This window comes from Phoenix dactylifera, chromosome 2 (genome assembly GCF_009389715.1).
Source record: "Phoenix dactylifera cultivar Barhee BC4 chromosome 2, palm_55x_up_171113_PBpolish2nd_filt_p, whole genome shotgun sequence".
NCBI classification, from domain to species: Eukaryota; Viridiplantae; Streptophyta; class Magnoliopsida; order Arecales; family Arecaceae; genus Phoenix; species Phoenix dactylifera.
The window spans coordinates 9,632,850-9,740,499 of NC_052393.1; the positions used below are offsets into that span (position 1 = coordinate 9,632,850).

At 40.6% G+C, this 107,650-nt stretch overlaps 6 protein-coding genes across 19 annotated transcripts; 4 read left to right on the forward strand and 2 right to left on the reverse strand.

Annotated features, from left to right (window-relative positions):
- Positions 1–3,422: 3,422 nt before the first annotated feature.
- Positions 3,423–5,119, forward strand: LOC103716553 (GATA transcription factor 2). The gene is made up of 2 exons (XM_008804590.4): positions 3,423–4,105; positions 4,204–5,119. Exons 1-2 carry the CDS (start codon positions 3,758–3,760, stop codon positions 4,876–4,878), a joined length of 1,023 nt encoding a protein of 340 aa, XP_008802812.1. The 5' UTR covers positions 3,423–3,757; the 3' UTR covers positions 4,879–5,119.
- A 10,952-nt stretch (positions 5,120–16,071) lies between these two features.
- On the forward strand, positions 16,072–47,754 carry LOC103716554 (CCR4-NOT transcription complex subunit 1-like). Of its 4 annotated transcripts, none has more exons than XM_008804593.4 (51): positions 16,288–16,386; positions 18,099–18,399; positions 18,538–18,754; positions 18,870–19,209; positions 19,327–19,440; positions 19,528–19,656; positions 19,744–19,926; positions 20,051–20,242; positions 20,563–20,700; positions 20,839–20,964; positions 21,084–21,325; positions 24,103–24,206; positions 25,020–25,114; positions 25,191–25,430; positions 25,907–26,119; positions 26,283–26,394; positions 26,516–26,613; positions 26,717–26,862; positions 26,972–27,080; positions 27,185–27,331; positions 27,762–27,809; positions 27,893–28,021; positions 28,130–28,369; positions 28,449–28,589; positions 28,698–28,783; positions 28,876–28,981; positions 29,083–29,178; positions 29,355–29,507; positions 30,312–30,494; positions 30,583–30,824; positions 30,937–31,069; positions 31,152–31,277; positions 32,377–32,430; positions 32,632–32,709; positions 32,802–32,918; positions 35,032–35,158; positions 35,384–35,487; positions 35,569–35,694; positions 35,814–35,900; positions 36,592–36,738; positions 36,826–36,975; positions 38,144–38,191; positions 38,290–38,436; positions 38,511–38,572; positions 39,276–39,429; positions 39,525–39,716; positions 39,827–39,931; positions 40,164–40,298; positions 41,619–41,867; positions 47,016–47,117; positions 47,226–47,754. In XM_008804593.4, exons 1-51 carry the CDS (start codon positions 16,288–16,290, stop codon positions 47,373–47,375), a joined length of 7,362 nt encoding a protein of 2,453 aa, XP_008802815.2. In that variant the 3' UTR covers positions 47,376–47,754. The 4 variants fall into 4 exon arrangements, with proteins under 4 accessions (XP_008802813.2, XP_008802815.2, XP_008802816.2 ...); XM_008804594.4 differs by having other exon boundaries at positions 28,130–28,357; XM_008804591.3 differs by having other exon boundaries at positions 16,072–16,386; positions 28,449–28,783.
- On the reverse strand, positions 47,659–68,201 carry LOC103716556. Of its 5 annotated transcripts, none has more exons than XM_008804595.4 (16): positions 67,889–68,201; positions 67,576–67,659; positions 65,059–65,132; positions 63,559–63,592; positions 62,694–62,752; positions 61,819–61,933; positions 61,674–61,711; positions 58,846–58,943; positions 58,615–58,670; positions 56,427–56,694; positions 56,090–56,205; positions 55,144–55,200; positions 54,227–54,292; positions 53,517–53,591; positions 51,448–51,571; positions 50,551–50,982 (listed from the first exon to the last, which is right to left on the reverse strand). In XM_008804595.4, the coding sequence occupies exons 1-15, from the start codon at positions 68,090–68,092 to the stop codon at positions 51,479–51,481; spliced, it is 1,437 nt and encodes a 478-aa protein (XP_008802817.1). In that variant the 5' UTR covers positions 68,093–68,201; the 3' UTR covers positions 50,551–50,982; positions 51,448–51,478. The 5 variants fall into 5 exon arrangements, with proteins under 5 accessions (XP_038976494.1, XP_008802817.1, XP_008802820.1 ...); XM_008804598.4 differs by having other exon boundaries at positions 61,674–61,707; positions 61,819–61,877; positions 67,889–68,158; XM_008804596.4 differs by having other exon boundaries at positions 51,448–51,544; positions 67,889–68,158.
- A 7,227-nt stretch (positions 68,202–75,428) lies between these two features.
- On the reverse strand, positions 75,429–86,446 carry LOC103711681 (F-box protein At5g51370-like). Of its 5 annotated transcripts, none has more exons than XM_039120585.1 (4): positions 84,838–86,445; positions 81,628–81,693; positions 77,395–77,656; positions 75,429–77,306 (listed from the first exon to the last, which is right to left on the reverse strand). In XM_039120585.1, exons 1-4 carry the CDS (start codon positions 86,007–86,009, stop codon positions 77,253–77,255), a joined length of 1,554 nt encoding a protein of 517 aa, XP_038976513.1. In that variant the 5' UTR covers positions 86,010–86,445; the 3' UTR covers positions 75,429–77,252. The 5 variants fall into 5 exon arrangements, with proteins under 5 accessions (XP_038976513.1, XP_038976518.1, XP_038976523.1 ...); XM_039120590.1 differs by having other exon boundaries at positions 75,429–77,303; positions 84,838–86,439; XM_039120595.1 differs by lacking the exon at positions 81,628–81,693 and having other exon boundaries at positions 84,838–86,434.
- Positions 86,447–91,372: 4,926 nt separating this feature from the next.
- Positions 91,373–96,041, forward strand: LOC103716568 (transcription factor UNE10-like). 3 transcript variants are annotated; one of them, XM_039120607.1, is made up of 6 exons: positions 91,377–91,912; positions 92,010–92,643; positions 92,799–92,918; positions 94,535–94,600; positions 94,720–95,040; positions 95,494–96,041. In XM_039120607.1, exons 1-6 carry the CDS (start codon positions 91,812–91,814, stop codon positions 95,635–95,637), a joined length of 1,386 nt encoding a protein of 461 aa, XP_038976535.1. In that variant the 5' UTR covers positions 91,377–91,811; the 3' UTR covers positions 95,638–96,041. The 3 variants fall into 3 exon arrangements, with proteins under 3 accessions (XP_038976543.1, XP_038976537.1, XP_038976535.1); XM_039120615.1 differs by lacking the exon at positions 94,535–94,600 and having other exon boundaries at positions 91,373–91,912; positions 94,768–95,040; XM_039120609.1 differs by lacking the exon at positions 94,535–94,600 and having other exon boundaries at positions 91,374–91,912.
- Positions 96,042–100,794: 4,753 nt separating this feature from the next.
- LOC113463356 (cyclin-U2-2-like) lies at positions 100,795–101,966 on the forward strand. Its single transcript, XM_026808249.2, has 2 exons — positions 100,795–101,339; positions 101,487–101,966. The coding sequence occupies exons 1-2, from the start codon at positions 100,927–100,929 to the stop codon at positions 101,752–101,754; spliced, it is 681 nt and encodes a 226-aa protein (XP_026664050.1). The 5' UTR covers positions 100,795–100,926; the 3' UTR covers positions 101,755–101,966.
- Positions 101,967–107,650: the final 5,684 nt, after the last annotated feature.

Here is a 107,650-nt window from a genome sequence, read left to right on the forward strand (position 1 = left end):
AGGGGGTCGGTGATTCCGCTGTAGGGCTCCACCTGAGGCATTTTGAACCTCGCGGGAACTGGCTCGTCCTCGATCTGGCGGGAGAAGGGGGACTTGGTAGTGAACTCAAAGTCCCCTTCCTGTCTTGCCTTCTTGCTGTGGAGTGCCGCAATCTGGCGCTCCAGATGCTCGACTTTTCGGTCGAGCTCCCCCACCCGTGGGATTGTCGCTGTGGTTTGCGCCAGCTCACGGTGATCCGGGGCTGACTCCGCCTCAGAAAGTTGGGGTCTCCGGTCGAAACCTTCTCCCGGTAACTCTCTCCGGGGAGAAGCTCGTTCTCCATTGTTGGCTCTGGAGGAGCCATGCAAATTTTGGCTGGGGAGAACCGGGCCGTCGGGGAGACACTCCGGCGGGGCCTGGGCCTGCGGGGGAAGTGCCGGTAAAGCCTCCACGCGCCGCAGGCCCTGAACGGCGGCGGCCAGGGCCTGGACTTGCTGTGCCAGGGCATTGAACTGTTCCGGCTGGACCTGAGGAGCTGGGTCAGCCGGAGTTGGAGAATTCTGGACGGAGTGTCCAGGACTTTGCGGGGGACGCCGGGAGACGTTAGAGGTTCCCTTACTTCTCAACTTCATGACTGCTACTCGGGCCCTTCCTCTAGCGCCAACTGTGGGGGGGGTGCACCCGAATTTAGTCCCACATCGGCTAGTAGCGGAAAGGTTCTGTGCCTTAAATGGGGGGTGGAAATCCTTTCCTCACGAGGGCCCTTTTGTGGGACAAAACCGTGAGGGCAATCCCCCCGTCAGCGCTGGACGCGCGGGCCGGAAACGTCTCCCTCCGTCAGCGCTGGACGCGCGGACCGGAGCGCCCAAAGCGGACAATACCTCGTGGGGGACGCGGTCTCTTTCTGCTCGGCTCGGTTGGGACTAAGGCTGTTGCCGGGGTGAAAATCCCGCAACAGATTGGCGCTAGAGAAAGGGCCGCGCCCCTTGCCGCAGACTACCCCCTAGGACTGGGAGGCGCCACAGGAACCTTCCCGCTAGGGGGGCTATGTTGTGGGGGGGGTGCACCCGAATTTAGTCCCACATCGGCTAGTAGCGGAAAGGTTCTGTGCCTTAAATGGGGGGTGGAAATCCTTTCCTCACGAGGGCCCTTTTGTGGGACAAAACCGTGAGGGCAATTCCCCCGTCAGCGCTGGACGCGCGGGCCGGAAACGTCTCCCTCCGTCAGCGCTGGACGCGCGGGCCGGAAACGTCTCCCTCCGTCAGCGCTGGACGCGCGGACCGGAGCGCCCAAAGCGGACAATACCTCGTGGGGGACGCGGTCTCTTTCTGCTCGGCTCGGTTGGGACTAAGGCTGTTGCCGGGATGAAAATCCCGCAACAAATCTTGACACACTAATGCCAGGGAAGATGGGAGAGGCCGATGCACCCAAGATGGTCTCCCCTATTGGCTATTGTCCCTCACCCCTTTCCAAAATAGAGGAATGCGGCACGAACAACACAAATTGGAGCAAAAGAAAGTAATATTTTTCACGAGCTGAGAGCGAGAGTCCGAGGCAAGAAAAGCCGAGGCACCCGTACGCCCCACAGTAGCTGAGGTGCGGGACGAGTGGTCCATCCACACCCACTTCTTTTTTGACACGTGTAGGCTACCATCTGCGACACGTGGATCCCCACATTCACCGGCCTGCTCAGCTGCAGCTGGTCCTCTGTCTTCGGCGGCATGCGTCGCGTGACGCAAGCCACGTGACCTCGGCCCCGTGTCGCGTGGCGGAGTCGCCAGGCGGGGCCGCCCTTGCGTCGGCAGCTCCCCCACCCCATTCCGACCGACACGTGCATTCAAAGAGCGCGATGGCAGTACACCACCCTAGCTCAGCGAGTGACGGGCAATTTTTTCTTTTCTAGAAAGCAAAACCGCCACGTTATCCCCCTAAAGACGCCCTCCAAGTTTCTGACCGGCGCCTACCCCTCGTTCCGGCGTAACCTGACTCGCGGAATTCTTAACCCGTTACTTCATGGTGCATGTCCGTGGCCTAATATAGAATTTCGAGTCCCTGGAGTGGGGGGTTAATTATGAGCACGAGGAGCCACGTGCCCCCCGGGGCGGGGGGGGGGAGGGGGGCGGGGGCGCGATGTGGTTGGGTTGGGATTCCGCCTCGGGATCCCAATTGCCGTCACGTGAATCGATGCTCCTTCTTTTCCTTTCCGGGGTGCGCCCCCCGGCAGGCCCTGCCCTCTTGCCATACGGCAACGCCCCACCACCCGCCTCCTCGCACACAGGCGCGCCACCTGTGGGTCCCACCCTTAAGCATCCCTCCCCCTTCATCACGTGATCGATCGCCATTGGATTCCCTTTCCCAACGGCCGAGGATTTTTCCGCTTCCGGTTCTTTTAAAATTTTCATACATTATGTGCGTTCCCGGGCAGTACAGGGTGGCGTGGCGAGTACAGCTGGCGGCCGCTGCTTCGTCAACGACTGGGGATCGCCTAGAGGGCACGTCGGACCGGAATATTCCGTACGGTCACTCGCGTGCGTGGCACTTGGTGGAGGTGACGGAGAGCGGCGTCCCCGTAGCGCTACCATCGCCGTCGTAGAACCGGGCCGAGGGGGCAATTTATGCCGTACGATCGGTGGAGCCTATCTTATGTGAGAGACGTCTCAACGGTATCCAGTTGGCTCGGGATGACGGGGAGGCCGGGAACGGTGAACGGGAAAAGTAAACGGGACGACGGGGGGAGCGCGCTGGCGGTCCCCACGCAGCCCGACTGTCATTCCGTCAGTAGCCCTTACCCGCCGTAACAACCACGCTGCACGACATGGCAGCGTGGTCCCCGTACAGAAGTGGACCAATCTCCTTTTGCCTTTGGGACAGCACCACGAGGCGGGGCCCGGTGGCCTTCAGAGAGGACCCATATCCTGGCCAACAGCATTTTGACACATCAGCATACAAAACCGATAGATGTTTCGGAACAAACTGTTCATCGTTGCTCGCATGGTGTAAGGAGCAGCATCGCTGGTATACCGGCAGCTGACTCGCGAAGGAGTTTGGATAGCATTACAAAAGCACTCGCTTCCATTCATTTAATTATATAGTACTAGAAACGAGAGGGCACTTGTTGCTTATTGGAAGAGAGAGGGAACATCCTACATCCAGCAAAGGAGCTAGACGAGCGTGAAATGACGCTGAGGTTACTTTTGGCTACCATTTATCACGTACAGAAGCCACATGAAATATGTAGACTTCTCCTCGGAACTGCTATACTGTCAGATTCCGTTACCCAGTTCCGGCCTTACATATTATTTTTAAAAGATACAGGCCGTAAAGAAACAGCGAACTCACATGCAAGAGCGTAAAATTTATGCAAGACAAGAGGAGAGAGAGAGAGGGTGAAAGCAACGGGACTTTTAAAGCGGAAGGAGAGAAGAAGAGTGAAAGCAACGGGACTTTTAAAGCGGAAGGAGAGAGGAAGGTTGGGGGATGGTGGAACAGGAGTAGGATGGGGTTGAGGATGGACGCAGCGCATGAGGCAGGTTGGTGTTGGCTAGTGCTGCTGCTTCATTGCTCCCGTTATCATTGATTATTATTCATGTTACCCCATCGTTATTATTATTGCCTCTATTATCACAAGCAAGCAAACTGGAAATGAGTCATTGATTGACCCCTACCACCTTCCCATATCCCACTATTTCTCTCCCACTCACTCCCACCTCCACTCCACTAGAAAAAGAAAGGAAGGAACCTGAAACACAGAGACGCCACCTTCATTCCTTCCTTTGCAATGGCACCCGAGTGGGAGATTGGAATGGGAATGGATTTTGGAATGGGGATGGGAATGGGGGCCACGTTTTCTGCTGCTTCAGCTGCTGCTGCACCGCTTACCGCTAGTGCTTCTCCGGCGTACCTCTACGGACTTCCCTCCACCGACACCCTCCACATTGACGACCTCCTCGACTTCTCCAACCACGACCTCTTCCCTTCCGCCGAGGCCCATCTCCTCCCCACGCACGAGCAGTCATCAGCCATCACCGCCGCCACCCACCCTTTCTTCGGCGACACCTCCTCCTCCTCCATTTTCCAGACCCACCACGACACCTCCTCCTCCTTCCCCAACGACATCTACATTCCCGTAAGCATCCCCCCTCCCACCTTAAAAAACAAAACCTAATTAATTAATTTAAGCAGTTGGATTGTTTTTTCCATTCTAATTTTGGGATTAAATTGTAGAGCGAGGAGGCGGCGGAGCTCGAATGGCTGTCCAAGTTCGTGGAGGATTCATTCTCCGACATCCCCTACCCAACCGCCGTCAGCGGCATCGCCGCCCCCGCTGGGGATGCGCACCTCCGGGCGGAGCCCTCCGTTCCCGGGCGGGGCGCCAGAAGCAAGCGTTCCCGGGCCCCCACAGGCTTCGCCGCCGCCGCCACATGGTCCTCCCTACCCCCGCCGTCCCAGTCCTCGCCGTCGTCGTCGTCGTCGTCGTCCGATTTCCCGCCGTCGAAGCCGAAGTCTAGCGCCGGCAGTAATAACAATGATAGTAACGGGAGGGGAAAGAAGGGGGTCGGGGAGGGCAGGGTGGAGGGCGGGGTGCGACGGTGCACGCACTGCGCGTCGGAGAAGACGCCGCAGTGGCGGACGGGGCCGCTGGGACCGAAGACACTGTGCAACGCGTGCGGGGTGCGGTACAAGTCCGGCCGGCTCGTGCCGGAGTACCGGCCGGCGGCCAGCCCCACCTTCGTCCTCACCCAGCACTCCAACTCCCATCGCAAGGTCATGGAGCTCCGCCGCCAGAAGGAGCTCCTCCTTCTCCACCACGACAATTCCTCCTCCATCGCTGCCGCCTCCACCACCGCCGCCCAAGGCCAGCGACCGGAGCTCCTTTTCCCCGACTACGGCGTCTGCTAACCCTCGCCGCTGCCGCCGATGCCTCTACTCCTTCCTATCTGAAATTAATTTTTCTCCTAATTTCCTGTTTCTATAAATTGTCCGATTTCTGCTCCATATATTAGACGGTTGGGATTTCTCAATATTTTTCTGTTTTTTCCCAAAATATTTCTCTCTTAGTTTTTTTTAAAAAAATATTTGGGTTGTTATCTCGTCCTGCGTTACAAATGCAATCCGGACGGGAAGACGGTGGGGATCGTGCTGTTAATGGGAAAGGGATGGGGAGACACGTGACATGCTGATGCCGCAGCCTGCAACGCTGGGACGGAAAAGGCGAAAAGGTATTATGGTCACGTGACAGGACCCGGCGATGATGATGGGCGGATGAAAAGAAGGGAATCAACCGGAGATCACGTAACTTGCACTCACTAACTTTGCTTTGATGACGGTGATGATGATTGTCTGCACAAAAGTAATGGTTATTCCGTTGACCCTTTGGGTTTTGCTACGATGCTTCACCAAAATCCGTATTTTTTTTACCGTATATCGCGACCCCATAGAAGTACGCAACGTAAAAAAAAAATTACGAGGAAATAGAGAGGAAGGTTCGTTTCTCCAACGATCTCGTCACCGTCCCTACAGCCTCGCCCCTCAACCCAACTGGCTGGCGCTGCCTCCCGCTCGCCCCCAACACCCCCTTCCTCCGCAGTCTTCCGGTTGCCATCCTTGCCGTCTTCTCCGTATCTGCTGTCCCCTTCGCCTTCAATCTCTCTGCACGCTAAGCAGCTTTTCTCCTCTGACGTCAACCTCGCTGGCTTCGTCCACAATTTTAATCAAAAGATGGGTGATCTATCTCCGACCATAATAGATGTGACAGACGGACCAAATAAAACTCTTCACAAAGCTCCCAATCAGTCTATCAAAGCCCGCCACATGGATAACGTAAAAATGCATTGAGAGTCCTTTGAATTTCAATTTTTTCTCTTTTTTTTTGGTGATACCTTCGCCATAATCACAAGCAATTTCTATTATCACATGGACAAGATATGTGGAGCATGATATTTTTCGCCCGTACTTAATCTTCAGGACCTATGATTATACGCTTGAATCCCTTAGCAATAGGCACCAACCATCATCTATTCAAGCCATTCCTAGACATTCCTCCAAGTAAATGCTCTTGAACTGTTTTACATTCTTGTGCTTTCAATCTACCACTTTTACAACATATATGTTGTTTTCCGAAAATCCGTCCAACTTAGACATCAAAGGTTCTCCACTAGACACTCTTTGACAAGACAATTTTTTGTCTTTACTATTTCAAGTTAAATCCAGCATTGGAGTGAAAGTCCGAGCACAATCTCCTCTTTTTAGCACCATCTCGTGAACGATCAGTCTTGGGACCATCGCCATTCGAGCACTGCAACCCCATCTTACCCCATCTTGCCACCTTAAAGGCATGCTTGTTCTTCAACCGACCTCTATGATATGAACAGTAAATTACCTGAATTCTCTAGGAACTCAGCTAAGTCGGTGTCATGATCAGACCAATTCTTAGTGGCAATAGTGGGTTCAATACCATCTTGGGAGCGAACAGTATTGGGACCATTACCATTCGAGCACGGTGACCGCCGGCCGACTTTTATAATCTGAATAGCAGTTCATCCAAATCCTTTAACAACCCTGCTAGCTTGGCGTCACGATCGAACCAACCCTTAGTGGCAATAAGGGGCATCTAAAGGAATCACGTCTTGGCCACCATCCTCTACGGGTCCGACACCATCGCCCTTCTACCAGGACAAGGGGAGCACGGGATTATGACAGAGGACGACATCATCAAGGGGATCACCGCCGATCTCGACTACGACAACGGCACCATTAAATTCCACGCTAGGGGTTGGGCCAAGGTTACTTTTGGGGCAACCTTAATCGGCTGACAACCAGATAGATTATTAATTTACCTCAATACACTTTCGAAAAGAACGAGCAAGATCCATCCTACCATCTTAATAAAATACTACATAAAAAGTGCACTGTAGCAAGATTTTTCTTTTCGTTTTTTGTTTTCCGTGTGCAGAAGAGTTTTACAAGCGTTTGTCCTAGACTGTTTTTGTGAAAATAGACACGGCTCTGCTCTATATTTGGAGATGGATGCATCAATGCAAGCTTAATTGCACGAGAAACTTTCCCATTTCATTCCATGATCTCAGACTCAGCTCATTCCTATGTGTGCATCAAGCTGAAATTTCGATCCTTCAGTTCTTTGTTTAGCTAAGTCACCCTCTATCTCTTGAGGCAGGTCCTCCTGATAACTCAGCTTTGATGAATGGTCCGCCATGGTTCTGGAAATTTAGAGAGGGAAAGTTCATGGTTCTCGTACTCCTGTGACTAAATATGGCCATATAGAAAGACATTTTGAAGGCCATCGAGACCAACTTTGCTTCTCCATTACCCTGATTAGTAACAACATCAAACTTTATTTTTTATGCTGGTGCCATCGTTGTTGAGATTAGGAGGGGCTATGCCTCATCCACCATCCTATACTCACCCCATCTAGGCCAGAACCTAGGCTCTTGACTAATCAAACCCGCTTCTTGAATAAATGTAATTTAGTATGACTGAGGTCAAAGCAATGGTCAAAACTCTTCGAAATTGGAAGGGGCAAGGAATTGTACCAACCGAACCGAGATTCATGGTCGTCCAATTTCAATTTCATTTTTGTCCCTCTCTCTCTCTCTCTCTCTCTCTCTCTCTCTCTCTCTCTCTCTCTCTCTCTCTCTCTCTCTCTCTCCAACTTTGCATTCACAAGCACTAGAAATTCTTATTAATTTTTTTACTTTGGCTCGCATCGTTAACATTGGTATTTTAAAAGCCAACCGGACCAACCTGCATATTTCCATCGGGGTGCTTGCTATTCAAGCTACAGGGATCCTGCAGCTTACTTGTCCCAGCTTGATCTATGGCCAAATCGGTTATAGGGCAACCTACAAACTCTTGAAATCCTTGCTCCTCCCATCCTTCGATACTGCTCCCCTCCATGCACCTCGACGCTTCTCTCACCTTACCACCCTCCCAGTTCCCTCCTATCTCGCCATTCCTTCTGTCAAAATTAAAGGCCGAGCAGCAAAGTCTAAGGGCTCGTTTGGTTCGCGGGAAGCATTTTTCCTCGTAGGAATATGATTCCTGAAAAACAAATTCCTAGGAAGAGAATGCTTAGGAAAGTATTTTTGGCATGTTTGGTTGACAATGAGAAAGTGACAAATTTCCAAAGTGCTTATGTTTGTTGGCCATCCACTTTCCTAGGAAAGTTATGCATAATTCCTATTATATCCTTAATAAAAATTAGGTTTTTAATGCCTCTTTAATGCTTCTTTAATACTGAAGGGATTTTTTAGGAAAAAGTAAAAATGAAGTGATTCCCGCCTCATGGGAAAGTAACTTTTCCATGTTTCTCATGGGAAAGACTTTCCGATGAAATGTGTAAATCATATTCTCATTGGAATACAACTTTTTTTTCTCTCTCCTTTGAAAACTCCAACCAAACAAGAGACATATCATTACTTTCCTGTTGACCACACTTTTTCCTCTTCTTTTTCCGCAAACCAAACAAGCCCTAAGGGGCAGTTTAAGAATTAAGGTAGCCCCTACCCTTGGCAGCATCATGCTCTCCTCGTGATCTTCTCCTGTCGTCGTTGGTGGCTGTCACCAAGCACCAACTAGTCCAAGGTCCCAACCCTTGGCCTCGATTCCTCCTTGGCCCCCCTTTCCTATATACTAGCTCTATCAAGTGGCAGAACCTTCTATTTTGCATCCTCCTGATCCCGTCCTCCCTCACCGCTGGTGATATGTGCATGCAGGGTACGAACCAATGTCGACGTTGCAAAATATGCAACTCGTATCCTGTGTTCACGGACTCCTGCAACCATATATAATCCTGCCTTCCACGACAAAAAAAATCCCATTCGCTTTGCATCTATTAGACCCCATGTATCCAAAATATGAACAAATCATGGATAACGTGCCTCAAACATACTTCACCAAGAAGCAAGGTGTGAAACGTGTGACAAAACCATGATCGGAAAGTCCGGATAGAGATCACCCAAAAAGAAAAAAAGAGAGAGAGAGACTGAATAGACTAATTGAAAACTTTGGCAAAAGGGTGAGGTGAAACAAGCTTACCACCACTAGGAATTTGCCATGATGGCACAAAGTTGAATTATCTTGAGCTTTAACATGGACAAGACACCAACATCTCAAAAAGAGATATTACCCGCTCCATCATGAAGAATACATACGCGGTCCGGCGATCTCATATCCACGGGACTAATCAAAATTTTCAGATGACAAATCTTTAAAATTGCCAATCTTGATCAAAAGAAATCAAGATGTTGTCTATGGTCCATCATTGCACCAATTTTTTAAGTGCTAAGCTTGCACCATTCCAACCGTCTCATTTGCGAGTAGGGGTGCAACTGGGTCGGGTTGAGTCGGGTCATGAGTGATCCTGACCCAATTCAGTTCTTTGTTTGGGTCTTAATTTTGGACCCAGACCCAATCCAATAGAAGATCGGGTCAGGTTGGGTCGAGGTCAATTGCTATAATTTTTAACCCAAGTGGTCATTCGAGTCAGGTCGGGTCTATGTATAACCCGGATCCAATCCAAAAAAATCGGGTATGATTTGGGTCAACCCATCCATGGCTTCAGAATTTGTTTGCCCCCTTACAGGCCCAAAGTTTTACAGATTCGGTTTGGATCGGGTCAGATCAGGTCGTAGGATAGAAAATCCAAAATTATCCAAATTTTAAATGGGTCGGATCAGGTTGGGTCTGAATTCACTAAACCCAGACCTTATCCGGAAAATAGAACAGGTCCAATTTTAAGACCCGAGCCGGCCCACAGGTCCTCCAAACATGGGTTGGGTCGGGTTTGGTTTAAGCAGGTCGAGCAGGTTATGGGGCAACCCAATCCATTTGCAGCCTTACTTGTGAGGAATAAACAATTAGTTGCAAACGACCAAGACTTCCATTGTTTCCTCTAAATGGTTTTCATTCTTTCCATGTAGAAAGGTCAATTACCACATAAACCAAACAGAGTTGCTGTCATCTGGTAAAAGGGAAAAAAACAGGATCATCCTCGGTCACCGATCTGAGCTCGTTGTAGACTTGAAGATCATAAACAGGGCCATTGTGGAAAATTTTTTTGTTTCACGATCCTTGCTATGGTTGCACTGGTAGAGAAATATTGAATAAATCAAGAGAATAATTTTTCTAAGAGGGGGCAGAAGCGTGGAAATTGTTGCTGCTTTGATATATAATCTTATCAGTAGCTTTCCAAAAAGCTTTCTTTTTCTTTGGCTTGATAATTCAGGAAGATCATCGGACTCGATGTGGACCATTTTGACCACTACGAATATTTAAGAGGATTACCAAATTTGATATGGATCACTTTGGCCACTACGAGTATCCAAGAGAATATGTGGAATATTTTAGTCACTACAAACATCCAAAAGGATCACTAGACTCGATGTGAAATATTTTGGCCACTACAAGCAGGACTGGACAAGGTTCAAAAGCGAGATCCGTCATACCAAAAAGTCGAGACGCATGCCAAACTTCATGCTCGATTGAGTTGATTTTTTTTAAAAAAAATTGGGTGTCTTTTCTATAATCTACTATTTTGGGCCAATTTTAAGAGGTTGAATCAGGCAAAAATTCCATCATTTAGGTCTTGAAACGGTTTGGTCAAACTGAAAGTTTTCTTTTTGGATAAGACTTTGATTGGGCGTAACTCTCTATCCGAGAAAAAGCAGGTAGAGCGACAGAAAGCATAGTTGATATATATGTCGAAATCTACCTCCTCAAGATATTTAGCTTTTTTCTGCTAGAGATGTCTATTTTAGAAAAAAAAAGGTTCAAAAATCCGACCCAAATTGTGTTAGGTCGGACCTCACATTATAAATAGAGGTTATATATCTCGTTTTTTTAAAAAATCAATAAAAAAAAAGATGACTTAAAGCTCTACTTTCAAGATTCCTTCATCTTCTTTTAGTTTTCTTTTGAGAAATTCGAACTAAGCGGGTTGAAGAAAATCTTCTCTCTCCATTTGAATCATTTGACCTCAAATGCAATAGTAAGCATCTATAACAAAGATAAGCATTTCAGCACCTTAGTCACTATCAAAAACGAGATGATGAGTAGTTTGCTTGCGCATGTAGCTAATTCCTTGGTGGCCTGCTGAGGTTCATGGTTGACAGCTTTTCGATTGCATGGTTGTAGGTTATGTTGTAAGCTGAATGCGTTGAATCATAGTTGGGAATCCACACCATGCCTGGAGGAAAGTGTCGCAAATACATTATTACAGCAAGTACGTAATTGAAGAAAACCTTAATTTTATGGCCGCAGCGGAGTTAAATTTGATAAGCAATCACCTGATCATTCAGCCATGCTAGAATATTAAAGGAGGATGTTATTCCTGAATTTTTTTTTTGTTTGCCAAATATTATATTCGTGTAATTAAACATTTATAGTAAATGTGATTTAACCTTACCTATTATGGAAAACCCATAATAGCCTTGGCAAACTCATTAGATACTGTAGAGAAAATGTATTTGCCATTAATGGTTGAATTCATATCAATTTCCAAGCCATTTTAACAGCATGTCATGGAACTCAAATTAGAAAAATTTTGTCTTTGTATATTCCCGAATCACATTCTCACCCGCCTCAACTAAAACACAATGGAGCAATTATACAATCTTGGCACGTCTAGGAAGAATTCTTTTAGAAACATAGTCTTGTATCACATTGCAGGTATATTAAAATCTCCTTTTATTTTCTCCTCCATCCCTCCTCTTTCAAGTAGAGGTTAATTCTCATCCAATTTAACAGAATTGCTATAAAATAAAAACATGTCTACAGTCTTTCGAAGTCACACATGTTTATATAGAGATTAACATCGCTACAGATTGGATGGTGTCATTTATGGCTAATCGCATTAGTCTACTTTATAAGCAACTCTGACATATATTCTTGCTGAATTACTTTCTTACTTTTTTTTTATATTTCCATGGATGTATCTATTCTAAATTAGTTTAATAAATCCGGCTTATCAAAATTAAAAAAGAAAGAAAGAAGGGTACATGTTGTCCGCCTTCGTGACGTGATCATAGAAATAAGATCTCTGGTGTGTTTTTTATCCAAATTCAGCTTATCCAATTTTGTTGGAAGTTTGTCCCTTTTCTAGGCAGCCAATTGCTATAATATTCTGGTGAAGGCCAATGAATTTGACATGTATGCACGGATACCGAACCTGATAGTGAATTTGATCTGTAAGAAAATATAAAATATATAAATAAATCTACTTCATTCTTTTAGCTTAAACTTATGGAACAAGCGATGATTTCAATATGGTATCAGATTATACATGCATGTACTCATGCATGAAAACATTGTAACGAGGAACATGCATGCCACAAGGACCTCACGAACACATGCCCAAATGCACAAATGCACGAGAGCAAACATGCAACAAAGTATTGATCAAGGTGATAAATAAGAATGCAACGGAGCTTTTGGGTTCTGACGGGCGCATAGTATGGCATCCTTATACCCCTCTCTCTTAAGCTGATAAATAAACATGATGACTCGGGTTAGGCAGTCCTTAGCTTGGGTCTATGCCACATAATTGGCTACCGCTAAAAGGGAAGATTTAAGCAAAATCTTTACGACTTGTTTGGTTTGCAAAAAAAAAAATTTCTCTCGCCGAAATATTTTTCTAAAAAACTAATTATTGAAAATATGATGCCTGAAAAAATAATTTTGGCATGTTTGGTTGACTATAGAAAAGTTGAATATTACAAAATGGCTTATATTTGGTTGAGTATCTACTTCTAGAGAAAGTTATGCGAAATATTTATTATATTCTTAATAAAGAAAAAGATCTTATTCATGAGTTTTGATTGATTAAGAATAGTTTTGAAAAAAAAAAATCCAATTTCCAACCGAAGAAAAGTAACTACTTTTCTATGTCCCTCGTGAGTTTTTCTTTTCCAAAAATATAAGAATTATTCCTATAAGAATGCTACTTTTCCATCTATTTTTTAAAAACTTCAACCAAACAAGTAGTCTTTCTTCATTTTTTTCGTTGACTACATTTTTCTTTTAATTTTTCTGTGATCTCAATGAGTACTTACCGCTTTATTGACTAACCCCGTGACAGCCCATATCCTGCGGTGCTTGGTTAAAACACTGCCTAGCGTTGCTCTAGCCTTAAAACAACCTCTGAGCTATTGAGATGTCTTTATCAAAACGGATGCCCCAATTCTATTAAATGCACACATAAGAATGAAATATAAATATGCTTCAAGAGTTTTCGGATTCGATTTGCTGTCTTGAATTGATTTGAGGCCTAAAAGGTCGGGGAATTTGGCCTAGATCGCAGTATCTGGTTTCCAAGCACGGGCAGGGAGTCCCAGCCCTCCAAACTTTTGCATGCTTGGATTCATTAAGATGGCTTCACACTAGGACGCAAGCCAATCTCCTAGATCCATGAAGGCAAGGTTGATGGTTCACTTGCCTCTTGGGACTTGTTTGGTTTGCGAGAAGAGGACGGATAGTGGGGTCAATGAAAAAAAAAAAAAAGAGAAGAGGTGCCTCATGTTTGGTTGGCATTTTTAAAAAGAAGATGAGAAAGTAGATTAAGATTCTTACATTTCGAACTCGTTTGGTTCACGGAAAACATCTTTCCTCATAGGAATATAATTTCTGAAAAGCATATTTCTAAGAAGAGGATGTCTGAAAAAATACTTTTCGCACGTTTGGTTGATTATGTAAAAGTGACAGATTTTTATATTGCTTATGTTTGGTTGACCATCTACTTTCTTGGAAAAGTTATGTATAATTCTTATTATACCCTTAATAAAAATTAGGTCTTTAATGCTTTACTTTTCCGTTGACTACACTTTTTCTTCTTCTTTTTCCGCAAACCAAACGAGCCCTTCATGAAAAAGAAAAATTCATACCAATTGAAAATTGGGATAATCTTTTTTTCCCCCCAAAAGTGCCTTAAGCTTTTACTAAATAGGATAAGATTTTTAAGAGCATAACAAATATTTTATATAACTTTATTAGAAAAATAGATACTCAACCAAATATAAGCCACTTTGAAATGTGTCACTTATCCATGGTTAACCAAACATGCAAAAACCACTTTTCCATGTGTCATATACTTAGGCATGCATTAGCTTCTCAGAAAAGTATTCCAGTGGAAAAAAATTCTTTCCGCAAACCAAATGAGTCCCTAGTATTAAATAGCATCGATGATCTCCTTCGAAGACCACTCTTATTTTATTAGAGGCTAGTTATTAGGTTGATTGGTTTCTGGCCTATAATGCTTCCTGCAGGAGAGTCTTAGCTTAGGCATCTGAACATTTCCATCTGGGTGGAAAGGTTTGCTCCCTTTTTCATCCACCCACAAGAAAAATATGCATGCTACCTATCTGTTCTGTATTAAAACAAATATGCTTGAGTCAAAAGTTATGCCATACAAGGCCAGACTCCAAAGCAACGAACGTTCCTGAAAATTTCTGTTTTTTAATTTTTGGTAGAAATTCCTATATTTTATTTCAAATCTCATCCTTACATATCTTTGATAAGTCATGCCCTTGGAATGTATTTCTAGTGTGTTTTGTAAGTCCAGCTTATAGTATACTAATAAGAATTCTTTGGTCATAACTTGGGTAACTTAACATATGGGGCTAGGTAAAAAGGTTTATTAAGGAATATGCGAAACCCAAAAGAAAAATATGTTCAGTATTCATATCTGTGCTATAAGAAATAGGCTTAAGTCATAAGCCTGACCATGCGATGCCCGATTCTAAAGCAACGAAGCATTCTTAGTTTCTCGCATTCTCGAGTACTTCTATCTTTTATTGGAATCTTATCTTTTCATGTCTTCAATTAATCTAGTTTGTAAATCCTACTTATAGGGCACTCTTAGAATTTTTTTGCTTTTTCTTAAATAACCTCACCATTTTTTTAAAAGAAACAATGATGATATAAGAATATATTAGTGCAGAACCTAGTGTCCAATTTGATCGTATCCATCCTTGCTAAATCTCGCGTTGCATTGCACATATTAACATAGTATTAATTTTTTATGGTAAAAAATAATTAAGGTAAGATTATGAAGACAAATGGATCTAAAAATGAGCATTAAATGCAACATTTTGGAGATAGAAATTACATAGGCTTAAGCACACCTAGGATTTACACTCATGAGTTAAGAAATATTTAAATGTATATATAATGGAGTCAAAATAAGTGAATAAGGTACGAAAGTGAGTTAGAGTATGAAATGTGGAGATGATTTCACAGCATTCTTTGTGAGTCGTATGCCTTTTGCTAGATCCATTCTTTGTGAGTCGTATGCCTTTTGCTAGATCCATTCCTTCATAATTTCAAAATAACTATTCAAAATAAAATTATCTCGTCTATCAATTTAAACTTGTTCATGGCATAATTGTATCACAATTCCAATATATGCAATAGTAAGTAGATTTTTGTATTGCATATATAGGTATTATACTAAATTAGTGTAATATACAAGAGGCAGATAAGTGTTTTGTGGATATATGGCCGTTCACCACACACTATATTGAAGCCAATAAATTCAACCATGGTCATTACAGTAAATTCAAAAATCTATAAGATTTGTAGTAATCCACCGTAATTATTTTGCTCAAATAGATTGTGATCATAGCAAAAAAAGTATTGTTTTATAATGTACACTGTTTCCAAAAATTTGATGGCTATGTCTATATGTAAAAGTTACTTCTTATATATATTATAACTTTAAAATGGTCGGCTATTTTGGAATTTCGGTATCAATATATTTGAAAATAAAATAAAGAACACTTTTAATGGATCAGGCTGGGATTCACATCACTACACTGGCGGGTCGCCCTATTTCGAGGCATATTCTGGGCTTTTCAAGTGGGCCGGACCCAATGGGCTCTTCAGACCGGCTGCATCCCCGCCCTTACACTATCCGCTCCTTCACCGGCAGTCGGAGATCAGGCATTTCGCGGTTGTCTTATCCTTATTACGCTGACAAGTGGCAAAGTATAATCAGAACCGTTGGTTCGGTCCAGGGAATGTCGGTAACAGTTGACCTACGCTCACGGTAAGGTATTCATATCCCTTCACGGCTCGACAGTCCACACCAACGGAGCTTTGAAGAGAGGTCCTTTCCGGCCTCGAACCCTCATCTCTCTCCACGAACGCGAACTCGAGACTCTCTCCAGCTCCCTCGACCCTCTTCGGCTGTTCAAGAACCCTCGCTCCCCCGACGGTCGCCTGAAACCCTCGCCCTTTCTTCCTCTTTCTCTCCAGAGAAAGAAGCCCTAGAAGGGCGTTTCTTTCTTCGCTGCCGCTATGCTTCCCTTCTCCGCCACCGTCTCCAGCCAGATCCGTCTCCTGCTTCAGAGCTTGAACGATTCCAACTTCGATTCGATCTTGCGCGAGCTCTGTCAGGTTTGTTAATCTCGATCTTTTATCTATCAATCTATAAAAAAAGTTCATCTTTTTGTAGTTTTGTTTCTTTTTTTGTAGCGGGATTTAAGAACCCTAGAGAGTTTTCATATTCCTCGGTTTTGTCTTGATCTCGTCTTCTGTTTGCGTGGAATTTGGATATGGGTTGCCCGGGGTTTCTTTCCTAGAGAACAATTATAAATATGTGATCTTTTCCCCATTGAGTGAAATGTATTATGCAGCGTAGAAACCCTGAATTCTGAAATTTGCTGCTGTCTATCTGTAACTTTGCTCTCCAAGTTTTTTTTCTTTTTTTTTTTGGGGTGGGGGGGTGGGGGGGTAGGGGGAGGGTTGTGCTGGATGAAAAAGTGGAACGGAAGAAACCTGTTGGACTGGGGTTGTGGATCTCCGTCTTAGATGCTTCTTGGGGCGTTTCGTGGCTGGTATCGACCAAACATTAAGTCTTAAAAGCAAAAGAAGTACCCTAATTCTGGCTGGCTACGAGTGATCTGAGGTTCCCGTGGCAAGATTGTCTTTTTTTCTCTCTTTTTTGTGGTCATTGGCTGAAGATCCTTGCTGAACCGTTAGTATGACACTGTGAATAGACTACGATATCCATTCATCTTGTTTGCTATCGACTCTCTGAACCCGCCAAACCCCATGATAATTTTTCATCACCTTAACATGTCTTTAATTGGTCAGCCGATTGTTTCCTGATTTAGAATATCTCTAAGCTGTGAAATGCTCATAATACATCATTAGAATATGATTTTATTTGGAGAAATTGTCATTAGAAAATGACTGCTCCAAGTTTGGATGTTTCTCCCCTATTTAATGCAGGGGAAAAAGGTTACATGACAAGAGGGGTGGTTCTACATTTTATCAATCACACACGGGCTGGTTATGATTATTTTAAACACCTCTATGCTTTTACTTTTTATTTGTAATTGATCTGCCTGATAGCTTTAAAACCGATTCTGCTACCTCTTCCTCCTCCTCTTCGTCACATCACATAAAATTATAGTCTGAATATCACTTCACATACTGCTTCAATTGGAAATTCCAAGACTCTTGTTTCATCCTGTTGTTCTTGCAACCTCTATTGTCAATTATTGTATAGGTCCAATAAGTGTGCAATTTCACTGAAAGTTTGATTTTCTATTGGAGTCTCTTTCGGCAAGTGGGATCAAGTTACGCTGAAGCAAATATTGTGTTCGGAAATTGAGTTGACTAGCAACCATCATTTGTCTCTTGCAAGAACAATTTGTTGTGAAGGTCATTGCTAATATGTTCGTTATTGCAACTTAATTATTTTAACAGGTTATCTCTCTGAGTAACTTCTAAAAGTATCATGCATGATGATAGTATGGGGAAGTTGCATAATTAGAGTTTAGTGATCACATCATGGTCTGTAATAATAGAATTTATGTTTACCTTTTGACGAATATATATTTTCTTAATCCTTGATGGGTAAGTATGTTTCCTCCGTTAGGTTGAAAAATCTTAATGCGGTCAGCGATACATACCCACCCCTATCCTATGTGTATTTCTTTTGGATGAGGAACTTATTTTTTGTAGAAGTACAGATTGTACTAGCCTAATGTCTTCTTTGCTGCTTACCAAGGTCTAGTATACTGATGCAACTTTTCCAATCCAATGTAAATTGGCCTTGTGAGACGTTATTTGTTAATGCTAGTCTCTCTCTCTCTCTCCAGCTTGCAGAATATGGAAGCGAAGGTGGCATTTTGTTGGTTCAAACTTGTTTAGACCAGGTGAAATTCAATGGTGAAGAGATTCAGAACCTGCAGCTGAAACGGGATCTTGTATCTGCCATTTTTAAGTTTTTGCTTGATAGACCAAATTTCAGCACAGTTTTTAGTGAAGCATTAAAAGGTACATCAATGAGTGAAGGTTTTCTAAAAGATCTTTCAAGTGCATTAAATCTTTCAGTAGCGGAGAAAGTTGGCATTGGACTTGCTCTGGCTGATTCTGAAATTCCAGATTTGAAAATTAGAGGTAACTTGTTTGCTTAATGCTTAGTATCTCACTGTCTTAGAGTGATAAGATAAGCTATGCAAGTCGCTCTCTATCTTTGAATGGTCGGCATGTTTTGTCCTCTTGCTTTCAATTAACAGTTCCATTTGATTTTTCTAGGGCAAAATTTCTGCATTGCTCAGATTGAGGAACTATGTGCAAATCCTACCTCCATTATATCTAATGAGCGAATTCAGGATATTGTTATGTTTCTCTATCAGTCCGAGGGTCTTTCAAAGCATGTAGATTGTTTTACCAAAATCTTATCTTTATTACAGCTCAAAGACAGCTCTTTCTTTCTGCCAACCACAATGCTTACAAATGACAACTCTTGGAGGTATTTATTTATTTATTTTTGTAAAGAGTTGATTATAACTGCAGTCTGTGCTCACTGGTTCCATGTAGCAATATTAACAATTCAAGGGCTACTTTCCCCCAAATTCTCTTTGCAGGTATTTGGATCTATTCTCTGGATGCTCTGGCAATGATTTTGAGACTGTTTTAGCGGAGATAGAGAAGGAAATGAGCATGGCTGATGTTATGACAGAAGTGGGCTATGGTTGTACAATTGACACTTCACATTGCAAAGAGATGCTCTCTCTTTTTCAACCCCTCAATGATGTGACACTTTCTAAGCTACTTGGCGCAATTGCTTGTACTCATACTGGTCTTGAAGATGCCCAGAACACATACGCAACATTCTGCGCAGCTGTTGGTAGCACCTCAGCAAGTGATTCTTCATTGTTGAATTCATGGAATGTTGATGTCCTTGTAGATTCGATTAAGCAACTTGTGAGATAAATTCCCTCTTCTTTTCCCCTCTGATGTGATAGCTTTTGCTGTAATAAAATGGAGGAAGATTGTGATAACATTTATATGTTTTTCTGTTTCATGGCATATCAAATGCAGGCTCCAAAAACAAATTGGACAAGTGTCATGGAAAACCTAGATCACGAGGGCTTTAATGTTCCTGATGAGAAATCATTTTATCTTTTAATGTCTATATACACTAAAGCATGTGAGGTATTTATAAATTTCAAGCACTTCATTGTCGATCTAAAAGCCAATTGTCCTGACAATGTGTTCAACAAATGGAAATAAATCATGCAGGATCCATTTCCTCTCCAAGCTGTATGCGGGTCTGTCTGGAAGAATGCTGAAGGCCAATTATCTTTTTTAAAATATGCTGTGGCGGCACCACCTGATGTATTTTCATTTGCGCATTGTTCAAGACTATTGGTATTTTTTTTGGTTCTCTTCCATTTTTTTTAAATTTCGGAATGTATATAATCCTTGAGGCAATTAACATCCAAACTGTTCTTTCAGACATTTGCTGAGTCAGCATATCTGATGAAGAAACAAGGAAATCAGGCATGGTTTTGTCTAGATCTTTTGGAGGTTTTATGTCAACTTGCCGAAAGAGGCCATGCTAGTTCAGTTCGACTGATGCTTGAACACCCTCTAACTTACTGTCCAGAGGTTTTACTTGTTGGAATTGGTCACATAAATGTAGGTTTTCTGTTTTTGAGTAATAATTTGTTCTATATCGCTTTTGATTAGTCGTAATTTGCAATAATAATTTCTTTTTGTAGCAATGTTTCAAATGAATAATGATTCATTTGTTTCTTCACAGACTGCATATAATCTCCTCCAGTATGAAGTATCTTCCACTGTATTTCCTGTGATATTAAAAGATTCTACAAAGATTGCCATCATCCATCATCTCTGGCGTGTTAATCCGAATCTTGTCCTTCGAGGATTTGTAGACACACATACTGATCCCAATAATCTACTAAAAATTCTGGACATTTGTCAGGAATTGAAGGTAATGTTGATGAAATTCTGATGGTAGCTCTCTATTTCTGAACCTCGTAAACTTAATTTCTGAGCTGGCATATATACATGGTTCTAACTTCTAAGTGCATCTTTTATATGATATTTTCATCAATTGTTCGCTGAATCCTTGTTTTCTTGTATGATATTCCTCTGCAAAATATGTTACTGCTAAATGAATATACATGCATAAACAAATATGTATTTGTATATCTGCATTTGTGCTTGGTGCATGCTTGGTTTGCTTTGCTTGTTAACGCAGGTTGATGTGCTTGTGATCTGTTTTCCTGATAATTGCTCTTTTGATTACAGATTTTGTCGCCAGTATTGGATGCAACCCCATTTCCATTCAGCATTAAATTGGCTGCAATTGCTTCTCGGAAGGAGCACATAAATCTTGAGAAATGGTTAAATGAGAATTTGAGTACATATAAAGATGCTTTCTGTGAGGTAATACAAATGTCCTTTCCCTCTAGTCCTTTCATAAGGATTGTATCATTCACTCTTCTCTGTTAAGGTAATTTAAAATTCTTTTGTAAGTATGGATGTTCAAACGTGCCAATGACTGGCTGTATTTCATATTCTCAGGAGTGCCTTAAGTTCTTAAAAGAAGTACTTGATGATGGGGCAAATGATGCTACGGATAGTTCTGTTCAACAACAACGTGCTGCTATTATGAATGTTTACCAAGAAACATGCTCTACATTCTTCAAGGTTTTGCAAAATTCATCTGTTGTTAATCACACAGATTGTGATAAATGTCTATTTAATTATTTTCCTCTGCATGAGATTTTGCAGACAATCACTATGTGTCTCTTAATATCAATATGCAGGTTCTTCAAGCCCATCCTGGGCAGCTTGTTTCTCACCAACTTTTTGAAGAAATAAAGAGGCTGCATGTTTCATCTAACCCAAAGATTCAGAGTGCTGTAACAGATGCAGCAGCTTCTGATGGAAGCTCAGAAGCTATAGAGGCAGAGGCAAACACTTACTTCCATCAAATGTTCTCAGGACAGTTGTCCATTGATGCAATGGTTCAAATGCTTGCACGTTTTAAAGAATCATCTGATAAGAGGTGGGCTGACTTAATATTTAAAATGTTCGGTCATCTAGATCTTTTTATTTTTATTTCTGCGCTTATGTCAGATAATTTTCTGCCCTTTCAGGCATCCCTTACCTCCTCTGTCATTTAACTTTGTTTTCTCATGCCTTTATCTTTGAGCAAATACAAGCAGAAAGGAAAACGAATTATGGTCTTTTGTTACATTAACAAACCACATCATAGTTCATCCGTTCAAAGGCCACAAATTGATAACTTCATTTTCAAGTAGTTGCTCTATGTATTTATGATTGAGCAAATTCTAGAGCATATCACATAGCAAAAATCTCTTATAGGCTACATCTACTGCTCCATGTAATTGGATACTTCTCTATAGCAATTTTGAGATCATCACTGATGGGGATGGTCCTTAGGAACCTGGTCACCTAATGTAGCATGTCAATCGCACGCTGCATTGACATTTTGCATATTATTGTTATGCATCCCATGGAAACTTTTTGAATACTCTCCTTATTTGGGTCCACATTAAACTAGGCGGACATAAGTAGTTTGCAGTATCTAAGTATATCGCTTGAATACAATTGTTATCAACTAATTAAGTATTTCACCAAACAAATTGTCTAAGTGAACATATTCTTATCACACTTATGCATTGACCAGTCCAGACGTAAGCATGATATCAATGGCTTAAACCTCGGCCCAAGCCCGGGCTAGCTCGAACTGGGACTTAAAATTTTAAACCTGAACTTGGCCTGACCTCTAAGATCCGGGCCTGTGCTTGTTGTGGCTCGGCCGAACTGGGGCATGAGTCAATCCCCAGCTGTCTGAAATTAAGAGGAGTGCGATGATGCTCGAGTGTCAATGTAGGGGAGAGGGTAGGGAGAAAGTGTGTGGTTCTTGTGCTAGTAGGGGGTTGGAGTGAATGGTGAGAGAGAGAGAGAGAGAGAGAGGGGAGGAGATGGTGAGAGAGGAGAGACATGGTTGGTGGGAGTGGTCATTGCTCGATCGGTGGGGAGAGAGAGAGGAGAGGTGGGAGCGCCAGATGATGCCAGGGTAAATAAATGATGCCGGGGGGGGGGGGGGAGAGGAGGAAGAGGAGTACCTCAGGCATCCTCAAAATAGTGAATGGGTAGAGTTGGTGGATGGAATGCGTCTTCGAGTAGAGGAGGAGAGGAGAGGGAGAAAGAGAGAAGTTAGGGTTAGGGTTAGGGATTAGAATAGAATTCTGCACCTTCCCCAATTTCCTCCTTTTTCTTTTCTTTTTTAAGTTCAAAATATATATTTTGGGTCGGGTCAGGTTGGGTTAAAATTAGCTACGCCCAAGCTTGGCTTGAACTTTGTTGGGCCTGAAAAATTGAGGCCTGGCCCGACTCAATGGGCTGAAACTCCCAGCCCAAGCTTGGCAAAAATTGGGCTAGGCCTGCCTTGCTCATGTTTAATTCTCATACATGGTTGAATCTAGGGTTACTAAAATCAAGAGAACAATGACATGGAGAGAGTTGAAGTGTAGAATGAGCTAGGTCTTCCGAATCCTGTGCTTATCATTAAAGAGGTTCTTCTTGTTATCCCCATTGGATCCATGAAAAAGTTGAGAACAGATACTCAACTTATGGCTAATTGAGCATGTGCATATAATTATGACACTTATCTGGTTCAAGCTTTTTAGCAGTTTTATTAAATGTTATGGTGTCTGTTCAGGTACTGTAGGTTGAGAGGGCCATTAGAATATGCATTGGTCCTGATTAGTAGCCAGTAGATATTGCATTGCTGTCTACCATGTCTCCACATGATTATGATCTTGTGTTTGTGCACTATAACGGACTCACTTTGTTTAATATACTTGAGTAAAATGCTCCTATAGAACTTTTTGTGCCAGGACTCCATAACCATGCCATTTAGCATACACAAAATGTCTTCGACCAATTATTTTGGACCAATGATTTTTCCATCTTACTGTTCTTTTAGTGATCTCTATTTAGTGTATAACCTTTAACTTTATCAATGGATGGTTTACATCCTTGCAATCTTGAACAATTCTCTGCAAGCATATCCCTAATTGTGCTACTTTTACATCTATGACGTACTGAAATATTGCCTTGTCTTTTCATAGTTCGATCCTAGGCACCCTTAAACCTTGAAAACTTGCCACTGTGACATTTATGTGCTTGTACCTTCTTTCTTGCAACAGACTGATTAATGATTCGGCCTTTAACTCTCTGATGGATACATGCATCGTAGTGCATCATAATTCTATAGTATGATGAAATATGAAATATTAGGATATTCTGTTTTAGCTTCCTCCATTATTCTCTGAAGAATTGCTGGAGTTGCTGCAGTACTTTTTGCATGCATTCTGGAATTCTATATAATTTAAGTAGCATATTTTCCTTCTCCCCCTTCCCCAAAATAAGGATCCATGAAAATGGGGATGAATACATCCAAAAAGCAGGATTAATTGATGACTGTGCTCTAAGATGTCAACAGAATTTCAGCACCAGGCATGGATGTGTGCCACAATTGTAGGGTATTGACCTTTTCCAGGGTTTGACACAGTTTCATACCACTTGTTTTTTTTTTAAATAAAAAAACTTCTCATTATTTTGGCATGGCATAGCATGGTCATTTACTGCACCAGCCAATGGCCTGCATGGCCATCACCACCGATTCTTAGATCGTTGCTCTCTATGGTGTTTAAGTTGAGAGGAACCTGGCAATTAACTTTCTTTGTTGTGCAGTGCATGATGCATTTGACTCACATGGATTTGTGCTTGACTTGTTTAATGACTCTACAGGGAGCAGATGATATTTGATTGCATGATTGCAAATTTATTTGAAGAGTACAAGTTCTTCCCCAAGTATCCAGATAGGCAACTAAAAATAGCTGCTGTGCTTTTTGGTGAGCATTGATTATATTATTCTCAGCCATTGAATGTTTCGTTTTGCCATGTAACAATCTCCAAATTTTTCAGTGTTCATTTTAACTTTTGTTTTTATTTTGCTTATAATTAATTTCAACATCATTCTGTCTTAGGTAAATTTGAGTCCAAAATTTCACAAGGTTTAATTGGTAATTGGTAATTAGGGCCTGATGAGTATGGTCATATATCTTTTGAATAGACTATGATGGTCTTTTATTATTTTTCTGCATGGATTTATGTATCTACAGCCACATTATGTATAAGACAATTTGTACCTAGAAATCTACAATCGGCCATCAAATGAATATTCATGGTAAACTGCAACAGTTGTAGGTGCAAGAGTTTGGGTACTTTTTGTTTGCTATTGTAATCAGCAAGTTTCTCAAAAGAAATAAACTATTATAATCGATAAACCAGATCCCTTTTTTTCTTTTCCATTTTCTTAGAATGGTGCTTTGCAATTGCAGCATTCTTTTTCCATGCCAAATAAATTTTTCTTTTCATTCATTTATATAAAATGAACAATTTTTTGCAATGTATTGGAATTGTTTACTACCTTGTGACTGGTGAGAGCCAGGAGAGGGGTGTATATGTAATGAGTAAACTCCACTTGCTACACTTACAATTATAATAAGTAAAACAAGCAGCAAAATGAATTCATGGACCTTCTTTGATTTATATATACCTGTATTTATTGTCACATTCCTCCTAAAATTATGTGATTACTAACTTAAAAAAGTGCTAAGTCTTTGTTGCTCGTGACTCCTTGTGTGGATTTTATATTGTCTTAGGTTCTCTTATAAAGCATCAACTTGTCACTCATCTCGCACTTGGTATTGCTTTGCGTGGAGTTCTTGATGCATTGCGTAAATCTGTTGATTCAAAGGTATGTAAAAATCTGTAGAGTACTTCCTCTAGTTTAGCCTTAAAATATGTATATCTACAACTCTGCTTGCTTGCAGATGTTTATGTTTGGTACCAAGGCCTTGGAGCAGTTCATGGATCGTTTGGTAGAATGGCCACAATACTGCAACCATATATTACAGATATCTCATTTGCGTGGAACACATGCTGAATTGGTTTCTGTCATTGAACGGGCACTTGCAAGAGTTTCGTCCAGTCAGTCAGAGTCAAATGGTGGTAACTCTCTGCCTACTGATCAGCAACAAGGTTCTGGACCAGCTTCTGTAGAAAGCATGGAGGTATGACTTGGAATATATTAATAACTTGGAGAGGTCATAATAACTCTCTGATCTGATTTATATTGTTTTATTTTTTTGCCATATAGAGAGGAACTGTGAAATGCAGTTATTTGGACACTAAATTTAACATCAACCATATTTTTTAATTTTTCGGTTGTTTTTTGCAGTTCTAAGTTTTCAGCTTGTATCTGCAGATGTATGAACATATAGGTTGTATAGAAAAAGGAAAAAAAAACATAGGTTGGAATGCTTGTAGATATTTTTGTAGAAACGAAGTGTCACATGACCTGCCTTTTACTGTGATGACTGCAAAGTTTAGAAAGTTCAAGTATTTAATAGTCGCTATGGTTATGCATTTTATTTAAATTGCTTATTATGACCACTCAAATTCATGTATCATTTGATATCTGAAATTATTGGATTTTAATTTCTTTTTAAAATGTCCCTTAGTGACTATAGTAGTCTGTTTTCTGCAGGCGTCTGAGGCATCATGGCAATTGATGGGATCAGCCTCCACGCAGTTGGGGCAGCAATATTCTTCTTTGCAGCTGCAACAGAGACATCAGGGATTTCTCGGTGACAGGCTTAGAGGCTCTACAACATCTGCTAATTATTCAAAGCCCCTTTTATCACATACTTCACAATCTGCAGTTGTTTCTGCACCTGTTGATTCTGTTGCTAATCAGAAGGTATCAGAAGTTCTGTTGGTGATTTCTAGCAGAAGTCTAGTTGTATCTGCCAATTTCCGGAAATGGAAACTGAAAAGCGATGTTGATTATTTTGCTTTTTATTCTATTGTAACCTTTTCTCTTCAGTGTTTCTCCATGTATTATTATTAATATTTTTTTATAGGCAACTGTTCCCCAATCTTTGCAAACCACAATTTCCCATCATTCCACTGGAGTGACAACTGCTGTTTCATCGTCTCCTAGTTTTCTACGCGCTCGAAGTATTGCGCCTGCAGGTGAACTAAATGATGGATATCAACAACCATCTTTATTACCCCACCACCATCATCACCACCACCAGCACCATGCACATTTACCCAAAAAAATGGGAATTTTGATATGTTTCACTTGTTTTAGGCATGCTTCGGCAACCTTCTTACAGCACAGGATTTGGGGCTGCCTTGAACATTGAAACACTTGTTGCAGCAGCTGAAAGAAGAGACACTCCAATAGAGGTTATTTGAGTTTTTATTATAGCTATATCATTGCTAGTTTCATATCGACCGCTTGTTCTGCTTCAGAGTTTAATTTTTTACTTGTTTCATGTCTTTGATTCAGGCTCCTGCACCAGAAGTTCAAGACAAAATATTATTCATGATAAATAACATTTCAGCTACAAATACAGATGCTAAAGCAAAGGAATTCAGTGAGGTTCTCAAAGAGCAGTACTATCCCTGGTTTGCACAGTATATGGTCATGAAAAGGTGAAAGTTAAAACGATGTGAAAATATTTAGTTGGAATGTCATCTGTTCACTTTGATTATTAATTTTTTTTATTTTACATATGTGTGTTAATGGAAATTTTGTTCACAGAGCAAGCATTGAACCAAATTTTCATGACTTGTATTTGAAGTTCTTAGACAAAGTTAACTCAAAATTACTTAATAAGGAAATCGTTAAAGCTACTTATGAGAACTGCAAGGTTCGTTACTTCCTTGGCTCATTCTGCTTTGTTTTCTTCGTGTCATTGTTGTGGAAATGTCTTGAATTTTTGCTCGAATAACTTTGATCTCCTGATTAATTTAGGTGCTGTTGAGATCGGATCTTATAAAATCAAGTTCAGAAGAACGTTCCTTGCTTAAAAATCTTGGTAGCTGGCTCGGGAAGTTCACAATTGGTAGGAATCAAGCGTTACGAGCCAAAGAAATAGATCCAAAAGTTTTAATAATACAGGTAACATGATAATGCTTTATTATCTCTGCTTTTATTTCTTTTTTCCTTATCAGATTTTGTTTGTGATGTTTAATTCATCCAATTCAGTTTACTTTTTCTTCCCCCCCTTCAAAGTGTTGCACCAGACATAAGGCTTAGGACAAATGAAGCACATTAGCTTTGACTTAGTTGAGTATTTTGAGAACAGCAGAATTTTAGTTTGTCCTACTTATGACAATGCTGTTCCTGTCATTTCTATCTTTGCAATAGAAAATAGAACTATTTTGGGGTTTCCAGTTGTTGGAGTTTCAAACTAGCTATTGTAGGCAGTTCTTTCCTGATGATGGTAGTCCTTAGGAAATTATTTTGTTGTTGAAGATTATATTTTCTTCTCTTTGTAGGGCTTATTTTTATTCTTAATCTTAGTCTTTTTATGGCTTTATCTGGTTAGGCATATGAAAAGGGATTGATGATTGCTGTGATTCCATTTACCTCTAAGGTGAGGCCATCTTCAATGGTTGATTTGTTCTTCAGCATGTTCATATGTTCTTCGTCATGCTAATACTTCAGAATGTATTGTAGATTCTGGAACCATGCCAGTCCAGTTTAGCATATCAACCTCCAAATCCATGGACTATGGGCATTCTTAGTTTACTTGCTGAGATATATAACCTGCCAAACCTCAAAATGAACTTAAAATTTGACATTGAGGTAATTACTCCTTTTCCCATCAATTTCTTCAAAATGACTATTTATGCTTATTTAATGCAAGATTGGTACCTTTTCAACTAATTTCCCCCCTTTTTTTTGGTGTTGCAGGTTTTATTTAAGAACCTGGGTGTGGACATGAAAGAAGTTAAACCAACTTCACTTCTTAAAGATAGGGTTCGTGAAGTGGAGGGGAATCCAGATTTTTCAAACAAGGATGTGACTATATCCCAGCCACCAGTCATTGCTGAAGCTAACACAGGAATTATGCAAACATTGAATCATGTTGAGATGCAACCTGATGTCAACAGTGCATCTCATCCAGCAAGTCATCCAAATGTATTGGCTCAGGTTGTGTTTTATTTGGTTTTAGCAGACGATATTGGCAGTGTAATATGTTCTATTACATTTACTCATTTGTTGACTGCAGTATACGTCTCCTGTCCATCTTGCTTCAAATACCATGGGGGAGGATGACAAAGTTGGAGGTCTAATGGTACCTGAACGTGTTCCGTCTGGTCAGGGACTAAGTCAAGTTACACCATCACCATCACCATTTTCTCTAAGTCAGGTTTTTTGTTTATTCCACTTCACTTGTTTCATTCTTCATAGATTAATTCTTTTATCAGTATTTAATTTCCATGTTTATGATATATTTTTTTATCTATGTTTTTCACAGCTTCTGACAATAATTCCAAATTCTGATTCTTATATTAATATCAATCCCAAGCTTAGTTCCATGGGTTCACAGTTGCAATTCCACAGGTTTCACTTCTAAAAATAGCTTCCTAACTTTGAGAATTGAATTGCCTTTTTGTTTTTCTCGTATTAAAAACTGATATTTGCAATTTGTACAGAATTATTCAAGTCGCTATGGATAGGGCCATCAGAGAAATTGTCTCTCCTGTCATTCAGCGCAGTGTTACAATTGCTAGTCGGACAACTAAAGAACTTGTTTTAAAGGTTCTTTCCCTCATTAATTATTGTCAGTAACTATTGTTATATTGCAACTCTACATTTTAACCTGAACTAGACTTTTTATTTCCAATTTGCCGTAATCATAGGACTATGCTATGGAGTCAGATGATGGTATTATATCTCGGGCAGCACATTTAATGGTTGGCACTTTAGCTGGAAGTTTAGCTCATGTCACTTGCAAGGTCTATTAACTCTCTCCATTGCTAGTTATTTGGCTTATATTAAAAGATACAAATTACATATATATGTGATATAGAGCTTTTCATGATAGCTTGTGGGGATCCTTTGGACTCTTTAATCCCCTTACAAATTTATGTTGTGGATATGCTGAAAACTTTTTGGTATGGGCTTTTGCCAGGAACCTCTTCGTGTAGCTCTGTCAAGTCACCTTCGAAGTCTACTTCAGGCCATAAATATTACTAGTGAACGTACGGAGCAGATTGTTCAGATTCTTACAACCGATCATCTAGATCTTGGCTGTGCAGTGATCGAAAATGTTGCATCAGAGAAGGTTGCTCTGTTTTTGTCTTTTTCTTTTTTGATTCTCTTTTTCTGTGCCATTATATTGGTGTTCAATTGATGACCTTCTAAATTACATTATGCACATCTTAAGTGTGCCCCTTATGACTTTCTAAATTACCTTATCCTTCCCCATTTTCCTAGCCAGCTTTACTGGGGCAAAGTTTAATCAAAATGCTGAACCTCACAAGTTTTTCACCAGATTTGGTCTATTGATCATCGGATGAATACTGGGTTAAAATGCAAGCAGACAAAAAATAATATGGGTGTCTTTGGTATAATATAAGATTCAGAGATTGTAGGATGGCCAGAAATGCTATTAAAGAATAAAATAAAAAAGTTTCTCTAATGAAAAGTTCAATTTTCTACCATTTTTGTTCACAAAATTGATTTCTATTCAGGTTGTCTGGTTGACATGAAAAAGATAACAGGTCTCAGATTTTGAAAATGCGGAATAAAGGGTTGTGGGCTAATGAGTTTTAAGCCTTCTATGTAAAAAACAGGAATCTCTTATTTTACAGGATGCTGGGGAATACTTATTCATATTATTTCATTTTCATTTGCTGGGATATCAAATAACTAAATTGCCTCCTCAATATAGCCAATTTCTGATTTCATAGTTCAATATACTATACTTTAATGTGGACTATGTGATCTCTTCCTAGTTCAATCTTGTATATCAGATAGCCTTTGCATCCTCTATATCACATATTTAATATTGCTAAGTGATTTATGCGTACCATTCACCTTTAACCTTTTGAGGCATGTATGTTGATGTCTAGTGGATTTTTGGCAGGCAGTGGAGTTGATTGATGGTGAGATAGCTCCCTCATTTGCTGCATTAAGAAAACAGAGGGACGCAGCTGGCTCTGCCTACTATGATGCTGGTACCTACGCTCAAGGTCCATTTGCACGTCTGCCAGAGGCACTTCGCCCTAAGCCTGGTCGACTATCCCTTGCCCAACAGCGAGTCTACGATGTAAAATAAAAAGGCGCTATTTACTATCAGTTATAGTGTTGTTTTGATTAGATTTGGTTAGCATGTGCTTTCTCTTTGTTGTGTGCAGGACTTTATCAAGAATATATGGCAAAATCAATCTGGTCAGAATTCAAGTGCTGTGCCTTCTGGTCCACCTGCTATGGCTAGTAGCTCAAGTAACTCTACCCTGCCTCGTGTTTATGCTTCGAGTTCAGCCTCGTTGAATTCTGGTGCCTTATCAACTTCACAAGTAGCTCCGTTCAGCTCGGTAGCCCAGCCCTTGGATCTGATTGCAGAAGAATCAGATCGTGGTTCAGCACAACTACTTAGGTCTGCTTTCGTCATCTTTTTTCGTGATGTGTATATTATCTTATATATATATATATATTCAGATCCACATATTGATTAATTAAGAGTTGATTATCATCTTTTTGACTTTTAGTGCCTCTCCAACTCATGTCGGGGTGAATGATATTGTTATCCAAAGTGGTGAAGCCAATTCTGTTGCGGCATCATTTCCTGCTGCTGCTAGTTCCTCTGATCTGCATATGGTAGAAACATCAACTGTTACCAAAGTCAGTAATTTTAATTATTGGCTTTAACCGCAATCAAAAGAATTTGAATCTGCATGCTGATGTGTGTGCTTAATCTGTTAAGGAACTGGGATCTGCAGTACCACCATCACCCACAAGTTCTGCTGCAGATCGACTGGGAACTGTATTACCTGAATCAATGTTGACTGCTGGAGATGCATTGGATAAATATCAACAAGTTGCACAAAAGGTATAAAACCCTGGCCTATGTTTCTTTTTATCATTGATTGTAATACTTTATTCTTGTCTTTATTGTAGCATTTGCTTCATGGATCTGAGTACCGTGTGGAATATGGTTCTTCAGCCTTTTGAGCCATTGAACTGACCTTCGAATGTCAGTCATAATAATATAATACCTTTATCCAAAAGTTGTAAGAATGAGACTTTTTTTTTGTTTTTTTGCTTTTTTATCATAAAGACATGCTATGAAAACTCTTCATTTTGCAAATACCTCATAGTAGAGGAAAATAAAAGGTGGAGGTGATTAAGGTCCTCTATTTTTTATAATGGTAGTTGAGACAGAGTATCACATATCATCCTGTTGTTGCCCAATTTCAAAATGCTAGTGCACTACTATGCTGGGTTATGGTTGACACCAGCATGGAAAGGCCCATACTTTGCATCTCTTAGAAGAGCATAGTAGTTTCATGAAAGACTCTTTGGATGGATGTAATAAATGTATTGGCATCTCTTCAAAGGCATGCTGCTTCAAAGCTAGAATATGTTTATTAAAGGTGATAAGCTTTTGGAGACTAATTTTGTTAATTCTCAAACATATATTTTTCAGAATTTTCTATTGTAATAATGTTGGTTAGTATGCTGTTACCCTGTTCCTGGTAGTGTTGAAGTGAAGGGATTTGGAGGTTGTGAGCTGCAGCTTTCTTGGGATTTGTTGGGGCTAAAGTGCAATTTTCTTCTCTTTCTATTATTTTTAAGAGGTTGGGAGTCGTGCAAGGTGACGTCATTTCCCCTCTATGTTTAGGTTTGTTGTTTAGAGTAAATAAAGAAAAACTATCATAACTTATGAAATTATCATGACCACGAATATTAGCTTCAGTGCTCTGGCTTCAAAACACATCACCTCCATCATGCATCTTTTTTTTTTCTTAATGTTTTTTTGGGAAGGCTCTGTCTTGCATCTTTAATTGTGTAGTGTGTATTCTTCCTGGTTAGGTCATACCTTTCTGTAATCTGAAATACTTAATTCTAGATTGTTTTGAAAAAAGTCCAACTTTGCAGTTTTTTCTCCAGTTTCTTTACTTTAATTAGTTTTTTTTTTTTTTTTGCAGCTGGAAGCCTTGATTGCTAAAGATGCCAAAGATGCCAGAGATACTGATATTCAGGTCAGTTTATGCCTACCTCTTCCTGTCATTTCTGCTTCTCAAGCTGGATATCTTTCTACTATGCATGTGCATGTGCCTATCTATCTATTCAATCTATTCATCAATCTGCTACATATCTATCGTTTCACTCATTAGAAGTAATAAGAAGGTAAATACTAAGGGGATCATTTTGCTCAACCTTAAAATCATATTTATATGCAGGGAATTGTTGCTGAGGTTCCGGATATTATACTCAGATGTGTAAGCCGAGATGAGGCTGCATTGGCTGTTGCTCAGAAGGTGTGTCATCTTCTCCTATCCTGTTAAACATACTATGACTTTCTAGTATATATTGTTTTGGTAGTTTATGGTGGAAATATATTGTGATACAGGCTTTCAAAAGTTTATATGAGAATGCATCAAATGGTACCCATGTTGCCTCCTACCTAGCTATTCTTGCTGCCATACGAGATGTTTGCAAGCTTGTTGTCAAAGAACTGACGAGCTGGGTATGCGCTTTATGATTTATAAATGTTTTAAGGAAAACATTGCTCCCAGTATTTGTTGTAATTATCAAGAACAGTTTGATCAAAGGCCACATGTTAGTCTATTTATTTGTTCATTATTTATTTATTTATTTTTGTGGGATTAAATCCCTTTCTCACAGGTCTATTATCTGGTCAGTTTGTCTCCTTTATTTGACTATTACATATTTAGTTGGCCCAAGAATGTTTGCTTCTAGTTCCTCTTTTATCATAATTTCATTAGATGGTAAACATTTTGAATTTACTTGTTTCTGTAAACATGAAGCCAGAGATTGTTTTATCTCTTGTAAGTAACTAATTTATTTGAACATGCAATCAATTAGTTGCATTGAAGTTATTTTATAGTTGTAACAGCTCCGTTATAAAAATATGTTCATCTTCCACTCAGTTGTTTCCTTAGTTTAGGTTCTTCAGTGTTAGTTTTAGTACAATATTCTCAACACAAGCCCGGTATCCAATGACACGCTCATTTGATATTATAGCTTCTGAAATGGAGTAACATCGACATGAGATTTTAACATACGAGCACGTGTTAAACTCTTTCAATTACATCATGTAGGCTTAAATGTGTCTTATGAGGAAAAGGATAAGTTTTTAAAGTGCACGAGTTACTTTTTCCCTGTTTCCTTAGAATCAACATAATTATCATTTGTTTGGATTGTAACAATAGGTTAGTCTGTTTTGTATCATGATGCATCTCATTGTAAGGCACAAAACAAGCTTCATCGCCATATTAAATGAAACTGTTTCATGTAATATAACTGAGATACTTGCTTGAGCTTGGCTATTATCTTATTGTAATATGAATTACATTAATATGCAGGTTTGTGCATTGCACGTGGGATTTTAAAATATGTAGTTAGTATCTCATGTAGTTATGTTGACTATACCACATTAAAAGTGCGAATTTGAAGCTATTTCTTGAAAGATTAAAAAGTGTATTTCATTTCTAGAATTTACAAAAAACTTAATTTTCCAAAGAGAATAAACAAATTGCTACATTTTTATTAAAATAAAAAAAGCCCATTGGAGCATTATATGCACAAAACTATTAGCTGTAGAATTGCTTGAAGCTAGGGAGAAAATTCGTTGACATGAGATTGCACGGATGGGAACTGTGAGATGAGATGGGTGGGTATATGAGTGTTTATATGCGCATGCAACAGAATGAGGATTCTGAGCTGAGGTAAGTTGTAACACTCTCTCTGATAGTAAGAGGGAGGTAATCACCACGAGTGCCCTGTCTTACGAAACCATCTGCCGTAAAATTGGTTACGGTTTTATCAAGTGAGATTGTTTTTTTTCAGAGGGAAGGGGGGGAGGGGAGGGGAGCATGATGGAATATTCTGAACTCAGGATATGGCTGAGGGTGAAGTTGATACATGTTCCAAATGCACCTTTGGTATTGGTTACCATTTAATAAAGTCTTAGATGCCAGTTAAACTTGAAAACCAGAAGTCTCACTGATGCCCAGAGTTAAGTTGTAACAACCTCTTTGAGAGTGAGAGGGAGGTAATCACTGCCTGCTTTGTGAACTGTATGCCATAAAATTGGTTAAGGTTTTATCAGGTGATTTTTTTTTTTTTTTTTTTTTTTTGGGGGTGGGGGGGTAGTAATGTGATGGAAATTAGGATTCTGAACTAAGGAGATGACTGAGGGTTTGACCTGTTCCAAATGTACCCTTTCAATTGATTACTGCTCAATAGATTTTCAATAAAGTTTTAGATGCCATTAAAACTCTCACTGATGTCTTTTAATATAAATTGATTATGCATCTTTTATTTTATTGTGGCGTTATTGATGTTCCAGCTACTCGTTTCAGCATGTATAATGTTTGATGTTTAGTTATTGTATTGATGAACTCAAATTCCTCTCAAGTTAGTCATTCATAGTGCTTTAGTTTGGTCAATGCAAGTTCATGCTGTTTGTTTCTCTACATGCTAAAATAATTTTGAGGAACATTGTTTCCAAACTTTATTTTTGATTATTTCTTTATTTTTTTTAACTTCTGCTTGTTTATCTTGTGGCTCTGGTTCTCTATTATGGTTACTCACTGCTGTTGATTATCCTGTTGCAGGTCATATATTCGGATGAGGAGCGGAAATTCAATAAAGAAATAACAATTGGTCTTATTCGGTCTGAGTTGCTAAATCTTGCTGAGTACAACGTCCACCTGGCAAAACTTATTGATGCGGGGAGGAATAGTATGTTGTAATTTCTCAGTTTTAGATCTTAGATATTATTTAGCTAGAGCTATGCCTTGTCACCTAGTTGGCTGTTGCACTCTCACAGGGAGGGTGAATTATGCCACACACCAGAGGAACTTTTCTTTATTCCTTTGAAAATTAGATTTTCTAGGGCTTTTGTCGGGTGTCTGAAGCATTGCTCGTTTAACTAATGAAACACTAACAACTTGCATTAATTTACAGAAGCTGCTACAGAATTTGCCATATCCCTAGTCCAAACATTGGTCGTTCAGGAACCTGGAGTCAGTGCGTCAGAACTGTACAATGTCATTGAAGTCTTGTCAAAAGTATGCATATTTTGCAATTGCTAGATGTTGCTACCATTATTTTATCAAGTATTTGTAGTTAATTAATATTTCAACTATCAGTTAGCGACGAGGCCAGGGTCACCAGAGTCATTGCAACAGCTAGTTGAGATTGCCCGGAATAATATGAACGCTGCACCTAACTTTACTGCCAGCGAGAAGGCCAGGCAGTCGAGGGATAATAAGAAGGTAAATACAAACTTCAATGGCCAATTTATCAAATATCTCGATTCTGTTTTTAGTATGCTCTACATAGCCTCATTTTCAGGACATAGCAATAACCTAATCTACTGTTCTGATTGCAACAGGTACTTTCTGGTCGCTCCTTGACAAACAGAGAGGAATATAATGCTAATGATCCTATAGTAGCAGATCCTGCTGGCTTTCGAGATCAGGTTTTTCGCAATATCCTTTTTAATGCATTCAGTTGATTATGATGTTATGCTGTAATTATGCACATGCACACGTATGCATGCACATGCATGTACATGTATATTGGTTGTATATATTTATATGCACACACTCACACTCTTTTGCATATACATATATCGGTTGTATATATATTGGTTTTTGGTGCATGCTGGAAGTATATGAAGAACTCACAAAATGATGCCCTTTTTCAACTGAGTTATGCTCAGGAAGCAAGTGCAAATTTACACTGCACTTATTAAAGAAATATCTTTCACAAGAAGTACATGAAATTAAAATGGGAATGAATGGTTGCAAGGTACTGGAATTTTCATATTGAACAGGTGATATTGGGCCTCAGTACTAAATTTCTTTTTTTTTTTTTTAACTAAGCTTGCCTAGAAGAGCACTAGGAGGGGTTAGTTGGGATGTGTGACTGTAGTGTTCAAAACTTGACATTGACGCTTCAATCCAAATTTCTCTGCCAACACTATGTTTTTGTTAAATTTATTTTTAATTTAGAAACTACTGTAGATATTGGATGAAGACGAACTTTTTATAACACTTCATATCATGTTTATCACGGTATTGCCCTTTATCACTTAATTCTATGCGAATCACTGTTTTTTTTTGTTTTTTGTGTTGTGACTGCTGGGAATTTCTTGGTTTATTTTGTAGGTTGCTGTTCTCTTTAGTGATTGGTGTCGGATTTGTGAGCTTCCAGCTACAAATGATTCAGTGTATAGTCATTACATATCACAGTTGCAACAAAGTGGTTTGCTTAAGGGTGACGATATCACAGACCGGTTCTTCCGTATTCTGATGGTGATCTAGATTTTCTCATTTAGAGATCTATGCTAAATTTGTATTTCCTCTAGATGGTTAGGATGCTAATTTTATGGTATATTTCAGGAGCTTTCTGTTTCACATTGTGTACTTCCTGAGCAAGTCAGTGCTCCAGGCTCATTGTCACTTCAGTCAGCTCAGCAACTCCAACAAGTCCAGCAACTCTCCTACTTTTCCATTGATTCATATGCAAAGCTTGTGGTCCTAATAATGAAGGTAACTTGAACTTCTGTTACGTGCACGTCTATATATTTTTGAGGTTGCATTTGCAAAGACACATACTTAAATACATGTTTATGTGTTGTGTGTATGCATGTCTGTGCCTCTACTTTCTGTTTAGGAAATTTCAGTTGTATCTATAGGTAGAGCCAGGGATTGCTGTGCCTGAGATTTGTAAGAAATTTTATTTTGTATATTTATATCATATCTTGTTTCCTAAATCCATTATAATATTGAGATTTAGCTTCTATTTTTACGACAAGAGAGCTGCAATGAGATTTGAATTTTAAAACCTCAAATTGGAGTATGAAATGGGAAAGATTCAATCAAATCTTTTTAATTTGGTTAAATGTATTCATTAAGGTGCATGGCTTTGGAAGGAACCAAAAAATAGGGTGAAGAATGAGGGAGAGAGAACAAAGGGGAACTTCTTGTGCCACATGGCATGAGGAACTTCATGTGTGCATGGAATGGATATCCCCTGGGGTGACAGGGCTCAACACCTGATCCTTGTTCTTGATTGCCATGTTACATTTAGCCTGATGCAGTTAGCTTGTGCATTTAACACCTTACAAACGGTTAAGTCTGTTTTTCACACTCTTATGTGCAGACAAGGGTTAAACATAAAATGCCTATCAGCCAGGGATAATTTTTCCAGTCAACAAGGACCCAACATAAAATGGCAGTCGATCCAGTGGTTGGACCTAAAATTTCCCACTTATAAAAATTTCTCTGGTTACTTTTTTTTTTGAAGGGAAAAACAACTTCCATTTTTTTTAAGTTATTATAAAAACAAGTTCTCATCAAAAAATTGTATAAACACAACCCTTGAAAAATTATAGGAAGTATGAAGATAATTTATTAAAAAGCATCAAAATTTAAGCTGCTTCTTATTATAGAGTTGAGCTTATTTTTCTCTTGTGCAAAAGTTATATGATTAGTCCCCATTTGAGTCTGTTGAATAATCGAAAGAGACTCTAAAATCCGAAAATGCATAATTGAATCATACTTCATTGATTCAAATACCATGTATTGGCATAACCTGGCTCCTTCTGGAACCAAGCATGACTCCACTACTTGTTGATCTTATTCTGAAATAATTTTTATTTTATTTATTCCTTACATGATGATTCAGTTTATCTAATTCTTTTACTTTTGTTTTCAGTTCTGTTCAGTGGATCAAGGATCCAGTAAAGCTATTCTTCTCCCGAAGGTTGAATTTCACACTTAATTTGATTCCTTTTGTCTTTTTTTTTGATTTACTGAGCATCATTATCATTACACTTTCTTCTCATTCTGTTTCATCAATAGATCCTATCTGTTACTGTAAGAGTCATCCAAAAAGATGCAGAGGAAAAGAAGCTGTCTTTCAACCCCAGGCCATACTTCAGGTTGTTTGTTAACTGGCTTTTGGACCTTGCTTCTCTAGATCCTGTCGTTGACAGTGCCAACTTTCAGGTATGTGATTTTAGTATAATCCATGATCATCTTTGTGCATTCTTATTTCTCTGATGTTGATCTTCTACTTTCAGGTGTTGACATCTTTTGCAAATGCTTTCCATGCTTTGCAACCCTTGAAGGTTCCTGGTTGGAGGTTCGGACGTTTGTTTTTCTATATCTTCCATTTAATGATTCATTCATCATGTGCACTATCCATATGGGCTCCTATCAAACTCCAATTTACACGACTATATGATCTCAGCTGTTTGACATTTACAGAGCCTCATATGGGCATTATGTCCTATAAACGTTTTTTCCAAAGTAGTGTTGATGAATAACAATGCATGTTGATAAACAGAAGAATGCTGTTGAATATTTCCTGCACCAGAAGTGCTACCAGAACCTTATTTTTTGTTTAACTGGATTATACACATTACCAATCCATGTCTGTCTTCTTAGATTGAGTTTCAAGCATAGAGGAATACTTTGTCCACTTAACTGTTGCTACTGAAAAGCTTCAGTTGGTATGCTTTTTTAAAGTTTGAGTTCAATATTTTTAACATGGATGAATTTCTTCTTGCTATAACCAGCTCTTCAGGAGCTTATTGATAGAGTTGATATGTTTTGTAAAAGATCCTGTCCGAATCAGTATCCACATATTTTTAACAACCTTTGTCAAGCCATATTAACTGAAAGATTTTGTAAAGCGATTGCACTGTTTGAGAGATGAATGAAACCTACATCCCTTTTCTTTAGTGGCTTCAGCTAACTCCAGAATTTATCATTATTCCAGTTTTCTTTTTCTTTTTCTCCTTGCCATGCCAAGGCCTGTCTAATTGAAGTTTTTTTTTTAATAGCTTTGCATGGCTGGAGTTGGTGAGCCATAGAAGCTTCATGCCAAAATTGCTGATGTGCAACTCGCCTAAGGGTTGGCCATTTTTCCAGCGTTTGCTTGTTGACTTGTTCAAATTTATGGAGCCTTACTTGAGAAATGCTGAGCTAGGAGAACCGGTTTGCTTTTTCCCTTAATTTTATTTGAATTTTTGGCCTTTTGAAATTGAGATGCTTGGGTTAAAGGCTTTTGTTTTCTTTTTACCTTGTGACAGGTCCATTTTCTGTACAAAGGCACTCTAAGGGTGCTGCTTGTACTGCTTCATGATTTTCCCGAGTTCCTATGTGACTATCACTTCAGTTTCTGTGATGTGATCCCTCCCAGTTGCATTCAAATGCGGAATGTTATTCTCAGTGCATTCCCTCGCAATATGAGGCTTCCTGATCCTTCCACTCCCAACTTAAAGGTGGCTTCTGCATAACATAATTCTTGGAATTGCCAATGTACATTCTTTTGTTGCGTAGGAGAAAATTATCTATACGCAGATTAAATCGCTAACTTCTACTACAAATACAGATCGATCTGCTAGCTGAAATTAGCCAATCCCCACGTATTCTATCTGACGTTGATGGTGCTCTAAAAGCCAAGCAGATTAAGGCCGAGATTGATGAGTATCTCAAGGTATGTTTCCATCAGCTCAGGCTTGTGCATTTATAGGATGAATTTTCTTTGACATGTCTGTCTTATAAACCTTCCAGCAACATTAGTTCCCTTGACATGCTTTTTGTAGTTCTTTTTGTACCTGTTCTACTCTTAGATGCATTGTGGCTGAGTCCTGAGACATATTATTACCAGTCATGGTGTCATGTCCACACAGATCAGTTTTATCACCGATGCTTACGTAATCTTGCAGACAAGGCCAGAAGGATCTCCCTTTTTGACCGAATTGAAGCAAAGATTTCTGCTTCCCCAAAGTGAGGCGAACCTGGCGGGGACCCGTTACAATGTGCCTCTGATCAACTCACTTGTGCTTTATGTTGGCATGCAGGTACATTTTATTTTGCACTTAGACCATTCCCTTATTTTGTCTCTTTCACTAATAAATTGCAGATTCTTTAACATGGAAACTTCTAAAAGGTTTCTAATTGTTTACATATTATTCAGTGTTCTTAGATTATTTGAGAGAAAACCCTTTGGTGATATTGTTCCACAAAGGAACAAGCAGAGCATAGAATGATAACACATAAAAACTCATAACAACTTGTGCATTAGAGATGGCTGCGATTCCCCATATCAGACCTTGCCGCCTCCCTTGTTTTAAACTGTCCTGATTTGGGGAATCTTGAATGTTGCTCTCCGGTTGCAAGAAGTTCAAACAAGATAGGGTTTATGCTTACCAATTGCTCTTCTTGTTTTTATGGCAGGCCTCTTTCCTGCTCCGAGTTGGTTGGTTAGGAATCTGATGCCAATTTAGTGCATTATTATTGGATTGAGACTCGGTAGCCAACCATTGAATGTTCTCAAACTTGGTTCGCATGTGCATGTGCATGTGCGTGTGTGAAAATCTAGTTGCTTTCTCCTGTCTTCAGAGTTGTTTGGGACTGTTACCTTGATTGTGACAGTTTCCAAACACGGGGCCTGGAGCTGTGATGTGGCAGCACCCCAGATTATTAAAATCCATAACTATAACTAATACAACAAATGCGACGAATGAAAGATTTTGAGCTTCTATCACATTCAGAAAAACATATCTGATACTTGTATATATAAGATTCTAGTTGTAAGGTAATGTCCTATATTATCATTAGTGGAATACATGTTCTATCATTCAGTGCCGAGACCTCGAGTTGTAATATTTCTGAGTCTTATTATATGATAAGCGACTGTTTGGTAAAAGACCCTTCCTGTCTCCTTTCATTTGCAGGATTGGTCAATACTTGATAGTTTCATTATGGTACATCGTAAGAAAATTTTAGACTAGATGCATGCCTAATTACTGAGGTGATCCTTAGTTAACTGTAAGTTCTTTTTGAGTGAAGTAATTTGAATTGAAATTTAGAAAATTCCTTTACTTATTTTTTTTGTTGTATACATAATTATCATGTTTGATGGATTTTTTTATTGGAGTGGTTTCTAAGAGTTTTCTCATTATTACAGTTATTAGCATATGATGTGTTTGCAATAAATTATCGAACAGCTCTTGTTATTAACCATTGATAGTTTTTACTTTTTACAGTATTTGTGTTGATGAGCATGTATTGGTGCATAATAATGGAACTTGGAAGTAATTATCTGTTATAATTTTTACAGTTTCTTAGGTATTTACTCGAAGTGTTATTGCTTGACACCATTTTTTCCAAAATTGTAGGCTATACAACAACTGCAGAGCAAGTCCAGTTCGCAGCATGCACCTGCGCAACAGATAACTCATGGCCCTCCTATGGATATTTTTCTAGTTGGAGCGGCTATGGATATATTCCAGAGCCTAATAAAGAACTTGGATACAGAAGGTCGCTACCTCTTTCTTAATGCAGTTGCCAACCAATTGCGCTACCCAAACAACCATACACATTACTTCTCATTTGTCCTTCTGTACTTATTTGCAGAGGCAAGCCAGGTGAGTTCGATTGTATCATCTTTTGCAGCATTCATTTCCTTTTCCTAGCACGTAAATTCTATGATTGTTTTTTATATGGTTATAGTCTTGTAGAAGCTTGTGAGGCATCACCAAAGTTTTGCTTAATTGATAGTTTTATTTGCATGAAGATGAACACAATGATGCTTTGTAAACTTTAGTACAACAAAAAATTAAGAGATTACATACTATCAGGATCATAGCACCATTTGGCCTCAGCCTCTTTCAATTAGTATTGAGGTTAAGGTCAATTTAACGCAATACTGTTTCTTGACTTCATCTTTATTTTTCATCGTCTCACTACTACATTTCTCTATGGTAAGATCTGATCATTATGGAGGTTTGCCATTCAATCTTACATGAGTACTCTAATTTTTAGGAATTCTAAAGTGTTAACACTTCTAGGCACTTGAACTTGACATGGTGCAGCACTACACTCTGCCTGCATCAGCCTTATGTGTTAGCATGATGCCTGGTTTTCTGAAATACACTATCAAAGAGCACTCGAGTAGTGCAGGTGCTTAAGATCTTGCAGGGACTGTACTTTTCTCCATGCAGATGCTTGAGATCTTGCAATATGCAGCTTTACAGAATTCTTTTATTTGTTACTTGTATTATTAAAATTCAGGAAAAAATGGCTTGACACTTGAGGGTGCAAGGTAGGGGTGCAGGTGGATTAGGTACTGGCTGGACACAAATCTACTCTGTATGAGACATTAACCAAATTAAAATCTGAACCCTATTCAGATTACATTGCTTGTAGAATTGGGCATGATTTGATCAGACATGGCTGAACCCACTTAAATTTGAGGAGAAAGAGTGCAAAAACTTTTGCCTAGCATACGATTATTAAAAACGTCCAACGGTCAGCATATGCTTCTCTTTTTTTTCTTTTTCGGAGGCATAGAAGTTCTCTTATTCTCGGGATCAGGGCATCAACTGCTTAATTTAGAAGTGCATACCCGATAGCAGTAGCAAAGGTCGGAATGGGAGCTGCTCTTGTGAAAATATCCCCTCCCTCATATTTCATAAAGTTGATCAGGTCATGAAAACAGTGTGAATTTTGAAAAATTCTTGCATGCATCTCTGAGGAGAGTGGCACGGCCAAACATCATCCCAGAAGCGAATCCGCTTACCATTGCCCAACCAAAGTCTAGCCCAAGTTCTGCCTGATGAAAGTCTCTCTGTACCAAATAAGACCTTTCCAGTGGCATTAGAACCCACCCAATAGTAGGAGGAGGAGGATCCTTTGGTTCGTGCACTTTACTTAATAATCTGCCTTAACCGGACGGACGGGATTTCTCGGCGCCATGAAAAAATTATGATAGGGCTCGATGACTACGTCTTGATTCAGGACACGATCGAAAAAAAATCGCTACGTCAGCTGCTCCAATGCAATCTTGATGAAGGCAGGCATCAGTCCCAGGTCTTTGGTACAACCAACAAGTGGCTTAATTAGCAGGCTGGTTGGCACCTTTTGTGGTATGCTAATGATCTTTGAGCATTAAGCAGTTCTAATCCAAATTAAGCCACTTTGTATGACATATTGTTGAGAAATCATGAGCTTCTGGACACTGGCTTGTATAAGATAATGGTTAGTAGTTTTATATTATGCACCGTTGTCTTGTATTGATTAGACATCTTATCATTTTCTAGCTAAGGCTCTACCCAAAAAATCTACAGATTGGGTCTTCAAACAGTTGAATCCTCATTAAACAAGAAAAATGTTATTATATAAGAGTTTCGACTATTCACATGGGAAGGCACAGGTTTAAAATGTTAAGTAGAACTACAAATCAACCTGTATCAATATATATGGAAATGATGCACATTGGCACATGCTGTTGTGTTAATTTTGGCTGACAACTGTAGTACAAAAATTTGTGCTGATAACCTTCTATCATGGGTACTCTAATCCTTGGTGGAATCGATTTTGAATCCAACTAATCTACTTTCATCCAGGTTGAACTGGATATGGTTTTAGAATTATTTTATTGGTTGTTTAGGATTTCTTGGTTGACTTTGGTTAAAACATAACCCAGAACACAATCATAAGACACATTGGTAAGGTGGGTTTCTTAATCGTATCTAAAGCATCATGCCGGACCAACAATAATAAATTGCAGGCACAAGTAAAAACCCAGTATGCTGGAACAACAATAATAACTTGTAGGCAAAAATAAGAACCCAGTTGACATAACATCAGTGACCAATCACATATAAGTTGTCATTAAACAAATTGTCATTTACCTACATAAAGTTTTTATGAACAGTATGTCTGTTATCAAAAAAAATTGGCGATTACCTACATATTTTTTTATGAACGTATGTCTTTTAAATTCAAGTATGATTGTGGGGGCAAAATTATTTTATTAGTTCTGGGTTGGTTTTGGCACTCAAGAATCCTTGTCCAATCCATTCTGAAACAGGTCAATATTTTCAGACCATGCCTGAGAAATGATTTTGGTTCAAAATGGACCAGATCATTTGTGGGTCATCTTTGGATCAAGAATGGGTAGGCCTTACATGCTGCATACCTGGCAGTGGATCAACATTTGTAGCATTGGACATTAGGAAGTTGGAAGGATTTGGGATAGGTCAACCTGCAACCAATCTAACTTCTTATTTGGGTGAGGTTGGTCTAACTTGCATCTTAATTGTTTTGAGTTGGAATGGAAAATGTAAACCCGGTTTCAGTTCAGATCAGGTTTTGGGTTGAGGGCATAAAGAGCCTGCACTAACTATTTTTTTGACAAAAATAATAAGGCTTATCAACCAACCTGAGCTTATTCTGCATTTTGGGCTTCCAACTTGAAACTAACCCACATTTGAGCTATACACCTTCCAACCAAACTCGATTTAAACATTAGTAGAATCACCTCAACTTGATCCAACCCATATTACACCCATGTGTTTAACTTAAAAGTTAATGACTGGGAAGGATACAGGTGTGGGTCGTTTGAACTTTTTTGGTTGGTCAAATTATGTCTGGATTAGCTATTAACTAGACCCAGACCTCGACAGTTGTGGCCCTGGGTAGAGGTATGATTCCTTTAGCATGTTGACCATTCTAAAATTTAAGGTTATCTTGCTTGGGTCTATTTAAATTTAAATAGATTACCTTTGGGAGGAGTAATGGCATCTTCCTAGTTATGTATACGAGGTAAAGAAATACAAGTTTGTCAAACAACCAGAGATACTTTTGGTTATTAATTACAATTATGGATGTTGTGAACTGGTAGTGTATTTATAGATGATGCATGATGCATGATGCATGATTAGTTGTAGTTATTTTTCTTATCATCAGTGAAGTGTTGCTGAGGGCACATTCCGGTGGTAAGAAGAAAGTGAAGAACTTGTCTTTCAGAAACCTAATTTGAAGACAGAATCTAGAATTCTGTTGATAAAAGAACTTCGTTAACAAGACCCAACAGGAATTTTGCTACCTACTGGATTTAAGGATAAGGGCATTGTAACATACACCTTGACTCAGAATATGGAGGATTATCAATGTGGTGGTTATGAACAACATTACAAGAAGGCTGCTGTGGATGACATGAAACCTCTTCCAAATATGTCAGTGTGAAGAGGCACTAATGGGCTGACACAGGCATGGTGTTTCAGTGGTTGCACCAGCTGGAGTAAACAAACCAAAATTGTGTACTGTGGTGACACACAAACACACCTTGATACATAGGATCTATGAGTCTTTGGCTTTGAACGAATTGAAGTTGGAGCAGCGTGATTTAGAGCTGGCATTTTTACGCGGTGATCTTGAGGGCAGCATTTTCATTGGTATATTTTTATGATCCTTTCAGAAGTCTACTGACTTGTATGCAAGGAAAATATGTTTATAGGTTTATGTCACTTAATGGTTTGGTGCATTTAGGTAGGTAAAAATGGGAATATATTTCTGTATAAGTGGTCTCCTTATCTTAACAAACTTGAAGAGGATTTCATCTGTAACTCTAGTAACATGTTAACTGCATCAGGCAACCTGAGCTTAAAAAGGTGTTTGTCTGACTTAGCAAAGAATCGAAAGGTTGAGATTTTGGGGCAACAAAGAAATTCTTTGACATGAAAACATAGGAGTCTAGGGTAATTTGTGTTTATTTATACTTTTTACAAACAACGATGTTTATCATGATTTGAGATGTGTAAATCAAAGCCACCGAGTAATAACCCTTAGATTCACTTTCATCTTCCAGTAGTCAGATTACCTACTAATACCAAGGAGCTTGAGTACTTTAACTGCATTTGCATACATGCTTACTAGCTCAACCACGAATGATGAATGTGGTCATGCGATCCAGGTCAGACAGTGGATAGATGTTAGCCATTGGAAATTCTAAGTGTTGTCATTGGCAAGTGGTATGACGAGGTGTTGGAGAGGTGCATATGAGACTCTGCCAAAAGTTTGCTGAATGTTCTGATGCTGATATTTAGCATGATGTAGTAAGATATATTTACTGGATGGCTGAATAGTTGGAGGCTAGCAGTGTAATATACTAGAGCTTTATTGACCATGGAGGCCAATTATGGCTGCAAGAAAAGCCAGCGGTTTAGGGTTCTGGTCGGTTATTTAAGATGAGATATTGCCATCTTGTCATACAACAGGTGAGGTGCTATTCAGTTAGACAGGAATCATGTTCCATGGATCAAACTAACAGTCATTGAAATCCATTTCATTAGGAAGATCACTTACTGTAGCTCCAGTTTGCTTAAAGAAGATTGACACCAATAACAGCTCTTGTGCTGATGGCAAAGGTTATCCATATGACACTATGCATTCAATTTGTCTAAAATAGCCATCAAGTGTTTGTTTGGTGCTTGTGTGCTAGTGGCTTGTTGTTACTTCCATCCAATTTGACAATTATTCTGTTACATGAAGATCCTTGTACTAATAAGGATGTAATCCGATATGAGCAAGATTTAGGTGCAAAACGTTATGCTGGGCATGTATATTAAGTTCTGTGCTTTGCTTCTTCATGCCAGACAGCCTTAATGGCATATTGCAAGATGTTAGCTTCTTATTGTTACTTTTCCCATGGTTGCAAAGAATCCTCATTGCTTCGAGTCAATTTAAGTTCCAAGTCTAGGGAAACACATTCATTTCTTGTATGATTGCAGGACATCATCCAGGAGCAGATAACACGGGTGCTGTTAGAGCGCTTGATAGTTAACCGCCCTCATCCATGGGGTCTGCTTATCACTTTCATTGAGCTAATCAAGGTACCTTCTGAAATTTGTGGCCAGATGACATCGTCTGCTGCTTTGGCATATCTTTTTTTTAAAGTGCCATGTTCTGCCTCCTGATTTCTCCTTTGCATATATATGCAGAATCCTCGGTACAACTTCTGGAACCGGTCGTTCACGCGTTGCGCGCCAGAGATTGAAAAGCTTTTTGAATCAGTTTCAAGATCTTGTGGTGGGCCGAAAGCTGTGGACGATGGTATAGTCTCCAGTGGCATTCCCGATGGCAACCACTGAATGACCAGAGACAAGGTTAAACCACGTTTACACGATTTCATGAAATGAAAATGTCTATACGTTCTTCAGACAGCGTAGCTTTGGTGATGATTATTTGTACAGTAGATGAATTAAATGAATCCCTTCTGGTGCTGGTGCCATTTTAGAGTCATCAATTTGTGCAGCCTGTCTTGAGGTTGTGGGATTGTGGTGGTGTTTTTATAAATCAAATCTGAACTGGCACTGCATTGAAGTAATTGAACTTAGAGAGGTGCATAATGTGTAACGACTGGGTTGAAAAAAGAATCGTTTTTTTTTATTATATAAATTTTAAATGATTCATTGTAGACGAAAAATGAGTTAATATTATGTCAAAAGCTTTCCAGATGCTCTCGAACAAGTTCTGATTCGTTTGAGCAGCACGAGACCTTTTTCCCAATTTAGGCATACAATAATATCTGAATTTGTTGATGTACGGCTGATTAATGTTTCATTTTAGAGAAAATGGTGCAGGACGGTGAACTGTGGATCCATTTTGTGTGGTGCGCTGAAAGTCATGGTTAGACGAAAACCAGCATCCAGGGGAGTTTTCCGGTGCTGGAGATTTTGTCGAATGCTTTGTTGACGGTGGCTATTTTCTTGGCCGCAGCTGCCTGCTCCTTCAGCTTCTTCTTCTCCGCCTTCTTCTGCGTCGTCCTTATTTTCCTCTGCATCTTCTCCATTGCTCTTGATCGCCTCTTGTCCAGCTTAATCTGCTCATTGTCATAAACCAAGCGAGTTCCCGTGAACTCTATATTTATCATCTCTTAGAAGAAAAAAAAAAGGAAAATAGACCGTTAGCAGGTACAAGTTATTGCCTCAAATTCCTTCATGTCCATCTTGGCCCTAGTGATCTGCTTCTTCTCCCATTCGTCTATGGCCTCCGCCTCCTTCCTAAGCCTGTGGATTTGGACCTAATTAAAGCCCCGGAACCGGAAAACGTCACATAGAACTACGGAAAAAAATAAAACAAAGAAAGGAGAGCATATACTTGTTCATGAGCTTCATAGTTCTGGCTTCCTTCCATGCCATTAGCTTGTCCTCCATACCGTTTCTTCGGGTTTGGGCTGCGAGGCCGTGGTAAGGCCTCTCCCATGCCTGGGTCATCGACGCGAGACGCTCCTCGATCATGCTCTCCATGTCCGAGTTGTTGTCGCCGCTTCCGCTGCCGCTGCTACCGGTATAATACCCATCGTCTGCACCCGAATTCCATCACAGAGTCTCACATTCTGGGACCCAAATCAGATAAAAATCTTAAAGAGTAACAAACACAATATTTTGGAGGAATTGATCGTCTTACCACCAGACGACAAGCGAGAAGACATGGTAAGGTGGTTCCGGTTCTTGCTGTGCCCTCTGTCCTCCTGCTCTTCGCTGACGGTGGGCAATCTTCCGTCGTCGCTGCATTTGCTCGTCTCCAAAGAATCGTTGCGCTCGCGAGGGAAGCGGCGCCGCACCGTTCTTATAGACTTGAGCTTGTGATTGGGCTTTGGGGCGGGGGCTTGTATGGAAGAACCTTCACCCCCTACCGCCACGAAAGGGGAGAGAGAAGAAAAACATGATTCAGGTAATAAAATACATGAGAGAAGCAAAAGTAGGCAAAAGAAAGCAAGAAACGATGAACGCAAACCCACTCACCTCTTATCGCCATTTTCTTGGGAGAAGGGTGGTCGGGTGTCTTGGAAGAGGCCTTTCTGCGCTCCACCTTCGTTCCCTCTTCTCTTTCTTCTCCTCCTACCACTTCCTCGAGTGATGCCGACTTCTTGCCATCATTAGATATGATGCAAGAGCTCTAATAAACATCCAAAAAGTAAAAAAAAAAAAACGCGCGCGCGAGAGAGAGAGCGCACGTCAAGAAAACAAGAACAAAGAAAGGTTCTTGGAAAGGAAGAGGGAAAGAAAGAAATGAGACCTGGTTAGGGGTGGCAAAGGAGGAGGGGTCGTCGGCGGTGGCGGAGACCTGGGAGGAGAAGCAGCAGAGCTCGGAGGGAGGGGTGCAGGAGAGGGAGCTCACCGGGCTGCAGACCGGGGAGGGAGTCGGCGGGCAGTGGTCCATGAGAGAGCCCAGGCTGCTGAGACCCCCGCCGCAGCTCCCGAAGGACGACCCTCGCTCCCTCCCCATCATCATAGCCATCATCATCAGCATCTGGTCCGAGCTCTTGGCTGCAGAGGCCGAGGGCAGCGACTCCTCGTCGTCGGAGTGGGCGGTGGTGTTGGTGTTGGACCAGTGGAGAGGATGGTGAAGTAGGAGGTCCAGCCTCTTCTTGTTGCTGCTGCTGCATGGAGAGATGTAGTCCATGCATTGCCTCCGCCGCGACGACCGCATCTTCTTCGTCCTTTCTTTTTCTTGGATGACGGACGTACAGATGACTTCTTTCTTCTTCTTCTTGTTTCTCAGAGGGAGAGAAAGAGGGATGAGAGAGAGAGAGAGAGAGACTGGGGGCTGGTCTTGAGGGTTTATATATAGACTGAGGAAGATCTCAATCCAGACGGTAAACGGTTTACCGCGGCTACACTTTGGACCTAACATGTAAATATTGAGGGTGAACAGCTTACATCAGCCTTCCTGGAAAGGCCGAAAAACCCAAATTTATTTGTTTAATACAATTAACAATCTGTTATCTCTGAGAAACACGCACACATTACCAGTCTGGTGTAAAGAACTATAGTTGTTGCTTCGTAGATGTTCCAGGTGTGTGGTATTTATTCTAATGTTCGTGATTGGCATAGGGAATCTCGTACGTTTGTAAGCCTTGGACCTCCTCAAGCTCTCGTCCATCTATTTACGCAAATGACGACGATACAGAGCTCTCGCAGAACATGAATGACATTTTGTTGATCAGAGTTTGAGAATTTCAATAGAAATTTAATTGGTTCTTAAAGCCATTTACAGATATGGATTGGATTGATGTGTTGCAAAATGGCAAGACTACAAAATCTTCCATCTGCGTTCAAACAGGTCCTCCTTGAATTTAGCTAATATATCCAACGCAATATCATCTACACGGCTGAAGGAAAATGCAATCCCGATTTTCTGGGTCTGGGGAGGGAGTGTTTAGACATCAGCCATGTATTTTTACTGCTCATCTGCCAAATTCAAATAACCAGTTTGCCTCTATAGATCCAATCAGCAGCATAATTGGTGCTAATACCAATGTGAAAATCTCTGAATTTAGCTAATAATACATTAAGATAGAAACGTCTAATTTACCAGGATTGATGCTGTGCAGCTTGCAGACCTTATCTGGGTAATAAACACTGGAATTCCATCACTATAATAAAAAATTTCAGGAGAGATACATTTTTACTATCAAATCTGGTACACCACCAGAAATATACATCAAACAAAGAGGACACGACAAGTATCACATGTCATCTAGGCAGACTGAATATGAAACAACCAACTCTTGTGCTCCTTCCCCCTATAAAGCACTTGGAGAATGGACCAACATTGACTGACACAAAAGAAAACAGGTCAAATTTCTGCCAATATGTACACCTGTCGCACCTCATGATGGGATCCCAGATTCGTTGTAGCATAAGAATGTGGCAAACATGAAGTCTACAAAGCCCTGCAACCTTCGTTGATCTAGAAAAAGTGGAAATTCAGCAATTGTCATCGAGAGACTAAATATTTTCATATTATTGATTGCTTGCAAATAAAATTATGCAATGATGCTCTTTTAAAATACTTTCGCCAGTAAACTTGCAAACTTTAGAGGATATGCCAAAAGTCATCTTTGTGGAGCAGGTAGCCTTTGTGAAAAACTGAAACACCTATTTTTCTGATAGTTCATAGAAAATTGCTTTCAATGCCAGATAAATCAATTTCTCATTTGGACTAACAAAATTGCAATAATATGCAGTTGAAAGAAATGGAGAAAAAAGAATAAACAAATTAGCATCCGAGCAAATGTGCAGGCATAAGACATTACTCGTTTTATGGATGTTTAAAGATTAACTTGAGGTAATAATGGCAATCAATATCTCTGCCAACCAACTTTTTTTTTCTTAGATGTTAGGGAATATTTAGTGGCAATTACTATTCTTGTACCTGCTGTGACCCGATCAACAGCATTGTTAGCCTAGTTCTTCTCTGCCGGTGGCTTGCCACTTCTGCAGGATGCAGCTGAAACACCCTTTTCAATGCACTGAAGTTGGAAAATCCACGTAAGTTCCTGTAAAAATGTCATGCAGTGCTAGCAGCCACAATAAGAACAGTACAGAGATGGCCTAACTACTTCAAGTCAAAAGTGATTTTTTTTTACCCTTCTCTGTACGAAAATGTACATGGTACATTCAAGCATAAGCTAGGTGCAGTCATATATTAAGCATAAAGTAACAAATATCATGCTTGACTACCAGCAAAAATATCGATGTCAGAACACCATCAGGCAAATCAAAAATAGTTGGACATGAACACAAGCATCATGTCCCTACTAAATGAGTCCTCCAGATTAGCACAACTAGTACAACTACAATAAACCAGCACCTATAGCATGGAAATACATTTAAAACCAACATATTACTTGATTCAAAGAAAATAAATAATTAATGGGCTGTGATTTCTGACATAGACAATGAACGCACATAACAAATACATTGCAAGAATTATTAAGAAAATAAGTATGTGATCTCTGATAAATAGTCAACTACTGATTTGAGAGAAAAAAACATCAATAAAATATCATTAGCTTATTCTTCATTGGTTCCCATTGCATAAAACAACTTTGATGTGAAATTATCAAGGAGTTTCATTGATTATAAAAATCTGCACACTACTATTTCAAAAACAGTCAGTACATAATTGATGAAAGGAATTAACGTGAACCCCAGTTACCACAAAAAATATATCTAAATCCTTAACTCAGATCTAGGAAGCACGACTTCAAATCACATAAGGTGTTCATGTTGAATATTTATTGGATATTGATATCATATTTTTCAAAATTAAAAAAATACTCCAAAAACTTCTTGGATACACTTGAGGTATTTCCCTGCTACCTCAAAGAATGAGGGGCAAGACATGTTCTTTCTTTTTCTGATATTAACCTTTTAATAGTGAATGATTAATCTTGTAGTCGATGATGTTAGATTCTTAAATACGATTGTAAGGTTTACGATCAATATTTGAATGATTACTACATGATGAACTTGTAAAAGTTGTTATTATCTTGTAAAGTATCTTCTACATTATTTCGATAGCCCATTATGCTTTACGGATGCTTTTTTACAACATATACATGAGCATATCTACTTGTATATGTTCATACACATGTATAAATATATAAATATATATATAAATATATACATTCATTGTTGTAGCCCAGTCGTATCATATCCTACTTTTTCTGAGGTTTGCCATGTCAGCATATTGTATTGTGTTGTTTCTGTATCATGTGTTGGTGTCCCTTCTTCATCGACTCAAACTAATCTTTCCACTTGATACATATTTTCTTCTTTAGCTCTATTTTGGTCAAGTAAACCCAAACAAAAAGAATATATTGCGGTGACCAAAAATTTGACAATATTTATCTGTAATATTTTCAGTAAAACTGGGGTATCAAGCTACTGAATTGACTGCAGACAGGGAAATAACTCAACGAGCCACTTTAACTTTTAATATTATTACAATCGCCTAAAGTAGGTGGTTTCCCGAGATTATGGGAGGTTGGTTCCACATGGTAGAGGGTCTATTTCAGCAAATCAAACAAATAATATTAAGGTAATACACGTTGATTTTAATGACTCCTAAAGAAGGTATTATGTCCCTATTGGTTCCACATGGTAGAGGGTCTATTTCAGCAAATCAAACAAATAATATTAAGGTAATACACGTTGATTCTAATAGCTCCTAAAGAAGGTATTATGTCCCTATAGAATGTTAATAAAGGGTCACATGGCTTTTTCTGTCCTGCAACATGTCCAGATCTTGAGGCTCCGTGAAGTGATATATTTAGTACATCTTGGTCAAGCTTCTAGTCGATTTGAGGGACTTCATTATGTCAACTAGAACAAATTTATTGCTCTTTTTCATAAGAACATATAGCATACGCAAGCACTTATATATGCTTGAACAGTTGAACAATTTTTGACTGATAGTGTTTCAATATACTACAATACCTGAAGAAGAAAGTTGTGGAGCCAATCCAGTGTCTGAGGAAATGTCGTTGCAGAAATATGAGCCACTGTCAATCCCTGCTTCAAAAATCAAAGGCAAATTAAAAAAAAGAAAGAATCCTCTGCTTTCCAATGCATTTGATTTTTAAAATTTTCTCTTGGAATATGTTCAAGCACAAGATCAAAATAACATTTAGTACTGTATAGAATGTGCAATATCAAATAGAGCACCAAGTAATGAACAAAACATTTCCAACAGAACATAACGTTTCCCAATTGCTAAATTGGACCTATATCTGTTGCTGTAGAATATATTTTCAAGGGTCCATTTAGATTCAGAAAGCTACAGTGAGATGGTCGTTCTCAGGGAAAGATCCAGATATGGCCAAGGCAAATCTTGTACAACTCAGCAACACCAGAAACTTTGTGCAGATAATAGAATTATATTATAGAATGAACCATTAAAATGTACTTTTCAAAGCAGTTTGTCTACAAATTGTAAGACATCATAGAGCATTCTCTAAGAACCTTAACAACATTTTCTACCAGAACTTACAATAACATAAATCAGTAGATATGCGCTTCAAGATCCAAGCACTACATCTCAAACACCATACACAATATATAAAATTGGAATAATCAAAATATATGTGTAATTGCATATGACAGCACACTTCTGAGCATATAACATTGGATGGAAGAAATAAGTGTACCTGTGACTCAAAAGAGCAAAGATAATCCTGAATAGTTTTAAGATTGCTTATAAGCTTACTTTGATCCTGCAAAACAAGGAAAAAAAGTACCTCTGTTAAATTTTAAATATAGCTAATTTCCTTTTTTGCTTTTCGGTTCAAGTTACATATCATGAAGTACAATATAATAAATAATCAAATAAGAAAGTAAGCCTTGACATAGAAAAGTATAATCAACTATCCATTCTAGCTACTACAATATGTTCCCCTGAACCAGTTGAACCATATAATTCAGAGGACATACTCCACAGGTCAGGCTGCAACTCATGCAGAGCTTAAAGTGTGTAATTGCTAAGGTATGTGTTGAAATCACAGGTTAAAGTAGAGAAGAAAATAAACCAGGAATCCTTGTGGAATATCTACTCAGTTCACCGACCAAAAGAATATATATAGTTAACTGACTAATTCGACCCTAAGTTCATCAGCATCTTTAATATACATAGTAAAGGACCAAAATAACATCACCACATAATCTATTACTACGAAACAATAGAAACCTTCCTTCTTCCACATCATGGTTGCTTGATGTTACAATTGATGCCCGACCTCAACCATATGATGTTTAAGTACAAACGATAAAATCCCACAGCACCCATCACTTGTTCTTTAGACAGCTTATACCATAAGAACTAATTATAATGACGAAGGATAGTTTGACATGGCCAAATAAAATTATCTATCTTTCCATTTGTTCACAAACACCCATTGACGTGTTCTTGGAATAAATAATTCCTTATATGGATTTATTTTAAATTTGCCACATAAATGGTTCATCATGGAGCAAGAAACTGGAATGGATCAAAATTGGTGGACAAATGCATTGCTAAAGATGACTGCATATTAAATTTACCCATAACAGCAACACATAATGTACATACCTGCACGAGACTTTTACCCCCAAATGCTCTAGTGGCGATCCATTCCTCCAGTAATGCCTGCAGAAAAAAAAAGGATACATAGGAGCCAAAATATGTTTACCCAGATATAGAGAATAAAGAGAATATCTACAAATATTTATCAAATACTTACAAGTATGAAATCACACTACCGTTGGAACTAAAACATAAGTATTTAAAAGTTGAAAGCCCTATGCTATCCACAATCACATTGAGCCCAATATAGTTAATAGCTGCTCACTAAATATAAAATGTTAGCATGAACTTTTAACAGCTTGGGGCCTAAAAAACTGATTTTGCCATCATAATATGTCAAACCAAATACATCTAAACAGTCAACTACCTAATCCCAAATTCGCAAAAATGCCCATAAGTTTTTGTTGAATTACACAAACAAACATCATAGATTGATCTACAAACCAATGGCAACACACCTTGAAAGGCAAAAACAAAAACAAGGTGAAGCGGATGGGAAAAGATGTAGTAGGGAATCAAACATTCTACATGAGCACAGCAAGATAAGATTGCAGAGGTGAATTCAGAGTAACTAGTAAATGTAAGGACTAAATGAGCACCTTAAGCACAAGAACTGCAATAGCAGAGGATAAAGTGATGGAGAATTGATAAAGGCAGGTCAAATTTCAGTTGGCAAGAACAAAAGGAGAAGGAGACCAGGAAACAAAATGAAGAACTGGATGCTACTTGTGGGAGCAGACTTGAAGTTGTTACCTTGATAGAGGATTAAGTTTCATAAAGTGTAAATGGTTAAAAAGCACTTTATGATTAAAAAGACTCAAACATGATCCTAATAGATGGCATGATGATGGTCCATAGTGTAACTGACTATCCGACAAGCAATAGCTACAGCCATAAAAATATAAGCACTACCATAATATATGTTCAATCACAAACCAGAAAAAAGCCAAACCTTGTGATCAAACTCCACCATCTTCAAAACTATAGGTATGATTATTGGTTCAGCAGCAGATCTTTCTTTCTTCATGGAGTTACTGCTTTCTAAGTCTAATTCTTTATTAGGTTCACCTGGAAAGTCGCAAAGTAATACTTCAGAAGATAGCAAAAAAAAATTTAGATATCAGTCTTTCTGTTCTGCAAGATATAGGGAAAACGTTTAGCAAAAACAAAGTTCAAATTAACTTTTGTACAAAAGCATCTCATTAAAAAAAAAAAATCTTCTGCCTTGTTCCATATTTGAGATAGATAATGACTGAAATCCACCATCAACACAAATTTCATAAGACAACCTTGAGATTTAGAAGAAGATGTCCCCCCAGTTTCAGAAGCAGATGTCCCCTCCCCAGCTTCTTCCATCTCAGGACAACACTTCTTATTTCCAGAGTGGTCCACATTTGTGGAATGGCGTTTCTCAATGCCAGAAGCATTTCCTAAATTATGTTCTATATTTGTTGTGATATCATTCGAAGCCCCACACTCTGCGTTCTTTTTGTGTGTGTCTACTGACTCTCTGTTCTCCTCGTCCATTAAATACATACTTGGATCCAAATGTATACCCTGCCACAAGAATACAGGTGGAAAACACAGTCAATGTAATGACAATGAATTAGCCAAAGAAGATCTAAAATAATAATTCATGACTGATAAATACTGCACAAGAACTTAAAAACTTCGATTGAATTACCAACCAATGCCAACTTGATTAGATAAAGACTGTTGATTGGGTTGATAGAACTTAGTAAGTTCATTGTTTGTGACTGGCTCAGGAGGAAGAATATTTGTGGATACCTGTGAATCCACCCAGTGACGAAAAGATTGGGATTATAGGTTTTGGTCATCCCCCAATGACAGATGCACCCAACTTTGGTTAATGCACCTCTAACTACATAATTGGTGGAGTGAGAATGATATGGGATAATATATAGAAACGGTCATCTTAAGTGTTGAAAATGAAGGCTATATTGTAAATTTGAAGAGAATCTACACTGATCTGTTGAGATGGTCTCGAACTTGGAGATCGATTTTAGAAAGAAATTTGATAGCAAACCTGTAAATTTAGATAATCCTTATTGTTTGAGATATTGGGTTTTGTCCCTAATGAACTAACGAGGACACTTGTTCAATGGATGCAATCTCTTATTTTAGATTCTAAAAGATTATGAAGAAGTTTGGGTATATGGTGGGCTTTTAGCTATACAATAGCAACACCGTAGAGTCAGCTCAATATCCTCCAAAGAGTTCGCATTACATATGGTATTGATTCTTGCACTCTACTTTTCGAATTCCTAAACCACCATAATATCGCAGTTTTGGACATTATCAAACTGATTTTTGTATATTTAGGCAATAAATTTTCCTTATAATTATTCTTCATGGAATGAGGTGGATCTAAAAAAGGAAATTAAATTAATGTCGAAGTATACTTACAACTCACTATCATTTCCTTGGTTAGTAATCAGAAGCATAATGTTGTACCTCCAAACCATATAAAATCAACTACTCGTGAGATTTCCCATTTATGATTACGAAGTCTAACTAGTCAATAATTCCTAGTAGTGATGCATGACTAACATCCATTAACATAGAAGTTCTGACTATTAAAAGTACACCTCAAAGTTTGCAGCTGAAAATGGAGGATTTATTGGCTGACTGATAAGATATTATCTCTTGGTTTTGATGACACACGTCCATCATATAATTTTATTTGATGTTCAGTTGGTTAATCAAATACATTCCAAGATATTGATATGGCATTAAAAAATAAGGGAAAACTAGTTTATTTTAGTGATAAAGCTTCTTCAAAAGAAAAAGATTCATATATTAGCCTGTTCAGCAGCATGTAACAATAGTTAACTCCAACATTATTTGATGTAAAAAGGGAATCCTGGATTATCAAAAACATAACTTTGAAAATCAACTGCATGAGCATGTTGACAATGTCACAGCGAAAAAGAAATTCATATATGTTACTTACAGATGATTTTGTACTAAAAATTTGTACATGTAGTAACAAACACAAACATATGAAATGTTTGTAGTTGATATAAAATGGCAACTAGAAACCCTTATGGGACATGCTTCTTAATTTGCAAGTAGCTTAAGGTGAAGACTCTTTCATATGATTAAATAGATTTATCATATGCATATAGAAGTCTACATAAAATTGCAAGGAACATGAAAATAATCTGGTGACATAGAAGAGTACAGCCGATATCTAGCACATCCAAGACTGATGAATGTCATCCTGTGGCTGAAATGGCTACTCTTACATAGTGTTTTTTTTGCTCTTTTTCCCCTTTATTTTAAAATAGGACTGGAGGAAGCCCATTGGTGCCCTTTACTCTTAAATATTGTAGTTCATATGTGCAACCACAAATTTTACACATTGCACCTAACCTTTATATTCCTGCATAAGAAAACATGAGTGCAGGGAAGCAAAAAATTTAAAAATTAACAATAGAAGTTAGACTACCACACCTCAATTATGATAGGTTTGCCATCTTTCATTGCCTTCTTTAAATCACCAGCCAATCCTAAAGCATACAAAGAAAAAGCTTTTAATCATGGTTGAGGGAGCCAAAATTTATAAACTGAACAGCTATATGGGTTATTCAAACATGAACCACTTTCTACATATGTAGGCATTCACAAATTATAACATCAACCTAGTAAAATATCGATAGATATAGACAAAAATCACTGAACTACCTTTACGAACAATCCTGCATTCCCTGCAAAATTCTGTAATAAGTTCTTCAGAAGAATTAAAATCTCGAGACCAGACTGGTGTGGATGTTAATGGGGCACTGCACAAAAAGTTAGAAGGCACCATAACTTTATCTGGTCCTTATAATTTAAAAGCAAAATAGTATGTAATTCCATTGGAGCATTTCTATGATTCTAGAGTCGTCCAGTTTATAACCGCTTGGCTAAAGCTCACAGATGCACCAAAATAGAGAGTATTACAGACCTATAACTTCCAGTAAAGAGGTCCTGAGACAAGTAACAATATCATTAAGCTGTATTTTTTGGAGATAAAGCACCACATGCAAGTGTACAAGGTATAAGCTTTGCTTAATTTTTTTTAAAAATTCTTTAATTTCTTGTTGTTTTGCATGTATCTTAAGGTAATATCCTTAACAAATAAGCATAATTTTCGGTCTTTGTATGATCAACAGATGATCCAGGAGTCTAATCATGGAGAAGAAAACTAAAAAGAAGAAGAAAAATAATTATTATATGATGAATAGATGATCTGTAAATATGAGTATAAAGAAGAAAACTTGTTACCTAATTTCAAGCTTTTAGCATCATCCTTAAAGCAGTGCTCAAATACTAGCGAGTTTACCTGATATATACCAGCTTACAGAAGAATCATTTGTGATTTTCCTTAAGTGTCTTAAAGTTTGGTTTATACCAAAGTTTTTACCAATTAATAGCCAGTAAAGAATGGTCACTCAAGAATAACTCCATAAAATAATGATTCACTATAAGCTTCCAGAACTTTTTCAGGACACTGTCATTTTCAAAAGGAAACTCAGAAATATTTGGAACTTTCCGATGCTGAGATATGAAGAGTTTCTTGTTGACAAGGTTATTACTCTGAGATATGGAGAAGAAAGCAGTTCTTGTTCCGTTTAACATTTTCAAGATTGTGTGAATTGATCTTCCCAGCCACTGGATAACGATTAGAAGCTATTACATGGGATTTGATCCACAAATTGTCACATTTACTATGTTGTGGTTTTTCTTGGTGCACTATAGTTCACACTACATAATCTTGAAGATAACGACCCTTGGGTCCTATTCCATGTAATCACTCAAGTTTCTTGCTATGCACTCTTTACTTTTGCTAAAGTTTGTCTTTGTATATTCTAATCTGTGGACTGTGTGTGTGTGTGTGTGTGTGTGTGTGTGTGTATGTTTTTGTGGACTTTATAATATATGCACGATGTAAACAGAGGCCTTTGCAACCACTACAGGTTTCTATGACCTGAATTGCAAAATAAAAATTTAAACCATTATTGCAATCTACAGGATCTGGAATGCCTACGTATGAAAAATCATGTTTATAAAACCTCTTGCCTATGCATCAACTCCTCCCAAATATATACTTTGAATGGCACTAAATGGTGTGTTGATCTTGTGGCGTTTTGATGCATAGGGGTCTCCAAACATATAATTTTCTTGCATTGGCATTTTAAGTTGCCTAGACCCTATCCAATGGTTTAAATATCCCATTTTTCAACCACCAACATTGATTTTTGCTTTGGGTACAAAGTCCTTCATATACCCATTGTGCACTATACATGAACTCATTACTACATGTATGTATGTATATAGATAAAAAATAAGTATATGTGTGTGTATATATGTATAGCCTGGATGAGAGGGAAGCACGATTTCAATAATTCCATTATCTCCAATTTTCATGATGATCTGAAGGCTAAAACCCTTAAGGGCTAATGGACTGATAAGGCCAAAACTTAAGAAATTAAGTTTTAGTATTCAGTTATAAATGTCATAACATCAGTATAATGGCTTGTAAATTAAATCAGTATCAAAAAATTGTCCTTATTGTATCATTTTGTGAAAAGCAAACAATAGATAAATCTTGAAATGGCAACAGTCTCACATAATAGCTGTTATCAGCATTGTATAAGTCAAAATGCATAAAAGATAGTTGTTCATATAGGCATCATAGATGTCAATAAATAACATAGGTAGCAAAGGCCGTGTAGCAACGATCCAGGACCTCGCCCAGGAAGGGCTAGCTTAGAAGGTTATTGATTGGGGTCCTCGGCCCAAGTACCCCAGACCTTTCCAATGAACACCAAATGTGGGAATAAACTCATGCCTACACAGGTCCTCACACACTCATTAGCCTTGTCATCCTCGCAAAGGAAAGGGTTCAATCACAAATACCACGACTAGCTCGTGGTCAGTCTCCAAAACGAAAGAGTCCATACTGCTATAGCACCAAGCACATGGGTTGTGGGCTGGGCAAAAAGGACCTGTCAGCTGGAAGGTTATTAATCAGCTTCCTTGGCCTATCTTAAGTACTCAATACCTCCGCATTTTGGGACCAAACATTCGCCTGCATGGGTCCTCAATTCTCAGATGTTACCAGCCATTGTAACTGATATTATGTTGTCATTCAGCAATAGTGGGATTAAGTGGTTTGACCTCATATGTGCCTTGCAAGATATCTAAAAATTTTAAAGTTTGTACACTCAAATTACAGTGTATCTATACTATAATTTAAGGTATAGACTATTAAGCGCATAAATTGGGCTATTTTCCTTACTAGTGAATTACTGAATTTAATATAATCAATCCAATACCTACCATGCCGAGTTATTTCTGATATAGAGTTGCAAGAAGTTGATATTTGCAGTTGGAAAAGGGAAAACAAGAAGCATTCACACCCATTTGTCCATTAGTCAGAGATTAGATAACGGAAGGAGCATGAATAAATTTTATAAGAAAATCTCACATGGAATGAACCTGGCAAAAGAAATTGTGAGATCACTTACTCCGTCGATGTGCGCAATAATTCATACACCATATCTGTCTGTGTGATAAAGAAATAAGTTGCTTTACTAGCACTATTCTACTTGTTCTCAAAAATGTTATCAAGACTTCAAAATCCAGTTAAATTCATGAAAAAAAGTGACATACCTGCAAAACATTTGGTAAGTTTAGTCGTTGTGCTAGTTGTGTGGCAATTGTAGATTTTCCTACACAAGCAGTTCCGCAAACGAGAATAACCAATGGTACTCTTTGGTGATGAAATCTAAAAGACAATAACCAAAAGAAAAACAAAGGAAACACAGGTCACTGTAGGGGTTCTTTGTATCTAAATATATCGATCAAACTATAAATTTGCATCTCAACAAGGATAACATTTTAATGGGGAAAAAATTCTACAGATAGGTAATCATAATACAGTGAAGATTGATATATATTACATGCATTCTTAAAATGACACTTGTTCAAATAACTTATGATGCAGTCATGAAACATATAAGCTAGTTATTGTGTTTAAATATTCAAATGGATCTATTTAGTCATGCACAAAGCAATTAGACTAGACAAAATACACAGAACAATGCTAGCAGCTAAAGGATAATATATATACTTAAGTAATAAGAGATTCCATATTGCCCATATTGAATTCATCCTTGGCAGCCAATACCGGATGGCCTACACATCAGCCTGTTGTCAAAAGTATGCTCATCCAACACACATGGTGATCTTTAAAATTAAGTATATAGGGAAGCATCTTCAGGTACCAAGGATGAAATAGCAAATTAATTTTAAGTGAACTTTTGGTGCATATGAACATGTTTGTACAAAAACAAATTAAAAAAATACAGAAGTATTATATAAGTTACAAAGAGAACTAACTAATTTAGTTATAACCGATGTTCATGATATTAAGCATCTAGCCAGTACAGTTTCTACAAGAGTTTGCATGCTCCGGGATATTATATTTCCCTGATCTCCAGAAAATTTTGAATGCACTGCATCTACTGATCAAATATTTTACTTACCTAGTCATCATCTTATAGCGGTTTATGTACTCCTCTCCATAACCCCGTCGCTCCATAAGCTGCAAAGGGAACTCAATTGAAAGCTAAAATTATTTAAATAGTTCCATAACTTAGATATACATTTTAAAAAAGAAAAAAATCCACTTAAATGCAGCACAAAAGAAATGGTTAGCTGTGGTCAAGGATCATTCTCTTGATACAGCATCTTCTTTAGCTTGAAATTGATATTATCCGGTTGTGCCCACAATTTTTACTTCCACTGTAGTGTTTCTCACAGAGCAATGTGACAATATATCTGTAAGGATCTGAATTCATTTTCTAGCAAATTAAAAGAATTTCAACTGATTTCCATGCAACAATTTAAAATATTTGGATCAGATGTGTTCCAGATAGAAGTGAACCATATAATTCACCTTCAGACAGTATCATGATAAGACATGGATCTTTAACTACATCTTTCTGAAAGTAACATGACGCTTATGAATAGATAAAAGAAAAACCTTCTAAGACAACATAGCACCAATTTGTGCTAAACTCCCTCTAAAATAAGCTAAGGTATAAGGCTCATGAAAGTCATTATTGAAGAATAAACATATATCAGAAAACAAGAATATGAACTGCTCTGCACTGTTAAGAAATAAATGGGTCCGGGGAAAGATAATTTAGATAATACACAGATCAAATGCTATTTCTAAGAAACTGTTGGTTCATGGTACTGATTGTTATGGTCCGTGCCATGCAACAGTGACAATCTAAAATGTGAGAAATTTAGAAGTCAAAAATGTTTTATGATGCAATGAGCCAAGTTCCTTCGTTTGCTGAAACATCGAAAGCCAAACAGAGATTAGTTGTTGAGAGGAAATACCTTGAATAAATTAGCTTCCAAATCAGATTGTGAACTGCAAAAATAGTTTAAATAAGAAAGAAATATCAATAAATACCGAAACAAAAATTAATTAATACTTGCAAGAAGGATGCAGTCAATAAGCAAATTTACAGATTCAAGTGCCACTCCAAGAACATGATTAATAATCTTCACAAGGAATCCAGTAACAAAGTACATTGACTCTGTTCCTGGCAAGCTATCATCATCTATCTCTGTGCAGCAGTCTTCATGTCCGGTCATGTCCAACATATGCTATGACTATCTGTAATATACAAATGCTAACGTTGTTTTGAGTCTTTTAATTGACTTAAGAAACCATGTCAAGCATGAAATAAAAGTTGACCCTCTCATACATAACAAGATCACCACCAACAAAAATCCCTCTAGAATCCTAAATTTTGAAATTGAGTATCTATAACCATTAACAATGATAACATTAGTATCGCTCTGATTTACCATTATATAGAATGCTAATATCTAGTGAACCTCTCTGTGTGTGTGTATGCACATATGCATTAGTGTAGTGTGAGAACTATAAGAAACCTAATACATGAAGCTTAACATTACAAATTTGAGAGGCTTTGCTCTTATTTGGAAATTTGCTTCTGTACTTGTTTCATCTCGATATCCGATCCCAACTAGTTTGGGATTAAGGCTTAATTGAGTTATACCTGTTCTATATTAATATGGAGCATCAAAGTCAAGCCTTTTTTTTTTATTTTCACTCGCACGCCCCATGGTTTTGTATCATGCCTGTTAAGTTGCCTAATGGTTCAGATCCTATTATATTTATTAATGTATTCGATTCTTTTTTATCAGAATTCATAGAACCATGCTCTTCTATAATTTATTTACCTTAATAGTGCTATATATTGTTAGTATTTGTTTTGTCATACAAGGTATCTAGTTCCTGTTAAACTTAACCACCAACAAGCAAACTTAAGAGGATACACATGATATTGGATGGTTTTATGAATTCTTTGTCTGATATGACAATTAAAGATTAAACATGAGCTTTTAAAATTACAAAATTCTATAGCAAAAGTCTGGAATAGAAAATAAAAGTCAACTACAATATATGCATATTGACATATATAAAGAACAAAAATACTTCTTGCATGTATATTGTTCAAGATTTGGCATGGTAGGTTCACATATTTCTAGGATGAAGTACTCAACAGCAAGAGAACAAGATGTTCAAGCACATCCTCATGCTTAAACACCCAAATGCACATACATCTTACCAATGTAAATAAAGAATTATAACATACAACCTTTTTTGTCAAATTCTACATTCTGAGACCTGAAAATACATGAGATCTCTAAAAAGTATAGGCATGTGATGCTTCCTTTGCTAAATATCAATGAAGCAACTGAGAACATTTTCCCAAAATCTTCAAGGGAGAAAATTGATGCAGCGCAGTTCAGTTATCAAAGTTCATTGATTAGTGATAAAAGAGATGGTTGTGCATAACGTACACATCAAGAAGGCTATTGTCTACAAGCAGCTTTTTGAGTTCAAGCGCAATCTTGATAGCAACATGATTAGGAATCTGGAAAAAAGAAGTCCAGAAATAAATTACTAAATTCTGTTATCAGGTTATAATGATATAGCTAGCTCATTATCATGAGCTTCAGAAAGAGAGATTTCAAGAAAAGCAAGAAGGTAATGATTTTGTACCATGAGGTCTCAGTGAAGTGCATCCTCATGAAGAAGCCTTTTCAGATAACAAAAAGTCTTCATGTAGCAAGCAATGTACGGACATAATGGACATCTTTAAATTGCAGAATACATAACTATGCATATCAAATATTAACTATGCATATCAAATATTAATATAACATCAGAGAACAAGCGTCATGGCCATAGTGAATAGGTCAAAGTTCAAAGCACCAGGCATTCTCCCCATTTTTTCTTAACCCCCAAATAGGAATACTGCACTATTAACATGCATAATTCTTGTACATGCTAGGAAAAACAGTCCCATGCTCTACAAAAGGAGAATGAGAAAAACTGACTTCTTTTGCCTTCAAAAAGGACTGCAGTGACTTAAATTCCTTCATGCTCTATATTGAGGTGACCCTACACGCAAGCTATTCCAAAGCAGTTATACAACAAGTAGATTAGAATTGTGACATAACCAAAGCTATCATATCATGGGTTCAAAATGACTCCAATTAGCTAAAGGACACAAAAGTTCAAGCCTCAAAATCCACCTCAATCATCTATCAAAAATTTATTGTCCGTGGACCAAGAACATGTTAGTTTTACTTGGTAAGCTGACTTGCACTCCAAAAGGCAATGTTATTCGTGCTATCTTGTCAAATTATGGGTCTTTCCCTGGAACATGCCACTGATTTGTAATGCTACGAAGGGCAAAGATGAAGATGTTGGATCCCCATCACTACCACGACAGGATGTAATCACACTTTTATGATGGATATTAATAGAAGTGATACTTTCCCTTTGCCTCTGCTGGGTTCAAGTATGGCTTATTTTCCTTGTAGATGGTGGTATCACATGCATGCAAGCACACAAGGCCTGGTAACAATGTGATGAATCCAAGACTTGCATGTACACAAGCATACACAACACGGACACACATCGTCCACATGCACACACGAGCACGAACATGTATGATGTAGGTATTCTTTAATTTAACATTTCCTTTGGTATCTTATAAGCTCCATCTTCAACTACAACCAGAAATCATGTAGCCTAATCTACTACTCATCTATCCAACCCAAAAATTTGTTTGCACGACACTTGAGCTATTTTTGCATATTGCATAATAATTTTGAAAGGAAATAGTGAAAGCAAATACAAATAACACTATGTCATATTGTTGGTCAGAATGAACGATTAAGATACATATCGAAGTCATACACCATATGACATGAATAACATGTGATATACTGCAGGAATACATGTTTGCTATTGGGGGTGTATCGTGTATCCACCTACATCATACAGCATTGAATAGCTTGGCTTATCCAATAATGTACCATTTTTGCAAGGAATAATACAAGTCAGAGCCATCTAGGACATATGCAAACCACCCAAAGACAATAGAACCTCTCTCAAGACTGTTCACCATTAGAAAATGCTCAGTTCCTTTCAAACCCTCCAAATTCAAGTTTACACAAGACGAGTTTGGATATTTCATTTCAAAAGTGCAGTGTCCCTTGAATATAGGATCACTCAACAACTCAAATAAGTTAGAATAGGTTTTGGTATCTGTCTTTTCCTTTTTAATAATTCTAACATACATATTCTCTTCTTGTAAAAAGCATGGAAGCATTAAGTTAGAGAAAAGTAGATGAAGGGATTACTCCCTCAGAATATAGAACATAACTAAACTATGTCAAGGCCAGGTCATATAAACAATAAAAAGGTGGAAGATCACACCAATAAATATGTTGAAAACTTGAACTTAATGGACTTAGCAGAATGGAATCTGGTGAGAATATATTTCTCAACAATGTTAGCAACATTTGATGGATGATATAGTGCCTAATATCCAATAATTAAATAGAAACAAGAAGTTCACATGAAACATCAAAAACACATCAACCAAAAGATACATGCCGGCACCAGATCCAGTTTGCAACACAACAGACAAACATCTAGTTGATCCCAGTAGATACTTCCAAACTCAATCAGGTTGATACCGCATGTTAAAGGACATTCAAATACATGGACTTAAGCTTCCCGCAGTCTTAAAATACCTGCTAGTGAAGCAACCAATTTAGACCACACAAAATTCTCTTAAAAGTTTACGTACAAGGATAATCAACTCATAGAAGAATCAAAATACTATACGAAGAAAAATTAAAAGAAAATCTTTTTTTTTTCCTAAAGAATCTAAACAAAGAGCGAGGGTCAATCCAATAACTATAGAGTTAGGTTACCAACAAGATAAATATTTCCACAGAACAAGCAAGCATAAGTTTACATAAAAATAAGGAAGAATCAACTGATAAAAGAGCAATAACCTTCGTTACAGTTAACATCCTGCTGAGAAGGAATCTGGACAGAACATAGTAATGATCTGCATTGTCCCCAAGCCATACTTTCACCTAATCGCCAAAATTCCAAGCAAATTGCAAGAGTTGATGAGAAAACCAAATAAAACCCATATCAAGAACTCAACAGAACGATGTATACCCAAATCGCCGCGATTCCAAACAGAAAGAAAGGATTGACGAGCAAATAGCGACAAACCCCACATCAAGATCACGAATCCAAGAAAGAGCACCAAAAGATTGCTCTTTTGGGTGCGGTGGAGGATCGGAGCAAGGGTTTAACCTTGACGAAATCGTATTTGGAGGAGGCGTTTCGGGCGGGCAGCGAGGGGGCGGCTTCCTTCTTATCTTCGGACGAGGATTCTCGCGGGGGAGGAGCATGGGAGAAGGCGGACGGCACCTTCCCCGTCATCTCGCTGAGGCTGCGGCCCAGCATGCTGCTGCGGATCGCTTCGCAGCTCTCTCCCTCTGATGATGCCTCTTTCATCGCTCAACTTCTCTCCTCTTCCAGGACGCTTTCGGTTTCTCTCGGGGGTTCGACGGTGCCCAGCGCCAACTGCACGGCGAGTCGATGGTTTCTGGAATTTTACGGATTGTTTCTGTAACGTACGCCACAAAGATATTTTACATTTAACTCCCCGACTTAGTCGGATATTTGTACATTAGATAGTTAATAATTTGTGGAATTTATGCGTTGTTTTCTGGCTTACATGTAACGGTAGTTACGCATTGTTTACAAATGTACCACCGTGAAAGCCGGTAGGGAATGTTGTGAACTGGTTGAGAGGAGAGAGAAGAGGAGAGAGAGGAGAGAGAGGAGAGGAGAGAGAAGGAGTGACTCGGGATGTGTGCCTGGGTGTGTTAAAATTCGTGCGGTGGGTGGGGTATTTTCTCAAACATCTGGTGAGTGACTGTGAGGGGGAGGGGGGGGGTCATCCTCGCTGGTGGGGAGCACCAAGCTCCTTCCCTCTGGTGTGGCACCCGGCCTACAGGGGGGATGGCGACGCAGGGGACTCCGGGTCCCAAGGATGCAGAGGCGGCCATGGGGGACAAGCAACGTCCGGGCGAGAAGAGCCGGTCATGGGCGGATGTGGCGAAGGGCCTTCCGTATGTGGCGAAGAGTCTCCCGAAGGCGCCGTTATGGTCCAATCACCAAATCTCTGCCGCAGAGTTGGAGTCCCTGAAGCTCCGATTCAGTGGAGATCCCGCCGGAGAAGATGGAGCTGGCTAGGGCGGCCTGGCGCGACTCTGCTGTTATCATGCGAAGCCTAGGGCGCAGAGTGCCGGTGGAGTGGATCTGCCGGGAACTGCGAGTGGCCGGGAAGCTCGACTACGATGTCGAGGGCTTCACGATGGCAGAGGAGTCCTTCGTCTTCCGCTTCAGGTGCGAGAAAGACCGGGAGGCAGCAATGGAGGCAGGTCCCTGGCTAGTGGCAGGGCAGCTCCTAGCGATGGAGCGTTGGCGGCCTAACTTCGTTCCGGGGGCCGAGCAGTTGAGGCGGGCGGTTGTGTGGCTTCGACTCCCGAGCTTGCCGACGGAGTACTGGACTAAGGAGCTCATCTGGTACATTGCGGAGAAGGCGGGTCGGCCTCTGGCGCTGGATAAATTCACCGATCAAGGCCGGAAGCTGGGATTTGCCCGCGTCAAGATCGAGGTGGACGTGTGCGAGCCGCTCCGGCCGGGGACCTTCATCCAGGTAGGCTCTGATTCCCTCTGGCAGGCATTCCGGTACGAGAACCTGCCCGGGTTCTGTTTCAGGTGTGCCAGGATCGGGCACGGTGAGGGCGCTTGCCCGTTCCCGTCCACATCCCCGGTGGGGGCTGGTGTGCAGGGTGGCCCTCCTCCTCAGGAGCCGGGGGCGGAGTTGAAGGAGGGGGACCGCCTGGGAAGCCGGTTGCCCTTTGGCCCGTGGCTGTCCACCTCCAAGATGTGGCAGCCGAAGGGGAGCAAGCCGAAGGGGAAGCAGACCGCAGTCTCGGAAGGGGCTCTCTCGCCGGTCCGGGCGGCCTCCGGGTCGGGGCCGAGCTCCCCTTCAGCGGCGATACCCTCTGCTGCGTCGCCCACGGACACGGAGGGGTGGCAAAAACCCTCTAAAGTGGCGAGGAGGAGGTCGCCGGAGAAGGAAGCGGTGGGTGGGGAGCTGATCACTGAGTCAACTCCTCTTGACTCGGGGTCCGGGTTGAACTCGGCATCTACTGCAGGCCGAGTGGCAACTGGGCGAGTTGAGGCGAGCGGGCCGGGTCCTGGGCCATCCGTGATCCTACCCAAAGTGAGTACGGGCCAGGCTAGAATGGGCCAGAAGAACGACTCTGGGAGGGATTGTGGACAGGGCCCAAGCCCTATGAAGCGGGCCCGCAGCCCGGCAAGGGGTTTCAGGGGACTGCAGGCGAGACGGAATTTGCCGTCTCAGATCCCGCGGTCCTCTTCTTCATCTTCCTTCGATGATCCGCAGCACCGACGGAGGGTGGAGGGTAGGAGGCACTTCAGGAGTGCTTCGTTGCCTCCGGCTAGGGCCCCGAGCCGGCCGGCGACTGGTGTCGCCCCAACGGGTGAGGGACCCGTGGTGCCAGTTCCGGTGGCCTCTTCTCCGGCGTGCGATCCTGTGGCAGCGATTCCGACTCCTCTGCAGCGGGTGGCAGTGGCAGGAGGCGTCGAGGTGACATCAGCTGGTATGGCCTCGGACGGCAAGGTGGTGGAGGGACTTCCGGTTCTGCCGATGCAGTGTGGGGAGACACCACCGGACCTGCAAACTGGTGATTGGTCGGCGTCGGGAGTAGAGGAGGTGCTCTCGAGGTTGCCGGTGGAGCCAGCCCCTGGTGCTTCAACGAATGTGGTGCTGAGAGGCCTCCCGGGTCAGTCTGATCAGGGTTCCAGCTCCCCCATTCAAGCTCACGGGAGGGTGGTGGAACTGTTACGGGCGGTGATTCAGGATGCTGGGGTGGAGTCTGGGGACTCATCCAAACATGGTGGGGGTAGCCCAAGTCAGGGGCATGCCTCATCCTCATCCCATAGTTTTTAAATGAGAATACTAGCTTGGAACTGTAGAGGGGCGTCCAAGCCGTCTTTCTTGACGTCGTTCAAGAGATTAGTTCAACTTCATTGCCCCGAGGTTTGTTTTATTTGTGAGACGCGAGTCTCTGGAGAAGGCTTGTGCCGGGTGATGCGGAGGTTGGCCGTTGACTGGGAATCTTTTGTGATAGAGTCCCAGGGATTGTCTGGTGGTATTGTGATGCTGTGGAGACGTGGAGTGGCCTCTATAGAGGCATTTTGCAATTGCCCGCAGCAGGTTGTGATGGTCATCTCTGAACCGAATGAACCCCCATGGGTCCTGTGTGGGGTCTATGCCAGCACGGATTACCGCACTAGGAGACTTCTTTGGGGTGAGCTGTCTCGGTTGTTGTCCCAGGGGGTGCCGACGATGGTGGTGGGTGACTTCAACTGTATCCTTGCCCCCTCTGAGAAACGTGGAGGCAGAGCTTATTCGGATTCGGTGGACAGGAGGGAGTTTCGGGAGTTTATGAATGGGGCTGGCTTAGTGGATCTCGGGTTCACTGGGCCGCGCTTCACCTGGTGCAACAATCAGACTGGTCGCTCGAGGGTGTGGGAGCGGCTTGATAGGGCCATTGCCTCCCCGGATTGGATTCAGCGGTTCCCTTCCTATCAGGTTAGTCATCTTGCTCGGATTGCCTCAGATCACTGTCCTATTCTGATTTCTACAGTTTCGAGCTCCAGCTACCACAGCCCTTTTCGTTTTGAGAAGCTGTGGTTGTCTTACCCCCAATCTTGGGGAATAGTCAGAGAGGCTTGGGCCATGCCAGTTCAGGGTGATGCCATGCAGAGGGTGTCGCGGAGGCTGGAGCTCACCAAGCGTCGTCTTCGAAGATGGAACCGGGAGGTAGTGGGTAACATATTCCGGAAACTAGAGGAGGTGGAGGGCAGGATTGCAGATCTTCAGGGGAGGGAGGACTATGGTGGGGAGTTGGAGGAGGGTGAGATGTCGGATTTGCGACGCTATTTGGCATCCCATCATTCCTTGCTACATCAACAGGAGACAATTTGGAGGCAGAAGTCGAGGGTCCAGTGGGTCAAGGAGGGGGATCGGAACACTAGCTTTTTCCATCAATCGACGGTCATCAGGAGGCAAAGGAATATGATTCGATCGTTGAGGGTTGGGACGGGCCAGTGGGTGGTGGAGGACTCTGCAGTGAGACAGGTGTTGTTAGAGTTTTTCAGATCCAGGTGGACGGAGGTAGATGGGCCCTATGTATCGGATCAGCTTCCCAGGCCGGCAGTCCGTGTTGAGGAGTCAGAGAATGCAGCATTGATCCAGCCAGTTTCAGATAAAGAAGTGCAGGAGGCAGTGTGGTCCCTGGGGGAGGACAAGGCTCCAGGTCCGGATGGATTTCCGCCGTTCTTTTTTCGTAGATATTGGAGCATCATTCGGAGTTCAGTTGTGGAGGCTGTGCAGTTATACTTCGCTCGGGCGGTGATGGCGGATGCCTGGCAGGCTACTTATATAACCTTGGTCCCGAAGCGTCAGGATGCGGCGGAGCCGGGTCATTACAGGCCCATTAGTTTGTGCACCTCTTTGTACAAGGTAGTAGCGAAGATCATGGTTGGGAGAATGAGGGCCTTGTTGCCTAGCTTGATTAGTATGGAGCAGGGGGCGTTTGTGGGGGGGAGGAGCATTTCCGATAATATATTGCTAGCCCAGGAGATGATGGGAGATCTACAGCGCGCATCGAGGAGGCGTTGTTTGATGGCTGTGAAACTGGATATGGAGCGTGCTTACGACCGGATTCGTTGGGACTTCCTCAGGTGTGCTTTGGAGAGCTTTGGTTTCCATCAGATCTGGATTGACTGGGTCCTGGGCTGTGTGCAAGGGCCTAGTTTCTCCATCTTGGTCAATGGTACGCCATCTCCCTTCTTCAGAGCTACTATGGGGCTTCGCCAGGGATGTCCTCTTTCCCCATACTTATTCATTATTTGCTCTGATGTTCTCTCTCGTTGGCTACATGCTGCTTGTGAGGACCAGGGGCTGGCCGCCTATAGTCCAGCCCCTGGCGCCCGGCCCATTTCTCATTTGTTGTTTGCAGACGATTGCCTTCTGCTTGCTAGGGCGAGACCTAGTGAGGCCTGCACCTTCCAGAGAGTGCTGTCGGAGTACTGTGAGGCGTCGGGCCAGAGGATTAATCTCCAAAAGTCAGCCATATTCTTCAGTCCGAGCACGGAGCGGAGGGTGCGACGGGAGATCAGGGTGATTTTGGGGATGCAGGAGCAGGAGGGGGCACTAGATTACCTGGGAGTTCCCATTACTGGGAGGAGGTTGCGGGTGGCGGAGTGTTCCACACTGGTGCAGAGAGTACAGAGTAGGCTTGAGGGTTGGAGGGCCTCATCCCTCTCTATGATGGGCAGGCTGACGCTGGTCAGGTCAGTGCTATGCTCCATGCCGGTTTACATTATGGCCCACACAGTTGTGCCGAAGACAGTGCTGGTAGGGATTGAGCGGCTGATGCGGAGCTTCCTGTGGGGCTCTTTGGGGAGGGGCCATGGAGTTCATCTAGTGGCCTGGGAGAGAGTCTGCACGCCTTTGAGTGAGGGTGGCCTAGGGGTACAGTCTCTCCTGGCTAGGCGTGAGGCACTCTTGGCGAGGCGTGCTGTGCAGCTTGTTTTGGAGCCACATGGACTATGGAGTCAGGTCATGTCAGCGAGATATGGTCCAGCAGGCTTAGTGGGCCAGGTGAGGGGTAGCCGGAGGAGTTCCTTTATGTGGCGGGAGATTGGGAGGTATCTGCCTATGGCTCAGGCACACTCCAGGTGGTTGACTGGCGATGGCAGGTCCATTGATGTTATGGAGGACCCATGGGTGGATGCTCTCCCGCTGAGCTTGTGGCCGACGATGATTGGAGTTGAGTTAGCTGTGGGACTCCGGGTATGTGACCTCCTCGTGCCAGGCGAGAGGGAGTGGGATGAGGACAGACTGGGTCAGTTATTTGGGGAGCACCTAGTGGAGCGCGTTCGGGCTCTTCCCATCCCGGGGTCAGCTGGTCCGGATGTCAGGGTCTGGAGTACCACTTGTAGGACCAGAGTCAGTGTTGGTGATGTTTCTCGGGTTCTTCAGCAGGAGTCTGAGCTGAGTAAGGACTGTGGTTGGGTATGGAGGTTTGGCCTACACCAGAGGGTGGCACTGTTCCTCTGGAAGGTGGCCTGGGATCGCCTGCCGACTAGTTCAGAGTTGAGTCGACGGGGGGTCGGCATTTCCCCCTTGTGCACGCTCTGCGAGGTGGACGAGTCAGTGGATCATGTACTCTTCCAGTGTGGCTGGGCGAGGAGGACTTGGAGGCTGTCTGGGTTCTCGGAGGGTGTCTGGAGCCGGAGGGACGGCTTCCTGGAGGAGGTTCGGGGCTGGTCTAGATCCCCACCGATGCGATGTTTGGCCGTTAGAGCGGCATGTACAGCTTACCAGATTTGGTTGGCCAGAAATGGCCGTATTTTTGGTGATATCAGTCTGTCCCCGTGGTTTGTGATGGAGCGGGCTCGGGCGCAGGCAGCGGAGTTCCTCCATGTTGACTCAGACCTTGGACCTATGATAGCTCGGGACATCTGGGGCCCCCACTCTGCTTCGGCAGCTCCTCATGTGGTGTTTTTCACCTGGGAGCCCCCACCCCCGAGCTTCCTCAAGGTCAATTTTGATGCCTCAGTCCAGGATGGCGGCAGGAGGGGAGGTGCTGGGTTTGTCATCAGGGGCCCGGATTCCCGCTTGGTGGCAGCAGGAGGCTGTCAGATCTTCGACATCTCAGTTCCAGGGGCAGAGCTGCAGGCAGCTTGGATGGGGTTGCGATATGCGCGATCCGTTTTGCGGGCGAGCTCCATCATCCTGGAGGGAGACTCGGCCACTGTGATCAGTTGGGTCCGGAAGGGCCCGTATAGCGATAGGGCAGTTCACCCACTGCTCCGGGATATATGGTTGATGGTGAGGGGGGGGTGCTCTTTCGAGCAGGGCATGTATATCGGGAGGCCAATAGTGCGGCAGACTGGGTGGCGGCGTTTGTTGCGTGCCACTCAGGCGGCTCACTATGGGTCGGTGAGGGTGATTTACCTGGTGCTATCCGGGAGATTTTGTATGCTGACTCTTCTAGGTGCATTCGTACCCGAATAGTATGAATCATCGGTTTTAGCAAAAAAAAAAAAAAAGCCGGTAGGTTGGAAGCTAAGGAGACCGTTAGCCAGCCAGCCAGCAGTAGTTTGGTAACTAACAATAAATCTAGGATTAGAATTTTTCATTGGGGGCAATAAAACGTTGATGTTCAGTTTCCGCTCGTAACGGATCTGATCTATTCTAGCTTAGCCAGAACCACGGTTAAACAACTAATTGGTATGTGTGACACAGAGAAGTTTTTTCTTTCCCCCATATTTCGGTGCGAACCAGAGCTACCCTTTAAAAAAATATACAAGTAGGCAGTAAAAGGAGAATGGAGATGCTAAAACACATTGGATATGGTTAAAATGAGGTATCTCATAAACTACAACCAAGAGCAAAGAACTGCTGCAAATGCCTTCCGGCCTGGAGATAAACTTTCACATCTTTTCCCATCCTTGAAGAGGCACATTAGATGTAACCAGAGATGCGAAATACAATTGTGTGCAAATGAAAGGTATAGAAAGATACATTGTCAAATCAAATAGATTTGAAGAAAAAGATTCATGCAGCCGACTCTAGCTAGTCAGGGATTAAGACTCAGTTGAGTTGAGTTGGCTTGCACATGATACACGAACATATGTAGAACACGGGAGGTAGAACATCCTAGCTAAAACCATTGCATTGCTTCAGAATGCAGTAAACTATTGCATAATTCGTATGCTCCCATATACAAAAGATAAATGAGAATCGTAAATCAAACAAGAGTAGGGTCTGATATAGAAAATTCTCTGTATTTCTTTTCACGGATTGATTTTTTTCCCATCAGCATTCAGAAAAGCTTTTCCAAATATCCATTCAAGGTCCATTTGATAAACAAAAGAGATGTTAGCAACAAAGGATAACATTATAGAGAACGAGCATGGAGCAGCGGGGATGCCGCAGATGTGCCTCTTTTCAGTTCAAGAAATAGCATGGCATTATTGCAGATATGTAGGTCAGATGCCTGTGGAATCAGAGGTCTTAGAAGAGGAAAGTTGACCAATGCGTTTGATATATCTAGTGTCCCTTGAACTGCCTCTTTGTAAGTGATGGGGACTTGAAATGGTCATTTGCCCTTGAACTTCTTAGTTGCAAGTGACGGTGGAGCATTAATCCCCGTAAAAGCACATGCCAAAAAGCTGATACCAACATGCTAATGAACCTTGAACTTCTTAGTTGCAAGTGATAGTGGAGCATTAATCCCCGTTAAAGCACATGCCAAAAAGCTGATACCCATGCGAAGCATGTTGGAAAAATTAATGCACATGCAGAGACTTAGGCCGCGTGCGTGCCCGCCAACGGGCGCCCATTAGCGCCCGTTGGGACTTACATGGACACACGCCAGCAAGCGCACGCTGTTGCCAGCATCCGCGGGCGCTAGCCAACCACGTCCGCTAGCCGCGAGATGACCGCCGACGCGTCTGCAAAAATTACCTAAATGCCTCTGCCCAAAATTCTATAAATACCTTTCATTTTTTCTTCTTTTGGCACACGAAAAAATAGAAAAAAAATTTGGAGAAAAGTTCTTCCTCCTCTTAGCCACTTCTGGTTTTTATTTTTGCAATTTTGTTCAGCAAAGTTTATTTTATTCTTTTTATTTCGTTCTTTGCTAGATCTGCAAATCCGATCAGGTTCGATTTGGCTTCTTCCGAGACGTACCGAAGAAGAAGTTTAGGATCATCGTATCTCTGAGAAGGATTGCCAAGAGATCCGTACGTAGGGGCAAACACTTCTTTGGATTGTTAGCAATACATCACCTAAATAAGCAAATCAAGCTATAATTGCAATTAATAGAAAAACTTAACATGAATAATATATATAGAAATGTTTGCCCCACGTACGGATCTTCCGGCAATTCTTATCAGAGATACGACGACTCTAAATTTCTTTTTCGATACGTTTCGAAAAAAACCAAATCGAATCCGATCGGACTTACAGATCTAGCGAAGAACGAAATAAAAAGAATAAAATAAACTTTGGGGAACAAAATTACAAAAATAAAAATCAAAAGTGACTAAGAGGAGAAAGAACTTTTCTCCAGAATTTTTTTAGTATTTTTCTCTATTTTTTCGTGTCCGAAGGGAGGAAAAACAAGAGGTATTTATAGGATTTTGGGCAGGAGCATTTAGGTAATTTTTGTTGATGCGTCCGTGGTCATCTCGTGGCCAGCGGACGCGGTTGGCCAGCGCCCGCGGATGCTGGCAACAGTGTGCGCTAGCAAGCGCCAGTGCGCGCCCGCTGGCGCGTGCCCACGTAAGTTCCAGCGGACGCCAATAAGCGCCCGCTGGCAAGCGCGCACGCGGCTCGAGACACCGCACGGGAATTAATTTTTATAACAAAGCATAAAATGGCACAGTTCAGATAGTGGTGCATCAAGAGGAAATTTCCTGCCCTTCTTTGTACACGAACAGAATTGGTGGATCAGCATGACAGTCAGGGACAACTGTGTCTATTGCTTGTGCTTTCTCATGGATTCTCTTCTGCCTTCCCTTTTAAATGTTGTCGTCCTTGCAGAAACTGCTGCAAAGCATGTCCGGGATTCAATTTTCTCCTCTTTGAATAAAACATAAAGAGAATACGAAGGTATCAAGATGATTAGGCCTCGTACCTTTCTGAAAAATCTTGCACCCTTCTTTCCCATTCCTGTCCCAGCAAGGTTCATGTCAAGGACAGATTTAGAATCAGGCCTCCACTTCAACTCTTTAAGCACAGAGAATAAGCTTGCCAGGGCAGGGGTGACTTCATCATCCTTCACTTTATTGCACGAAATAACTACAAGTCTTTGCAAATCCTTCCAAGACAAGATTACCAACTCCAGACCTTCTGTAGTTAACAAGGAGCATCCCTCCAATGATAGAAATTTCACCCACCTGTAAAGCAATATAAGTTAATTATAGTTTCAGAAAGCAAACAGTTTAATACCATCACACATTTAACCACAATAATGTAATAGAATAACTAGTTGCTATAATCAGTCCAGTTAATGTAAAGCCGAAAATAAGCCAAAAGCTATATCACAAGGCAGCCCAACATGGAAACATAAAAAAGAAATACAACAAAAAAAATCCATAACATATTTACCAAGTTCTGCAACTTTCTAGAACTCATTGTGAGCAGAATACTGAAGGCGTGATAATAGCCAGTATATGGGCATCATAAATAGCCACACCATGAAAATGATATGGTATAAACAACTATTTTTCCAACAATATACATGTTCAACTGACAGCAATATGGAAGAAGGCTAGAACTCTATATGCTATCACATTATGCATTCAGATATATACCTGAAGTTGAGCATTTTTTTCATTATATGGTTTCTTTTCCTTTTTGCATTCACTAATATCAAATTTATGACTGCTGATGGAAAATGAAACAATATTCTCCCCTGGGGAACTCATCTTTAAAACTCATTTTGGTAAATAATTTAAGGTTTTGCCTAAATGGATTGGCAATAACTAGTAAGTTTCAACTAAGAGTGTACAATTACCAAGTCTCTATGTTTTTACAAGAACAATGAACTACCTTTCGGCAACATCATTAAATATAATGATCTTTTTGAATTGCACCGACGACCAAAATCTCAAATTTTTAGTCCACAAAGATATAGTCGATTTGTTTTTTTGAATATATTATTTTCATTGAAGTAGGTGGGTCTGAAGTAAGGTCATTAAATAATTTAGAATTTGTGACCCATCCAATATTAACAACTTCCAATTGAAATAAGAAAGGCTGGAATAAGAAATTTATCAAATTCTATCATATCAGCGAAGAAAACTTCGTCACCAACTCCAACTCTCAAAAATGAAATTCAGGCCTTTCACTAGCATCAAACTCTAGAAATCTGAGACAGATAATGAACCTAATACGGTAGGCCCCACAGAGACATCAATAGAAGTACTCAAGAAACTAGAAACCATTTACTAAAATTAGAAAAGTAGAAACAAATAAAATCTCCTCTTCAGACATCTTGCACCCCTAATATTGTATCCTCAAGGTGAAGATAGAGGTTAGCTATTGTACAACAGTTTGCATCTTGAAAGTCACTTTAATTTCCTGCTAAGGATGAATACTTCCCTAGACTGGCAATGGCCATATTCAATACATATCTGAACTTGATACCACTAGGATACAGTCTGGCATGTGTCAGATACATTCTAACAATGGCCATTTAATTTTAAAAAAAATGAAACAAAATATGATGAGGAGACAATCTAGATAATTCACAAATGCATATTGCATACTTTGGGGGCTAGAGGGACTATGCATCGAGTGGCTTGGGCAGGTTCAACACCTAGATCCATGATATATTGAGACAGACAAAACCCTCCAAACCCACTGTGAGTAACCTACCAAAAGAGAGAAAGGAAGGGAAGAAAAGAAGAGAGAAATAGTTGCATATCATGTCAGGTCACTAGCAACATGACTAGCCAGCATTGTCAGACAAAGGACATATCAAGAATTACAAAATGTTCACAAAAAAAATGAGGGAAGAAATTTCCAACACGATTAATATAATGAAAGCAGGCTAGCACAAATTTTTAAAGTACTGATTTCAATCTCAACAATTTCTTATTACACATGCCAAGGTAATATTCTCCACATGGTATATGAATGTTAGCTTGCAAAACCTTGGGACAGTTATAATTCAAACTAAAATGTATGAAAAGGCTCTGAAGACAATTACCTACATGTAGCATTTAAAGTTTTTGGACAATCTCATGTCATTAGGTGCTTTGGAATTCAGACCAACTAAAATGTCGAAACATCGTAATTAGTCAGATGTTGAAGAACTTAATTCTGATAATGAAAATTGGAGGCACGTATGTCGCCCCAAGTGACACTCCACAAATGTAATCAAGGTTTTGGCATCTGCAAATCATGATTTCCACTGGAACTAGGTCAGATATATGAAATCCTGCATGATTGTCATCTGGATATTTTTTGTCTAGTTCTCCTAAAATTTCTGATGGCTTATGTTGTCCTCGAAGAAGGCGTCATTCCAGAAAACTATAATGCACTTTTCCAGGATGTTGGAGCATAAATTTCCACGGTATTTTACTGGTGTTGACTCTTTTTTTCTATTCTAAAATATGTTGTATTAGCTTGTTGATATCATCCAGCTTTGAATAAAGCACAATTGTTTTTCATCCCAACATCCTGAGTGTGCTTGCACTAATGATGGTACAATCCTAGAACCAATATTGGTAACCAAGGGACAATCAAGAGGATAATATGATGTCCAACTAATTTTTCATTAACCATGGAATAAGAGCTATGTAATAGGAATTCACAATTGCCCATATGGGTAGAAAAGCTTTGTTTCAATGTCATCTTCTTTTCCCCCATTGGTTTTTTACTGTTTTATAAAACAAGTGTTGGCACTACAATGAGCATACCACCAAAAACCAAACAATCCCAGAAGAGTACTAAAACATCGTTCAAGAAGCAGCCAACTCTAGGAATTCCTTATCAGAATAGTCAACTATCTCAAGTACCCAACACACCAAGACCAAGAAAGAAACCACAGTTCCAAAACAACACTATGCAAAAAGCTTTAGTGGATCACAAGATTACAACATCTAATGATGATTTTTATATCAGATATATCCCTCAAAATTCGTGACATGCCTTTTTTAATATATTACTATGATTCCCAGATCTGGCAGTGGTGAAAGCCTTGTGCATCGGGCTGCCCTTTTTCATGAGTGTTATTCATTGTATCCTGTAAATTGATATGAATGCTTGTTCAAGCATGAAATGAAAACAGATTATCTATCATGTATGTTTCTTGGATAACCTTCACAATCCCTATGTTGTGCAGAATGCCATCTTCTCCAAATCCATAGATATAGAATTTAGTGTTACAGTAATATATATGAAGACAATGATGTTTACATATATAAGCATATCTTCAAGATTATATCAATTGTTAAGATAGTAAAGTTTGGAAATGATGCTTTGGTTCTTACAAGTTCGTATTGAAATTTACGAAACAATGTCATCATAATGCCAAAAGATAGCATAGATACACCATATCTGATGCATGTTTTATAAATACAAATCGATCCATTAAATTGGCCCTAGCTAAGGCTAATAATGATTGAAACCTTCATCTGTTGTGCTTCCTATATATGCTTTATATTTCTTTAATGCTTTCAGTACTATCATGGATTAGATATAACAAAAGAATATAAAGAACCATCAAATTCTCTTATTAGATCTAGCATGAAACAAGTGTAGAAAAAACACCAATTAGTGCAAGAGGAATCTACAAGACCCTATATATGAATGATAAAGGAATCTACAAAACCTACCCCAACCGATAGATAGGATATGCAAAGGTTTGCATCGATGGAGTAGTTATTAACAGTAATAAAATGTCATGGACTAAAAGAAGCGGAAAGGCGACACGAATAATGAAAGCAAAGCTTTTTTTATCACTCTGGTTCTACTGCACCTTTATGATGCCAATTTTGAGTCATTAAGAAAATATTCTGCACTGCTGGAGGAGCACCTAACATGCAGACCTTCACCTAGCTATCAGTGGCGCATAATCTTTTGAATTCTTTTTTAACTAACAGTAGTAATTCAGGCATGAATTACGCTACCTCAGAAATATTTTATAACACTAACTACAAGGTCAAAAGAAGATGAGGGGATGGTGAGTGTCACGCCTCAAATCCGGATCATGACACGGCCGTGCTATTGCAATCTTATGCACACAATAACACGAAGCCACTTAAAATTTCATAATGAAAATAAATAGTTTCATTTACTAATGTCATAACATTGTTCATGAAGTTGGAACAGTACAGAACTTCTAAAATTTAATTATTACATAATATTTTCAGTTACCCCAACCCTGAATAACACCAAGCTTCCTGCTCCTAGTAATCTTATTCCTCTGTAGAAAAAGAAGATAAAAAAATATGAGCTACACAGCTCAGTAAGTAACCAAGTACTATCTTATTGGATCAAGCATAATTATGCCAATGCAGTGTTTAAGAAGCTAACGGTTATGGCAAAATAAAGCATTTTATAGATGATATACACAAATCAGGTCATAAAGCAATGAAAGTTCATAAATATGAATATGCATCATATAAAATTCTTGCCATTATTCATGTTTTGAAATCCGTACTTGTCATAATTCATGCTTTGAAATCCGTACTTGTCATAATTCATGCTTTGAAATCCGTACTTGTCATAATTCATGCTTTGAAATCCGTACTTGTCATAATTCATACTTTGAAATCCGTACTTATCATAATTCATGCTTTGAAATCCGTACTTGTCATAATTCATGCTTTGAAATCCGTACTTGTCATAATTCATGCTTTGAAATCCGTACTTATCATAATTCATGCTTTGAAATTCGTGCTCTCAGATAATAGTGCAGCTATGATCACTATTATTACCCGTGACAGGGCCATAATCTTTACCAACTATTATTCCCCGTTGGCAGGGTCTAAGCCAAGCAATTATAACCCACTGGCGAGGGCCGTATGCCGAGCTACTATAACCCGCTGGCGAGGGCCATAATCTTTACCAACAATTATTTCCCGTTGGCAGGGTCTACACCAAGCTACTATAACCCGCTGGCGAGGGCCGTATGCTGAGCTATTATAACCCGCTAGCGAGGGCCGTCTGCCGAGCTATTATAACCCGCTGGCGAGGGTCGTACATAGCAATCTGAGAGTTCATAAATCATTATTCTTTTTCTTTCATAAATCATAAGCATCATAAATAGGTTGGAAAATGATAAATGACATCATATAATTTAAAATGCATAAACATGCCTCAAATATCATTTTTTATGCAGTCTAACATAATCATAATTTCATAACTCATACAATATTAAATATTCATGAAGGATGCTCTTTAATCAAATTCATGAATCATATGCAATCATATACTTGATCCTAATTTTGAGAAAATATAGCATATCAAATACAATTTCATAATTTCATACTTACAATTAAACAGTAAATTGGAAATCAATAAGATGGTGCCAGGGTTACTTACAGCAATTTGCTTTCCAATTTCTTACGTCCGGGTGACAAATCCTTGATCACATAAATTAATCACATAAGGGTCACATTAATTCCTATTTATTTCATAATTTTCTAATTTATCATAACATGAATTTACTTGCTTGGATCTCAAGTCTAATTTACCTAATTTGGAGCCCTGGGGCTCGATTTAGAACCAAATTGGGTTCACGTATGTCAATTGGGCTTTTAATTAAAGGATTAGGCTTGAGTCAGGATCAACCCGAGGCCAATTTGGTCTCAAATTAGTTGATTTGGGCTTGAATTGGGCCTGATTCATATTCAATTGGGTCTGCTGGAACTAACCCAGCTTAATTGGGTTCGAACTCAAATCATTTTGGGCTTAACTAGTTTTAGATCTGAACCCAGATCCAACCCATTAAGCCAGATCCATTAGGATCTTTTCTTTTTTTTTTTTTTTTCTTTTTCTTTTCTCCCCTGTTTCTTTTCTTCTCTTCTCCTTTTTCCTTCCCGAAACTTCTTCTCCTTCTCTCTTCTTTCTTTTTCTTCTCCTCCTCTTCTCTTCTTCCTTATTCTTCTTCTCTTCCTTTCATCTCCTTCCCGAAGCTTTCCCTTCTTCATCTTCTCCTGCAATCAAGGGAGGGCGATGGAGTTCTCGGGAGGGGCCGACCCCAAGGCCGGCGGCACCGTAGTCAAGGATCCACCGCTAAGTGGCCTTTCCCTCCTCCTCCTTCTTCTTCCCTTCTTTTCTTCCTTTTGTTCTTCTCTTCTCCTTTTTTTTTTTCTCTTCTCCCTTCCCTTCTTCTCCCACGGTTAGAGCAAGGAACAACCCCTTACCGGGGCTCGGGAGAGACGAGCAACGGCCGACGGCGCTCGGCGGCCGGCCTGCGGCGCCCACGGTCACGCCCGCGGCCGTGCCTGCAGTCGTGCCCGTGGCTGTGCCCAGGGCCGCTTCGGCGGTCCGTGGCCGCGTCGGCGTCCCGCATCCCATGGCCTGCGGCCGAGCCGGGCGGTGCCTGTGGCCGAGGGTTGGACGCCGACGACCACAGGTACGTCTCTCCTCTCTCTATCTATGATTCTTCTTTTCTTTAGTCTTGTTAACATGAGGTAAAAATAAAACAGGGGTTAGAGTTACCTCGCTCCGGAGAGAAGCTGCGGCTACTTTCTCCGACGGCACTGGTTGGGGGCCCCCACGTGGGCACTAGGTGCCTCACGTGCCTCGCAGAGGCGGGGGCGTGACATTTGGTATCAGAGCCGAGGACGGCTCTTGTCCGATGGTGGGAAGGGTGTGAGGCCCAATAGTCCCACATCGGAAAGACTCGTTCCAGAGCCTGGGCATATGAGGCGGGTGTCTCCAAATCCTGCAGACGCGTTTTGGGTGGAAAACAAAACCGGGGAGGGGTGAAGGACGCTTGCGTGAAGCCCCAGAACCGGACAATATCTGGCAGGGGAGCCCTGTGTTCCCCCCTCATGTGGCCCCCACGTGGGCACTGGGTGCCTCACGTGCCTCGAGAGGCGGGGGCGTGACATTTGGTATCAGAGCCGAGGACGGCTCTTGTCCGATGGTGGGAAGGGTGTGAGGCCCAATAGTCCCACATCGGAAAGACTCGTTCCAGAGCCTGGGCATATGAGGCGGGTGTCTCCAAATCCTGTAGACGCGTTTTGGGAGGAAAACAAAACCGAGGAGGGGTGAAGGACGCTTGCGTGAAGCCCCAGAACCGGACAATATCTGGCAGGGGAGCCTCGTGTTCCCCCCTCATGTGGCCCCCACGTGGGCACTAGGTGCCTCTCGTGCCTCGCAGAGGCGGGGGCGTGACAGTGAGAATCCAACAGATGACTTTTAGGCTGAATTGTATCTCCACCCGCAACCACACCATTTATCTGCTGCGAAGAAGCCACAATTAAATTCTTACATCTTGCAAGGCCATCAAATCATCAGGCTTGTAAAACTTACCAAACTAACCTAACACTCAATAATGATGAGAAACCAAAAGACAAACAAAAAGGCGAGGGAAGCTTGAGAAGAAAATTGATACCTGCCGATGCTCGTGATCCTGAACATTTCATCGTCCAGTCCCCAGCAATCCTGAAACATGATCTCCCTGACCGACTCACACACCATAAACAGCGCGTGCAAGCTTCTCTTATCTCGCAGCTGGCACCGCTGCAATTGTAGCCGCTCGATCGTTGGGCACGACCCCAGGTGCTCCTCAGGCCCCGGATCAGTGTCAATCTTCTTGCAGCTCTGCAACCTCAGAGTCTTGAGGTTCTCACAGAAGGACAGCGCCGCCATCCACCCGCCATCCATCCGGTGATCGCAGATCGTCAGCTCCTCCAGCATCAGGCAGCACCGCCCGACTGCCGAGATCCCATCATAGCTCCCCTCGCAGCCGCTGAGCTCCAGCTTCACCAGCCGCTTGCACCCATTGGCCAGGATGGTAAGCCCGATGTCGGTGACCCCGGGCCCACCATAGAGGCCCTCCACGGACCCCACCAGCCGCAGGATCTGGAGGTTCTTGAAGGCGGAGATGGGGCCAAGGGCGAGATCGGTGCACCGGTGGAGCTCCAACTCCTGGAGGGTGGCGCACTCGCCGGCGACCGTCAGGAGGGAGGACTCGGAGGCGGCGGAAACGAGGGCGAGCTTCCGGAGGCCCGCACAGCCGCGGGCGAGGGCCTCGAGCCCGCGGTCGATGACATCGGTGGGGAGGAAGCGGCACCCGCCGATGGGGGGCTCCGCATGGGGGTCCATGCGGACGGAAACCAGGCCGCGGGTGAGGACGCCGCCGCCGGTGGCGGTGCAGGAGGAAGGGGAGGCGAAGGATGCGGGGACGAGGTCGACGTCAGTGAGGTCGGGGAAGCGGAGGGGGAGGCGGTGGTAGAGGAAGGGCCAGTCAAGAAGGGTGAGGGAGCGGCGGAGGCGACCGAGGAGGCGGAGCCATCGCTTGCAGACCAGGGAGGCAGGGCTATGGAGGGGGTCGGGGAGGGCGGCAAGGATACGGAGGAGAAGCTCGTCGGAGAGGAGGGCGGTGAGGTCGGGGCCGCCCGCTGGTGGCGGCGGCATCGAGGCCGGGATTCCGGCGGGGAAGGGCTCTAGGGTCAGGATTTGGTCTCCGAGCTGCATCTTGAGGACCACATGCTTGAGGGGCTTGTCGCCGAACCAGAAGTCAGGCCAGCTCGACAGGCGGCGTTGGGGGCTCTGCTGATGCATCTAGGACTGAGGCGGGTCTCTCCGGCGGCGGCGGTATAGGTGAGCGGTGGTCTGGTGCTCCGCCGGCACATCGCCTCGTCCTCTGGTTCTCGCTGCGCCCTGGTACCACCACGGTTTCTTGCTTCCCTTCGCTCCCTTCCGTTCAAACTTTTTCTCTCGAGTTAAAAATAAAATTGTTGCTAACAAGTTATTCTATTATTCCAGTCTAGGCAACGGATTTCTAAAAGAGGGAAGAGATAAAAAGCCTCAAGTGGTGGGGACTTTCATCGCTTTGTCTTATTTAATTTTTCTTCGTTTGTCTCATTTGACGCGACGCTTGGAGCTGCCGCCGAGCGGGGATTTTTTTATTCCTGCTCCGAGCGGGGATGGGACGAGAATTCGGGATAAGGACGGGATTGCCCCTCTGGTCCAGGAGATTGAAGAGACTTTAAAAGGTTAATGGAATTGGCATGAAACTAAACAAGCTGATTGATAGCAAATATCAGCATTGGATGAAAGATAACTTGTTTTAAGAACAATACATTTATGGTAGTCAAAATAGTTCAATAATAATATAATTTCAAATTAGCTAGTAAATTTTATATAAAATGTGAAGGATATAAAAGTAAAACTATTCATTACATGCCATGTAAACTATAGAGCCCAAGTAAAGTTAGGTTTATTAGAATCATTCACATGAGTAGTTTATTATATGATCAGGTTGGTTTGGATTCCACTATTCATTTACAGTGTGCATATGCGGACTTCAAATGTTTGATGGATCCATTTCTGGGCCCATTCTTGGCCCACAGGTCTTCTGTCCATAGTGGGGAAGATGATGCAGAAATGGTTTGAAATTGTCCTGGGTTTATATGTTTCAATTATAGCCATAGGTTTGCTATAACCTTGTGGAACTGGCATGATGAAACATTACGCCTATGCAAGGGTGTAATCAAGTTGGGCTAGGTCAAGCCTTGGTCCAGTCAAGCTTAGCACGAAATTTGACCAAGCCTAGTTTCGAATCAAGCCAAACCTAAGTCTATTTCAGTTGCCTTGTGACTGTTAATGAGTTTGATTTAAGCTTATTTTATGCTTAAATCAAGTTAGATGCGGTCTTGATTCAAGCTTAATTTAGGCTTGATTGAATGATCAATTGTACACTATGTCTTTCAATGGTAGCCATAGGTTTCACTATGACTTTGTGGGATTGGCGTGATGAAACTCCACACATATGCAAGGCTGTGATCAAGCAAATCTAAGTTGAACCATAGATCGATCAAGCTTAAATGAAATTAATTTCGAGCTTGAAGATTGACATCACAGTTGAATTTATTATTTGATCAAGCCCGATACTAAATCAAGCCAAACCTAAGTCTATGTCAATCGGCTTGATGACCTTTAATATATTTGATTTGAGCTTACTTCAAGCTTCAATAAAGTTCGATTCTATCTTGACGCAAGTTTAAGTTAGGCTTGATTTAATGATCAATTATATGCTAACTATATCGAAGGTTAGCCATCGACTTGAATCTAACAATTGATTGTATGCAAGGTTCTAAGCCCTGTACCAACAAAAGGTGGGTGTGTCAGGTACCGAACCATGGATTGAACAGATAGAGAGAACCGATGGGTATATTTGTATATTCTAATTTTAAGTTTCCTATGATATTTTCTTATATACAAGTTATATTTTTGTAAGAAAGGATGCAAGAGTATCGAGCTAATTATCTTGGTAAAGATTTTGTCCATGTCAAAGATAGAAAAATGGATATTTATTATATAGATGAAAAATCATGCACTATCCAAGTTATGTATATAACATCTATACATTCATATTAGATTTTAAAACTAATTTGTTGTATAGATGACGTATTTTATTAAAATTTATACTAAATTGATATAAAGTTATATTCTAATTAATAGTTTTATCTTCTATATTTTGTAGGTATTGCACAAAAGGAAAGAATGGATGATGTAGAAGATCATTTCCCTTTGTATCTGAAGATATTTTTACACTTGTAGCTATTTTTTTCTTTTCTGAATACACTGATGAAAATGGAAACTTGATTATAGAGAAGAATTTTTTTTTAAACCTATTTTCAAGTATAATGTTTGGGCATAAATTCTAAAATGATTATAGGATTTTATAACACCATGAGAAATACGTTTTCAACTACAACATTCACTGCAAGGAAAAGGGCCTTACTTGACAAACTTTGTTGGTGGTCTTGCATAAGCTATATCTCAATTATGTGGAAACTACAATTTAAAGTATAATTTTAGTAACAGTATACAAAAAGGCATGAATAAAAGTAATTTGGGATGGTAGAAAATGTTTTATCAACATACACAAAATTATTGGCAAGCATAATTCTTCTGAACAATATTTTTATTACATGATAACTTGTTCACCTTTACGCCTCAAATATTGGTGAAGATAGGATTCTACTTCAAGTCATTTGGTACAACTGCCAAAATTTTTATTATTATTAAAATTATAATTAAGTATTTTTCATTGTCCAAAAAGCGTTAAATGTTTATATTGGTGGTGGGGAGTTTTTGTTGGAGGTGCCATCTGAAAAAATATTTTTTATAATTTTAATAATGATATACAGAAAGCCATTGACAAAAGTAATATTTTAAAAGTTAAATAAATTCAATAAAAAATGTTCTAATGTATATTTGAATTCCTATGCATCTATATTAACAAAAGAAATCCCAACCACAAACATGCTATTATACTTTGTTAAATATATTGTATTATTAAATGATTTATATCAAGAGGGTGCTCAAACCCTCGCCTCTATCTGCTATTAATGGCCTATGATAACCATGGATGATACTGCCTTTCTCATCACCTCCCTCCTCAAAAACCCTCATCCCCTCCCGACGCCTCCCATTATTATTGCCTTGTCCTCACCGCAAACCTACCTTGCCCACTCGCACCTAATCGGGATAGAAGGAAAAAAAAAAGAGAAAAGAGGCAACATAGCCGTTCTCATCTATGCTAGCCCCGAATCGGTTCATTCTGGTGCGAATCAATAACACTTGGGCTCGAAACCGCTCAATTAACAAGTTGTTCGAGCGGATCGGGTATCGCTCATCCCCAAACTGCCCCAAGATACTGCCTCACTGCTAATTGATTCCATCTCGGTGCAAATCATGCAATTTATACCAAACTAGGTGATTTTTCAATCCTTGGCTAAATATTATGTATCATAATATATTCTGTCAAATTTTGAGCCTCATTAGGCTATAAGCCGATTGATCTGTTTTTTTTCCCAAGCCTAGAACTTACTTTTGAATATATGGAATGATTCTATTGGAATTAAGCCCGATCCGTGCGTAGTTCAAGTTACTCAGATCAAATAGCAGTCCTGCCAATAGCATTGTGCTAAATGAACAGGTCCCGGCGGTCATTGCCTTGGTGGCTCGAGTTTTAGCCCACCAACCAACTCTTCTAGGGCTTGAGTAGAGGCGCTGTTGGGCTGGGCCCTCTTAGGCAGCCTGTCTAGGTGTCATTTCAAGCCTTGGATTACAGCATCAGCGCAAACGGTTCCAACACCTACACAACCTATAATTTACTCAAAAAGTAGGGCTCGTTTGGTTCGCAGGAGTAGAAGTGGAAAAAGTATGGTCAACGGAAAAGTAGAAAGATGCTTTTTTTTGTTGAATTTTTCAAAGGAGAGAGACGGAAAAGTTGTATTTCCGTAGAAATATGATTCCTATGTTTTATAGAAAAATCTTTTTCATGGTAAACATGAAAAAGTTACTTTTCCGTGAGCCGAAAATCAAAATATTTTTATTTTTTCTCAAAAAAGCCCTTCAGCATTAAATAAAGGATCCTTATTTGATCCAAAGCATTAAAGATCTAATTTTTATTAAAAGTATAATAGGAATTACACATAACTTTTACACGAAAGTGGATGATCAACCAAACATAAGTACTCTGTAAATCTGTCACTTTCTCATGGTCAATCAAATATGCCAAAAGTATTTTTTCAGGTATCTTTTTTTAGAAATCTGCTTTTTAAAAATTATATTTATACGAAAAAAAATGTTTTCTGCCAACCACCCCGTAATTAGAAGTTTCCATTCTCCTTCTCTTTTTTTTTTTTTTTGTCTTTTTGCATGCAAGAGTACGTACCTTTTGCATGATTGCGAAGTGCTTTAAAAAAACGTTCCCTGCCCACCATCTCAAATGATTTGATCTTTGCAACCGACTCTAGTTTGGGTAAGGAAAATGCTCTAGAGAAGCTGAAGTTTGCACGTACCGAACCAAGTCGCGGACCTGATGATGTTAATGTGGATCAAATCAGGTCGATGCTCAATTTTGAGATAGAGTTCAAATCCTCTACAATCTTAATGCTGAAATTGCTCCAGTTGAGGATCAGAATAAATTTTCTAGCTTTGCAATATAGATTCTTGTCCTATTTAATTAGAATGTCTGGATTAAAATAGAGAAAATTTGCAACTGGATCTTTGTAACCTATGAGTATTTGCCACGTACATACACAAGTTGGAGGAGAGTTTCCACTCGAATTTTATAGGATTGTTATCATTAAAGAACTATTTGACTAGATCTGGCAGGATAGACAAAGATTGGACCATCCCATGGTGGATTCAAGTGTGATGCAAGGAAAGCCGTTTACATGTTCATACAGAGAAATAATCATGCATAGAAGAACATGATGTTGGATCTGCTCTCCTCAATTTGGTGTTGAACTCGAAAGTTCTAGTCTCCAAACAATACCTGTTCGAATGTTGATCCCAGGCTTAGTCATGCTGCAGTAAAACTGGAAAAAAAAGTACTCTGTACCAAAACCAAAAAAAAATAGCAGTCACTGTTTAATATTTTATATGGGAGACCATGAATGGAAGATCGGTTCGAGCCAACTTCGCCCAAACCCCGGAAAAATCTAAACTCAACATGAATGCCAAAAATATATCCTATACATAGTATATCATATCGGTTTGGACCAAAACGTATCATATTATATTGATTCGATCGGTATTTATATTCAATATGTTAAAAAAAAATTTGTACCATATTATATTAATATTATACTAACGTAGCGTCGAGATGACGAATCTTGATACCATACCTACAACATAGCAGTCTATTACAGTGACGTACACTGCCCTTCCCGTGGCTCTCGGGCGCATCAAAACGAAGTATCATTGTATCTGGAACAAAAGACGATAAAATTGAGATGCAACGTTGATAAGAACGATCGACGAACAGCAACCAATATAGGTTCCCCACAGAACAGCGACCAGACGTCGGAGTAAAAGCGAGCGTCCAAATTATTAATTCACACATTCTGTAAGCTTGACGTGTGGAGTAGGAGAGAGCTACGTGCCCGCCACCCACAGCTAAAAGCCCAGGCCTCCTTCTCCCTCCCCTCTCTAGCTCTCTCTCTCTCTCAGTTCCTATCCTAGCTCGCAAGCCAACCACCCCCAGCTTTCCATGCTCATCAGCTTATGGTATCGCGTTACCTTTTTTGTTATCGCTCTCCGTTTCCTACGCCGCACACTGCCTCTCTCTCTCTCTCGTGTGCCCTTCGCTTCTTATGCCAATTGCTCATCATTTCTCGAGGTTCTACACTTCTATGTCCCTTTCTCCCCCTTCGTTACAGCCGAGACAATCGTTGGACGCAGTAGAAAGATCCCCCTCCCTCGACCCCCGGTGCTGCCACCAATAGAAAATCCAACCTCCAGTACCACTCCTTTACTAGATCTTGTACTCTCTCTCTTCACTTCAGTAGTCTATATCTAAATCAAAGAACAAGAAGAAGGAAGACAGAACAAGAAGGAGACGAGATGAGCCGGTGCGTTCCTAGTTGGGACCTCGATGACCATCCTAACCCACCACCTCTTCTTCCCTCCAACCACCTTCCATCGCGCGCCCCGCTCGTCCCCATGTCCGTTCTCTTCAATATCTCTGTTTATTTATTAAATTTATCAAGCTATCTATGAAGTTGTACCGCACAATATTCCTTCAATATATTATACTTTTAGGTCGGACTACGAGGTGGCAGAGCTGGCATGGGAGAACGGCCCCCTTGTCTCGCACGGCCTCGGCCAGCATCGCATCGAGGAGACCATCCCCAAGGAACCCTCCTCCTCCGCGGCTGCCGCCGAGTGGGAAAAGCCGCGGCCGAGCGGCACCCTGGAGGCCGTCGTGGACCAGGCCGCGGACGCCCAGCTCCTCCCCCCGACCCCAACCCCCGACCTCGCCGCCTGGCTCGCCGTACCCCAAGCCCACGGCTCCACCCAGGCCGTGATGGATGCCATCGTCCCCTGCACCGCCGCCCCGCGCGACGACGTCGCCGACCCGGAGATCGGGAGGAAGCGGCCGAGGGTCGGGGAGGGCGGGCGGGTGTGCGCGAGCCGGGGGAGCGCAGCGGTGCCCGGGGCGGGGAGAAGAGGGGAGAGCACGCAACCGACGCTGGACACGTGCGGGGGAGACGACGTGGGGTTCACTGCCGCCGCCAACTCCGCCTCGCCGTCGATGGCGGAGGGGGAGGATGACCGGTCGCCAGAGACGGAGAACACAAGCTCCGGCGGCGGCGTTGGCGGCGGGGTAGGAGGACGGCGAAGGCTGCTGGCTTTTGACGACCGCGACTCTGTCTGTCACTGCCGGCACTCTGAGGCAATCCTCTCTCCCTTCCCTCTTCAGTTCTTTCCACCTTTTAGAATCAAACTAAGTTATAATAATTGAAAAATTCAGTTTATTTTTTTGTCATGTATTTGTGTACTTATTTATTTTATTTATTCATGGTTGGTGCGGTTTTTGGTTGTGCAAAGGCGGATGGCGGCGGGGTATGCGCCGATGAAGAGAAGGTAATGAAAGAGAGTGCAGGGAGGAGGGTTTCAGCCTCCACCAGGAGGAGCAGAGCTGCCGCCATTCATAACCAGTCCGAACGTGTAAGAGAAGCGATACGCATCCCTGTTTTATTAGAATTATTTTTATTTTTCATCAGCTAATTCAAATGTAGAGGAAAAAAACAAATTCCTAGATTTTTTTTTTTTTCTTTTTCTAAAACCGAATTGACAAGTGCTGACTGCCTTCTCATAGTAATAAGGACAAAGACATCATGTTTCATATCTGTATAAATTAATTTTAATCTAGCTATGGTACATAAGGTAAGATGCTGACTTATAGTTCTTAGAGGCCACAGCTAGCATGCAATATATGATCTACATCATGCTTGCCTATGCTTGTCCGCAACTAAATTTGCCCTTCTCTCGCCCTCTACATGGTTATAGTTTTAGGAGTTGACAGGTTAAGACTTAATTGACTGGCTTAAATGGGACCCACCATTCACATTGCATAGGACATGCAAAGACAAGATATTGGAAGACATGGCATCTTACCCCTACCCCTGGTTATCTTAAAATGAATTTTGATGGCAGTGTGGCCACAGACAGGAGGTCGGAAGGGGTTGGATTTGTTATCCGAGACCATTTTGAGAGTTTGGTTGCAACGGAATGCCGGAGCTCGACAGATCTCACGGTTGCTGGGGCAGAGTTGTGGACAGCTTGGGCGGGCATATCCTATACGAGGCGGGTGCTCGGGGCCGGGCGGGTGCATCTTGAGGGGGATTCCTCCATAGTCATAGATTGGATCCGGGATACCGATAGGTATGAAGATGGGCACCCGCTCATTCGGGAGACTCGCATATTAGCTATGGAGATGGATGAGTTTCAGGCCGTACACATTTTCTGGGAGGCGAACAGACTGAGTCGCCTCCTATGTTGCACGACACTTCCGGGAGTTCCACTGGACATCTACAGTAGAGCTACCGCCACATTTGGCAGGATGTACTCAAGTTAGAGCTATATGAATTGCCCTTTAAAAAAAAAAAAAAACATGGCATCTTCCATATAATATCTAATAATATTTACCACTAAAGTTTTGGCACATCAGCTCACAAAATTGTGTGTAATTTAGAAACATAGTCAAGCGTGTCTCTCCCGACCATATGATCAGTACTATTAATTAATAACCCTGCACCGTGCTATACTCATTGCATGTCTATTCCATGTTTGTTTGAGGGACCATATGATCGGTACAGAATTGTTCATTATATTTATTCCATGAGTAATGCTGACTGGCATTTATGTTTAGTGGATATGGGAAGTTTCTCTTGTCGCATGGGATGAGTGGGTTTGCGTTACTTGTAGGAATTTTGATATGATACGCCAGTTAATTAGATTGTAGGCTGAGTTACCAAACCATAGGGGTGACAAACTTCCCGGGTGCACTGATAAGCACCCTAAAGCCCTAATGCATTTTTTTTAATCCTTGGGCTTTTGACTATGTTTGGAATTGGATACGAACTAAATACATACACACACACACACACACACACACACACACACACATATATATATATATATATATATATATATATATATATATATATATATATATATATATATATATATATATATATATATATATATATATATAAGGTTGACTTAGATATAGAAGATATTATGCGGAGACATGTAAGAAATGACAAGTAATAGCTTTGCAGAAAAGAAGGAATAGGATCAACCAAAAGATGAAGACCTTACATAAGTTGGTTCCAAATTCAAGTAAGGTACATATTTATATTTTGACAATAGTTTGATCTATTTCCTCGTGTACCTATATGACAAGATGCGTTCCTTACTTTTCTATTTTTTATTTTTTATTTGTATTTCTTTCTTCTTCTGAAAGAGCGATAAAGCATCTATGCTAGATGAGGTGATTGAATATTTGAAGCAGCTACAAGCCCAGGTTCGGATGATGAGCAGGATGAGAACCATGATGATGCCGATGACCATGCTACAGCTCCAAATGTCCATGATGGCCCAGATGGCTCAGATGGGTATGGGAATGGGCATGGGCATGATGGACCTCAACTCCCTCATCCACCCGTCCGCCTTTCTCCCTCTCTCAACGGCCCATTGGGATGGCTCCGGCGACAAAATGCAGCAGCCTGGTGGCACCAACCTTGCCGAGCCCTTCTCGGCCTTCCTTGCCTCCCAAACAGCACAGGTATTCACTAAGGGATGCCATTTAGCTCCATTTCTTTTTTTATTTTGAGCAACAAGATGGAATTGCCGCCATCTATATATATATATATGGTTGAACCCAAGACTAAGGCCTCTCCCCAGCAGGAGACGAGCTTATTTAAGTCCTAGTAGTGATTTAGGTCCGTTGTTTTTGAACAGCAAATACTATATTTCCACTGCTTTTGATTAAAAAAATATTTTTTGGTAAATATAAAAAAATTACTTTTTTTCAATAATGTGGAGGTGAATATGATACACAATGTAGATTCGAGTTTGCCGCGAAATTGTCGCTTTATATGTGGTTTCTTTTGGAACTACTAAGTTTTTGCCGTGCAGGTGATATTTCTTTTTCTAAAGTGGCACTCTGTTATGTCTTTTTTGAGAGAGAATTCTTATGTAGAACCTTATACTAACAAATTTATGTAATTCCCTGCAGCCGCCGCCTCCTCCTCCGCCTCCTCCTCCTCCTCCTCCTCCTGCTGCTGCTGCTGCTGCTGTGGGCATGGACTTATACAACTGGATGGCCGCCCTGTATCAACAATTTAATCAGCAGCCTCCATCAGGCAATCCCAAGCCTTAGGCGCTGGTCTTGTATATTTCGGACTTCAGCTCGAGGCAGACGTGCATGGGGGCAGCCTACCATGCGGGTGTTAAGGCTTGAGATGGAACGTAATTTTAGATGATAGCTGATGATAAGACCTACCTGTCGTCGACTCGACGGCCAGTGCTTTGGCGTGGAAAATGGATCGACCGCGTTTATATTTTTGCCTTCACAAATCCATATGTGGCGTTCTGCCTTTGGACTCAATTTTGTGTGGCTGGACGCGAGACGTTTGATGGAAAAAACCATCAAGGGTTGCATCTTAAACACCATGGCGCAAGTAATGTGGAGACGATTAACTTCATGGTGACGATGACAGCCCTTGTGGAGCTGAAGGTCTTAGACGCTTCCACTTTTTGCAAAGAATTATCAGGTTAGAAGCAGAGGAGCCACTGGCATCTGATCTTTTTTCCAAGAGGAAAATTTTAGGACCCCTTTCTTTTCATAAGAGCTGTTATCATAGCATATTTGTTCGTCACTAGTCCGCGCGCGAGGGTTTCAAGCTCGTTCAAGAACTAGGATATACTTAACAGAATGCTCGTTCGAAGAGTATAGAAAAAAAAAGAAAGATGGGTGGCTGCACCCTAGGAATTTAAAAATCATGTGTAGGTGAGAGTAGAAAAAATTTATTCAATCCACTCAATTTGATTTTTTTTAAAAAAATTAAAAAATAGTAAAAGTAATATTTATTTTTTTTTTCTTTCATTGATCAAAAATTAAAATTAGGGTACATAGCTTTCATATATAATGATAAGTTACGTTTTTGTACAATTTAAGCTAGAATTTTCTCCTAATTCAAATAAAACTATCTTTTCAAAAATAGCCATTTTTTCAAAAATAGCCATACCCAATAAAAATATATACAAAAAGCTAAAATTACGTAGAAGGTAGTTTTCGATTTTTACATCAACTTTATCTTCTTTGCATTCCGTGATTTTTCTATGCTTGGTGGATACATTCGATCAAAATCCTTTTCGAAAAATTTTTTTTCAGTTCAACTGGTTTGTTTTAGGGCTCAAATGATGGAATTTTGAGATCTGATTGCTAAAGACATGGCTCTTCTTAGAATGCGGTGCTATGTTATAGAGCTCAAAAAAATATTTGATTTTAAAAAAAAATATTTCAATCAAATGTCATATGATCAAGTTATGACTTTTAGAAATTAGGCTCATAATTCGGCTTTCTGATATGATGGATCTTGCTTTTGGATACTGTCCAATCCTATTTGTAGTGACTAAAGTAATCCATATCGAATTTATTGATTCTCTCGATCAATTAGTAAGCCTTGGAATGAATACTCCAAATAAATGTCCAAGGTGCAAATTGCGGAGGGAGAAGCTTTTGTGGTTTTATTCTTATTGGTCCACAAATTCTGATGGCATGATAGGGTTCTATTATAAAAATCGGTCAGCATATTACAATATTGCCAAGATTGTGACAAGGAAATTAATTAAATCAACATCAAATGAATAGCAACAGGTGCTGGCCCAGATTCTTTGGTCATTCTTCTGTTTTCGTGTCTAACTAAGCATTTTTCATGAAAACGCAAGGCGAGAAGGTAGACAGTATCACAAGTTTGTCATTTTAGCAAAAAAAGTTTAGTAATGTTTGTTTACCAGGCAAGTTAGTTTTGTTTGCGAATCACAGGATCCGCACTGCACAAAAATATCAAATCTTATCGTAAATAATGGAATAAAAATATTTGTGCACTCTAAGATATGTAATAAAAAATTTCCTTCATTGAATGGACTTCCATTATTAATACGAACTTGGGTTTCATCTTTTTTTTTTTCATTTTTTTGTATGAATATTTTTGTTGGGTGGGGTGGGGGTTTAAATGGGCCAAAGATTCAATTAAATTTGCATCTGAAACCCATGACAACCGCACTAGGCCTATGAATGTGTAACCCATGGCTAAATCCCTGGTGCAACTTGTCAGAAGCCAACTCTCTTCCTATGGTCAAGGATTTTCCTTACTCTCTTCTGATTGTCTAATTTTCATTGGGCTTCTTGTTAATAAAGGCTAGGTGGCTCCTTTTAGCCTCCCCCTTTGTCATTAAAAAAAAAGAAGAAAGAAACTTGTCACAAGCTACTTCTTCCTCCTCCTGCTCTTCTTCTATCTGTCTCTGTGAGATAGAGAGGGAGTTTCTAGCCTGCACCAAATGTATTGAGATAATAAAGTCTAAAAAGGTGCCTATTGGATTCAAAGGTTAGGATCAGATGGAGACTGAGATTGCAACTAGGTTGTGATTAATGGTTTAAGTTACTAATCCATCAACGTTGTTAAGCCATGAATTTTGTTAAAATTGTAAACAGAAACAATAACAAGCATGTCCAATTTAGGACCATTAGGTTAATCAATTTTAACATCATGTCATTAGGGCCGTCAATTGGCCAGGTCGGCCTATACAGCCCCGTGACCTCATTCAGAGAAAAGGGTACCGGCCTCAACTTGCCAGGTCAAAGTATTTCGGGCTGATCTCCACCAGTATCACAGTATGCAATATGGGTTTGAATTAATTAGAGTAAAAATTAATTCCACATCCTCCTGATGGCCACGGTATAACAAAATCTTCCTCTTGATCAAAACTACCATTTTCGGTTCACAAATATCACAATTTCTAATTCCTGATCCCTAATAGCTATTTCAATATTTTAAAATACCAAGATGCCCCCAAGACTTCCACCAAAATGGTTACAACGCGATGAAGAGATCTCGATATCCTAGGTGATCACAATTCATCTGTTTCAGTTAGGTGATTAATCCCAATACCCCAAATTTGTTATTTATGGAAATTAATTTGTTTATTGAAATCGCTTGTGTATTGTTCTCCAATATCAAACGTTGAAATCACATATTTTTTAAAGCGAGCAAAATCTTTTCTTCTCCATTTGCCAAATCTCTTCTTTTCTATTTTGTTCTCTCTCGCTGTAAAATGCGAACAGAAAACAGTCCCAATTTTTAGTTTATTAATACGTAAAAAAGGTTCGTAAGAAAGAATCCTCCTCGCTCTATGTCAACATTCTCTTTACAATAAATGTTGAAATAATATTCTGCAGCATCTCTTCATCTCTTCTTGTTTTTTCAATTGTCACGGCTTCAAAGAACACAGGTAGCGCGGTTTTTGTGGCTGTTTGTTTTTATGGTAGTAAAATCTATATTATTTTCATCTCCGAGGGCACAAATTTCGACCAAATTTACAATGCAATAATGGAAAGATGGAGACATCTATCTACTATAATGATAGAAGTAAAATTCTTTGGCAGATTATTGGTGGAAAAATAGAAAAAGATCGGAATAGCCAATAGGAGTGGGAAATTAGGGAAAAAAAATTTAGAAAAGATCGGGAAGAGCGGAAGAATTTTCTCATCCGATGATGGGAATAGTTAAAGCTCATAATTCCTTTAGATTACTTGTTATAAAACCGGTCCGCAGGACCAATCGTTAAGAAACGGTCCAAGGATGGACTGCCACTAATTTTCCCTTAATTAAACCCCAAATCACTTCTCCTCCTTACCGTGACAATGCATGTCAATTCCAAGAACCATTTGCATGATTAGACCTTTCAACATTCAACTATTAGCCATTAATTATTGGCAGATGTATGTCATTATACCTCATTAAAATGATGCTAGCCTTATCTTTTCATATCTCACCAGTTGGTGATCCCTTAAAAAGAGAGCTGTTATGGACAAGTTCTATCTTAACTAAAACAAACGAGTGTGCACGGCAAAAAGATATCTATTACACAAATGGTGGAGTTCAGCAGGCACATTTGACGCCCTCTTGCTAACATAAATTTCTTACCTTCTAGTCACTGCAGTATCATTTTATCAACTGAAGGGCGAAAACCCATCAAAGAAGAGTATCTCTACATATATAATGCTACTAGCTTGGGATACTCTACTGGAAACATTTACCTAAATAATATGAATTTCTTTATCTATTATAAAATTTATACCTGGTTAGGCAAGAATAGACTAGGGTAGCAAGTAAGTTTGGCTTGAGCTCACTTCTAGTTTCATCTAGATAAGATCCGAGTCCATTTGGGATTTTTTTTTTAAAAAAAAAAATAGGCAACTTGGATTTGAGATAAAAAGCTTAGATCTTGCCCGGCCATTTAATAGGTCCTATTGAGTCGGCCGTGTGTTAAATTAAGTTTCTTGAATAAACTTTTGCCGTTCAACCAAAAGAAATAAAAAATAAAAAACTTTTGCCACATTTGTCTGCAGCATATTATACCGAGAAAAGAAATTTTACATTTCGGCAACATTTTGACGACCCACCATTCATCCATCGCATCAAATTCAACAATATCCCGTTGCTAATGAGGTTCAGGTTCGAGTTATATCTTTCACATAAAAGAATGTTTCATTTTCTTCGCGACCTCAACGTTAGATTGTGAAACGACCACTTCGAGATCTTATATAGATGAATAAAAAAAAATTGCAATGTTTTGGAATCTATGCAAGATGCTATTCGATGGTTGATGTTGTGAAAAAAAATAATCAATTATTCTTTTGCACGTAAAATATAGTCCGATCCCTTGCTAATCATAGCCACTTGATGACTGCTTAACTCGATTTTGGAGGCTTTGGGTCCGATTGATGGCTCCTCATCGCATAAATATATTGTGAATGCATTCTCCAAACTCATGCCCTTGAACACGTTGATCGAGTCATTGGACCTGATCCCCAGCCCACATGGCTCGCAACTGGTGCCCTTGGTTAAGAAACTTTGGAGCTAAACCACATTCCCCAATCTGATGTGACATCTCCTATTCTATTTCATCTGCAACTAGTTCACAGCAGAATAGCTAAAAGGACTCGCTCTTTTTCTTTTTTGTTTTGTTAAAGCGCAGCCTCACGAGACAGTGATGGATCCCAACCCATTCCCGTGTATATCCTACGTATCCAATAACTCCGTGAAGGCATCCCACATGACCACCTCCAACCGTACCGTCGGCCAGAGGCTTTTTTTTTTTTTTGGTGAAAGCCAGAGGCTTCCATCCCATAAAATAACAACACAAAGGAAACCATGGGGCAGCTTCATTTCTGTCCTTTTCCCCAGTCGACCGACAACATATCCGAATCTAATATTATCTCTACTTCTCTCCCCCTTCCATATGTCGCCTCTTTTATTCGCTCTAACAACCGGACCTTTCTCCCAACCAACCCATTCTCCTGTATATCAACCCTCTCTCCAGCCTCTCATCAAACACCAACACCTCTCTCTCTCTCCACGCATTTCTCCCTTCCTCTCTCGCCATGTCTTCTTCTTTTTCTCCAAATCCAATCTCTCCGAGCAAGCTTCGATCGGACCTCTACAGCTTTCCATGCGAAGACGAGCCGTCGGCGCCATTGGTGATCTCGGTTCTTGCATCCCTTGTGGAGAGGACCATTGCTCGAAACGAGAGGGTCGTCGGAGAATGCGGCGTTGTGGCTTTGAAGGATGGGAGAAGTCGGGCTTTCTACAGCCGCCACGTCCTGGATATGACCATCCAATCGTTTCTGGAGAGGTTCTTTCGATACGCTCGTGTCGCCCCGCCCGTCTACGTCGTCGCGTACGTCTACATGGATCGGCTGTGTCATTTGAACCCTGGCCTCAAAGTTTGCTTGATGAATGTGCACAGGCTACTAATTACCAGTATTATGGTAGCCTCCAAATTTGTGGAGGATAGGTAAGCCCTCTCTTTCTAGTACCATTCAATTACATTTTGTCAAACACAATCCACAGGCCATAGCCTGATTCGTTCCATAAATTATGCTGCATCGGAGAATATCGTTGCATTTGGCCTTGTTAACGTTACGATCTTAACTCCAAGCAGGAATTATCGGAACTCATACTTCGCGAAAGTTGGGGGAATATCGACGTTGGAGTTAAACAGCTTGGAGCTCAATTTTCTCTTCTTGATGAAGTTTAAGCTACATGTGAGTGTTAGTGTCTTTGAGAGCTACTGCAGCCACTTGGAGAGGGAGGTGAGCTTTGGAGGAGGATACCACATCGAGAGGAGCCTAAAGTTTATGTGTGGTGGAGAGAGCACTTCTAAAGAGCGAGAAAGAAGGGAACTGAATCAACTGGCCCGGGTCCTTTAGCGGAGCATCCAATTCAGCAGCTAACTCGCAATGTCAGCTGGCCATGGCATGTATATAGGAAGTTACTGTTAATTTCTAATGTGTTGTTTGGTTGAGAAAGACGCATGAAACTCTTTGATTCCATTGCTTCCCCTGTTACTGTCCCTCTCCATGTTTTTTTAATGAATGTTGTACAGAGCTTTGTGCCGATTTGATAATGATGCCGATGTCCTGACAACAGAGGGTGCATGGATCGTGCCCATTTTATAGCTACTTGTCTTCACATGATTATATCTTGAGAACACGTACCTACCTACTTTGGCTGGTGTCGGCGAATGATTATAACACAGAAATTCCACCCGCCCCCACACACGTACAAATGTTGTCAAAATATAGTCAGCAATGAGAGACCCATATATATATATATATATATATATTTGCACGTAAAATATTTCTGCACAAATTTCATATATCCGGGATGACAATTTACTTTATTCCACCAAATACTTGATCTGATCCTATATGAATAGGATGGATTTTATTCGACCTACAAGATATCTGAAGCAGGCATATGCATAATAATAATTCGTTCCAAACTCAGCACGCGCGCGCATATATATAAATAAATATATATATATATACATAATTTTTTTCTCAAGATAAAAAATTGATTTGTATATATAAAAAATTATATTTATAATTTTTTCTGATCCGATCCATCCAACCTGCTCCGTTTAACCATATCTACTCTGCCCCATCTGCAGATTCCATCCATCTTGCTCCGCCCAAAGATAAATATGAAACAGGTGCAAGCAAATGTCTGTCCAACCCATGCCGGACCCATTGCCATCCCTTGATGTACCAACCCTTATGGAAAAACAATAACTAAATATACAAAGGATGACAAAAATGGTTAGAGAGCAGGGTTTAGAGTGTTGTACGCAACTTCATGACTCTCACAGCAAGTTTGCTAGGACAATGTTGCAGTGTAACAACTTATGGTCGACGGATTAAGAGTCTACACCACAAACAACGCTACAAGGATCAACGTTCCAGCATCTTCTAGCCAACCAGTCTTTGGCATGGAGATTTTTTTCAGAGGGCCAGCAACATAAATATCTCGGCCTTCTCAATTTAGCTGCTTTCCACAAGGACTCTGCAGAATGAGCAAAGAAATCCCCCTTGATTCAAGAAATCTCTAGTAACGAGGTGGCTGAGAAGCAATTACTTTTGATGAGTTTAGTGTGCAGGTATCTTTAATTATTCCCAGCGAGAGAGATGCCAGATAGTAGATGCTGACGTCCCCCAAATTCCTTATCCTCCGAAAGATTCAAAGGTCTCTAGATCTCAAATTGCCATCTCTCCTCTTTCCATCTCCATTGCAAGCTAGCCTACTGTAATTTGTAGTTGTAAGGACAACTTAAATGATGGAGCTTGTTCGAAGACTGTTATATTCTCTTGTATTCTTGATGGTCGCTAGAGCCAACAATCTTCCATCATTTACTTATACGGGTATCTCATAGAGTACAAAATTATCATACAGTGTAGCTAGTCTCCTAAATATCAAATAATGATGGAAAAAATGTATCTCTTTGGCAAGACAAATTTTCCTTTCGTTAACCTAACAGTGAGTAGGACAAATGTTACATCATCTAAGCTCTTTGGTCACTGGCCAGGTTCCACTACATGTGGATGGAGAAGCAACGGGAAAGTGTCGAGTGACTTTCGAAGTCGTTAAATAAAATGCCTTGAACTAACAACATTTTGACATCTGATCCGAAAGAAGAATCGTCATAGCACGAATCCCAATTACAATTCAAATGATTTCAAAGAAGCTTATTCGTCACATCTCTTCGCCCTTCTACTCCTGTTCACCTATGTTAAGATTACTGTAATTTCATGAATATAACCGTTCCACTCTTTTTTTTTTTTTTTTTTTTTGGTCAAAGAAAGAAGGGGAGGGGGAGGGACCAGCCCACCCGCGTAGCAGCCCCATTACTGAGCCCCCCTTCCACTAGGGAATGTTCGATACAGGTCGCAGGTTTTCGCGTGCCTTCCCCGACCCGTGGGCTCACCCCACTGGGTTCACCGCCTCACGTGTGGGTACGTCACCCCAGTGCCACCTTGGTACAAGTGGAAGGAAAGCATAACCGCCAACAAGCCAGCCGAGCGTGGGGCATCCGGTCCCCTAATTTAATCGACGCCTGTGCGTTTCGAACCCGGGCAACTTGGACGGAATTATCGCCCCCTTACCACCAGGCTACTACCTTGGTGGCAACCGTTCCACTCATTCGCGAAGTTCTCTCGCAAGGGTAGACAGACATATCTTTTACAAATTTCTTTGAAGAAAAAGTTCTTGATTCCATTTTCCACAATATGTTTAAATAAAACTACTGTTTGTTTACTATATTATACTTGAATCAATCCAAGTTGTTACCAACAAAATTATCTACACGCTCCCTTCTCCGTGCAATCATTTCCCTTTTGCCTAAAAGAAGAAAGCATCGATCAATCTTTCTTCTCAAAACACCCACCAACCCAATCGGCCGAAAAAGAAGGTTCTTTTCCAAAAGCTGGTGGTGATTACAAGAGCACCACCTTAAACCTGTGGGCAGAACAAGCTTTGGAGGTCCGAGCTGTAGTTGAACCCCTATGGACCCCAATACAAAATATGGATGAGCTTTTATAATGTCATGCCATGTTCTCAACCGAGATCGCGAGTCAAGACTAGTCACGGTTATAGTATACTAATAGAAAACTTTTCCAAAAGCAGGTGGGGATTACAAGAGCACCTTAAACCAGTGGGCAGAGCAAGCTTTGGGGGTCCGAGCTTTGGGGATTACAAGTTTTCTATAGAATACTTATAGAAAACTTTTCTTATAAATATGCATGACATCTCAACATTATATCATATACAAGCAATGGAATAAATTTAAATAACTAACATTTAATTTAAATAATTAAATTAAAATTAAATGCTTCAAAAAATCAATAATATTTTAAAATTTTGCATCAACTTTAAAAAAACTCTAATCTAAACTAAATATGCCAAAATTTCTCTCTAGTTGCACGCACATGATAAATTCTCAACTCAAGCTAGTCCTTCGAATATGTAAAAATAGTAGAACATACAAAAATGAGCTAAACAGCCTAATAAGCAATAAATGTTTTAGCTAGATAAATCAAAAAATATAATAATAATATCCTGAAAATAAGCGTTCAAAGTATACCAATACAAAACCAAATCTGAACACTAATCAGTTATTCAAATTTCAAATTTCATTCATAAATCAATTTTTTTCAAAATATCAAATTCATCTCGATAGTTATAAACCATGACCACATATATATCCTATAGTTGAGCTAGAATATGAGCTCAGTAATAATCATAGTACCAATATACAATCTTCACTCACAGGGTATCGATATGCCAACTTATAATTCCCACTAGCAGGATATTAATATACCAACATATAACTTTCATTAGCAGGATATCAATGTACCAATGCATGACCCCACTGGCAGGGTATCATGCACGAGCGCTTAACCCTATTGCAGGGTGTCGTTACATAGTCAGGCTACGAAATCATCTTCAATCAAACTCTTTTTTCATAAATCAAAATTATGCTCTTGATCAACAAATACACAAAACCATACGGTATCGAATTTAATCAAACACAATCTGTAATAAAATCAATAAATCTGATCATACATCAATTAATATTCTATGGGAGATATTAAACAAATAAATACCATGCTTCAAGTTTATAAATCACAAGAAATGCGACTCAAAATTTTAATAATATACATATTATATAATTTGCCGATAAATTTGAAAAAATAGTTACATTACTTACCTTGTGAGCACAATCCAACTAATAAATTTAATTAATTCTAAAAATCTCTCTCAAAGCCTAATATTCAAAAAATATATTCTCATCAAAATTTTACATAATTTAAAAAATAAAAATCTAAATTTCGACACTCTCATTGGGCTGACCAAGCAGGGTATCCGACACCCTAGCTGGTCCGATCAAGATGAAATTTATCTGATCATGGTTAGACTAGGGTACAAGTGGTCCAATAGAGATCATAAATAAATCTAATAGTATCCATGAAGAGCCAAGGTGGGGGCTGGCATGTAGCCCGACTACCATGGATCAAAGCACTTCATCCAGGTTGATCCAAAATCGCTTAGAAGAGTCGCTTACTAGATCAACACTTATAAAGAGAGTAGAAAGAGATAGCCAAGGTAAAGAGAAAAACAAGAGAGATAAAAAATGGAGAAGAGAGAGAAAGAAGGGAACAAGCTTCCCTCTCTAACCAAGAAAGAGGGAGAGAGAGAATGGCCGCGGGTGGTGCTCGGGGTCAAAGAGCCCATGGCCAGCCAACATGTGAAAATTAGGGCATTCCAGAGACCGGAGCTCTGACCATGGCCTCTAGTCGTCGTGTGGGACTGGAGGAAGATCCCAGTAACGAGCGCCGATTGCAAAACCTGTCGAAAATAAGAAAAAATAGGGTCAGTGTCACGACCCCCGCCCCGTTCCCGGCGGGCCGCCGCGACGGTCCTAGGGTGCGGGTAGGCATAAGGCCACCAGCCACCGCGTAGAACCCTACTACCTATCAATCATCAATAAATCTTGAAAATTTTGGCATGATACATGCACAAAATGATCACCTTTCCTATGGTGACCTGTCAGGATTATCTCATTACATACAACAATGCTACCTGTCAGAGCAGCAATCACATAATCTGTCACATAATGAACCTGGACAATATATATCAATACATCATCTCAGGCATATAACTCATCTATATAAAAATCTGGTTCCCATTTCATCCATGGTCAAACCCATATCCACAACAGGATCTATGACTGTAACTATACACTAAATACAACAGAAGGTTTATAATACACCAAAAGGGGATAAACCTCTATCTACATTATACTATGCTACACTATGGAGCGGCACAGCTAGCAGGCAATCTCTAACCCTGCTCTTCTCTATACAATACCTGCCCTGCAATCAAAAACACAAAACTGGGGAGTGAGTATATAAATACTCAGTGAGTGGAGTAGAGAGTACTATGCACATGAGACAGAATATAATCATGGCTCGAGATGAAATCTCAAGATCAATAACAAGATGAACATGATCTCAACATAGAGAATATGGAGTAAATCATCAATATCACCACAATCAATATCAACTCATCTGAAGCATATATGGAATAATCAAGTAAACATATATGCTACTCATGAATATGCTCAACAGATCATAATGCTGGAACATACAAATCAGGTGTCAATATGCTGAAGTCATCACTAGACAGCTATCGGGAGGTGGGTTTTACGCCCCAGGCGAACCAGCAACAACTCCCTACTGCCATATGCATATATCGAATATGACACCACACCAATATGTAAATCATCACTAGACAGCTGTCGGGAGGTGGGTTTTACGCCCCAGGCGAACCAGCAACAACTCCCCACTGTCACATGCATATGCAGGATAAGACACCATATCGATAATGTAAATGCTAGACAGCTATCGGGAGGTGGGTTTTACGCCCCAGGCGAACCAGCAACAACTCCCTACTGTCACATGCATATGCAGGATAAGATACCACACTGATCATGTAAATGCTGGCCAGTATCCAGAACAGAAATCCATCTCACATCTACATACTAAACGGCACCTCGCGGGAATTCTACATCCGCGGAAAGCCATACTGCACCTCGCGGGGTCTTACTATGCCCGGCGGCAAGCAGAATATAAGTCGTAGGACCGGCCGATCCTACGCCTAGGGCCGTGTCCCCCCCTAGGAAGGGACTGGGCTCCGCCCACCCAGAAGGCTACTATGTGCACAAAGGCCGATGTTCAACCCCCATCGACTATAGGTGTCCTGCAAATA

What these genes read in the sequence shown, in the direction of transcription:
- LOC103716553 (XM_008804590.4), top strand. Translation starts at nt 3,758, where the DNA reads ATGGCACCCGAGTGGGAGATTGGAATGGGAATGGATTTTGGAATGGGG. An exon ending in CCAACGACATCTACATTCCC is followed by an intron (nt 4,106 to 4,203) that starts GTAAGCATCCCC and finishes ATTAAATTGTAG; the next exon opens with AGCGAGGAGGCGGCGGAGCT.
- LOC103716554 (XM_008804591.3), top strand. Translation starts at nt 16,288, where the DNA reads ATGCTTCCCTTCTCCGCCACCGTCTCCAGCCAGATCCGTCTCCTGCTT. An exon ending in ACATTTGTCAGGAATTGAAG is followed by an intron (nt 20,243 to 20,562) that starts GTAATGTTGATG and finishes TTTTGATTACAG; the next exon opens with ATTTTGTCGCCAGTATTGGA. An exon ending in ATGCTGAGCTAGGAGAACCG is followed by an intron (nt 39,430 to 39,524) that starts GTTTGCTTTTTC and finishes ACCTTGTGACAG; the next exon opens with GTCCATTTTCTGTACAAAGG.
- LOC103716556 (XM_039120566.1), bottom strand. Translation starts at nt 49,923, where the DNA reads ATGTTAGGTCCAAAGTGTAGCCGCGGTAAACCGTTTACCGTCTGGATT. An exon ending in CAAGAAAATGGCGATAAGAG is followed by an intron (nt 48,919 to 49,031) that starts GTGAGTGGGTTT and finishes TCGTGGCGGTAG; the next exon opens with GGGGTGAAGGTTCTTCCATA. An exon ending in TTCTCGCTTGTCGTCTGGTG is followed by an intron (nt 48,590 to 48,693) that starts GTAAGACGATCA and finishes ATTCGGGTGCAG; the next exon opens with ACGATGGGTATTATACCGGT.
- LOC103711681 (XM_039120585.1), bottom strand. Translation starts at nt 86,009, where the DNA reads ATGCATCAGCAGAGCCCCCAACGCCGCCTGTCGAGCTGGCCTGACTTC. An exon ending in GGGGTAACTGAAAATATTAT is followed by an intron (nt 77,657 to 81,627) that starts GTAATAATTAAA and finishes ATTGCTTTACAG; the next exon opens with GTGGGTGAAATTTCTATCAT. An exon ending in GTGCAAGATTTTTCAGAAAG is followed by an intron (nt 77,307 to 77,394) that starts GTACGAGGCCTA and finishes CATGCTTTGCAG; the next exon opens with CAGTTTCTGCAAGGACGACA.
- LOC103716568 (XM_039120607.1), top strand. Translation starts at nt 91,812, where the DNA reads ATGAGCCGGTGCGTTCCTAGTTGGGACCTCGATGACCATCCTAACCCA. An exon ending in TTCATAACCAGTCCGAACGT is followed by an intron (nt 92,919 to 94,534) that starts GTAAGAGAAGCG and finishes ATAGCTTTGCAG; the next exon opens with AAAAGAAGGAATAGGATCAA. An exon ending in TGGTTCCAAATTCAAGTAAG is followed by an intron (nt 94,601 to 94,719) that starts GTACATATTTAT and finishes TTCTTCTGAAAG; the next exon opens with AGCGATAAAGCATCTATGCT.
- LOC113463356 (XM_026808249.2), top strand. Translation starts at nt 100,927, where the DNA reads ATGTCTTCTTCTTTTTCTCCAAATCCAATCTCTCCGAGCAAGCTTCGA. An exon ending in TCCAAATTTGTGGAGGATAG is followed by an intron (nt 101,340 to 101,486) that starts GTAAGCCCTCTC and finishes AACTCCAAGCAG; the next exon opens with GAATTATCGGAACTCATACT.